A 144,179-nucleotide genomic window follows, 5' to 3' on the forward strand; every position below is an offset into this window, starting at 1 on the left:
CCTTCACTTCTCAGAAACTGTTCTTGGTACATTTTCATGGATGAAAACCTGTTTGGCAGATCTAGGCATTTTGGGGACTTTGGCCCTGTAAACTCTGTTATCAAACAAATTTAGTGTGAAAACATGAGTGTTGGTGAGCCTTTTACTTGAGTACAAGGCTGTTACTTAACATAGCTCATGGCTAATGACTAGCATTCAGTTGAGCATTCAAACCTGTTTTCTGAGGCAATTCCATTTTCCACACGAACTCTTCTTCCTCCATAAGCCCCACATTTAGTTTTGATCTCTGAGAGAGTGCTTCATTAAAATGAGGGCAGCATGCTTTGACAAAATAAGAACTTAAAGAATATTAAACTATTTTGATTTTTAAATTACAAACAGTAATGACCGTGATAAGCTTTTGAAAAACATTACTCATTTCTGGTGAAAAAAAAAGTCTTGGGAAGTGAGTCAGTGTTTTATTATTCTGTAGTAGTACTTTCTCATCCGGACCGCCAGCCCACAAAGAATGACATGGAGACTTATTATTAATTATGAAAGCTTGGCCTTAGCTTAGTCTTGATCCTAACTAGTTCTTATGACTAAAGTTTAACCCATATTTTTTAATCTACCTTATTCCACGGGGTTTGTTACCTCATTTCCTTACTGTCCATCCTGCTTCCTCTATGTCTGACTCACAACTCTGCCTTTCTTCTTCCCAGAGTTCTCTCTCTGCCCAAAGTCCCACCTCTACTAGCTATTGGCCGTTCAGCTTTTTATTACTCCAATCACATCAATACATCTTCACACATCTACAACAGATGTGAGAGGTGATTATCCAGGGACAAACCAAGGAAAGTTTATTTGCACTCAGGTGAAGACAAAGGATTAAGCCCACGTCATGATGTCCAGGTCATTGCTCTTGTTCCTTGAACCCACTTCTTCTCCAAACGGGATCTCCTTCTACAATATATCAGTTATTGACTTAGCATTCGCTTTCCTGGACTTCATTGTTGATGGAAACAAGAAGGGAGAAAGCTCACATTACTTCTTATAAATGGATTGTTAACTGAACACTGAAATCAGGCTGGAACTCCAAGTTTAGCTGTTCATTGATGAGTATAATTGTATCCATTGTTACCATTATGCACCACCCTGCACATGAAAGGACATAGGAGAATTTGGTTAAGTTGATATCATCTATGCTCATGGTTGAAGAAAGAATAGAGTAAATGGTTCCTGTGTACACACATTCACAGGCTCACAAATACTCATACAAATTCTCTTTTGTATTCTCGTTTTTGAGACTCATTAATGATTAAAATATGTCATTAAATTTGATATGTGTTATCTATTTAATGCTATCATCATCAGAAAAAAGTTTTGGTATCAAAGATACACATCCGGTGAGAGAGATACCCCAATATTTTAGGGACACTAAAATAGGCTTAATACATATTAGGATAAAAAGAATCAAGTAGTGGGAACAGGAGAGATGTCTAATGCTGTTAAGAATGTTGGCTGCTCTTCCAGGAGACCTGGGTTCAGGTTCCCACCCCCATGGCTGCTGATAACATCTGTTACTCCAGTCCCAGGGTATCAGACACCCTATCCTGGTCTCTGTGGGTACCAGGCATGGATATGATAAACAGGCATACAAGCAGGCAAAATACTGATATACATAAAATAAATATGTAAAAATAACAACACAAACAACTCAAGTCACTTGTTGAGAATTTCTTTACTATGTTCTCCTTTCTAATTGTATGTCTCGCACAAGGCCACCTTAAAAAGGCCTTTGAAGAGTCCTATTTCTGTGATCTCTAGTCAAGAGCAGGCCCACTGGTTAGCTATGCTGAAGTTCACCAGAAAAAGACATGAGACTTTCTGAATTTCACAGCTAGGTTGTAAATATACATTTTCTTACATTAGCAAATATCCTCAATCTAGAAGTCCTAACTGCTGCAACAAACAAACAAACAAATCAACAAACACAATGATTCCTAATATTTCCCTGTGGGAACACAGCACAAGAATGACGCTCAAGGAGATTTCTGCTTGTGAGCACATTGGAGCACTGGACTGAGCCCCCAAGGTCTAAATGAGGAGCAGAAGGAGGGAGAACATGAACAAGAAGGGCAGGACCGTGAGGAGTGCATTCACCCACTGATACAAGGGGACTGATCTAATGAGAGTTCACCAAGGCCAGTTGGACTGGGACTGAATGAGCACGTGATCCAACCAGATTCTCTGAATGTAGCCGGATTCTCTGAATGTGGCTGGCACGGGGTCTTTCTGAAAAGCCATTGACAATGACACTGGGATTTGTTTCCTCTGCATATACTGGATTTTTGGGATCCAGTCTGTTTGGATGCTCACCTTCCTGGACCTGGAGGGAGGGGGGAGGAACTTGAACTTCCCACAGGGCAGGAAACTCTGACTGCTCTTAGGGTTGGAGAGGGAGGAGGAGAGGGAGTGGGAGGATTGGGAGGGTGTTGGGAGGAGGGGCAGAAATGGAAACTTTTATAAATTGATAGGCTTTTATATAAAAAAAAGAATGACGCTCAAGGAGATTTCTGCTTGTGAGAAGAAAACAAGACACAGGCCATGTGACCTCCGCGGTTTCTTCAAAACACAGAATTGGTTTTGGATATGTTTTTCTATTCTTCCCAGGTGTAGCAGATAGGAGTAAGTTTAGTTCTGCTGTTGTTATTCATATACCTCTATGGAGAAACAGGTTTTTGTCTTGTGCAGCTTGTCCTTGTGGTCACACGCTCTGCTCAGGTGAGTCTTCTTAATCTTCAAAACGTAACTTGTCCAATGCTCCGTGGCTATTGCCTGAGACTTTCGTTCGCTTCACTTTTAGGCCCTGCTCTTCCAAGTTCATGCCACCAACGAGGAGAGGTAAATATTGTCCTAAGCTGTTCAGTTAATGAAACATCTGCTCATCAGATAAATTATAAAAAAATCATTTGTTTTGTGCATTTCTATTTGATGGCCTTCCCATCAAGAGATAAAATTTCCTTTCCCTCATCAAATTATTAAGAAATATTGCAATGACAAGAAATGATGCAAGAATCTATGCCGTTGAAGGTTAATGTTGAGTGCAAACCAATGGTATCTATGACTATCTTTAAACACTGTCAGTTTTCTGCTTCCATGTTCTTAACTTCAATTACTTATTTCTGATTAAAAATATATCATATGTAATATGATATATTATATACTTTCCTAGTGACTTCAAGTAGACCTGAAGCCATGTGTTTGGTGAGCACAGTAGGATGTTGAAAGAATTATTCTGTTCAACAAAATGTCAGGCTCATTGCTTAAGAAAGTATATTGACACTGTTCTGTTGTTGATTTAAAATGGTATTATGTGGTCCTCAAAGCCCTTCTGCTATGGTCCTTATCCAAACTAGGATCTATGGTGTGTGTGTGTCTTTATATTTCCTCATTGAACACACTATATTCCTCTCCACAAATTCTGGTACATAGTGTCAGAGGGACATTTTAGGCATGAACGGCAAGTATAGGTTATGAAAAAAGGCTCTATGAGTAATTCTGGTACCCTTCTGGCTGCAGATTCTTCTCGATTAAAAACTAATGGTCTGCTTTTTAGTGGAATTTCCCCAGTGGAGTTTCTTGGTAAGAAACAAAGGAGGTATTTTTTATGAAACCTCACATAATGTAGTGATAGCTCAAATATCTTTCAAATTATCCTTTCTTTTTAATCTTGTGCATCTTACAGTCATTTATAGACCCGAGTTACATTTTTACTTTCTGACTTGGTACTTTCTTAGAAACCAAGCCTGTTTCTTTTCTAGTCAATTTCATTACCCATCCCATGTCTCAAGTCTCTTCCTAGTTTCACTAATCTGATTTTGTTTATATAAGAGTTCTAAACTACTTAATACTATTATTTAAGGGCCAGTTTTTCTGACTTCTCTGGGATTTTCCCCCAATGTCTTTTAGCCACCGAAGCTTCTTTCTGCATACTCCATCACTCTCTGTTTTTATACCACATCTGACATCTAGTCACTTGCTGATTTATGTGGTTTTCCAACTGTTCCCCGCACCTGCACTGAATTTCAAATGATCCTTCAGGCCTCCAAGAGAGCAGAAAAAGTGTTGTGTATTTCACAGGCTCCAAAGCAGTTCACATGATAGTGGCACGTAGAAACACCACAGGTTTTTCTCAGGTTTTGATCACAAAAAGATGCTTTCATTAAACATTATTACAGCATGAAAAATGTCAGCCTAAGAAACGTGTGAATGTCAGGAAGGCAGCAACATTTTAGTGTTGTATCTCATGAGCAATGTTCAGTGCTTGGGTGTGCATGCACTAAAACTAGACAGAAATTATTCCTAAAATGGGGTTTTACATTCTAGTAAGCCATATTTGCAGTTATATTGTGCCTAATAAGCATAAACATTTAGAAAAGTCAAGATGTGTGGAAAATTGTGTTATTTTTATATAAAAACACTAATAGAAAGTCATAAACAGGTTCTTGCTGGGAAAGCATAGTAAACAGGCTCTTGCTGTCAGGGATAACACACTTGCTATACAGATATATATGTATGTTGTGGTAGTGGTATGATAATACCCCCATAGGCTCACAGGGAGTGACATTATTTTCAAGGATTCGGGCATGTGGCCTTGTTTGGGGCAGATGTGGCATTATTGGATGAAGTATCTTACTGGGGGAGGCCTTTGAGGTTTCAAAACCTCAAACCAGGCCGAGTGGCTCACTTACTCTCTCTTTTTTTCTGCTTGCTCATTCAGATGTAGAACTTTTGTCTCCTTGTCCCACACCATGTCTGCCTGCATGCCACCATTCTTCACGCCCTGATGATAATGAATAAACCATTGAACTTGTGAGCCAGCCCCAACTAAATGTTTTTTTTTTTAAAATAAGAATTGCTGTGGTCATGGTGTCTCTTCACAGCAATAGAAACACTAACACACACACACACACATTCACACACACACTTTCCTTTTTATTTAAAAATAGATTTCTTTCTTATTTAATATATCCTGATTACAGTTTCCCTTTCCTCTATTCCCCCAAGTTTCCCCCTACTTTCTCTCTCATCTGTATCTACTTCTTTTCTGTCTCTCATTAGAAAAGAATAGGCTTCTAAGAGATAATAATAAATCAAAATAAAATATTATAAGGAAAAACAAAAACGATCACATTGAAGTTGAACAAGATAAACCAACAGAAGGAAGGAAAGGAGCCTCAAGAGAAGGCACAAGGATCAGACATTCACTTGCTGCACACTCAGGAGTCCCATAAAAATGCTAAACTGGGTGCCATAATTTATATGCAGAGGACCTGGTGCAGACCCACACGAGCCCTGTGGATGCCACTTCAGTCTCTGTGAGTACATATGAGCTTTGTTCACACTGATTTAGGGGGCCTTGTCTTCTGGGTGTCCTCCATCCATTCTTTCTGCTTCCTCTTCCATGGGGTTCCCTGAGCTCTGAGGGGAGGTAATGATGGAGACATCCCATTTAGGGCCGAGTGTTCCAAGGTCTCTCATTGTCTGTATAATGTCTGCCTCTGGGTCTCTGTATTTGTCCCTGTGTGCTGTAGAAGGAAGCTTTTGGTGATGACTGAACAAGGCATTGAGCTATGAATATAGCAGAATATCATTAGAAATCATTTTATCACTATTTTAAAAGACTAGTAGTCTTTGGTATTCCAGCCTTGGAAATATGTTATATCTTTGCTTATATCTGGACATTAGCTATTAAGTCAACAATAACCAAGCAACAATCCATAGAACAACAGAGGATAGGTATAGAGTAAGGGATTAGAACAGTGATTCTAAACCCGTGGGTCATGACCCCTTTGGGGGTCACACAACCAATTCAGGAGTTGCATATCTGATATCCTACATATCTGATATTTACATTATTTCATAATGGAAGCAAAATTATACTTATGAAGTAGCAACAAAAATAATTTTATGATTGGGAGTCACCACAACATGAAGAACTATATTAAAACTATATTAAAAGTAGGAAGATTGAGAGCTACAGGGCTATAGAGTATAGAGAGATCTCATTAGGAAAGGGAACTAGAATATATAATTATCAATGAATTGGGTGGCTAGAATGGGAGAATCAAGTGGGGAGGGGGTAGGAAAAAGGGTTGTGGGAAGGAATATGGGTTGAGAAATTAACAGCCATTTAAGAAGTAGTATGATATCTTAACGCAGTAGAAACTTCCTAAATTATAAAATGTATGAAGGTGATTTAAATAAAATCACAAATAATTGGGGAGACAGAACCCCATCTGGTCATCTCTTATCACCAAATGAAGCTTCAAGTATTGGGATTGGGTTCTATCTAAGTGAGTTATTGACCATAGGGGTCTCATGGGGATTCCCAAACAACCGACTCTGTTGCCAAGGCAATAGGGTTGATGTCCATTAAGTGACAGCAAGTGTACATTGCTGAAAACAACACCTATGTAACACATGGAAACAGAGTAGTTGAGCTGGTGCCTACAGCAAGCCTTTGCACCTATAGTGTGTTTGGTACAGGAAGGGTACTCTGCATGCTACCAAAGAGACAGTTAACCACCAACCTTTGATCTACAGTCTTGTCCCACCTACAGGATATGCTAGGGTAATGGCAGCACAGAGCTTGTGGGAGTAACCAGCCAATATCTGATTTGGCTTAAGCACCACTCCCTGAGATGGAATCCACACCAAACACTGCTTAGGTGACCACGAACCTGAGACTAAATAGCATAGACATTTATTTTAGGAATTTCATGCTGAAAGTGAGCTTAAAGCAGTGTTGTATAGCGTAAGGATAACTCAAAGAAATAGAAGAAATGGACTGATTTTTAAAATACTAAAAAATTCCTTATTAGGTCACAGTTATTGATCAGAAATCAATGTTTTTTTATTTCTTTTGTTGTCTGAATGGCAGATTTATGTCACTTCACCTTGAAATCAATGGTTGGCATTCACTACTGTTGACAGTGTTGTGAGTCATACTCATTTTATACTTAGATGTTTGAGAGTCCGTATGGGAACCTGAGAATATGGTTGACTGATTCTTTTTAATGTCAACCTCTTGGAAGATTACAGTGTAAAAGACGACTCTAGCGTCTTCCATTTCTACCCTTGCCTTGGGGCACAACCACGCAGAGATTGGCTTTGGAAGGAAAGGTTATTGCCTGCGTTAGTAGCTCAGGAGATCGCAAACTTTCCAACTCAACTCGCCTTCCCACTACTGCCAGCAACGGAAGACTGTTCTATTTCAATACTGTGATGTAATTGTCAACACGGAGCGATCAGGAAGGCTTTAAGTAATGAGGAAAAAAAACATTTTTCATGGCTTCTTAAAGAAAACCTGCCAGGTGTTTACAGTTCCTCACGATGCTTTCTGACATGTACGCTGTCCCTAACTAAATTTCATGATGATTTTAATAGTCTCAGTCATTTAAGGTAGACCAATTCCTTATCTGTCAGTACATCTTCACTTCTTTTGCTTTAATCTTCTCCTTTATGTTTTGGACTGTAAGTTTCTGTCTTTGGATTGTTATTCCTCTCTATACTTTTTTTCTTAGCATATTTTTTTATTCAGTATATTAATCTCTGTGTCATCTTTGGAGAAATTAAAGATTAACCGATTTCCCTACTCAGTCAGACTAAGATACCACATTCTCCATCTGTTTCATAAAAACTGCACAATACTATGGGAGGAAAGACTCCAGACTGAATGTTTTAATCACTTTGGCTTCAAGGACACCCTCACCCCGAGGATATAACAAATGCTATTCCTAGCTTCTTTTCATTTTCAAGTTACTCATAAAAATTTAAAAGTACAATTCCATAGGCTGGATGCCTTCCCATGATGGCCAGCTCTCCTATAACCCTAGATTATAAATCCCTATCTAAGAGGCTTGGTCTTTACAGTTTCTGCTGTGCAAGCCTTTGGCCTTGACTTTGGATCCCCAGTGTTTGTGTGAGAGCTAGGTAGGAGTGGCAGCAAATGGCTGTAACTCCAGAGATGGCAGGTGAGGAGGTAGGAAATGAAGACAGACAGCTAGGTCCCTGAAGCTCATTGGTGAGTCAACCTAACTACATCAATCAAGTTCAAGTCAGGAAGTGACGCTCTCTCAAAAATATAAAGCTGAGATCTATAAACGGCGATGCATAAAGTTGATTTATAGCCTCCATATGTGCTTACACATTAGTTCACCCACCTCACATGTATACACACACTTTTCATCTCTCTCTCTCTCTCTCTCTCTCTCTCTCTCTCTCTCTCACACACACACACACACACACACAGATGCTTACACACACACACACACACACACACACACACACACACACACACACACACATATGAGCTTACACACATCATGTGATATAGTCCACTCAGTCTACAGAGGGCATAAACCCTTAGGAGATGAAGTTAGCACGTTGGAGAAAATCTTTACTCTTCTTGAGTATTGCAGCAGTATACACAATAGCTAAAGTAAAGCATTAACCTAAGCCAAGAAGTTAAATCCCTACTGCTGATGGTGCCAAGTGTTTCAGAACCAGGGACCTAAGCTGCATCTGACATGAATGGCCCCCCTCCCTGAGCACTAGCTTTCGTGCTACTACAAAATGCCATGCCAGCTTCCAAAAGAGAGAGGTAACTAACAGTCCTGTCCAGCTGTGATACCTATTTACCACATCAATGACCAGAGTGGCAAGATAGCCCAAAAGATGCAATAATAGTACACGTACCTTCACAGTATCAAATGCCTGCTAACTTGAATTCAGACCTGCTCAACAAGTGAGAAACCATGACTGGTACTTTAAACCTCGCAATTAATTGGTGATCCTGAATAAACTGTTATTGGAGGGGAATCTACAACCACTAATTTACACAACCAGCACATTCCCTAGTGACAATCTATATGCAAACATTTGTCCTTATACCCAGAGGTAAGTGTAATCTTCTCCTTTTGTCAAGGAAAATTCTCTTTGTAGCAGATGAGTACCACTTACAGAAAATCACCGCCTATCAACATGCAGAGTTGTGGAACCAATCCTAATGATAATAAAACACTCCCACACCCAAGGCTCAGGGAGCATAGCAGAAGAGAGGGTGGAAAGAAGGTAAGAGCTAGAAGAGTTGGGTGGTGGCGCCCGCCTTTAATTCCAGCACTCGGGAGGCAGAGGCACGTGGATCTCCATGAGTTTGAGGCCAGCTTGGTCTGCAAGAACTAGTTCCAGGACAGGCTCTAAAGCTACAGAGAAATCCTGTCTTGGAAAAAAACCAAAACCAAAACCAAACAAACAAAACAGAGAAAGAGATAGAGGATCAGAGAGTTTGCTGCAAGACAGTGTCTCCCAGCAACACCAGAGTCTACACTTTTTCCCATTTCCCCAACATACTGCCCGGCAGTGAGCCGGACAAGAAAAGAAACCAACGAACATGCCAAACTGAAGAGAGAAAATCCATGAGACCTCAATTCTACCCAAAAAACTACAGCCAACTGAATGAAGCTTGGATCTAGAAAGGCAGCTCTCCTCAGGCAAGAGGCACTAATTGGCTGTCCAGTGCCACTGATTAGCCCTGAAAACGTGCATCCGGGTACATTGTGTGAACTCAATAGGTTATATTTAGGAATACATACATGTATTATAGAAATACATGCATGCATGCAATAACAATTGATGAAAAAGAGGCCATGAATTTGAAGGAGAGTGAGAAGCAGTATAAGGGAGAAAGGTCATTAAAATGCGATCTCAGAAACCAATCACCTTATGAAATAACCCAACTGAACGTCAGTAGCTGCATTTGTAAAACACATATGATATCTTAGCATTAACTGCCAACTGTACAGGCTGAAATCACCTAAAAAAGGGGGGGGGGGAATTAATCGAATAATTATCTTTTTCAAGTTGGTCTGTGAAGGGTTTTCTTTATAGATAATCTTGTAAGACGGCCCAGTCCACTGTGGGTGGTACAATCCCCTGGGCTGAGTAAAAAAGAAACTAAGCATGAGCCGGTGTGATCCAGAGAGTGAGACAGCAAACAGTGTTCCTCTGAGGTTTCTGCTTCAGGCTGCTGCCTTGAGTTTCTGCCCTATTTTGCTCATTGATGGGCTATGATCTTTTACTTCCCAAGTTGCTTTTGGTAAGAAAGCTTTGTCACCGCGACAGAATAATACTTGAACGTGGAACCTACATGATCCTCTTTAAGCATGAAGGATTGGTTCCAAGATGCCTTTGACTGATAGAAACGGCAACAAATACTACCGTGTGGATAGACCTTGCTTATTTTTCAATAGGTCCTATACTATTGTCCTATAATAGTTAGCCTGATTTTGTAGGCTTTCTGCGCCTAGGATGCCACTTTTGTTTTATTACACTTGTGATGTGGGACCAGTGTGAAGTAAAATAAATAGATATCTGAACTTAGGCACAGTGACACAGCGGATCTGATAAACAAGATGGCTGCCGAGTGGCTAATGAGAGGGTGGTCTACCTAGTATTAACATACTGGAGATGTTTAAACCTTGATGGGATGGGAAAAGCTTTCACTGGGCTACTCAGAGTGACATGGCATTTAAACTTTATGGATTATTTATTTGTGTAATTTTTAATCTTCTATTTTTTGACCTGGTAATTTTTATTTCTTTTTGGGCATTTCATCATCTTCTACTTTTGAAGAGTGGTTGACTGTGGGTAACCGAAGCCATACAAACCAGAGAGAAGGGTAAACACAATGGACACTATTCACCCTCAGGAAAGGAGAAAAATGTATTATTTGTGAGAACATGATGAACCTGAGACATCACGACAAGTACAATAATTTCTTCCTATTGAATTGTAGCTACCTGCACCTTTCCTTCCAAGATACTTTTGGAAATCGACCATGACCTAGTAAGAGAACCACGGCTTATTGTATCCCTTCACCTCACTTTCATGTTCTTGGGCCGGTTTCTTTTCACGGAAGAAGCAATGTCAATTAGAGACAGAAGAAGCATCTTTATCTCAAGAAATGTTAAGTGGGTTGTAGTGTGGTCCATACCCAAAAAGACAGGAAGAAGATACAAATCCTGTCTATGTTTGGCTTTAAAATACTGATCAGAAAAAGAGGGGGTTTCTGTAAATAAAAGCTTTAAGATTTGAAGATATTAATCTATTAATCTTCTGCAGCTTACCAGACAGACACATAGTCACAGAGTCAATGTCTGTATTTATTATTTTGAGAAGATTTTTTTTTATATTTCAGTAATTATAAATAGAACCCAGGAAACTAAGTGATGCTTGGTGTGTTATTTTTGGGACAAGGCAAAGTATTTTACCTACTCTAAGTTACCTCAGGTTTGAAAAGTTATTTTTTATTTTTAAAAGTTTATTTTTATTTTATTTTCTAAAACAATCTGATTTTTTTTCTTTTTTTTTATTAAATTATAAAAGTTTCCATTTCAGCCCCTCCTCCCAACACCCTCCCACTCCCCCCACTCCCTTTCTGATTTTTTTTTACATAGCAATCCCAGTTCCCTCCTCTTCTCCTCCTAATGCTCACCACACCTTCCCCCACTCGCCACACCTTCCCCCACTCGCCATCCACTCCTGAGAGAGGGTGAGACTTCCCATGGGGAGTCAACAAAGTCTGTCACATCATCACTTGAGGCAGGACCAAGAACTTACTCCCTGTATCTAGGCTGAGCACAGTGTACCTCCGTAGGAATATTACCCAAGAAGCCAGTTCATGTACTCGTGATATATACTGGTTCCAGTGCCAGCAGCCCACAGACTACCCAAGCAACACGACTGTCCCCCACATTCAGAGGGCCTGGTTCGGGTCTATGCAAGTTCCCCAGCAGCGAGTCCGGAGTCAGTGAGCTCCCACTTACTCCAGTTAGCTGTTCCGGTGAGTATCCCCATCCTTCTTTGCTCATTTAATCTCTCCCCCCTTTCTACAACCGGATTCCAGGAGCTCAGCCCAGGGCTTAGCTGTGGATCTCTGCATCTGCTTCTATCAGTTACTGAATGAAAATTACATTTATTTATGTTTTTCTTGTAAGTGTGGATTGATGAGTGGTATGTACACGCTATAGGGCAGAAGACAACTTCTGAGGTGATTCTTCCCTTCCATTTGTGACAAGCAAGTGTGAATAAATAGACAGATGAGGCTGGGGATAATTCCCTGGATGAAGTATTTGCTGTATAAGAGTGAGGACCTGGCTTCAGACCCCAACACTCTCATAAAAAGCTGGCTGTGCTGTTACATGCCTGTAACCCTAGTGTTAGGGACACAGCCATAACCTAGGAGTTCACTGGTCAACCAGACTATGTAAATGGCAAACTCCAGACTCAGTGAAATACACTGTCTTACAAAAACTGATACAGAAAGCAATAGAGGAACACATCAGAGTCCTCACAGGAACGCACATAGCAAATGCACTCCCATGCACATGTGCACACACGTGCATACCACATACTCACACACACACACACACACACACACACACACACACACACACACACACACCAGAAAAACATTTTTGGATTCAAATGCATGTTATATTTTCTAAACACTCATAATAACATTTGGCATGATTCTTTAAATATTTAGTTCTAGGATTTTCAAATATGGAGAAATTGTGTGTATTACTGATGATGACAATATGCTCTTGAACATAGAACTAGTAATCCAGCTGGGCAGTGGTGGTGCATGCCTTTAATTCAGCAAACAGGCCGATCTCTGTGAATCTGAGGCCATCCTGGTCTACAAAGTGAGTTATAGGACAATCAGAGCTGTTACACAGAGAATCCCTGTCTGGAAAAACACAATAAAACAAAACAAAATCTACTCATCCATGTTAATTTCTTCATTAAATGTAAGTCTGAAGATTTAGGGTATTTCCCAAATAAAACACGTGTCTCACTCTCACATCGGAGTGAAGACACCATGGCTTATACTGAAGAACATTCTGAACATGAATGGGTAAGTTTGTTTTCAGTGTTCTCCACACAGAATGCAAGCAGGAACATATGCAGATATGGACTGTTTAACTGAACTTTTAAAACAATGCTCATATCAACCACATCCACTATAAACACACAGTGTGCCAACGGCACTGGACGTCACGAGCTGGCAAGGAACCTATTCACTGTTCATGGCACTAGTCCTATTGAAATGAAATCTAAATTTCAGTGTACATACTTTCAGCACATAGTTGAAAACCCCAAGGCTGTCCGGACTTTGTGTCCCTGCCAGATTAAACGTTTAACTTTTATGGCCTCAAATCTCATGACACAACAAGGCTTCCTTGAAGTCTTTCTCCACGGTCTTTACCGCTGCACATACGAAGCAGCTCAAAGGAGCTCAGTCGCTAATGATGAAATCAGCAACGCCATGGGTAAAGGAATTCATGTCACTTTAGTAAAGACAGAAGAACACAGTTTAATCATATGATGGCTGGGCTTTACAGACTATAGATACCATTTGATGTTCTATTAACTTGTGGCATTCCTTTGGGACCGCAAGGATTACAGAAGAGTTTTTCTCCCAGAACCAAAGCTGATTGGAGTCATCAGGTAACTAATACCCATGTCAAAGACATAGATGTCTTCCTGATTGGTCAGCAGTAATTATATTTATTATAATATATAGATTTAAAGATGAGCTTCTATCAGTAATAAAACTCACCTATGGCCAACCAATGGCAAGAGAGAGAGAGAGAGAGAGAGAGAGAGAGAGAGAGAGAGAGAGAGAGAGAGAGAATTGAGAATCAGTTTTCTTCAAGTATGAGTCCCTGATAGATTTAGCCATTTCTAAGTAGTGAGCCATGCATACATGTGCATAAGAGCAACTCAGTAAGTGTATATGTATGTTTGTGTGCGTGTAACCACAGTTATAGAAGAAGAGGTCATGAACCTGAGAGGAAGTTGAGGGGATTGGGAAGGAGGAGTAAGGGTAGAAGGAGAGGTAGAGATGATGAAGACAATACTGATGTATGAAATTTTCAAACTAATAAAAAATTTGAATTCAACAGTAACAAAACCCATATTTATATTGTATGTCAAGTTTATGGTGCTTTCTCCTGGTGTGTGTTCATGTGTGTGTAGTGCATGTATGTATATGGATGCAAGTACCCATGTGCAGGGATGGATGACAGAAGTCAACCTTGGGTGTCAGTACTCAGGAGCTGTGTACCTTGTTTCTCTTGGGGACAAGGTCTCTCTTTGGAACCTGAGACTCACTAGTTAGTTTACACTCTCCAGCCAGCAAGTACAGGGACCCTCATGCTTCAGCTTCCCCAGCATTGGCATTACAAATGCACACCACTGTGCCCAGCTTTTAAGTGGGTGCTGTGGCTCAAACTGAGGTATTCCTGCTTGCATGCTAAACCAAGAACTATGTCCACAGAGCCAGTGTATGGTGTTTGCATAGTCCTAACAGCTCTACACACAGACAGCATTGGGAATGGCAGGAGGAGGCACTGGTTCGCGTACACATTGCTACCTGTCTAGTGTGGATCTGTTTAACTCTGCTTCCCTGGCTATCTTTGTTATGTTACCTTTGTGTTCTCAGGATCTCCTTGGTGATAGTATGTATGGCTGGGTGTGAACTGAGGGGGCAGCAGGAAGATTTGTTCTAAACTTTGTCAAGATCTGAGTGCCAGAGGCAGAGAGAATTTGCTCTCAGAAGAAGGGGGAGTGGATGGGGATGCGTGGGAGGGCTGTTAACATCTCATTTCTTTCCTGCCAGTTGTTCCACCTTTCTCACAGGCTTCTCTCTTTTCTCACAAGGCCTCTCTGTGCATCTGGTCATAATGTTTTTCTCTGCTAAGTACACGGGGAGTCTAGGAACTGGATGAAGTTTGCAAATAGAGATCAGCTATAAGATCTAAATCATGCTACCCCTTACAGTGGAGCTTTGAGGAGAGCCTGGGTGTTCTCCACCCAACACATGTCCATCGTAGCACATGGCAGCTGATTTCATACCTTTTTCTTGGCATCTACACCCTGTTTTGTAAAGTGAAGACATCCCAAGTTGATAAAAAGTGTCCTAGGGCATTGTCCATATTTCTCAAGCACACACACACACACACACACACACACACACACACACACACACACACGTTACCTTCTGAAATGGTTTCTTTTGTGTTGCATTTTCTTGCTTCTTTCTTTACTTTGAAAGTCTTTGTTCTATCGTTTCTCTTCTTAAAGAGGTTGGCACCTCTTTGACTTTCATTTGAATTGTAGCATCATCCGTTATGTGCAAGAAATACTAAACAGGGGTCTGTAAGCGGGATAATCAATATTGGTGGTGTAGCTCTGGTTTTGCCACTGACTTTCAGTTTTACTTATGAGTTATTATAATTAGAATATGTTACTCATTGTCAGGAAAAATCAGTACCAGTAGACATTTGAAGCACATTCATGTTACATATTGGACAGTGTACTGTGTCCATTGTAGTTCTAGCTAATTTTTTTGCAGTGATTCTAACAGTCTCAGGAATATAGTTACTCTTAGACCCAGAATTTTCTGGATGAGCACCTTGGATCCCACCAATCCACCACTTACCAATTTTGCAAATTGAAATATACTATCTGTGTTATCTTTAAGGGCTGCATTTCAGTAGTAGATTCAAGGAGACACTGTGTCCCGCCAAAGTATTATTGAGAGTGAAACTGATGTTGTCAAAATTACAATAGCTTCTAGGGGTGGGAGGGAGTGAAAATCACAACAATTTTCTGTTCTTCCCATGATGTCACCAGATGATGGTGGAGTGAGCGGGTGCTTGCTTTGAAGCTAATATCTGTTGGAATGCGTTTAGACAAAGTAGGGAAAAAAAGAAGAAATGTTAGGAATTAAAGATAATTTCTAAGTAATAAGGAAATCCCTACTGATAGTTTCCCCAGACATACTTAGGGAGCCTATGTAAACAGACAAAGAAAATTATAAAGATTTAATCAGAATGAATTCTCAGAATAGAACAGAGAGCTGAAGATACTTACTGCGTGGAAGAATGTCATCTTCAGAAAGGGCTTGCAGAGCATTTAAGAGCAGTGACAGGTCTGTAACAGGCTCAGGAAGTTCTGTGCTCTTCAGTTTTGCACACTAGTTCATGCTGACCTGTACCAGGAAGACAGGATGCTAGTGATGGCGCAGACCTATGTTGTCCAGCAAAGTAGCTGACAGTCACACGGGGCTATGAGAGCACTTTGTGGCTCATGTGAACTGAAACATGCGCTACGTGTAAGATGCTCATCATGTTTTGAAGACTGAGTATGAGGGGGAAAAGCAGAAAAAGAGCTTATTAATACATTTGAAGTTGATTAGACAGCGAAGTGATGAGTATTTTTGAACATGTTAAATTAAAGTGTATTATTGAACTTAATCCTAACTTTTAAAAATTATACATGTGGTTCTCATGAATGGCCTACATTATATTTCCACCATGTAGTGTAGACTTGGGCAATGAAAAGCTAGGTTTAGGTGGCTGGACTTCAGCACTCACATCTCTGGAAGTCAGGAGCCAAAGGCAAGCAGTGGAATCAGACCCTTAAAGGCTTTAGGTGCATCCTTTCTTCAATAGGTGCTTAACCTTTAGGAAACTATTTGTTAGGAACGTCTACTTATGCCTTCACGCGGGTGACAAATAACCTTGAACACTTTAGGTCTCACAATGTTAGTCAGCCCGCAAATAGTCTCTAAGTATAGCTCACTATTATGGGTCGCAAATGGAGGGGTGTACCCCAATCTATTGAGAAACCCAGGGTGGAGAGTGTAGGGCAAGGGTCACAGAATGAGTCATAGCATGGGTTAGGATTGGCATCTCTGTGACTCATTCTTGATTCTAACCACCAGACAATTTTCCTCTTGAGAAACACTAAGTGTGATGGACCGTTCCCACCAGCATCCCAGTGGCTGTTGAATCAGTGTCTGCCAAGCCAGTTATTAAGCAGTAAAAGTGAGGTGGGTCCAGTGAAGTTAGTGGACCCTAGCCAGCAGTGCTGTGCTCTCTGCACAGGAGACACCGTAGACTTAATCAGAGGAGGAGGAGTGTAAAAGGAACACAGAGATGCTATGTTCTTAGGGAGACAGGCAGGGAATCCCACTGCAGAAGTGAAAGTGCCACTTCCTGCCTTGCAAAAGTATTTTAAAGTGGAAACACACATGCAGACCGGGCTCAGTGTACTTTCTACAAGGCTAAGGCCTTGTTGGGTGGGCACGAGAATTTGCGTAAATTCTTTTATGTCTCAAGAGGTATTTGAGGAGGTGGTCTTCCCGCTGACAAGATGGTTACACCTGTGGGGTAGGCATATTTAAGCTTTGAAGGGTTGTGGCTGAGAGCACTGAGCTTCAGTTACAGACACTTTGTGCATAACTTTGCTGTGACCATGACCACAGTCACCAACATCTGTGCTCTTTGACTTTCGCAGATGAAGGAATTTAATATTTCTTCAGTATTGCTTTCTTTTTTTAAAAAAAATACTGAGCCATTGTGGCAATGTAGGCAGTGGTTCGTGAGAATTGAGGAACTGAGCACAGTTATGTGCTAACAAAGGGAGACGAGATCTCAGGCTGTCCTTGAGAGACAAAATGCCTCTCCTTGAGAGGTTAGCAGTGAGGGAGGCAGACTCATGAAGTGTCTCTCCACAGCGCCTGCTTCTTGTAGCTGGAAAAGGGTGGGCTGAAGATGGCCTTTAAGTCACCAGGACGGAGGTGTCAGAGACTGGAGGTTGGGATCAGGGGAGATAAACTGTCAGAGGAGTCAGAGCTGTAGATCCCCTGGGGAGTTTATAGGGATGGAACAACCCAGCACAGTGATTCACACAGACAGAGGATGGTAGGGTATCCAACAGGAAGCCTAATATCTAGTTGGAAGATTTTGTTCTCCCTCTAATGTAATCTCCATAGATTAACCCTAAATTTGGAGAAGAAAAAAATTGATTACACAGTTTAAACAATGAATGGACCAGGAACCTATCTATCCTGGGGTGGCCTCATGACAATCTTACAAAAGCAGCCATTAGAAGAAGAATGTGCCAACATGCAATGGCGAAGCATGGCATTATGTAGCATATACACTGCATGTGTCCACAGTCTGTTGTTTAGCAAAGAATAAATTCTTGTAATTCTGGAAAAGAAATAGTGCATCAAGTTCAACAAATTTTAAAATTATGCCTTTAAATTGTCCTAGTGATTAATGTAACATCTAACCGTCATAGACTATATAAAGACCTTCCAAAGTGTTTCAGATGTTCCATTTAATTCACCAGCAAACTGAGTCTCTGAAGCACAGAGATTAGGGGCTGCCCAACTCTCGCCAGTCTCACAGCAGCACTGAAGTGAGCTCCCTATATCTCTACTTCACAGATCAGGAACCAGGCCGAGTTCTAGGGAGTGCCTGTGACCCACAGCCAAAAAGCGGTAGATCTGGAATTTAGATAAAGGCTGCTTCAAGAGGTTCCAGAAATAGCTTCAAAAGGTTCAGAAAAGCCCGAGATGAAGACTGTAAGAAACAGAGGTACAAAGACAACGAAAAGGAGTTCCAGTCCCCCGAATGATGAAATCCTCAACTGAAAAAAAATGTGTTTCTGCTCCTGTGAATGTGTGCATCACGTGAGCGTGTGTGTGCGTGTGTGTATGTGTGTGTGTGTGGCACATGTGTACTGTGGGAGCAATGACTAAGAGTAGGAGGAAGTGTAAGCACAAATAAGATATGTTTGTATTCTCAGATTGCTCTTATTTGTATTAGGGGAAAGGAAAGAAGGATAAAAGCCTTCTTTGTGGGCTGTGCCTGGCAATGGAGCAAAGTCTGAGGATTTCCTGCGAGATCACTCATTATTTTTATGCCTTTTCAGTTATTTTTTTAAAATTGGAGTACAAACTAGTGAGTTTCATTATGGCATTTCATTTTGTTGTTGTTCCCCCCCCTCTGTGTTTGGTTTCTTGAGACAGGGTTTCTCTATGTATCTCTGGCTGTCCTGGAACTAGCTCTGTAGACCAGGCTGGCCTTGAACTCACAGAGATCCGCCTGCCTATGTCTCCCGAGTGCTGGGAAAGGTGTGCGCCACCACCGCCCGGCTCCTTTGGCGTTTTCATACATGTGTCATCATGCTTTGTTCTAATTCATATCTTGGTTTCTCTAGCACATCTGCACTTTCCCCTTTTGCTGCCCCCTTCCTCACCCAAATGTTCTTTCCCTACTTCCAGGTGACATGTCTCTTCATACCCTGCCTTCTCATTATTCACTTTAGGAAAATATTTCAGTTTGTTATATTAAGCAGTGTCTTTATATCTTTGAATTTTTGTACAATTCACAGTTGGGTGGCTGCAGATCTACAGGGTGGGGGGGATCCTGTCTTTTGCAAGTTCAAACTCATGCTGTCGTTATCATATGACTGGTCCTGATTCTGGATGGCTGCCCTGATGACTAGCCTCACTGGGCAAAGGTTCTTTTCTCTCCAGAGAATGATCTAGAGACTGTGGCTGTTGTAATAATCCAAGTTGAAAAATACTAACTAACCCCCCACAAAACATTGTCATCAAAAGAGATAAGGGTGGTATTAGATGGTGCAAAGTCATTCAACACATTTCAAAAGACATGACTTGAAATGTTTGTTCTACATTGCAGTAGGATCTGTTCATGGTTATGGTGGGAAACCCTTATCTAGGATGTTCTTATCTAATGTCTAACTACACTAAATCATTTTGGACAAAGACAACTCTATTTCATTTTAAATACTATATAATGATAATAATTATGTGAGTCTGATTTAATCTTACTCTGTGAGGTTTCTGTGTAATTTAGAATCAGGTTTATATTAGTAGTTATGTAGGAATTTGTGTTAGCGCACACACACAGAGACACATGAGGCTAATTCATGAATGCTTTTAGGGCCCCGTGTGATTTTTTTTAACATATTATTATCCACTGTTGTGAGATTTTTATCTCTTGCTTGCTACCCTATGATCTCTGTTGGCTGCTGTGTCTCTAGATTTATGTACATGTTCCAGACATATGGAAATGGATATTGTATAAAGTCCAAAGCCAAATGTTAGCATCTGTGTCTTCAAAGACTTTCTTTCTACAAAACTCCCCTCAGAATTATGATTATGTCAAATTTCTCCATCTTCCATGGTGACCTGTATACACATACATGTTGCTTTCCTCAATAAAAATGAATGGGGTTTTCCAAGGAAGGAGGTTCACTTACTGTTGCCTGACCTGTGAGCCACATTTTCTTTCCTCTCTCTCTCTTTTCTTAAACAGAAACTATTTATCGAACTGTAGATGGCAGGGACAGAAATCTTGCAAATGATACAAGCTAACATTGTTATCTTATTATAGATATAAGAAAATGAACCAGAAACATTTTTTGTCTTTTGGTCTCGAAACTAAGCAAGAAAGAAACAGAAAACTTATTTCTTATGTTACTCATAAAATAGTGCCATATTCTTCCCAGGATATCCTCACCTTATTCACCTGATCCACACCATGGATGCTCCCTGCCTGTTCATCACCACGTTAACTATTGGGAATGATACAGTGCTTGTGTTCAAGTTACTTTTATTTACTTAATAACGGACCAAAGAATAAGCTAAATGAAACTGGGCAATTTAGTGTATAAAATTACTAAATGGTGTCATATTTGTCCTATTTTGATAGAAACTATTGTTACAGATTTCTTCTATTACATGTAACCACTTGTACTAACATTAATTAAGTATGCCTAATTTATAAAGTAAACTTTATTACAGGTATGCATGAATACATGTGTGTATAGGAAAAAAACCTGGTGAGTTTGGAACTTGGTGTACAGGAGTAGAATAGGCCAAAGTTCAATGGCTTCATGAAAACCCTGAGGAATGAATAGGAGACTAGAAGAAGCAATTCTTCCCTCATTTAGCTTCCTGAGGAGATTTTGCTGTCTGGGAAACTCCTTCCAGGCCTTATATTTTGTTTGTTTTCCAAATCTTTTAGTCCTACTAGTAGACTATTGCTGTAGGAAGCCCCAGAATCCCTTTTTCTAGTCTGTCCCTTACAGCAGTGGAGTACGGAAAAGGCCCTTCTGCAGCACTGCTCTTCCTTTGCTAAGGGAATTTAGTGTACAAAGGTCCTATCGGGCTGATGTAGTTTCTAGTCTCCACTTCCTATGTATAAGGGCTGCATTATAGGCCCATATTTCCACATTATATGGCTGCCAGAATTTCAGGGCACAGTTGACACCTGCCACACAGGAGACAGTCACCTAGCCTTTTGAGACAAACTGATGCCATCTAAACAAAGGACCAGGATATGCTAATGTTGCTCTGCTTCTTTTATTGTACTTTAGGAGGCTGCCTGAGGAAGAGGTGTTAATTCAGTCTACATGACAGAGCAGCCATGGTTGCAGATGTGACCTAACTCATTTTCTCCTGCTACCCAGGAAACAGGATGCGAATGAACTTCTCCCTCAGTTTACCTTTTGATATAAAAGCTGTTTGGATGATAAATGGGGTGATCTTTAGGATTCAAATGAACCCTCAGACTCCTTCCTGATATTGCCTTCTGAACTGTGTCTCAATTATTCCCACACCTCCACTCTGGTTCGAGAAATGATTTACACTGGGGCTGGACCCAAACTCCTATGTCTCTTTTTCTAGGGGAACTTTCTCGTGTTTCTCATGGAGGTTCAGATCCATAGAGTCCTTCCAGGGGGCCTGTTTGATTCCTCAGTTGTTTTGTAACCATTTGGGAGGGTTCAGGAGTCTAAATGTTTCTTAGAATGTCAGTGCCCATGAATGTTTATTGACTTTTTAGTACTGGTGTTATACTGCTTGCATGTAAAGTTTCTTTAGCTAGATGAAAGCTATGCTTTGTATTTTTATATCATTTATGTGAGCCATACCTGGTGCCATGTACCTATAATCTCAGACCTAGGGAGGTGGAAGCAGGAAGCTCAGAAGTTCAAGAAGTTCAACTCATCCTCATTCAGCTTGCAGACCTGAAAGATGGTTATGTAGAAGCTCAAAGACTTCTTGGGCTAGGAAGCAGAGCTTTCAAATATGGATGGGAAAGGACTTCTTGGCTACATAATTTGTTTTATTTACATGAAGGTCTGTTAAAATAAAATCCCAACAAAACAAAACAGACAAACAAATAATCACTTAGGCATGATGAAAGTAATTTTTCAAATAAAAAGTGACATCTCATTTTGGATAAAATATGCCTTTTTAAAACATAAAGTTAAATATTTACCATTCAACACTATAGAAATAAGAGCTTCTATTTTGTTAGAAATTATTATTGGCCTCTTAATATCACATATAACCTCTTATTAAATTTTTGTTACACCAATAACACAGGCACTAAAATCAACAATTAATAAATGTGACTTCATGAAACTGAAAAGCTTCTGTAAGGCAAAGGACAATAAAAAAAAGGCAGCCCACAGAATGACAAAAGGTTTTCACCAATTCCACATCTTACAGAGGGCTAATATTCAAAATATATAAAGAATTCAAGAAACTAGACAATAAAGAACCAAATAATCCAATTAAAGAATCCAGAGAATTCTCAACCAAAGAATCTCAAATGTCTGAAAAATACTTAATAAATATTCAACATCCTTAGTCAGCAGGGAAATGCAAATTAGAAAGGACTCTGAAATTCCACCTTACATCTGTCAGAATGGCTAAGATCAAAAATACAAGTGACAGTTCATGCTGACAAGGACGTGGGACAAGTAGAATAGTCTTCCACTGTTTGTGAGAGTATAAACTGGTACAGCTACTTTGGAACCCAATATGAGAGTTTAATAAATTATTTCCTTGACAATTGCCAAAAGTCAGATTGCACAAAGAAATCCACTGAAGTTGACAGAGCCCACCCTGGGATGCTTAAGGTGAAATGAATGGAATTCAAGTTGTAATAGTTGCTTCCACCTTTTAAGTGAGGCTTAGAACTGATGGTACATTGGGTAGGATAGCCTTGCCTGTCATGGTCATATGGATGCTATTAGAAGATGATATGGATCACCTTTCTAAAAGTTAGCTTGAAAAAGTTCTAGTAGCATGTCCAGTCAGAGTGATCTTTGTAGACGGAGATGCCTCCTTCATTTCCTGGCTGCTCTGATATGAATGGCAACACAGAAACTATATTAATTACAACACTGTTTGGCCAATAGCTTAGGAATATTTCTAGCTAACTCTTGCATCTTAAATTAGGGCATTTCTATTAATTGTTGTATCTGCATGAGGGTGGGGCTTTACTGATAAGGATCTGGTGTCTGTCTCCTTTGATAGCTACATGGCATCTCCTTGACTCCACCTACTCTTTCTATAAATATCTCTTCCAGCCTGGCTATATTCTGCCAAGCCATTGGCCCAAATAGCTTCTTTATTAACCAATGGTAATAAAACATAATCACAGCATGCAGAGGTGAATCCCATATCAGATCTTGAAGGTTGATGACAATGGTAATTATAAGATATTCACAGTTGAGTAGGCAGGAGAGAGAGACGAAGAGAGGGAGGGGGAGAGAGAGAAAGGTGTTGAGAGAGGAAAGAGATAGAAGACAGACAGGCAGACTATATAACTGACTTACTTTTCAGGTAGAAGTAAAAGTAACTTTACAGGGAAAACTAAATGTGTGCTATAAACAATTATTTTGAGGGTGTGACTAAGTAGAGTTTTAGATAACTACAGATTACATATAACCCTGTACCGGGTGCCTTTTTCCTTCTCTCCTTTTGTGAGACTCAGTGTACTCAGTTCCTGTGGAACCTTACTATCTCCAAAGAAGTCAGAATGTATTTTGGAAATGAGGTGGAGAATGTCAGTGGTTGGAAAGAAGGGTGTGGGCGAATGTGACTAGAAACACGCTGAAGACACAGAAGAAAAGCCAGTGCACCTCTAGTGATCAGGAAAACACTTGACTTCTAAAACTATGTTCCATTGTTAGACAGCTTTGAAGGACAGGAAGATTCCGTCAGGTTATTTCTGTCCATATTTGTCCCCAGGAGTGCTAAAATGCAGTCAACCCCTTGTCCGGCAGGGCCACAGATCAGCCTCAAAGCTAAAATCATACTTGTGAAAAATTGGAAGGAGTAAAAACTGTGTCGGAAATCCAGAAGACGTGTAGTGGAAGTTCCTGCTGTCAGTCATAAGCGGTCCCAGCAGAGTCCCAGCCTGTGGTCCTTCCCAACCGGCACATCAAAGTGACATATATCCTCCAATGTGGTACTCAGTGCTCTATACCTAAATCACCTTGCACTTGTTTAAAATTTAGGAGGACTTCTGGGAGTTGAGACTAGATTTCTGCCTGGAGGATGCTGTCTGATTCACAAGAGCATGCGCTGGAGTGTGATACTGTAGAGGTGAGGATGTCAGCATGTCAAAGATGCTTTCACTTTACTGCTTCCCCTGACTTGCTCTTTGTGCTAACACTGCTAGTCAGGCGGCATGCGTGAGAGAGATGGGTGCGGAGCAGCTTCCTTCATTACAACCTGGTAGGTAAGCTGTGAAAGAGGACTCAAACCTTCAATCTTCTCCACAGTATCCACTAAAAAGAACCCAGGTAGTGCACGATTAAAATGCTTTAGACTTTTTTACACCCCCAACAAACCTTGTGCTTAACTCCATATTCCCAATATCATTGAATGTAGACATTGGGAGCAGGTACAGGGCGTATGAACATCTCAGGGTCGGTTTGGAATATCCAGAACACTCAGATTGCCATGGAACACAACACAAAGACAAAAGGCGACATGGTGAGAAATAGTAAGCAGCTCACACAGTGATGAGCTTTCTTGGCTGGCAACTGGGAACTGGAGAGTGATGTTTTCATCATCACCACAGTCAAGGAGGGCCTGCTCCAAGGCATAAAACTCTCAGTTAAGAAACATCTCACACTTCTCAGGGTTAGCTGAATGGTTCAAGACCAAGATCAAAGTTTGCATTACTGGTCTCTCTTAGCAGAACTTTGACATCACCATATCACCGAGCACCAGATTTTTTTTTTTTCCCGCCTTTGAGTCTGCTTACTTCCAGGAACTGAAGATATTTTCTGACAAGTCATTTCCTACCTGCCTTTTGGCTTTTGTCTGTAACAGGAAGAATAATAGCTCAGGGTAATGGGAGGCGTACCTTTTTTTAAGAGAATCTTGACAAAAGGCTGTGGTTAAAGAAGTCTCTAAAGTGCTGTGCATCCACTAATATTTTTTTAAACAAATCTATGACGTTTGGGAAACTAGAATCTAAGACAAAGTAAGCTCCCTTCTTTACCGTTCCCCACAATTGCACAGGTGCCTTTTTGTGGGACTTCCTAGCTTCCTGGAGATGAACCAGGGTTTCATCTGTGCAGTTATGGGGGACTGTTAGGATGTTTAGGGGTTGGGGGTGCAGTTCCTTGCAGTTACCACCCTTCCTTCACCTGCCCAGCTAGACGTGAGTTATTGATTGCATCTTTGGCTCTTTCTCAATTGCACTAGATTTGGAGATAGATGTGGGTGGCTTGCTAATAGCTTTTCCTCTGTGGGACTGACATTTTCACGTATCTGCTGTACAATCACAGGCATTCTTTCCTTTTCGGTTGTAAAACAACGTATGAAACTGTGGTACATTTTTCTAGAGTTCTATTCTGATTCATCTTGGTGCCATTGGTAGGTATTTTTTAGCAGTGTGTGTGTGTGTGTGTGTGTGTGTGTGTGTGTGTGCAGTTGGTGAGCACAGCAGCTGTGATACAGCATTCAGATCAATAATGCACTGGCTGCAAAAAATGACAGCAACTTGAAATTATTAACTTCTGGCTGCTTTGTAGGAGAAAACCATTTCCTGTAAGTGCTGACACCAATAGAAAAAGAATAGAGTCAAATAAACAAGGACAGGAGGGAAGAGTTTGATTTTCCACTTTCTAGCCCTGAGGCATTGAATGAAAATGTGGCCCAGCCCTCAGGTATGACACGGACAAGGAGATAAGAGAGCAAACAGCTCTGTTTCTTAGTGGTCAGTTGGGGGAGTTTCCTATACATTTCTACATCTTGAGTAATTTGACTGTCACACTAGTCAAACAGATGTTTATTTTATTTCTTTTGTCAAACGTTATTTATTATGTGTTGGTTACTGAAGCAAACAAGATTCAGGGCTAAGACCTCACAGACTGTGGGGAGGAGAAAACAAGGAAATCGATGATCATAAAACATAAGTTTAAATAGGGCAAGAGGTATGAGAAATTGATAGAACAGAGACCTGAGTGGGGTTCAGGAGGCATCCTGAGTAGGACCTGAAGAGAGTGTGAGGGAGGTAAGAAGGTAGGAAAGACAGAGAAAAGGGCAGGAGGGGTGGGATGGGAAGGAGGTGCCGGAAGAGGAAAAGAAAGTTGGACAACCTAGTGGTGACTTTGACCTTTGCTTCCTGGGAAGCCTTGCAAGTATTCTAACATGGAATGAGTATCAGCTGATGTCTGGGTGTCAAAGATCACTCTGGGGCACCGTTTCCTTTAGATTTTACTGATCCTGTGTCATTGACAGCATGAAAAACATTGTTTTCTCTAAACAGTTGTCAAGAAATCTCCTGACACTTTGCAGAAAAACCTGATAGAGGAAGACTCCTGGATTCCCTGGAAAAGCAACAATTGGGACAGCCATGCGATAGAATACTGTATGTAATAGTTTCTATGTAATAACTGATACGGAAAGGAAACTCTCTTTTAAGCAGAATGCCAAGGGACTACTTCTTCCCTGGTCTGCTTGTCATGTACCTGATTCCACACACGAGTGGAATATGCTGGGTTTTCGGCTCCTTCTCATTTCTCGCAGGTGTGGTGCGTCAGGCAAAGGGCCCTAAAGGGTGGCTGAATCACTTGAAACTCATTTCTGCTATCGCTAGCGAACCATGTGACAGAACAAGTGCTAATTAGGGCACAGGATGAGTCTTTCCTTACAGGGTTGAATGAGGACGAAATGAGATAATGCAGAAGCAGCGTTTCTTATATCACGAGCATTCCATGAGAGCTACTAGCTCGTCAACACGTACTGAAGACAATATTTTGGGATGTGGCACTCCTTACTGAAGGGACAGTACATTAGTATTAGAGAACTGTCTCGCTACTTTAGGAGCCTGGCACTGAAGAAGAGTACCCAAGCTTTGGGAATGGTCTTTGGCTTTTTGTTGAATGAAAAGATTTATTTATTTATTTTTAAAAAACATAGTGTTTAAAACATGTGGTTTAAAAAACACACATCTCTGGGAAAATAAAATTAGCTGATAAACTTTTTTTTTTTTTGGTTAAATTCGTCATATTTGTTCTACCACTATATATGCATATTTTAGTTGTGTGTTTGCCTTCAGTGATGCCTGTGATTTAAATAACAGCTTTACAACAAAGTTCCTCCTGGATTAGTCTTGGTCAATAGCCTCATATGTTTCAAATAATCCAGTGAATGAAAACAAACCATAAAGTGAACATATCCCTCAATGTAACCCACCATATAAACAAACTGACAAAAAACCCCACATGATCATCTCATCAGATGCTGAAAAAGCCTTTGACAAAATACAACATCCCTTCATGATAAAGGTCTTCATGAACATAACCCTTGTGGAAACAATGAAAACTTTTTTTTTTTTACTCGATTCTTGATCGATTTTCTTATCCCCGTCCTGAGCCTTTGAAGTCGTCACATCACCTTGCCATTTATAAATCTCTTAATCCTTTTAGGGCATGTTAGGTGAACACTTTGTTTTGGCAGTGAATTAAAAACTACCCCATTTTCATTTCCTTTTCCTTGCGCGTTCTTCCTCTGCCCCTTCCCTGCTCTCCTGTCTTGTGATGGCAGAAGGATTTGAGCGACCACAGGCAGCCATGCTGTGGTGTGACAGGGTGTGCTGAAATCCCCCCCGTGGCACTTGTTCTAAAGCACATGGTCTTTTATCAGACAGTTGTGTGGCTTCATCCTTTGAGAACCGTGACCTCGGCTGATGTAGCTTTCCATTGTAAAGTCATATTTTATACAGTGATATAAACGAATAGAAAATGTGTGGCTCGGTGATATAAGTAGAGTCATTCACTAGAATTCTCCAGCACCTCACAGCTACTACCCCCCCTCCATTATCTGATACATTAGGAGACTAAGAAAGGAACCCTGAGTTTCAAGACAGGGCAGTTCAGCTGGACAGACTGAACTTTGCTATAATTATCTTTTCTCAAAGGTAAGCCTTGCTTCGGCCAGTGGCTTAATTTTCTATTTCTCTATTTCCCTGTTTCCACCTCCGGAAGAAGGCGGCCTTGCGTGACCAGCCTTCCAGTGATGTGTTTCTGGTTTTCAGACCTTCTGTGTCTGCGATGCCAACCCCTCTGCTCAGCTCACTGGAGCAACCATTCTATTTTGTAGTTTGAGTTTTGCTTGACTCTAGAATTACAAATAAAGCCAACAAAGAGATTTTAAAACTAAATATTGTCTTTTTAATTTTTTTATTTATTAAATTTGTTCTTTGACAGTTTCATACAAGCACGTAGTGTTGCCTGTTTCCCTAACCCCTCCTTTCTTAGGTCCCCACGCCCCTGCTAACGCTGTCTTGCCTACAGGCCCCTTTCCCACATTTATGCCTTTTGTTTTGTTGCCCATGGATTTTAGTCAGTTTGCATGGCCAGGGATTTGGAACTATCCATTGGAGCCCAGTGGCCTCACCAGTGGGTATGCAAATGAAACTTTCTTTCCCTAGAATTCACCAGTAGCCAATAGTTTAATGAGAAGGAGGTGCCATGAGCCCATCCCAATGCCTAATTGGCTGTTGTCAGACTGGTGCAGGCAACCTTGGCTGCTGTGAGAGAGACCAGGTTGTCATTAACCCTGTCAGGCTGAGAAAAGAGAGAACATTTTGCAGTCCTTTTTTCTGTGTTGCAGCTCTTACCCTCTTCCCACTCTTGCAGTGTTTCCTGTGTCTTAGAAGTGGTGTCATAGTGCCCAGGTGAATGCTGAATTTGCAACCATCATTTATGGTAAGCGTATTGAGCAGCCCTGGGTCTCTGCATTCACCACTATTTATTGTCTGGGTGGGTGGTGAAAGAGGGCAAAGTGTGCACTATAGGCCAAGAGGCTTAGCTCTCCTTACTTGTCTGGGCTGGGTACTTATGAGGAAAGGGAAGTATCTATTTTTAACTTTTGACAGCAGAAGGTAAACTTTTTTTTTTTTTAAAAGGTTGTGATTACAGGAAAGTAGAAAAACCCAAAGGTTTGTCACCCTGCCTTTGTGGCTAGAATTCCATTCTGAATCAAGTATAGGAAGGACTGAAGGACATCAGAAACATAAAGCCAGAAAACTTGCTGCTGAACAATTATTAGGCTTGAAGTCCACAACTGTAAGGTTTATACTAAGAAGTCAATGATTCTGTATCCCCAAAACCTAATTATAACAGTAAGTGAGCCTGTTGGCCAGTGTTAATTCATCACTTTGTAGGTCATCCAGGCTGTCAGTAACAAGTATTTTTCTGTCCCACCAACTAGCCCTCAAATAATGATACACAGACTTATTAATTACGGAAGCTCGACCTACAGCTGAGGCTTGTTTTTATTTTATTTTATTTTTAACTAGATCTTAAAACTTCAATCAACCCGTTTCTATTCATCTATATTTTACTATGTGGCTTTTTACCGTTCTTTCATTCTGTTTGTCTTACTTTCTCCATGCCTCATTGACTTTCTGTGTGCCTATATTTTTCCCTTTTCTCTCCCCAGAAGTCCTGCATGTACCTCCTGCCTACCTATTGGCCATTCAGCTTTTTATTACACTAATCACAGCAAATATAGCTCCGCACAGCGTACAAATGCCTCACAAATGTCACTGCGGTGCTGGTGGTCTCCTACATGACTAGAAGAGAGGGGTTTGAACACATGCACAAAGTTAGAAAATTCAGAATAATTCTGATAAGCTTCATAAGATTTTTGCCATAAAACTGAATAGAGCATCAGTTACCAGACATATTAAAATGCCAATTTTATTACTTGGAGAGTATTGGAGAGAGATTTTGAAATACTGGGCACTATAATTCCTTCATTTGCAAATGAATAAGTTAGTTCAAGAGAAAGCGTCTGGGGTTTCCTTATGCTTTGGATGGTAGAGTTTTAATGGTGTAGTAGGTATGTTTCAGAATTAAGTGATAGGGAAGATATAATGTAATATAATTCTGTGATGAATATTTTAAGCATCATTTTATTGCTTCTGAAACAATTCTTCAGGGGGTATCCGATCAAATGTCCACAGATACCACCTCCACATTTCCTTTGTTGCAGAGATCTGTGGGTGGAGAAGAGAAGGAGGGAGGAAGGGCCACCAGCAGCCTTGGGAGATGCCAGAGATGGCAACTGTCCAGGTTCACATGGTAAATTTTTCCTTCTGAAGTCTGTAACTTAAATATAGCAGATTTTTATTTTAAACCAAATCTCCGTGTGAATGAAAATATCACCAGTGGTAGTTAGGGATAAGAGTGGTAAAATGGGATTTTCATTCCTTGTAGCCCAAGGTCTGAACCTGTCCTTCTCACTGATGAACCAGGTGAGGTCTAGCATGTTCTCACTGTTGATTAGTTAGGTGCCTTATTACCTTAGAAGTCATTTAAAGACATTATCTTTAAAGGGATTTCTTTTCATGATTATAATGATAATATTCATCATAGAGAAGTGACAATAAAATAAATAAATAAACAAGTCATTCTTTCCAAAATGTAGGCTCTTAACATTTTGTGGCACATCTTTTTGTTTCTTCCTCTTTCTGGGATTATGCCTAATTGGAATGGATCTCATTCAAGATGAATGTCTTACTGGCCTTTCTTATTCCTAGTGCTTGCTGTTTCCATATAGTGAATCCATGTTAAATTAATAGATGATCCTAATAAACAGGAGAACGGTAGTCACAGCTACTCTCAGCTCTGAGTGCTGCATGAGATGCTTTGCGGAAGTGCTCATTCATGTTCATGTGCCCTCCATGAGATGCTTTGCGGAAGTGCTCATTCATGTTCAGGTGCCTTCCAGTTGGAAGCTATTTATTTCTTTTCAACAAAAAGAGAGAATGGTTGTAGGGTCAATGTATTTGAAATTAATAATGATGGTGTCCGCATTACATCTGCAGAGTGGCTGTATGTACAATACAAGCTGCTGTAACTGGAGACTGCTCATTTGTTTCCCGGCTGCCCCTACCTGAAAAATCACACAAAACTGTATTAATTACAACACTGTTCAGCCAATGACTCAGGCATATTTCTAACTAGCTCTTACATCTTGAGTTAACCCATTTCTAGTCATCTGTGTATTTCCATGAGACTATAGCTTAATGGAAAGGTTCTGGCTCCTTTCTCCTTTGTCAGCTACCTGGTGTTTCCTTGACTCCACCAACTCTCTCTATATATAAGTCTTTCAGTCTGGCTCTACTCTGCCCTGCCATAGGCCGAAGCGGCTTCTATATTATCCAGCGGTAACAAAACATAATCATAACATACAGAGGGGAATCCCACATCAAGCTGTAATGTCAGTGCATGGGAGCTTCTTGTGTCTGCTGCTGTAGCGCTGACACTCTGCAGACAAGGTAGTGAGGTGAAGTATAGGAAGGAATGTGGTTTTAGGTTGCTTGATGACTTTTATATTACTTTTTAAATAAGATATATCTTGGATTTCAATGTCAACAGGTCTCTCTGTCAAACTTCATGATGTTTAGGGTTTTAAGCTTCCTTCCTTTGTATGTGCATGCCTGAATAGTGTGTGTGTGTGTGTGTGTGTGTGTGTGTGTGTCCCCCTTTCCATAGACCCATTGTCCTCTTTATTATATGGGTAGTGACAAACATTGGGAAGGCCTTCAGTGGAAACGAAGGTGAGGATTTCTGGGGTCTTCGAGCTTTCTTTACCAGATGGTGTGCCTAGGACTGGGGACATCAGCTGGTAAGCTGATTTACAATGGAGCGAGGACACCATTCAGTTAGTTCCCGCATAGGGGATTAAGACGAAAGTAATTTGTAGGTGACACACCTGGCAGTTAACAAACTCCTCCACTTACAAAAGATCCCAGGAAGGGGCAAAATGTAGCCCAACGAAGAGCTGGCGTGAGACTGTTCCAGTGTGAATTCTGTTCAAGCCATTGTAGGTTCTAAAAGGACTGTCTCTGTGGACCTCAATTTCCTTTATACAGAGAGAATAAAGTACCCTGTTGTCCTGTTTTCATAGGGCTAGTCTAACAAATTAACACCAAATCGGTGGCTCTCCCTTTGAGAGTCATCTGGGAAGGCTGCGGAAGATGTGTCTGGGTCCTGACAGTTAAGGCTTGGGGGGTGGCCTGCAGAACTTTATTAGAGAGGCGAGCCACTGCTCATAGTTTGGGAAAAGGATATCCACATAGGGTAATGTGCACTAAGAAGATTTTCTTTTTAATTTGGGGGATGTGTGACTATTATCGCGTTAAAACAATAGCAATCAGAAAAGTCCCCCATGAAGAGAAGAGAACACGTATGAACAATAGTAAATGCTTGGCACTCCTTCTCCAATATGACTTTATTCTTCCTTTCTGATGGTAGGGAGAAATAGGTGATATCACCCCTCTATTCTTAGTGTAGTTGACACGTAAGCCACTTACTTATTTCACAACACTTGTGGCGAGGCCATGCTTTTACACGAGCCGGGCGTGTCAGTTATATGACATTTTAAAAGAACAGAAGTGACAAGAGTTGTCAACTCTCACCAGAGGATTTTAACACTCACTTGTAGCTGCTTTTTAGATGGTTCTGTGTTGGAATCTAGATTCTGGTAATAGCATCTACTGTAAAAAGCCAAGAACTCCAGGGATCTACCTGTTTCCAATGTCTCATCCCTCCATCCCAGCACCGAGGCTTACAGAAGCACTAAACTGCTCTTCTGTTGGAGTTTTACGTGGCTTCTCATGTCCTCATGCTTGTGGCAGGTACTTTACCAGGTGGGCCATCTCCCCTCTTCTGTTTTTAGGGTGCTAGCAATGGAATCCAAAGCCTCTTATAAGCTAAGCATGCGCTTGGCTGCAGTTACATTGAGTCTCAGTTATTCTGAGTCTTTGTGAGTGGTGTGTGTGTGTGTGTGTGTGTGTGTGTGTGTGTGTGTGTGTGGTGTGCCTGCGCATGCATGCGCGAGCACCGTAGCTTCCTAGAGAAGAAATGGCCTGGAGTCAAGGGGCATGTTTGAGGATGTAGGACTCAGTCATCCCAGCTTAGGTGTTGACAAGTTTGAACTTCCTTCCACCTGGCCCCGGGTGGTCTGGGCACTTGGATGCTGGCAGAGCTCTTAGCAGCCTGCCAGGTGGAAAGGGAAGCTATGCCACAACTGGAAAGTTTGAAAGATCCTCATTGCCTCACCCCTCATGCAATGACTTCATGAACTTGTTGCTAACTTTTACACAGATGGAAGGTACTGAGGGCTTTCCCCTTAGTAGGGGAAAGGTTAAGCTGCTTCTTGGGCAAAGCACAGAAGGAAGGGTGGGTAGGAACCCTTGTGAGTCTGCAACCCCAGTTTCTTCCCTCTTTTCACTTCTTCTTTTCCTTCCTCCCATCTTGTTTTCCTCCGTTCTTCCGTTCCTCTTTGCCTTCAAATTTGTGCTCCTGACATATGTTGGGAAACTTTGAATACCAAAGCGCTGTTTGCATCTAAACACATGATGTGACCATTATGGGGCTCATTCTAACAGAAAACAGTGCTAAGGAGCACAAGCAAAGCTTCATTCATCGTCACAGATTAAGACTTTCGTTAGGTTTTCCCCCCAAAAAGCTAAAGTAGTAAGGAATGAGCCTGGGATATAAAAAAAGGTCTGACAGACTCTATTTTTTAAAAAAGAATGCTATTACCAAGGAAACTAAGGCAGGAGCACTCTGGATGCTCAGGAAATCCTGCTCAGCCTGAGGAAGATAGTGCCATCCTGTGTCTCAACAATTTTGAGATGTTGGAAGCTTTATTAAATTAAGCAAAGTGGAAACGTCTGGTTGAAAACCAAGAGAAGAATCATGTGAGCTTCCAAATTAAAAACAAAAAGCAAACAAAAAACCCTACCACTCTTTAGTCATCAATTATAAAAACCATACAAAGTGTGTATTGTGAATAGCTTTCAATTTCTACCCCCGCCCTCCAGAGCAGAACTAGACCTCTCTGGGGCTTGTGTGCATCATTAGCTCAATCCTGTTGTTTGTGTGTCTCTGCGAACTGAAGAAGTCTGACGTCATCAGCTAGTGAAAGCTGATGTGAATTCATGCATCAATACCCGCCTGAAGTGAAGAGGAAGCCAGGATGTGCATGAGGATGTGAGGATGTAGGTCACAGTGACTGCCTTGGTGAACGAGAGCATATTCCTGTGCCACCAAACACACGACAAGGTTGCATGGAGGGAACAAACCTACCTAGGGATATAAAGGACAAAATGTATGTGTTTTCCCGCAGTAGAGATGGCTCCTTTGTGTAATCACACTCAGGGGCCTCTGTGTGGGTGCAAAGAGGCTTCCTGTGAAGATCTACTGCGTAGATGTGCAATTTTTAAAGTAGCTTTAGAAGATATTTATATGAAAACAAAGCAATTACAAGGAGCAGGCATGCAAACTGTTGAATCTTTAGCAATCTATTTGCCAAGGCCAGCTTGTTACAGTACAGGGTGGGAGGGCAGAGTTAGAGGAAGTGTGGGTGGCTTCCCGAAGGAAATAAGAACTCACATTTCAATAGCGAGAACATCTCAAGTTTTCTCCTTTATTTCTGATTTTCTAACTGGTCCAGCTCCAGGGGTCTCAAGGACCTTCCACAAGACACCTTGCTCAAAGGATCTGAAAGTTCACAAAAGTTAGAAATAGAAAATAATAGTGTTCACTTCTTCTTCCTCAAAGTGTCCCTGTCACTGCTTGAGTGCTTGTTGGTTGGGTCTCACACATCAGTCTTCCTATGAACGTGCAACCCTCTCGTTCTCTGGGGGTCTTCCTCTTCTCCAACATGTTCAGCAACCTGCTCCGCCCCAACCCTGTCTGGGGTCTTCAAGCTTCCCAGGGTTCCATGGCCTGACCTTGAGGATGGAAGGAGTCAGAATCGGAAGGCAGATGATAATTTGCATACATGGCGAGCCGATGCAAAGGAATCACCTTTTTTATTTTATTTATGAGCATTTTATTTATTGAGCTCTGCTTGTTTTAGGCCCATCTAAACGAACTGGAAAAAGACTAAGTCCATTTATTTTTATGTAACTTGTAAGCTGAGAACTGACTTATACATTTTAAGATGATTATAAACAGTAAAAACTAGTATGTCAAAGCGCATGGGAAATACATGGTATTTAATTCTTGGTGTTTACATGTAAGGTTTTTTTTTTGTAGTGTAGCTGTCTTTCTTTGTTCATTTGTTCTTTATGTATTGCTAGAAGTTGCTTTGACTATGCAATGGCTGCTGTATTTACTCTTGGTCCTTTGCATAAAATACCCTAATCCTTTATTTAAGGCAATTTTAAATTTGCATATTGGTGAGCCAATGTTTTATTGGATAGCCGGATTTTCTTGGGCAGAAATTGCATATAAATAAAATTCTTGTTTCCTTAGTGGTTAACAAATCCAATGATATGTATAGCAGCTACACAGAAGTATTTATTGGAAAGATAGTAAGCTAGCGTACATACAAATTTTCTTCTGACTTGATTTTAAAAGCTTTTTAAATTTTTTTATGTGTATGTATATATGTGTGTCATGTGTGTGTATGTGTGTCGTGTGTGTATGTGTGTCGTGTGTGTGTCAGGCAAGCACATGTGTACTGCCACCCAAAGGGGGCATTGGATCAGTTGGAGCTGGAATTTCAGGTGGTTGTAAGTCACCGGAAATGAGTCCTGAAATTGGAACCTTGGTCCTCTGGAAAAGCAGCAAGCACTCTTATCCCTCCAGCCATCCCTCCAGCCCCACATACAGCTTTTATAAGTCCATGCTGCATGACCTGGACTTCAGAAAGTGTCCCTCTGACAGGCCAGTGCTATGTCCTGTCGCCTCAGACTTTCTTTCCTCTGGGTGCACACCATGGAACATGCACAACTGAGGAACCCACTTTTTAATTGATCATAGAAGGTGGAGTCTCTCAAGTTTTTTGTGGTTAGGGATTTGGTGTTTTAAATTATATACTCTTCTCAGAGGCCGTGAGTTGGCCCTCAATGAATGCAGATTATTTCCCAGATTTGGGGAATAACAACAGCAAAAACTCAGCAACATTCTTTTGTTGCTTAGGAATTCAGAGACAACTTTTCTAGGTTATACTTCTGTCCACGTGGCATCCCTAGGAGTTCCCTGGTGGTATTTGCCTGGTGTCCTGGTTACTTTGATGAGTTGCATCTTGGTTGCTTGGTGGGGGTTTCTATTAGGCTGGGTTTGGAACTGGTCCTCTCGTTCCGCATCATCTCATAGCCTCTCCAAATGGTCTCGGCAGCACAAGGGGGATGTCTAATGTGGCATCCAGTGCTCTCAAAAACAAGGTGAAACTGCTCTTTCTCTTAGATGGAAGACATTGTAAGCAGAATGTTGCTTCTGCGGCACAGTTCATCATAGTGCTTGTAAGGACGGGGAAATAGACCCCACAACAGAGGAATATTTAAAAAGCTGATGGCTGTATAGACACGGCCTGCTTGAGTACACACAGTCCAAGATAATCTAAACTCATGGCTGCCATCTTCTACTCACGGATGGAGAGCTGTTCACTTTTTGCCAGAAGGAAATAAAAATTAGCTTGCTAAAGGTACATCTGTTTAAGGTAACCTATTGACAATGCCAGATACTAAAGTGATGTGAGCATCCCAAAGGGTTTCCTCCAAGAGAAATATATTTAGAAGAATTTCTTGGCTTATCACTGTTATCTTAGGTGTACATGGTGTTAAACTGCCCTACAAATGCTTAGGTGTATACCCATAGATTAGGGCTGCTCTAAGCCTTCAGTAGAAAAGTGTCTTTTTGCAGCAGGTCATGGCTGATTTGGAGACCCACAACTGCTCAAAATGCAGAGAGTGAGTAATCAGAACATTCTTGGTCCTAAGCTGGACATCTATATTACCCACAAGGGAAGACATAGTTAAGTGGTTGGGGAGGAGGACTAAGAAAATTCCTTATGGGATCATAGGAGACTTGGCGGGCAAGAGCCTTTGTTGCTCAGTGTGAGGACCTAAATCTGATTCCTAAAATCCACATGGGAGGTAGGAGAGAACCGCTTTCTACAAGGTGTTTTCTGACCTCTACATTCAGTGAATGTGAGCACTCATGTGTTCACATGGGTACATACACCTAACCAATAACACCTACACACACAATAAATAAAGGTAAAATAAATAAATAAATAAATAAATAAATAAATAAATAATATCGTCCGGACATGACACAAGCCATTGCAGCCAGGAACTCACTGCAGCCCTGATAGCCTCTGTAAGACGTGCCCTCCCTGACAGATTACAGCCAGGCAAAGGATTCTAGAGGAGAGAGTTTATTTTCCTTAATGGTGTAGCCACTGGAAAGTTGCCTATGCTGCAGTTAATAATCCTCTCCCAGAGGGAAAAAGAGAAATGCCATCAAGTAGGAAGGGCCTTGTTGGGAGGAAGAAAGGTTTTAGTGGGGCAAAGCAAGAGATCAGAGAGTAAGAGGGTGTGAAACTGCCCCTGGTTCAGTTCTCTTTAGGTGTCGGCCAAGGCTGCAGCTTCCTTCCCGTGACCCAAGTTGCCCATCTGTTTCTCTTCCCACAGCGGGTGGCTGGGGGTCTGTGCACATTTCCTCCGGTGGTCAGAGCTGTTAGTAGCAGAGGTGAGGCCGCTGTGGCTAGCACCAGCAGTTAAACGCCCAGCCACTGCCCTAGGGAGGCCCTTGTGCTTTCTTGTTCTTAAAACAGTTGCATTAGGGTTGTGGGACTAGCTTGTAAAATTTTTGTGGGCAATCAGAAACCCTTGAAGTTTTCACACAGAGAAAGCAAAAAGCGAAAAAAAAAAAAAAAAAAAAAAAAAAGGTCTGCTCTGTGATAAAACCAGGGCTGGATATTTTTGGCCTTTTCTTTCTAGTGCAAAGAAGCCCAGAGAAGATTCTTCATGTTGAAACAGTTACTCAAAACAGAGACCAGTGTGGGAGAACGGTCTGTGGCTCCTGCCTTTGCTGCTAGCGGTGATGTATGTCTGTGTTTTGGGAACTTTGAATATCTAGTTGAGTCTGTACTTTTTGTGGCTTGTCTGGGCTCAAATGCACCACCTCGCGAAGAGCTATTTGATTGGCTAAGGATGGACTCTGTTCCTTCTTTCTGAGACACTATAAACGGAGATAGCACAGGCCTTTGAAAATGCTTTATAATATCGTGGAGAGCGAAACCATTAATAACGTCTTCGGAGATCTGAAAAACATCCATGGTGAGACCTTGCTAGAGGGAGCTTTGGTGTTCGCTGTGAAATGGTTTTCATCGAAGCATTTTCCCCTGACAACAGAGCTGATTATTGTATGGTCCCTTTTGGACACGTGTTTTTTCCTGGTAGTCAAGTTCCCTTTTCCTTTAAAACAGAAAAAGCAAAACAGAATCTAGCTCCGTGATTGGTAGATTCCCTCCACTAATTCACCGTCCTTCAGTTAGGAGATTCTGGAAATCCCCGTTGGTGTCACTTTTTCTTTTGACCGAATATGTCTCTAGTTGTCTGGCTACAGAATTTCTTTCCTAAGAGCGGTCTGGCTCTTTCTGGCTTCAGCACACGCCGAAGTTCATAGTTTGACCTACTAGCACAGGCCAAAATTCATAAAGAACTTTGGAGTGGGACAGTGGTCACAGGTGGCCCCAAAGAAGATTACTTAACGCCTGCTTAATAGGGGAAGAAGCCTGTGGTGAGCTCCGATTTCTTCTCTGGCATGTGGGTGGCGTGGGATGAATCAGAAGCATGCTAGCTTTACCAAGGAGCTCTCTCTAATGCTTTCCTGGTTCCTTCGGGGTTATTAACAGGGTGACCTTGAGATATCAGTCCCCTTCAACAGGCAACTATTGCTCGGAATCCCTTTGAAGTGCTGTGTAAAGTGATAATACCGCCCTTCACTGCTTTTGGCTTCTTCCCATGGCATCTATTTCCTGCTGTTAACCTTGGTACTAAAGTCGGGCCCAGTCCTTCTGAAGAACAAGGCAGTCTGATGGTGACTAAGAAATCCTGATAAAGCCTGTATGCCATACTGTACAGGGCTATAGTCTAGCCAGGGACTTCTGGAAATGTAGGCGTAAGGGTTAAAGGTTAATTTTCTTTTCCTGTATACTTACCTGTTCTAAGTATATATGACATGTTCTGAACCATATTTTAGGTAAGCCAACTTGTTCTGGGTTTTAACTTGTAGTTCTTTGGGATGATAGCAAAATACCTTCCTTCCTTTCTTAATGCCCCTCCTTTTTTCCCCATCTAAATGCTTTACCTTAATCTGACAATCAGCCCCATATGACAGTTCATGATTCACATAGACACATAGACATAGAGACACATAGACTTTCTTATGTCTAGACTTCTGGGTCCTTTCTGTGGCCAACGATAAATCCCAGCATGTTGGCCTTAGGAACTTGAGGACCCAATTAGTCTTGATGACACAGATTTGTAATCTCACTTGGGGTGGTGAATCAGAAGAAATTTAGTGAGATTCTGTGTCAACATTTGAAAAATCAAGAGAGAGCTGGGAATATAGCTCTGTTATCAGCCACTCATTTTGAAGTGTATTCTACAAAGAATAATGACTGCTTTGTTCTCAGAAGGATTGTACCAAACCCTCCCAGTTCTATCCAAGAAGGAAACCAGATTTCTTTGATTTACAACATCTTATGAACAACCTTTGTGCATGTTTTTTTGAGTTGTCACCGTTGTACCTTCTGTATTTGCTTTTTCTCTAATACCTAAAGCTATGCAAATCAATGACCTCTGTGACATTTCTTCGATTTCCCTCTTTCTAGTTGGTGGCTTCTGACCAGAGAAAATAATACCAATATTAGTTTTTTTTTACATCAATATATTCCCTGTTTCATCTAGATTTTGTAGTTTTGTGTACTTAAGTTTTTGTTGGATATTTTAAATGGTAAACTCTAAACCTCTTTGCTTCCAGTTGAAAAATATCTCTAGGAACACTGAGTAAGTGGTCCCAAATGTCCATGTAAAAACAGTTCTCTTAGGTACCACCCGGTCCTGGTCTTCTGAAACACTGAGGTTTTGATACGAACCTTCTCTTGGGGGCAGTAGAATGCGTGGATTATAAGCCCAAGTTAAGATTTTTATTTTCCAGATTTTGTGCACATTGAGGAGTGTGAATTTCTGCCTGTGTACTGGTATATGGAGAGAAAATCTAAACCCAGTCCTTTGTCTTCCTTTCTAGAGTTGGGTATTAGTATTTTTTTTTGTCAAGTTAGGAATTCTTCTCTTCAAATAAATTCTCCTTTGCCTATATGATTTCCAGCAGGTCTAGGAAGTTCACAGATGTTTTAATTAGGAAGAAACAGAAAATCATTGCTTATTTTCAAATACCTTGAGGATTTTTTAAATAAAGGCTTTTAACTAGACTTTTCTTCCACCAAAAATGTTCTATTTTCCATTTTTAAACATTTCCTATATTGTACACCATAAAGGCCTCTACATGTCTCTTTAAGAAGAAACATAAGGTCAAAGCGGAACCTCGAGGATCATTGCCAAAGCAGGGACAAGGTAAAAACATGAGCTGCTTTCTCTGATCTATCACTCACCGACCTGTGAAAATGTTTTCCAGTGTCTGGCCCTTCCTTGAGCCTCAAGCTTGCGACAGAAGTTGCCTTCAGTCTTCAGCAGCTGCTGAAATGATACCGAATTTTATCTCAGGCTCCAGTCCTTTGGCATCTGTAAGTGAGCCCATTAAATAAAGAATTTTATGCCAGGAAAACCAGGCTAATATCAGTTCTTAAAATATAAATTCTTTTCATCGTATTTTTTTAGCTAAATTGATCTTACCAACAAAACTAAAACTAAGAATCAACCCTACCTTATTAAAGAAAGTCACACTTGTGAAATCTGGTCTTTTTTTTTTTTTGGCTATTATCATTTACCATTCTCTTAAGTTTAACTATTTCATTCTCGAGACTAAGACCCCTAAGGCTATAAATGTGTAATCACACACATTATAAATGCATAACACATATCTATAGTTTCCATACCATAGGTTGAAAAGGCACATGAACTTATCATCATCCTCATTAAAGACTGTTGATTATCTACTGTGCATATTATGATAAGCAATCAGATATGGTGGGGAAGACAAGAATTATATAAATGTAAGTGTTCAACAGACTTCAATTTGGCTTGTGTAGTTAAACAGTTCAAACAGAAAGAGGAAAATAGCTATTCAGGGAAGGCCCCCAGGGCATCAAGTACCAGGAGGAGACTTGTCATGCTTTTGGTATTCACAGCACACCTTTGGGGGGGATGCAGTGATGGCATCTCAGGAAAAAGCTAATCAGAGCTTCTCTGCCATAGAGTGATTTAAGGGTACAGTAATAGCGATAGAAAAAAGTGCTGAGGTATGGGGGGGGGTCAAACCAGGTGGTAGATGGGAGATGAATGCCAAGGTGTCCTCCTCTTTCCAGAGAAGCAAGAGAGAGAAAGAGGAAATGGAAAATGCAAATGCAGAAAAAATACCCAAAGAATCTCCATAGGAGTTTGCCCTTAGTTATGATTTTGGTAACTCATCTACTGCTTTGAGCATCAGGTTTTTACAATTCATAAAATGGTTGTTTTACTCTTTAAAATAGGGACAACGAGGATGAAATTTTAGAAGAAAAAGATGAATCAATTCATTTTTGAGGCATAAACTTTATGGCGTGCTTTCCCACTCCGAAATAAAACTATCAACATGCCATTATTTCCTGATGCTGTCGGTTCGAATCCTAATGAGAAGGAAGCCTGAGCGAAAGTTGTAATGTGATAAGACCCAGTGAAGTGGAACACACAGAACAAGGTAAGAGGAACCACGGCAGGTCTTGGGTGCTTAGGGAAATGCATGAAGGCTTTATCAATGAAGCAAGAGAGCCTGAAGTTTAAATTTATGGTTAGATAACTTCCAAATGTCCTTATGGTTTAGTGAGCCTCTCAGACTGCTGCTTATGAGCTACATAATGTCATGCATTTGAAGTCGTACAAGGATTTGAATGTGGTACGTATCAGTGATAATGCCCCTTGAAAGCTCTGTTAAATAGCCTTGATTTCCTTCTGGTAAAATTATAATACAACGATGTAGTCTTGAAGGAAACATACAGCAGTGGTTACTGCAGTAGTACAAGGATGTCGGGGACACTCACATCAGATGGCAGTCTTTAGAGATGGAGGAGTCATTTGAAAACACACCGGGGAGGAAGTGTGGGAGGAAAGGAATCTGACCAGAGACGCAGATGAGGTGTCCCTGCAAGTCAGTTCTGTGAGAACCTAAAAACTGTACCGTGTGTGCACTCAAGTTCTGTCCTCTCATTGTAGGGAAGTGCGCCTGGGATTCTGACCCTGGGAATATCATGACCACATCTTCGCTTCACCTTTAGGACATGTGAAAGGATTTACCCCGCTCCACATACTTACTCTCAGGCACACATATTTTGAAACTGGCCCCATTTTTATTCTACTGTAAATGTCAGTCACCCAGTCTAGTGTAATATGAGGGGCCAGCTTGTTGGGGTTTCTGTCCAGTCTGGTACCCCACAGCTGGCAACTCACAAGGAAAATCACACACAGGACTCCATAATATTATAAACTGATTGGCCCATTAGCTCAGGTTTCTTGTTAACTCTTATAGCTTATATTAACCCATTATTCTGATCTATTTTAGCCATATGACTTGTTGGTACCTTTTCCAGCTGTCAGCTCACATGTTGCTTCTTCGGTGATCTGGGCAGGAATGGCAGAGGGAGCTTCCTGCTTCCCAGAATAGTCCTGTTCTCGTCGCCCCGCCTCTACTTCCTGTCTGGTTGATCCACCTATACTTCCTGCCTGGCCAATCAGCGTTTTATTAAAATACATGATTGACAGAATACAGATAATTCTCCCGCACCAGTCTAGGAGTATGACTTTCCCTAAAACTGCCTTTAAAAACTCGAAGATTTGGAATCGCAAGAATGGATGCAAATAGGAAACAAGGCTATGTTCCCGAATGAATAGGAAATGCTAGTGAAAGCATCATTGACGTAGAATTGTGTGCTAATTCAACTGGGGGAAGCAGTCCTGTTCTAGGTTGGGTTGATGCTCTATCCCTTCCCTTTGGGTGACATTAGAGCCCGATTTTAGGAAGTTCCTTGTTATGCTAATAACTTCCTCGGTTTTTCTTCTAGAAGGTTAACCATAGATACCAGAGTACGACCTATTCTTGCCAAGATAAGATAGGAAATGAAATACAATGCCCCAGAGTGATCCTGTTCAGAAAAATGTTAGTGAATAAATATCCTATTTCCTTGTCTTTTGTTGGGAAAACTCAAATTGCATTGTGTATGGCCTCTCTGGTGGTCTTTAGAAAATATTGAGTTGCAGTTGTTTGCAGAGTAGGGTGGTCAACTTTCCTCATATCTTTGGAGCTCTCTCAGTTGTAGCATTAAAATTCTATATTTTGGGAACTTGAGGTTCACTCAAGCCTGGAAGGCAACCACTCTTTAAGCAGAGGTAGCTGGCAACTCAAGGCGCTCCTTCTTGATGTTCTTTCCTCCGAGCGAGCTCATGTCCCTGCCTTGTTTACAGTGATTCCTGGAGTTACCTTCTGAACAAACTGTTGCATTCTCGCTTTTTTTTAAGAACCTGTTTTAAAAAGGATGTAAGAGAAGCCGGTCACGGTGTCTGCTTGTGAGGAACAGGAAAACGTGCAGCCTCATGCTTTGCATAGCAGCAACCCAAGATTGCCCAGATCTTTGCATGCTAGGTGAAGAGGCTGCAAGGGAGGGTAGCAGAGCTGAGAATCCCTCTTCTAGGCCTCTCTCCCGCAGGCATGCTCACTGCAACACAGAGACGTAAAGCGAGGATTTCCTGTGGGATCCTTTATAAGAAATCCTGGAGCTATCTCTGCCTGTCGCTGCCAGAAATTTCTGTAAGTAGGGAAGAACTTTAGTCATTTACAGTATAAGCATTCTATGAAGCAGCATGAAGTTTCTCTAAAAGCATGAGACTAATCTACACTTGCTGACAGAGGAAAATGTTACAAGGTAGCAGAAAGGGAAACACAGATTAAAAGTCATGCTTATGATGTTCTGTATCTATTTGTTTCCTCTTCCTGGAACATATGTATAACTTAAACACAAAAACTCTTAGTATTTAGGAAGAGAGGGAGCATAAAAGGTTACCAAGGGAATTACCTCTTTATTTATTATTATTATTATTATTATTATTATTATTATTATTATTATTATATACTTAAAATTATCTTTAAAGTAACAATATAATTGGAAATGAATATCTGATACATTTTTCACCCTTTTCAATTTTTCTTAAGTTCTCCTCTCAGTATTGGCAGCATGGAAACTATTGTGGTTTTAGCTTCATATTCTGTCTCAACTCCCATGCACCCATATAAAAGTATGTTGTGACCAAATATAAGCCACTAAGTTATATAAAACATAATTAACCAGAGATTTTATATGGGTACCAGTCTTTAAAAATGCGTGATCACCTTTTCCTTTAAGATGAGAAAGACCACACGGACAGAAAATATATTTCAAATATTCATCAGTTTTTCTAAAACCACAATTACAAGGGCAAACAGGAAATTAAAACAAGCTCTCCATGTGTACCCGAACCCCGTGTATTTTAAAATAGTATTTGTTCAGGAAATTAAATGATGTTGAATGAAAATGATAATTTCTCAAGTGTTTGGGAAAGGGCATGGCATTGGATTAGAAGACAATGAAAGAGATGCTGCTAGCAAGAGGATTGAATAGATTTTCAAACAATGCAGAATAGAAACCCCTACTAAGCAGGAAGCGCCGAGCCATTATTGCTTATGCCATTTGTTTTCTGCTTTGTTTTGTCTTCTCCAAAGCAGTCTAAGGCTGTGAGTGGGCTGGGGAGACTTTCTACCCTTTCATTGTTGTGATTGCAGCAACACAGTGAGAAACATGTGCTTGGAAAGAAACCTGTGTCCTTCTTAGCTGCATGCTAATGAGCAAAGTGCACCAAGCTTTGCTCCCTGAAGACTAAACATGGCTCTGTCAGCTACAGTCTGCTCTGAGGAAATGTTCCTTTGTGTAATATGGACCTCAGATTGGTTTTCTTCCAGGTGTTTTTTTTTTAAATAGTAGTTTCCAGCATCTCTAGGACTAAAAAGGGAAAGTCAGAAAGAAGAAACAAGAAGGAGCTCCAGAGCATCAAATGCTCCTTTAGCCTTGTGCCCAGGAGGGACTGAAGAGAAGGGCTTTTTAAAAAGCATTGTTTTGTAATGCTATCCAGTGCTTGTCAAGAAGGACCCAGAATGGGATGTTTTAAATTATATATTCTAAACATCTGTAACTTACACTATAATAATTTTTCTAGTGTCTTTACCCGATCTTGGTACAGGGTCTCAAGATTATGTCTCAGTTATAGTCTGAATAGATTAAGTGTTTTACTAAAAAGTAAAAGACATCGAGAGGTCAAGAATGATATCTCTACTTTTTATTATTGCCTTGTTTTTATTTGGAAAAAACCTCTGGAGATTTTTGAAAAATAATTATATCTAGCATTATAGTTTAATGATCTAATTTTATACACTAATTATAATATCTCCTGTGTGGATTCATGAATGGCTTATTGCCAGGTGCTGCTGGCCTTTGTAGAGAAAACCCAATTAACCACGACCAGTGAGGTCCATTGTTCAGGAAGCCTTCACGTGATTCTCAGGGTTATTTTTCTCATTTGTTGCCCCCCTTTGCCCCATCCTGGCAGCACTGAGTCAGTCCTAGTGCTACACATTCTTCCGGTTCCCTGTTAGATGGTGTTGGAGATAAGATTTCCATTATGGGGGCTTTGATAGAGACAAATAATGCAGAGCTGGAAAGGTGAATGATTGAGAGCTGAAGATGGTGGAGGCCTAATTCTTGTCGGTGGGAATGTTGGTAGTGTAGGAGACAGAAGGTGCGGGGAGAATTCCGGAAGACCATTTGGCAAATGTGACTGAACAGTAAGCCAATTTCAATACCTGCATACATTTAAGAAGGAATTAAAAAGAATGACAGTGAACTTGGTAAAGGCTGTTACTGACGTCAAAATGGAGGCTAGCAATGCTAACTCTGCTATGACCATACTCAGCAAGGCTGGGAATGACTCTATTAAAGAGTTTGGGCTCTCAGCAGTTGCTATAGAGAGAGCATCTTATTTTTTTCGTAGCCAAATAAGGTCAGCTCCCCTGCTCTTCATCTTCTAAAGCAAAACAGGTAGTAATATTTATTTGTTTGTTTCTTGAGGCTGAAGTGATCTGGAACTTATTATTATTCCATATTATTTGGCATTTTGTTATATATTTTCTAATCTGTTTCATCTTTTTGTGCTACCCTTGTTGGGCATTTTCTTTTGTGTAAGAAATGGGCTAAAAATGCCTACATCTTATTTCTACCCCATCCGCTCATCTGTGTAGCAGAGACTTGCCTGTGATGATGTAAGTGATGTGCCAGTGTTCATTAGACTCCATGTCAGACTCTGTACATTAGACTCCCACCGATTCATTCCTCCTACCTACTTACCACGGGTGCTAGCCTGGCTCTCGCCTTCCCTTGGTCATCTATGTTTTGCTTAGTTAGAATGAAACTATTGCTTATATTTCTGTCTCAAGCCCTGAAACTTAGATTTAGTCTTTTAGATAAGGTTTACATATCCTGTATATTTGTTCTTTGGAATTACCCCCGTATCATTACACATTTAGCCTTAGCCCAACATTGACGGAGTGTTGATGTGCATGAGTGCTTTTGTTTTCATTTCTATATCTGCCTATTGTTTGCAAAACAAAGTTTGCGGAGGCCTTCTTTTCTAAGTTGCAAGCTGGGTAAAACATAAAAACGCCACTCTTCTTTGAATTCCTGAGGTTTCCAAGTCTACTTGGCAGACACTCAATAAATATTTGTTGAATAAATGAATGAACTTAAGATGGGTTAAGAGGTTAGATTCTTTAGGTAAAGAAATTCGGGATCACCTTCCAATCAGCACCTTCCTGTTGCTTTGAGTTTAGCTCTGCTATGGAGGTCTACCCCTGCGTTCCATTCCTTTTATTGTTTTATGACATTGATATGCATGGGCTTGTACTGTGTGTAACAGAGCCTGAGTGGTTTGGCAAATAGGAGGGATTTTAATTTGCTTTGAGTGATTCAAAACACGTTTCCATAACAACTGTTTTGTTTGCTTCCTTGCTTTATTTTTAGTAATTTTTTTTTGAGGCTTAATCACAGACCAGACTGTTACATCTTGCATTCTTGACTATTTATTCGGCCCATCTTTCAGAGCCTGTCATCTGGTCGTTGGCTGTTGCAGGTAGAAGGGCCAAGTTTATAATTACCTGCAGGTGAGCATTTGGGCCAATTTTCAGACTGTATCCATGGGCTGTTACTAATGATACTAAAATTCCTTGGATTTTACTACTTCTGATACCCTTGAGCAATATTTAAGGTAAAGCTCAACCAAAATAGTGGAATGAGTTTGTCGAGCAATATCAATCCAAATGTGCAACGGAGAGTGACCGTAGAAGAGATTCAAAATGAGGAAAGCTGAGAAAGTCGGCCTCATTGACCTAGCAGATTTGGTGTCCCATGTGTAGAATCTTATATATTGTATATGAAGGAATTTAATGTCCTGTCAGTGTAGAAGCAGGGCTTGTTTAAGGTTTACTCTCGGGCAAACCACTACTTGTGTGTTATAAATATGCTGCACGTGTTCTATTAGTAGCTACTAAGATAGAGGGGAATCCAGGACATCTTAGATCTGACCTCAGTTATCTTCTACGTTGTGCTAACTCTGCCAGGGTGAAAAGTTTGGGACTTTTTACAACAACCGCTTTCATGCCAGATGGCGTGGAAGGAATGCTGGGAATCTGGAAACCCAGATTTTGGGTTTTCCTCTCTGCTAACAAGCTATGTGACTTTCTGAAAATATCTTAACCTGAGACCTTTATTTCCTTACCTGTTAAGACAAAGACCCAACCTCCTGCCCTCATGATACTTCCAACACAAGCACGCGATGAGTTAAATGTGTTTTTTATATTCCCGAGCTTGGAAAGAGATTATCTGCTTGAGCAGTGAAAAATCTATCAACTCTGTGTAGCAAAGGTGAACCTGCAGCCGGTGATTGACTTTAACCTGTAGCTGGTGATCAGCTTTAACTTGCATAATGATCGACTTTAACCCACAGCTAGTGATCGGCTTTAACAGACAACTCGTGATTGGTGTTAACCCACAGTTAACGATGGGCTTTAACCTGCAGCCAGCGATTGGCTTTGACACAACCAGAAAATCATGGACAACGGCTGTTAGAAGCATAAGAAGCAGTGTTTCCGATGGTGATGTAAGTCTGTGGAAACGGAATGAATAGCAATAAAGGGGCAGCTGATGAGCGGTGTTCAGGTTTTATTTAATTTTCCTGCGGTGCTGTGAGACTGATCTCACCTGTGAGAAAACAGCAGCCAGCCTGTCAGACTCCACCGCTCCTACCTGAGGAGCTCACTCTCCCTTCAGCTAGCTAGTGCTTGTTGTGCACGCACCAGGTTGCAGGAATTGCTCTAGACCAGATTCTTAGTTTAGCGCAGAGAATGAAACCTAGGCCTCCTTCCTCACGGAGCTTGCATGCAAGCTCATGCATGCAAGAGATAGAATTGGTAGACAGATGGAACAAATAGGTTTTGTGGTATTTTAGCAGGGGGTAAATGTTATGGGAAGACTAAAAGAAAAGCTGGATGTTAGAATTGGAGAAATATGGGAACTGAAAGGTGAGTGTGTCACTTCCAGCTGAGGAACTGACGAGGGTACCATGGGAATTCTCCATTTTGATAAAGGATTTGAGGAGATGAGGGGATTGGTTACACAGACATTTGGGGGAAGAACATTCATGACAGAGAGATGAGCAGTCATGAAGAGTATGCCGGTGTTTTTGCAATTCAGTTATTTACACAGAGAAAAAGTCAATATAAAGGGGGTACATTCAGATGCTAGCATCCTTCTGCATGGTTCCTTGAGCTTTTGGAAGCAGGCTGATGTATTTTCTTCGTCCTCAGTACATTCCATCCTGCTTTCCTAGCGAGACTGATGGGAGTGACTTTCTTTGACATCTTCCTTCTGATTTGCTCTGATGTTAAGCTCCCAAACTTGCCGATATTTTGACAGCTTCTTGCTCTGAGTAAAAAATCCAGGTTTCCTGATTCCTAGGCTTCAGTCTACAGGTTAGCAACCAGACAAGGGGAGGAAAGTTTTTCCCTCTCTCTCCGCTATGCTCCGCATAGAGCTACAAACAAAGGGATGGGTCAACTTTGTACAGCCAAATCCCAGGGGAAGAGTTGGGGTTGAGATCTGAGTTTGTGAGCTTTGGGTTGGGGCCTAGGATTGTGCATTTCCTACAAGTTTCCAGGTGACATGCTGCTGTTGGTTCTTGTTGAGTGAGTCTTTAGGATGCATTTGTGTACTGGGAACATGATTTGAGCCTGTATCTCTATTTTGTGTGAGAGGTATTTGTGTGTGTGTGTGTGTGTATTCCTGCACACTTATGTGTGCAGGAATGAGCATACTGTGGGGGCCAGAGAACAGCCCACCTTTTATTTTGAGACTGGTTCTTTTGCTGGCCTAGAACCCATCACATAGGACAGGATGGCTGGCTCGTGAGCACTGGGGATCTTATTTATCCCTCTAGTAGCGAGATGACAAACATAGCACCACACATAGGTTATTTTATGTGGTGTCTAGTATCAAACTAGTCTGCAAGCTAACACGGCAAGCACTTACTGCCCGAGTTATGGCTCCCTTTCCCCCCCAGCAGTGACTCTATAGTTCTAGTTCATGCTTCTCTCTACCCAACAAATCCAAGCTTACTTTTCTACACATCTTCAGAAGGCCAGGGGAAAATTAGCTCATCAAATTAAAAAAAGAGACAACCTTATCCTTCAAGAAGACCCTGGGACTTTCTGCCACACCTTCAATTTAGCATCTTTGCCTAACATACTGCTTAAAGCCTCCAATTGCTTCCCAATGATCAGAACCATAATTCAAACTATTTTTTAAAAAAGATTATTGTTTTTTATATGTATGAGTATTCTGTGTGCATGTCTGTAAGTACACTGCATGCATGCCTGGCACCCACTGAGGCTAGGAGAGGTTTTCGACTTCCTGAAACTAGAGTGACAGACAGCTGTCAACTACTGTAGGTCCTGGGGACTGAATCTAAGTCCTCTGCTGAAGAGCAAGTAATCTTGACCATTGATCATTCTCTCCAGTCATGGAATTCAGAGTTCAGGGCTAGTCCATAAGACACTTAGTAGTTTACCTCCCACCCTTCATTTTAATTATTGTCCCTCACCAACCCTCTTGTAGCCATAGTGACAACATTTCTGTTTCTAAAAGATGGGGATTGCTTGTGAAATAAGCCTTCTGACCATTTTTTTCTCAGACCACAGCAGGGATATGAACTCCAAAAATTAATTTTGAAATGAAAGTAATAAAGCTTCGAAAATTAAATAACTTTAGGTTTAAGAAAGATTCAAATAGCAAATATTTATTCTGTATCTACTATTGATCAGGCATTATTTTCCGACATTTGAGAAATGTCAGTGAACAAAGCAAAAAATGGACAGCGTAAGTTCGATGACATTGTTAAACTAAGGAATCAGCTATGGATAGGACAAGCAATCAAACAGAGCCGTAGGACAAGGACTAGAGGACTAAGAAAAGTGGGGAACCATATAAGAAAGAAGGTGACTTTTGAGCAAAGACCAGGAGACAGGAGGATGTTATCCATTCAGATAATTCAGGAAGAGTCTCAGTGCAAATGTCCCAAGGCTGCTGTTCAGGTCAATGTGACTACAGCCAGCAATGTAAGTAGGAGTGTGTATGTGTGTGTGTGTGTGTGTGTGTGTGTGTGTGTGTGTGTGCAATGCAGACCTATGCCTTACTGTAAATGTTTCATAATCTGTACAAGCTTCTTTTGAAGTGATCTAAATTGGATTTTGAAAGGAATTAAAGAGTAAGATAAACCAGTGCCCAAAAGTTTTGCTTCCCACCTGCAATATTGGCAGGAAAGATTTACGAGGGGATTTGACCTCCTTAACTATTTCTTTTTGTCCCCTGCCCCAGTGAAAGAGCTACTTCTGCCTCAGCTAAATTGCGGAAGACACTTTGACTGCACTCTGACTTCTAGCTAAAGAGGTAGGGAGCTCTGCTCTTGTAGTCGGAGAGCAGCAGTCAGTTCTGTGGGATGCCCTCCTGCTGAAGGATGGATATGTAAAATTCTGTTGAATGATAGGAAATGCCCCCGAAGATTCCAGGCCAGTGATACCAGCATCACTTGGAGACGTGTTTGAAATGGACATTTGCAGGTCAGCATGAGGGTGAGGGGTATTGATAGACAGCAGAGCTTATGTGAATGAGTCACTTCTGTTTCTCCTATCAGGACAGCCTTTCTTGTCACATTAGAGTTCAGGAGGAACCGAACCAAAATGAACTTCCAGTACATGGCCTCCATACTAGAGACTTGAATCATCTGGAGACGGGCCAAGAAGTCAGTATTTTTCAACCCTTTCTAGGTGAGTCTAGGGAACAGAATCACGTTAATAGTGCAGATTTGCCAACCTCACAGTGTTGACTTTTTCTATGAGGGGCTTTCCTGAGCTTTACAGAGAGTTTAAAGGATCCCTAGTTTGTACGTACTAGATGCCTCCCGGATTCTTGCCCACACTGGAAAAAACAAAAATTACCAAAGATTACCAGATGTCTGGTCAGGAGCAAAATGCCCCAGTTGGGAACCACTACTCTATGGCAGTGTTTTTCAAAGTTTAGTGCCATACTGCCGAAGAGAAATATAAAACTCACCACATGTATAATTGAAATTTTTTCAGCAGCCACATTTAAGCAAACAAATTCAAACAGATGAAACCAATTTTATTAGCATAGTTAACCCAATACTCTCCTAGATCGATCTTTGGTCCTCACTTACTATAAACTGTGGATCTACATTGTGTTTCTCAAGTCCTTATCGTGGAGTGTGTGACGAACCCAGCACTTTCAGTTAGACTAACTATAGACAGTATCCTCAGTGGCCCGTGTGGCTAACAGCTGCTGCATTGGGCAGGTAAGGTTTGGTAGGCATCAGAGTCAGCCTGATGTGTTCCTTAACATACAAAAGGCAGACAGGCTTCCCTTCCCTGTGTGGCTTCTGGTTCCTTAGCAATGGAGTGGGAACTGAAAGTGGGAATTCTAAACAGAGGCCCCGGGAATGCCGGAGGTCTGTTGACTATCCTTTGGAAGCTACAGTAGAGAATCCCTAGTGGATTGATTACTCCAACATGAGTTGTTTTGTTTGCTAGGGCTTTTGTTAATTTATTTCGACCAGTGACAGTGACTTGGATCTTGGAAGACAGTGATAATCCTAGACCCTTCCCCAGGCCAACTGTATCTGCTCACAAGACTGGAATTTACATTTCTCAGGGGACCACTAAGAGCCCTGACTGGCAACAGGACACTTTCTTGAGCAAGACCTCCCCTGTCTGCACAGGGCTCTGTTTCTTGTTGACGTTTTTCTCCATTCTTTACTCTTTCCCCACGAGCTTCAAGGCTTTAGGATTCCTTTTTCTTTTCTGGTTATCGTTACCTATCAGCAGCCCGGAACAGTGTTTGCACACGTGAGTGCTTAGGTACTCACAGAATCAATGATACTATAAAAGGAGAGAAGGCAGGGAGCAATAGCAAGGTCTTTCGTCACATGTTTGGGGATGACCTGAATACCACGATTCAGGTTGGCTTGGCTCCTGTTGAGCTAGATGTGCGAGCAGCACTTCCTGTGATCTTCATCTGTTCCTAGGAATGTAAGTGACTCACTTCCAAACAATTGCCTGGGGGAAGCTTTCTATCACTCTCTGTGCTTGTCTTACGCTTCCTCCTGTCAAGGTGAATCCCTATTCTTTCCTTTATGGAACTGGAAATGATCCGCCTATCGGTGACATCACCAGCACCAGAGAAAGGCACCTGGGATGCCCTCCTCCAGGACTGTGAGTGCCAGCAAAGTGCTGGATGCCCAGGCTGAACCTCTCTGCAAAGCCAGTTGGCATGCCAAAGCTATCACTTCCAGATTGACTCAGTCCTACATAATGGCGCTCCATCACAGGGTGGAGCCTTGGTTCTGAAGCAGGCTGCTGAGGTCACAAATCCTGATGAAATTCCATTTTCCTTCACATGTAAAAATAGCCGGAGGCCTTGGATTGTTTTCGGTATTTTTTTCTTACACTTTTAACAGTGGAAAATAATTTCTCCAAGTTTCTTTTGGGAAAAGACACCTACTCCCACTACAGCACCCAGTACTAAGTTTTAATCTAAGCTTTAATGATAAGAACGTGTGGATTAACTGACAGATTTATGTGTTCTAGCTGCATATCTCTGTTCACAGACAACTCTAGACACATGGGAAGACAGCTTTGCAGCTTTGAGTGGTTACTTTCAAAGGAGGTGGCAGGAAACAGAAAGCCAGAATTGAGCTGCGCATCCCATGGCTGTGGTGGTCTTTGCTACTTGTTTCATGGTTGGTTTTTTTTTTTTTTTTTTTTGTTCATGGAGCTTTTTATTTCTTCATAGCACACTTTTGGGAAAAGCAAAAATCAAGAAAGTGTGCGATTGAAATCTACTTCGTTTTACAGGAGGGTGTAAATTTTAAGATTTTTTCCCCCTCTTTACCTAAAGGAATGTCTTAAGAAATTGATGTAAAACACCACTCACACCTAAAAGGAGATAGTTTATTCTGGAACCAAATATGAGAGACCACGTCCTTGGAACACAGGTTTAGCTTACCCCAAATTACATGTTTTATGTACAAATAAGTTCCTGAAGGTTTAGAGTAACAAAAGAAAGCCGTAAATCAAGACACTTTTCAAATACATCGGTAGGAACATCAGAGGGGCAGGTAACTGCCCAGAGAGGCCTCTCCCCCAGTTCTAGGCCTCAGATGCACCACGTAGCAGTCTTGGCTCTTTGATTAGTGTAGAATAGGGTTCCGTTACGTTAATATGTTCTGAAAAGTTTTTATCTCCCAGTCACAAGATATTACATCACAGAGATAGCTCTCTAGGGAGCTGAACAGAGCCCAGATAAACTGTCACTGGGCTCTGCACCTGCTACACTCTACCCTCTCCGTATCACTCGATCTACAATCAGCCAACTGGCCTCTGCAGACACAGCTTCTTTCTAGCAACTCTCGTTGAGAGTAAGTTACTGTCGTAAATTCCCAGACGCACTTGAGCAGCTGCTGCGTTGGTGAGGCTTGTGTATGCCTGTGATGAAAATGTCTACTTAATCGATAAAATATCCAACAGGAAGGGAGGTTTAGAGGGTGTGACAGCATTTGTTAATATGCCCTGACTCATTCACTAAATGTGGCAGGTGTGGGAATAGGTCAGTATTCTGGATATTCTTAAAACACAGTGGAAATATTCTTTTTTTTTTTTTTTGCTTATGAATCTTTAGGTAAAAGTTGTGGTGTGCTATTTGCAGGAGACATGTCACTCAACTTCAATTCCCTTTGCTTTGCTATCCATGGCTGAAGGCATTCAAACAGGAAAACACCTCTTTTTCTCATCCCTTGGGTAATTTTAGAGTATCTCTGAACAGCTTTCCTGTTACTTCTGTTATTTAACAGTGAGGCATGATGGGGCTTCTAAGGGTGGGTGATTGCAGGAGAGTAAGGGTGTTGTTTCTGTGGCGGAGATTAAAAAAATGAAATAAAGGGAATGGTTTGTACCACAAGTGGGGAGGCTGACAAATTAGTTACAGAGAGAGAGCACAGGGGAAATATGCCTATGCCAAGACAAAAGCTAAAATTTCAAATGTTGTTAGTGTTTACCAGGAAAATATATGGTCAAGGAAACCCTGAAACTGTGCTGCCTCTGTACATTACCTCATTCGTCTCTATGGTAATCCCAACACACAGTGAACAGACATTCTTCCCATTGAGCAACAAGGAAGTGGAACATGAGGCAGTTAGTTATATAACTGACTTGGGGCGGGAGATGCAGTGAGAAGCTGAACCTGGAGAGCTTTGGGGGACTCCTTCAGTCATGTGATTGTTACCTGTCTTTTCCAGAGCTTGTGAGCACCTCACACCCCCTCGAGACAACCCTCAGATGCTCTGTGAGGAGCCGTGCATCCATCACCTCAGGCTGCTGAAAAGCTGGCTACAGGCTGGGTGACTCGTAACTCAAGCAATAATTGGCTCTGACAGACGCTCTTAGACGGGCTCAGCTGCCTGGAGGAGTCACATATCAACAGACCTGGCCCGCTACTCTCCGAAATCTGTAGCGCTGCTTGCAAGTTGTATAGTGATCTCCAGGTTTCTAGTATTCAGGAGCCGTGGTGGGTTTCCCCAAGCTAGGATAGGCTTTTATTGATATGGCTGTCTCTCAGTCAGCTCCATGTAAACCCTCATTCATACTCCTGTAGGTAAACCCAATAACTCAGTGATTCAGCAAATTGGACTTTGGTGGCATCATTACTTTGGTCTGTCATTGCGTCCTATTTAGCTTTAGTCCATGTTTGTCCTTATTGCCCCAGGAAGCGTATCATACGGCGTCACAGCATAATGGTCCTTCATCTGAAATTGTTGCTTCTGAGTTTCCATCGTGGAATAAAATAGGCACAGGCATTCATGCAAACATCTTGAAAATTAGCTGAGTTTTCCCTCTGGATAGAAGCATGTCTTCTTAGCTCTCTGGAGTATAGTGAGCACCATCACTTACTAAAATATTTCCTTTATTGAAATATTTAGTCACATTTTTTTTATTGTGTGTGTGTGTGTGTGTGTGTATGTGTGTGTGCATCCCATAGAACAACTTGTGGGAGTCAGTACACTCCTTCCACCATGTTGACCACTCCTGGGATTAAGGTCAGGTGATTAAATTTTGGGTCAGGGTGTGCAGACCCTGCCTGGAACACTGTTTTTCTTTTTCTTTTATTCCAGTATTTGGAAGTGCTTATTCTGAAGATATCAAGATGTTTATAATTAATAATGAATTCTCGTGATTTCCTGTTGAAGCAGTAATTGGGGAAGATCAAGTTCTGATCTGAAGCTGACCTATATGTCTGGGAGTACGGTGGACAGGACTGAATGCAAATATTTGAAGAACAGTGCATCATTTGTTAAGACTGTTTCTGAAGCTTTTGTAAATCTTTACGTTCCATGTTTTACTCTATATAATTCCCTGTGAATTTGTGAATTCTCTATGAAAAAAATGGCAAGCACAGACATCTAGAAAGCACATGCTGATCAGCTTATCTGCCTTGTCTGTCCAGTCTCTGTGACGGTGTCCCACAGGTCAACCTGCAGGCATCTGATTATCCTCCTTCAGTGGACATTCGAGGAAGAGCTGTGTCCCCAGTGACCTACAATTTCCTATCCATCATCTCTCAGTGCAGACAAATCTTTAATCAACTGACATTTTCAACCTGCCCTAACCTGTAGTAAGAGATGGGAGTTTACTAAAGCAATATATTTATTTATTTATTTATTTTATAAGAAGGGTGTATAATTAACTAGAAATGGTGGCCACAAGGTTGTAATTAAATCCTTGGTAACTTTTAACTTTCAGCAAATGTTTTACCACTTAATTAACAACTCAAAAGATGATTTATAATATGATTTATTAAATGCCTATTGCACGGAGCTGGGACAGCTAATGAGGCTAGTGATGGAGCCTCCTATTTACAGTGTCCCTTCCTTTTTTTCCCCAAAGTTTATTAAATTATAAAAGTTTCCATTTCCGCCCCTCCTCCCAACACCCTCCCACTCCCCCCACTCTCTCTCCTCCTCCCTCTCCATCCCTAAGAGCAGTAAGGGTTTCCTGCCCTGTGGGAAGTTCAAGTTCCTTCCCCCTCCCTCCAGGTCCAGGAAGGTGAGTATCTAGACAGACTGGATCCCAAAAATCCAGTATATGTAGAGGAAACAAGTCCCAGTGTCATTGTCAATGGCTTTTCAGAAAGACTCCAGGTCAGCCACATTCAGAGAATCCGGCCACATTCAGAGAATCTGATTGGATGACATGCTCGCTCAATCCCAGTCCAACTGGCCTTGGTGAACTCTCATTAGATCAGTCCCCTTGTATCAGTGGGTGATCGCACCCCTCGCGGTCCTGATTTCCTTTTTCATGTTCTTCCTTCTTCTGCTCCTCATTTGGACCTTGGGGGGCTCAGTCCGGTGCTCCAATGTGGGTCTTTGTCTGTATCGCCATCCATCGTTGGATGAAGGTTCCCTCTGGTCTAAAGCAATATATTTATATATTTACTTTCTCTTCTCATTTCATTGTTATTTCTGATTTTCCTGATCATTTGAGAGAATTTTAAAAAGCTATGATCTTTTTTAAAGGTTACATCACAGCAACTCATTTTTAATGGTAAATCAATTTTATAATGGAATTCATTCCAGATCCAAAAGAGTAAACTTGGCTGATCTTAAAGATTATAATCATAATCAGGAAGATAAATTCCATACACATGGAAAATCCTGTAAAATGAATATAAATGCTAAAACAATATTTTATAAATGAATTGATGAGTTTGTTTGATTGGATTATATAGCAATTCAGTCTTATTCTTTCCTGCTTGTAGAGGTCTTGATCTGGTTCTCAGAATTGGTTTGAGACTCCACCAAGCTAGTCCTAAATTCCATTGTATGTGTAACTAGAATCTCCACTTTGGGGTTTTATGTGATATTTATAATCAGGGATACAGACAGCATAACAAGACTTTTGTGGAATAATCTTTGTTTACACTGTGAAGATGTGTCACTGTGGTTGGTTTAATAAAAAGCTTTATGGTCAATAGCTAGGCAGGATTTCTAGGCACAGAGGATGCTGGACAGAAGGGCAGAGTCACGAGAAGAAGCCAGGGATGCAGAGCAAGAAGTTTGGGCTTTACAAAGTAAAAGTAACTGAACAACATAAAAGAAAATAAATGAATAGAAATGGGTTAATTTAAGTTGTAAGAACTAGTTTCTAGCAAGCCTTAGAGATCAGCCAAGCTTTTTTTTTTTAAAGTTTATTAAAATATAAAAGTTTCCATTTTTGCCCCTCCTCCCAACACCCTCCCACTCCCCTCATTCCCTCTCCTCTTCCCTCTCCATCCCTAAGAGCAGTCCGGGTTTCCTGTCCTGTGGGTAGTTCAAGTTCCTCCCCACTCCCTCCAGGTCCAGGAAGGTGAGTATCCAAACAGACTGGATCCCCAGAAATCCAGTATATGCAGAGGAAACAAGTCCCAGTGTCATTGTCAATGGCTTTTCAGAAAGACTCTAGGCCAGCCACATTCAGAGAATCCGGCTACATTCCGAGAATCTGGTTGGATCGCGTCCTCGTTCAGTCCCAGTCCAACTGGCCTTGGTAAACTCTCATTAGATCCGTCCCCTTATATCAGTGGGTGATCGCATCCCTCGCGGTCCTGATTTCCTTTTTCATGTTCTTCCTCCTTCTGCTCCTCCTTTGGACCTTGGGGGGCTCAGTCCGGTGCTCCAATGTGGGTCTCCGTCTGCATCGCCATCCATCGTCGGATGAAGGTTCCCTCTGATCTTGCCCTCCCTGCTCACGTTCTTCTTCCTCCAAGCTTTTATAATTAATAAGAAATCTCCATGTCATTTATTTGGGAACTCGCTGGCAGAACGGAGGAATACTAGCTACACAAGACTATTTTAATCTTAAGTCTTCAGAAATATAAAAAAGTGTAGCCTTAGAAATGGAAAACATTGTTTTATTATTTGTTTCTTCAAGATGGAACTTGCTCTTGTAGACCAGGCTGACCTTGAACTCACGTAGATCCACCTGCCTCTGCCTCCCGAGAGCTGGGATTAAAGGCATGCGCCACCACCACTCGGCAGGACAGCTTATTTCTATTAGCACATGTTAATTCTACATACCAGAGGTCTCTGATCCAGTTTCCTTTTTAATGCTGTGGCAAACACCAAGAGCAAAACCACCTTGAAGAAGAAAAGATGTATTTAGCTTATATCTTGGGCACTTACTGCTCACATGTCAGCATCTTCTTAATACCTAACCAGCATTTCTAACAAGAGGACTGAAAAATACATATTAGTACATGTGTATGTGTGATGTGTGTTCATGTGATGGTTAGAGGTCATTTAAGGAACCTTCTTTCTGTCCTGGTTTACTTTTGAGACTGCTTCTCTTACTTGTGCCTGGAGTTCACCTATTGGTTAGGTTGGGCGGTCATTGAACACCAGGGACAAACCTCCCTCTACATCTTCAGCAGTACATCTATCTGCTCGTGAATGCTACCACATCTGGCTTTCGAGGTTACCCTTAGATTCTCACGCTAGTGAGGCTACTGACCTATTTCCACACCTGCTAGTAACCTGCTTTAGTAGAAGACTTTCTGATTTAAGAGGAATCTAATATATTCTTAATTAGAACCACCACTTCAATATAGTTTTAATTTTTTCAAAGTGCATCCCATCTTAGTTTGCTCTGTAACACATAGACAGTGCAAGTGTTTGGCCATCATCTTGCAGATACGGTGTTCAGTAACGAAACTCTGCCAATGCCTCTTAGTGTTTTGTTGAAAATAGACGCAATTAAAAAGAGTTAGGTGCCACTTTGCCATATAAAGACACTCAAGACAAGGTCTATAGAGAAGCAGCCATGAAATATTCGTGGAACGAGGCACTGGAACACTATGTGTCACGTGTGATTCTTTAAGCACAGTTTATGCAAAAAGTTAGCATTCATTGGCTGTGTTCAGAGGTAGGATTTTGGACCCTCCTAAATTACAAATAGGACAACAACTGACTTGTGACCAATGTCATAACTGTTCACTAAGAACTAGAGGTCTGGGTCTCTGTGGTTTCTTATGCTACTGAGGCAAAAGTGGAGTTATTTGAGTTATTCGAGTTATTTCCTGTGTCTTGTACATCACGCTATTCACTAGTGAGGAATCAGCATTCTAACCATGCTCATTAATGAGTGAATGATCAGAAAATTCATTTGTGATTTTCAAAATCTACTCCTTCCCTGCTTGGAGCACTTTAATCTTACTTCATTAGGCAAGACATTAATTCAAGCATGACCTCTTCTTGGAAGTATTTCCAGTTCTTGAAGGGCCTTTCCTAGTCAAAGTCCAAAGTAAGGACCTTTGCCATTACCTGGAGGCCTGTTAGAATTGTAGATCAGAGCTGGGAGATGACTAAGTCGGCAAACTGTGTGCCACGAAAACACAAGCATCTGATTCCAAGTACCCACATAACAAGAGTCACATGAATTATGACCTCTGTACATACCTGTTCCATAATGAAAATATGTATCGATGTACTCGTAGCTAAACGAATCTTCTAAAATTAGAAATCAAGATGAAGAAATTTAAGAAAGATCAGTAGCTATGCTATTCAATATAGAATATATTCTCTTGGTTCAAAAACTTTAAAAAGGAGAGAAAAATCAAATGTGGAAAGTTTTCGGGTCATTCATTTTTCTCTTCCACAATGTTGTCTTCCCCTAGGTGACTGATGCTAGAGTTTCAGATGTAAACTGATAAATTAAAAGCACGTCCAAAAGGGGTGTTTTCTCAACAACTGCATTTTAATGTGTATTTCTAAAAATTGAACCTCCTATCTCTATTGGTATGATGAATATGTTTTATTTCTTTTATTTTTGAGATTATAGTATAGTTACAATGTTTTTCTTCTTCTTTCTTCCTGCCGCATATACCTTGCCTTGTTCTCTTTCAAATTCAAATTCATGGCCTCTTTTTTTCACTAAATATTGTTATCTCTCTCTCTTTCTATATGTATGTATGTATGTATGTATGTATGTATGTATATATAATCTCCTTGGAGGAGAGTATACAATCACTACTTCAAGTATATCCCTAACTGCACTCTAAATATTTGTTCTTATGACCACAGATTTCATAATGCAACGCGGAGAGACCATTACAGAAGAGTACAAACAATTAAAATGCAGAGTTTGCATTTTATAAGAATATGTATGTATATATATATATTCTTCCAAATCTGTAACTGTAACAAAGTAAAAAAAAAAAACTGTAACAAAGCTGTATGATGTTACTTCTAGGTATGTGATTTTAGGCTGATCATTTGGTACCGGATAACCAACTGACATCCTCTTCCCTTGGGACAACCATTTCTCCCTCTTTCAGCATTCCTTAGTTGTTAGTAGTTCTCTGTGGTGGGTTGAAAACTCTTGAGTTCTCCCACCCCATCTACAGCAGCATGTTTTTGAGGTTATCCTTATCAAATCATGTTTGTGCATTAATGCCCATGAGCTTTTACGGGTGCAGCTTCTGCCATTCTTAGGAGACACAGTCTCAGAGCACTCCCTGATCTCTTGGCTCTGGCAATCTCTCCACCCCTTCTTCCACAGTGATCTCTGAGTCTCAGTTTCAGGAATGTGTTCTAGATGCATCAGTTGGAACTAATCTCCTGAACTCTGCATTTGGATTGGCTGTGTTTTCCTTTAATAATCTCCTCCGGTTGCATAAAGAAGTCTGTGGACATAAGAACAAATATGTAGAGTGCAGTTAGGGGTTACACTGATTTGGTGAAGCAGTGATTGCAGAGTCTCCTCCGAGAATGTTTCTCACAAGGACTCAGTCCTGTCTCATTGACATATATTAGCTTATTATTATTTTGAGATTGTACATAAAAATGTCTTTTAGATAAAAGTCTGTAGCAATGGGATATATTTTTTTTACTAGTATTTGTTTCAAACATTGTTTTTTGCATATTGAATTTATTTGCCATCTCCACATGGTTAAGGACCAGATGATGAAGAACTTTCTGTGCATAATTAAATTGTCTGTTTTGTGTATGTCCGGATGCACATTTATTTTTCCTATGAAGACCACTCTGCTCTCGGCAAGACATGAGAAGTCATTATCTCTGTTGTTTTATTCGCTGAGATTCAAAATGTGATTCTTTGACATAATAGAGCAAAGCGTGGTGGTGTAAGAACAATTTGAAAAGGAATTTTCAAGAACATCTGTATTTTTCTCTATATACTCCCTTCACATTAAATGCAATATTTTCAAACTATAAGAAGCTAGAGACTATTAACAGTAAACTCCCTGGTGAAAGCTCAAAAAATTCCTAAGAGAGTTGGAAACCATACCTTTTCTTCTGGTACACCATCAACAGGGCCATACTAACTGCCCAGAAACAGTTAGTAAATACATACTATAGTATACACATTCTAATCTAATCTATACTAATAGAAGTTTAGGAGATGCTTGAATGCATAGTGAGACCCAGAGGTCCCCATTTAGGCTCTCATTAGCAGCAAGTCCACCTCCCTACTGCCATCCTGGGTATTTTAAGGGCTCCAATGAAACTTGGAGTTACTCTAAGGTCAAGAGCAGTGCCTTCAAACAGAATTACATCATGCGAAGTTATAATACCCTCCCCTCTCAGGAACAGTTGGTGGCTTGTTTCTGATTGATTAACAGGGATTCTTAAAGCAAATTCATCCACCTCGAAGTGAAATAACCTTGTGAACAACTCAGACTTCAGCACTCCCTGTGGGATCTGTGTGAGTCTAAATTCCAACCAAAATCACATATTTTTTTTTTTTTTTTAACCATGGAAGGGAAACAACAGAAAAATGTGTGTAGGATGCTTGTTTTATGTCAGCATAACAAAATGTCTGAGATAAAAACTTGTAAATAAAAAAGTTTGTTTTGGCTCGTGGTTCTGGAGTTTCAGTCTCTAGAATGGGTGGCCTCATAGCTTTGATCCTCTGGTGGGGAAAGCAGAGTGGTACAAACTTCTCACCTCGTGGTCAGGAAACATGAAATACCATTTTAGATGTAGACAAATTGACAACCGAGATTGGTCATCACAAGGTACCAGTCTCTCAATGACCTAGGAGTTCACACCAGACCCTCCCACTACCGTCAGTAGTGGTGTCCTGAAGACCAAGCCTCTGTTGTGAGGGTTGTGGGGGAACATTTATCTGATCTACATCAGGGCACAGACACTATATTTAGAATGCGGCAGTGACAGTTCTGCACCACCTGCTCTTCCCAGTGACAGTGGAAAGGAACCCTGTTGACTCTGCTTCTCCTCAACCCTCTGAGTTCTAGTGTCTAGGTTGGTCTTACTGGAGATCACCTCATTAGCAAGGTCACCACACTGAACACAGAACAGCCAAAGTTGGCTATTGCAGCACTGGGGTCTACTTCCTACTCACACATCACTTAGGGTCAAAAGTAGAGTGTGAATCCCAAGTTTTCTCTTCATGACTTCTGTATAAAATTCAAAAAGAAAATTGGAGTAAGGGGCTACCAGTGATAGTGGTTTTCCTCTCTACTCTCATTTCCTGAAAACTCCTCATTCCTTTTTCAGGATCAGGCTCAACTCCCAGAGTTTAGTCCAGTGCTATTCACACACGATTTCAAGGGTGGTCACATCAGTAACAGTGGGAGGAAATGAAGGCGAACAGACTTTAAGCCACCTGGTCAAAATCACACAACTTGGCACAGCCTTGGGAACAGATTTTCCTGATTCCCTCAATGTAAGGTCAACTCCAGACCTGAAAGAGGGCAAGTGGCTATTGTTAGCATTTATAAAACCTCAGAACTAACCCAAAAAGACATTCCGGAAGACACTACAGAATAACATGTCAGTTAAGAACGAGTACTAACCTTAAGATCATGTGATAAGGAAATGAAAAGCTGTACTAGATTATTTCCTTCAGCCTCATGAAGCTGAAAATGAGAAAACTAAGAGAGGTTCAGTGTCTGGCGCACATCCTTATCATTGGATAGGAACGCCAGGCTACAGCAGACCTCTTGGTTAAAAAAAAATGCTGTCTGGGAACACAGGGCTAACTCAATACCCTAAAAACCTCCCCACTTCAGACATGGAAATTCTGGACTGAGCACAGCAACACTCCTTATCATGGACGACTGAGCTTTGTAGAATACAGACTATGGAGGAGTTCTGAGAAAAACCGTGAGCACACAGAGCTGAATAGTATTGAGTCACCAGTCTCTTCTGAAAAAGGGATTTAGAAACAAGGAAGAAATAACGGAAAGGAGGATGAAGGGGATCTGAAAAGAAAGGTTGGGCATAGGGAAGGTATAAAAACAAATGTTCTAAGTTCAGTATAATTGTATACTGTATATGAATAATTGTATTAAATTGTCAAATGATTGAAGGTTGTGTTTTAAGAAATGCAGCAAAAATTATATAAATGACATAAATATAAAGAAACATTAAAAATTAAAAGATATAAAACATTTATCAGAGAACCATTAAAAAAGCTATGCCACTTACAAAACCATAATATTTTTGGATAAAAAGCAACTTTAAGGCCAATATGTTCAGTGGTTAAAGTAGTAACTTTATAAGAATGTAACATTTAATTTGTCAGAAAGACAAGAATTCTAAGTTGTTAGCATCTAAGAGAAGTCTTAAAACTTATTAAGTAAAAATTGATAATTGATAAAACTGGATGAGAAAATTGACAAAATTTTCACAAATGTCTCTCATATCTCACAGATCTCATATTTTTAGGAAGAATAAGACTGGATTTTTGGAGTTCCTGTATGATAAAACTTTGAGACAAAACCAGACCACCACCACCACCACTCCAAAAAAAGAAAGGAAAATTAAACATAGAGGATAGTCCAAAATTTCTAAAATAAATATTGAAAATTTAAGGGAAGGTGATTTTATATTATGTTTTCTCATATGTTTATATCTCATGATATATATTATTTGGAAATAGTTGTAGAAATATAACATGCAGGGAAAAACAGATGCAACTTGCCAACGTTGGGTTTTTGCAACGTTTCCAAAATTGTCTGTGTAGATTTACAAGTTGAAATACTGACAAATTACACTAATATCACACTAATATCATTAGAAAGATAAAAGTCACGATCACTTCAATAGTTGTGGGAGGAACAAGTTATTAAATTCAGCTACCATTCATAAGAAAAAGCAAAGGTAGTAGAAGAATAAGAATAAAAATTAACTTTCATTTTTCTAGCAGAAGGATATGACTAAGGACCTGTTATAAAAGCTATCTTTCCCTGTAATTGGTTATAAGTATTCATTTAATAATTAAGAATGAGATAATAATGTTGACTGTAGGAGAAAATGCAGGCCTCACCTGGTGGCCAGTCTACCTGGCACACTGCATTTTTAAATAAGAAGCAAGGCACACTGTTCTTCTGAAGTCAGAACACTGAATTCTTGATGTAGAAAGTCCTTCTGTATATGTGTTGCTTTTATTGGTTAATGAATAAGGAAACTGCTTTCTAGGCCTGTAGCAGAGAAGAACAGTGGTAGATGAAGGTGTGTGTGTGGGGGGAGGGGAGGGACCTAAACTGAATGCTGGGAGAAATAAGGCAGAGTCAGGGAGACACCATGTAGCCATCAGAGGAAAAAGCCACAAGCTGGCAGCTGGAATCTTCCCCATAGGCCATGAGCCTCATGGTAAAATACGAATTAATAGAAATAGGTTAACTTAATATGTAAGACCTTTCTAGGAATATGCTAGAATCATTGGCCAAGCAGTGTTTCAAATAATATAGTTTCTGTGTGATTATTTCAGTCTGGGTGGTTGGTAAATGAGCAAGCGGCCTCCTCCTACAAATTCTGGAGCAGCATGTGTAGCTAGTAGCTGATTGCCACGCTCCACATCTCTTTTAATGAGCTTCTTCTGTTGGAGACCCTGATGGTCTGCGCTCTCACTGTCCAGTCTGAGATAATGTGCTAACCAATCAGTGTCGATAGTCTTCCACTGTGTCTGCGGTTGCTCAGAAACAAAAAAGCAGACGCTGTTCCTGCCACTGTCTCAGGGGTAGTTTAGTTCTGCTCCCCTTATCTCCTCACTGGCATTGTGGTCTTGCCAGAGGATGCCCCAGCAAAGAATGCCTTTGGCCATCAGTACTTGTCTATGATGTGGATCCGTGAGGCACACATAGTACTAGTTACAATACACATATCCTCACCACCAGAAGTAAAAAAATTAGATGCGTAAGGACCGAAAATAAACCTTCCTTTCTGATTATATAACATTATATAATGATTTTCTTTGCTTCCCTAAAATCTATATCATGTGATCTAATAATTTATTTCTAATTCAGTATTAATCAAATTTATGTATTAATTATGTGAATTATCAGTTTTAATTTAGTTGTACTCAAATTTGTCTTATTTGTTCACTGTTTTAACAAGCTTACTTCTGCATTAGAGTCTTAATTTCCATATATATAATACATATTATATAGTCCATTAAAATTTTCACATACATACAAACATACACACATGTATATAAATCAACCAATTTATCATCCGTCTATTTATCTATCTATCTATCTATCTATCTATACATCTATATATATATCTATCACACTGATTATTTTCAGTAAGAGTCTACAGAAACAAGTTGACGTCAACATGATTTGGTTTTCAGCTTTTGAATGATTATTTAATTTGCAGTAGAGTTGAATGGCGAGTTGGAAACTTGATTCCCAATTATGAGATTTCGGAAGCTGGGTCTTTATGAAGTGCTTAGGTGCCGAGGGCTCTGTCATCTAAGCAGAGTAATGCTGCTATAATGCCTTCCCGAAATGGACTCTGTTTTGCGCTCTTGCCTTCAGTAGGAAAAAGCCTTTAGTTCTAGCCATGATCCTTGACTTTCAGCCTCTACAGTAGTGAGAAATAGACTTCTGTTCATTATCAGCATCACATTCTATTATTTTAAAGAAAGTAAGAGTAAAACTTGTACAAAAGAACTAGAGCTTTGATTTCACAAATGCCCCACATTGTGGAAACTGAATTAGAAGTGGGCAAAAGGTAGAGGCGTAAAACATGTTGAAGTGAATGCTGGGAGGAGCTTGCATTGCCATGCACACAGCTGTGAGGGCAGTTCTGGTGGGTGGTGTAGAAGAGAAGAGTTTAAGGAAAAATCGCAGTCATTAGATGTTCTTAAGTTGTTATGAACTAAATGCCAATATAAGTGTATAATATATATATTATCATATACTATATGATAAGTAATAAAATTATTACTTATTATTATATGAATGTAAATAAAGGACACATTTTGATGAATGCTTCAATGGAAACAAGAACCAGGGTATTGTAGCCTGGAGTAAAAGCCATCTTTGTTATAAAATGGCAAAGAACCTAGCTAAATTATATTCCTGTCTGATGACTAGAAGAAAGGTTGGAATTTGAAGTAATGAATCAGAATATTGAACAAACACTTTAAAGAATTTAAGCACTCAGCACATTGCACGGATTCACTTCATTGCTTGAGGCTAAGTATTAGAAGAGCAAGACAGAGATCATAAACAAAAGAGAAGCATATTATTATCATCAGGAAAACTCTCAGCCTGCCCATGGGAAAAATTTTAAAAAAAGCATGTTTAAGAGATAAAATCAAGGGTACAGATAAGCAACTATTTAATAATTTTATTTTTATTTTATTTGCATTAGTTCTTTGCCTACATGTATGACTGTGTGAGGGTGTCCGATCACTATTTTAAAATGAGGATAATGTGTGGCCAGAAGGAAGTCTTCATGAAAATGACAGGGGAATGCTCTCAAAATGTTTTGCACCTTAGAGGCTGTCCCTCCCTTAGGATGCCAAGTATAAGAGCTGTGGATACATGGTTACATCTACCTAGATGTCCAAGGATGGTTTGGATAGCTTTGGTTCCTAAGCAAAGATTTTCTGCAGAGGTGGTGCTGTAGTGGTGAGCCTTGTTAGGGTAATGTCTAGTTGAACCGTGGGAGAATGGTCACCTCTGCTGCCTCAAACTATAGAGCAAGAGTATAGTGCCATACTATGGCCACAGTCCCTGACTTCCATGTTTGAAAGTGATCTGATTCAACTTCATGTTTCTTTACTTTTATTCATTAAATATCAATTCTCTTGGATTTCTGTCTCTATAAATCAAAACATCAACTATTAAACACATATCAAGAAGTCTTTTGGAATTCAGTATATCTCATTTTTGAGACCAGAGTCCAGAACTACTTTAACTGATCCAAGTTCCAAAGGTTGGCAGGACCACATATCTGTGGAAGATCAAAGGGGAATCTGTTTCTTGCCCTTTGTGCTTCTAGTGGCTGCCTGGCTTAGATGGCCCTTTAGGTGTTTCTGTGCATTTTCTTTCTCTGTGAAAGAGTGACATGCCCATTCTCCTAAGATTACATGTGGTCACATTTAGGATCAACATAGACAATCCAGAATAAATCAGCTCCAGATCCTTCCTCACATCTGGAAAGCGGCTTTTCCCATATACAATGACACTTAGAGGTTCCAGGGGTTAGCGTGTGAGCATCCTTTTGAGAAGAAACACATTTTTCATATCTCTATACTGGGGACTCCTCTTTAACAATAAAAAAGAAAAGTTCTTCTTCTTCTTCTTCTTCTTCTTCTTCTTCTTCTTCTTCTTCTTCTTCTTCTTCTTCTTCTTCTTCTTCTTCTTCTTCTTCTTCTTCTAGTTCTTCTTCTTCTTCTAGTTCTTCTTCTTCTTCTCTTTCTCTCTGCTAGAACACATATTTAAGTATCTTTAGTCAACACATGCAAGAGAATATTGAGATTCCATATTTTAAACATTGAGCTTCATATGTGATTTTGAACATAGAGAGTTAGGATGAAAAGCAATGCTGTCCAGAAAGGTTATTGTGTGGCAGCACATGCCTCTTTCCTTGGTATTCTTAAAACAGTCTGTTTTAAAAGACTATGGGCATTTCAGATACCAAGTTATGAGTCATCTTAAGTCTAACGAAAGTTTGAACTCCTTTAAAACTATGCTATTTAACTTGTTCTTTTTTTCAGTCTTCTACAATTTTTAAGTTAAAATATTCAATGAATGGAGCACAAAACCTTAGCTTTAGACTATTTCAGTCACCTGTAATTAATAAGACAAAGCTTACAAACAGAACACTGTCGTATTTGTCTCATAACGACAGGTAAAATATTTAGTTGTCTAAGTCAGGGTTACCTTTGCTTTGATAAAATGCCATGATCAGAGTAATTTGGGGAGAAAAGCCTGTCCATGAGGAAAATATTCATCATCAAAGGAGGTTAGGACAACAACTCAAGCAGGGCTGAAACTTGGAGGCAGGGGCTGATGCAGAGGCCATGGAAGGTTGCTGCTTATTGGCTTGTTCACCATGGCTTGCTTAACCTAGGAAAGGTACCACCCACAATGAATTGTGCTCACTCCCACCAATTGCTAATTAAGAAAATGTCTTATAGCTGGATTTTATGGACCCGTTTTCTCAACTGAGGCTCCCGTCTCTCCAATGACTCTTGCTTGTATAAAGTTGATGTAAAACTAGCCAGCTCATGACTAAAATAAATTAGACCTCAATGTCATTTTCATTTTTATGATATATAGTTTTCATTTGTTTATCTTGAGTCTTTTGATAGAGATGCTAGCTTTAATTGAACAAATTAATTTATATGCTAAAATTCAACACAATGGTTTTAAATTTTGGTATTAAATCTCAACTACCAAACTGAAAAATTAGTTGGTAGATTTTGTTATGTGAAACAATTTGTTAAATAAGGGTGCCTGAGTGAAAACATTTGAGCTGAAATAATCACGCAATTCAGTGAGGAGAAAATTAAATTTCACCAGAAATGATGAGCTTTGGTAGATAAAGTAGTTTCAGTAAAAAAAAAAAAAATGAATCCTGCATGGAAAAGGTAACCAAGAGTGTAAAATGTTTCTGATTAATTTATAAAATATTGGAAAATATTTCATGATCACAATTAGAATTGTGTTAACATAGTAAAAGGAAACATTGTTCACTAAATATGACACTTGTTATTATTAGCAATAACTAAAATAAATGCAGAAACAGCCAAGTGATTAATGTAAATTCATGTGTCAAAACTACTATGCTAGTTATTTTTAATATTGAGAAGTTTCCATGCTTTAACAGAAATATACCCTTTTATTTTTCATAGGAAGTATTTTATTTTTGAAACTAGATTTTGATTTTGACTGCTTTACAAGCCTATGGTGATTTGAATGAGAAAGGTCCCATAATTTGAACCCGTGGTCACCAGCTGATGGTGCTGTCTGGGGATGTTTAGGAGAGGTGGCCCTTTTGGAGGAAGTACATCACTGGAGGTGGGTGTTGAATATCGATAGGCTTGCATCACTTCCTGTTTCTGTCTGCTGCTTTGTGTTTATGGTCAAGTTTTGTCTGTTCTTCATGTTTACAGCAGAAAATGTAGCATCTCAGCTTCCTGCCAGCTTAGAATCAATTTTTATTTCTTGTATGCTGAATTGTTTGGTGCTGTGATGTATGTGGCTGGAGAGTTCTTGCGTTATGGTGGACTTCGTTTAACTCATTTTTCTATGGCAACTTTATTCTTCATAGCGGTGGGGTGTTTCTTACAATTTCCAAAACCCAATTTTATGGTTTTTCACCGGTGTTTTCATTTATTATTTTCTTCAGTCCTTCGAGACATACTGCTTCGTTCCCATACTGCTTCTTTATTTTTAGGTCATGTAATCACTTAGTTGCTGCAAAAGAATTTTATCAAGATTGAACATTTCAGGTTTACAGGCTTTTAGATTGCGGGCTTTCCCATTTACCCAACACCTCCGCTTTCCACCCTGTCTTATTCTGTTTGTGGAAAAACTTACTGTAGAGTAGTTTTGCATTTCTGCTTGCATCTCTTCTGCTCAAAGCTAGTACTTACATTATTTTTTTCAACTTGGTAATTCTTGTTCTCTTAAATAATGTGAATTCTGACTTTATACGTTCATGTTTGAAAGGCATCTTCTCATGGAATGTTTTACGTCGTTTTTCTCCGGAGCTTCATTGTGGTTTCCTTAGGCTGCCTGGCACATTTTGTGGCTTTTAGATTTAACGTAGCACAGAGTCTCTGACTTGCAAAATCTTGACGTTGTTTTAAGTTGGCATTAGACGTAGCCAATGAAGTTAGATTTATGTGGAGGTGATTTATTAGTAAATGCTTCTAAGAAAAGCAAGAAATAAGACTGAAATGGGATTTGGGCCAAGCGATGGTAGAATACCAAGGGAAATCCCACTTGGGAATGTTTGACTAGAGTCTGAAGGAAGTTCTTTTGATCCATCATCATTGTAAGGACATTTGAGTGGTTGCAGACCAATCAATTAAAAGGCTTCCCTAGGAGGAATGTGAATTCCCACAATGCTCTAATCTTACACTACCTCTCTAAGGAGTAACTAGTAGCTTGAGGCCACCTTCTAGGCAAAGATATGAAGGTATACAAAGAGATAATGCACAGGAGTTGTCAGGAGTTCAAAGGAATCAGAACAGAGCAACGACTTTGCCCATTGCAGCCCATCTTCTGTCTGTGCCTAGAGCTAAATCCAATTCCAGCCTGTGTGCAGGTCTACCCCTTAGTGTGGTTGTGCTGGCAAGGAAAGAATAGCTCCGTGTCCACATCCTCTCTTTGCTGGGATATCAGCATCACCTTTATTTTTATATTAAAAATTAATGGTGTTATCTTGTCTATTTTTTATGAGCTTGAAACAGGAAAATATCTAGTTCCGTGCATTCTTCCTAGGCATAACAAGTGAATGTAGTGTTTATAACTGAAAAGGGAGCATGGAGGGAGGAAGGGAGAGAGAGAGAAAGAAAGAGAGAGAGAGAGAGAGAGAGAGAGAGAGAGAGAGAGAGAGAGAGAATTTCTCTGAATACAAAGTGATGGCATAGGAAAAAAAAAAAGAAATAACTTGGATTCTTTAAAAAAAATAACTTAGCTTCTTTACAGAATACCAGCAAGAATTTAGAAGTATGATGGCTTGGCCCTTCAGGTAATGTGTTGAGCATAGACTGATTTGAAATTAGTTGTTGGCCGTATTAAATTATAAGTTAGCATTTTCTGCAAAAGCAACAAACAAACAAATAAAAAACCCAGACTCTCCTGACTATGCTATTAATAATACGTTGAAGCAAGCACAAAATGCCTTACCAAATCCACTTTGCTGCAATCATAAAGTTTCTCAACGGTAAGAAGACTAAAACTTGGGTGGTAGCAGATTTGCACTCCTTCCGATTACTTGTTTCCATACTTTCTAAATGTAGCAGTCTGAGACACACAGGCAAAATAGCACACAGATGAAATCCAGAATCTTATTACTGAGGCACAACTTTTCTTTTACAGGGGTTGATCTGATTCGTAGGGATGTTCAGGAAGAGATGGTCTGTGTGTGTGTGTGTGTGTGTGTGTGTGTGTGTGTGCGCACGCACGCATGTATGTGTGTGCGCACACGCGCATGTATGTGTGTGTGCACACGTATGTGCACCCACATTTTAAATAGATTTGGAAAAATTAGATGATCACTCATTTGTTTGTCTCTGGAGCTACAACTTAAGCAAAAGGATTTGTTTTTCTTGTTGAAATGCTTTTAAATGCCTACACTTTCTAAAAACAAAATAGCAAAATGAAGACAGAGAAAATGACATATAAACAACCAACTACCAATAGAAAGGCCATGGAGCTGCAGAACCAGACCCAGGTTAGCCATTGGCTGCTCAGTTTAACTTCTTTCTCAAGTTCCATCACTCTCTCTAGACAACTAGCTCTTCATCTGCAGAGTGTGCGTGGAAATCACACTACACCACTCTCACGGTGTGCAGGAGGCCGGGTGATTCAATGATGGACAGGGTCCACACTAGTAAATGAAGTGACCCTGACACTACCACATCACTGGTGTTTGACTATGGCTAGCAGCTCATGGAACTTACATTTCTGTTAGCTACCTTAATGGTATTTTAGCAGCACATAGGATGGATGTAGTCTGCCTTCTTTCTGTTTCACCCCTCCCCCCATCACTCCCTCATTCCCTCCTCCCTCCTTTTCTTCCATAGGTTTATGTGTTAGATTCATATCCACGGGCATATTAAAATAACTCTCATTGCTGTCGTATGTATTATTAAATCAGGAAATACGATCTTTCTACAGCACCCAATGAAAATACACAGACGTTCACAGAAGCCTTTCCAGGTTTCAGCCTGACCCTCAGGGATGCAGTGCACTGGTATTTTAAGCAAAACTACTTCCTCTCTTTCAAGAATGGCAAAGGAAAATTATGTCTTAATTCTAGACACTATGGCGCTCTGTGAACTTTGCCTATTAATTTGCTATAAAGCTAAGCGAAAGCATTACTTAGTTTGGCATCATAAAAGGATCATACGTTTAAAACAAACAAGCTAAAATATACAAGCAAATACAATGAGAGCATTTTGCCAAGTAAAATTGCCAGCTTTCTGCGATGAACTAGGCTAACAGCTCATTCCTCACTCGATCATGGTCAAGTCCTGCCTGGGTTCAGTTAATAGTCCCGGTTGATTTTATTATGTAAAGGTTAACAATAGACAGACCAGTTCTGGTCTATTGTGAAGCCTACGTCTGTGTTTTAAATCATGTTCCTAAAAAAGCCTTTTCAAACAGACACCGGCCACTTTTACTTGCAAATGGACATTTGCTGAAGACGTTACTGTGAACACAAAGGCCTTACAAGAACAGAAACATGTCAAAAGATGCCATTTATTTTTCTAGAAAACAAGAATCAAAGGATTAATATTTTTCTGTTTCTTTTCACACAGAATGAGAGTCTTTCTGGGAAACAACATAAAACTTATTAAGAAGGTCAAACTGCCCTTTGGACTCGCCAGCACTATTGGAGCTGGGGCTTCTGCTGAGGGCCCAAGAAAAGATGTCCAGGAATTTATGTAGCACTTGAACACTTCTGTAAATCAAAAGTCTCATCAGAAAGGACCCAGACCTGCATTTATTAGGAAATCTCAGGAGTCATCTGGGAATTAAATAAATTGATATGTTTTTGAAATATTAACACACTCCTTACAACTGAATAGGGACTCATGGAATAGGGGTTCCTATCTGTTTGGCCTTAGTTCAATTCAATGTTACATATTTCAGTGAAGTCGTAGGAAGGGCCAGTGGAAATGTGAAAGGTAAAAAATCAGTTAAACTAAGAATGTCAGAACAAACAGGGGAATCTGATTGGGCAGGAGTAACTGAGGGCATGATAATTTATTGTGAAATATGACAGCATTTTGGTGAAATTGATAATGACAGAGAATATATTTTACAAAAATAATTGTAAGTACATTTTACACCTTTCAAAGGTGCTAGCTTGCGAATAACGAGCATAAAAAGAAATCTCCTACTGCAATACTTGAAATTATAGTGCACTGTAAGTGCATTGAAATGCTAATGGGGCAAGATAGCGTTTATTATTTCCAAAAGTGCATCCTAAATTGCTTTCTCAGAAGTTTCCCAGTGAGACTGATTTATCTTTGGAGAACCTAGAATTTAGTAGATAAAATGTGGCATGTAATATTTCACTGAAGACAATCCACTGCTTTGAGCATTAACCCCAAAAACAGTTTTTAATTTTGAGACCTTTACAGGTCAATTATTGTAAATTTCTGTAAATAATTGTAAGCAGTTATTTTTGTGCAACTAACTCAAATCCTGATGATTTAGACTTTTATTATTAGTGAGACACAGCCAAAACACTAACAGCAACTAAGGTTGCATGGGACTGTCATAATGGAGCAGTTAACACATGGCTATGGATTGTCAAGAACTAAGCTGGACATGAGCCACAGACCATGATAGAGTATGTGCTTCATAATTCCTGAGTGAGAGGCAATCAGTAACATAAAGATAAACAAAGAACATATAATGTCTCTTAGAAGGGAGATGTTCCTAAAGACAAAATATACACGTCTGGGCAAATATGCAATAGAAACTTGGGTTGGCAAGTTTGGCCATGCTTCATTGAAGAAACAGACCTGTGCTTCAATTTAAAGGGTGAGTAGAGAATGGGAAATGATGACGTTGACAGAAGAAGCATGATGTGTTTTAGTACTGTACCAGCCAGTGTGGCCACAGCAGAACTCGTTAGAAAGAGCTACTGAGGAAAGATTACAGGCAATGTTAAAGATGTGGCTTTTTATGTTCAAGTAACTGAAAACTTCTTGAATAGTTTTTCAGGTGTGGGGCGACATAATCAGATTTCACACCTACTGATCAGAGGAACAGCTTGTGTGAGACAAGAAAACCATGAGACATTTGCATAGTCCAGGTGCGAAAGTGGATACTGTGGGAATGTGGACAGAAGTGAACCATTTTCGATCCTTGCGATGGATTGGGTAAGAGTGCTGTTAAGATGGAGGGCCCAGGCCTGACAGGGTTATATAAATGGTGAGATAGTGCTGTCTCGTGAGCAGAGAAACTGCTGCAAGGGAGAAAAAAGGATGTGAGCTTGCACTTCATGCATATGTTTGAAATACTTTGAAGCACATATATCCATACAGAGAGCAGAATTTGGGTTTTGGAGAGGAGAAAAGAATTCAGGTTTTGGAGAAGACAAGACTTTTCATTGATTTCCCCCCTTGAATTTATATCTTGAGTATATTTTATTTCAGTGCATTCTTTTCAAATTGTATCCTATTATTATTGTGTTTGCATGTCATGAGCACACTTGGAGGTTCAAGGTTGGCTTTGTGGAGTTGGTTCTCATCCATCCACCTTTGTTAGGGTTCAGAGAATCATCCTTAGCCTTCAGGCTTCCATGGTAAGTGCTTTTTCCACAGAGCCAACCTGTCAACCATCTTTCTAGTCTTCCTCATCAGATAGCACATTTTTGTTCACAAGCAACCCCTAAGTCAACCCATCAACATGACTTACCTCTGAGCCATTGTGTTGCCTCAAAGTCCAACTTATTCAACTGACTGTATTAACCATTGTATTAATCAGGATTCTCTAGGAGAATGGAGCTGCTAGAATGAATATATACATATATATTCAAACATAATACATATATAATAAATACATTATCCCATACATACATAAACACATACTGATTAATTTAGAGTGGCTTACATGACAGGCATGGTCCAGTTAGTCTAACAATGCTGTCTACCAATGGAAAGCCCCAAGAATCCAGTTATTTCTCATCTGTGAGGCTGAATGTCTCAGCTGTTCTTGAGTATAATCAGAAGTGGTTAAATGAATGCATGACACAATTAACAAGAATATTTTATGTACATAAGAACAATATGATTGCCCTGACAGAGATGTTTTTATTCCTGGGTAAATTTAGATAATTAGAGATGGTTTTTATTTTAAAAAGAACTAAATTTATCTTTGTATTTATTTCACTTTTAATGCATTATTTTAAAAGCACCTCATCCTAAATTTCTGTATATGCTTCATGCTGTGAAAATTAAAATCTATTTAGGATGCCTTAGATTTGTACGATTAGGTATGCTCTAAAATATCTTATTATTTTTCTTTGTCCTCTTTTAGCAGGACTTTAACCTGAATGCAGAAAGATGTTTGAATATGACTCACAAAGGGAAATGTGCAATAAAGTCTGGAATAATTGTAGGGGTTTGCCCACAAAACAAACCTGAAACTCCATATAGAACAAGTCACATACTCTGATAATGTGATTGCCTCCTCTCTTAGTGGTGACTGAGAAGAATTTAGTATTTAATGAAATGCTGGTTCAGGAAATAATATTGTAAATCAGAAACAAAATTTTAAGAGGAAGTAATGTCAGGGGAATATATCAATCAAATTTCAAAAACAGGACTTTTGGTTTAGCCTGTTTCCTTCAGCGTCTCTGTATTTTTTATTTTATTTTTTTATTGATTTTTATTGAGTTCTACATTTTTCTCTGCTCCCTTCCTTTCCTCTCCCCTCCCAACTTCAACCCTCCCCCAAGGTCCCCATGCTCCCAATTTACTCAGGAGATCTTGTCTTTTTCTACTTCCTATGTAGATAGGATCTATGTAAGTCTCTCTTAGTGTCCTCATTGTTGTCTAAATTCTCTGTATTTTTAACGCTGAAGAGGTGGGGAATTTGTTTATTGCTGAATGTACTGAATATTATTCTAGGACAGCTAATTTCAGGAGACAGATGTAAGAGGACCAAGATTTAGAGACAACCAGGTTGGGGAGTAGAAATGATCAGGATGGTCCAGCTCCTAGTGAGAGACAGGTAGTTCTGTAGGACACAACAATGATTCATATGTTCATGACTTCAGAGTCTTCAGAAAAACTCCCTCTGCCTCTTGACTCCCTCTGAGTCCACCAGTCATTAAGGGGTTTGCCGTTGATTGTGGGAAGACAGTAGAGGTGAAATTCACATCACACTGGTTAGTGATGAACAGTTTCAATGACAGGGAAGAAAGGAGAGTGGCAGAGGAAGGGCTGGTTGAGAAGGAAGTAAGGGATTCCTGAAGAAAGTAAGAAGGTCTGGAGTTAGTGGGTTTGTTTTTTGAATGTCTTTAGTTTTAAATACTTCATATATTAAAAATAAAATTGTATCTAAAAGAACAAAAAACAAAACCCAAACTGAAAAAAAAAGAAGAGGAAGTGATGTGAATAACAATTCCATGCTCTTGGGGACACTAGGATGTGACATGAAGGCGTTTAAAATTACATGAACCTATTGATAATATTGTTGGTAAAAAAGAGAGATGACTTAGAATCTGAAAAGTCTTAAGTGACATGCTTTTAGTTACTTATATACTCAGCACCCTGTAGTGGCATTTCATCTGTATTTTAATAAATAAAACTTGCCTGAGGATCACACTGGCCAGCCTTATAGATCAGGCAGTGGTAACATACACCTTTAATCCCAATAGCCACACTAGTTGCAATAGAAACTAGGAAATGCATGCCTTTAATCCCAGTGGTGCATGCCGTTAGTCCCAACCCTAGATAGAATTATAAAATGGGAGGAGACAGCTCTCAGACACAGTCTCATTCTGATGTTCCTGGAGGCAAGATGGCCATGTCGGACTGAGGTCAAGTTAAGAGCCAGTGACTGGCTGCTTGGCTTTTCCAGTCTCCAGGTTGAACCCCAATTTCTCTCTGAGTTTTATTATTCATGCTTCAGCACCCATCTACTAAACTATCTCAGCAAAGTGCAAACTTATTATTTTTCCCTTTTCAAATTAAAATAGAAAGAAAGCCATAGATACAGAGGGCAGATGTTTAGCTTCTGTTAAGGATTGAAGGGGAGGGGAGAGGCAGGGAGGGGAGTGGAGAAAAATGTATAGCTCAATAAAATCAATAAAAACCCCCAGAAAACCCAAGACTTTAGGATGATTGCATCTGTAAGAAATTCTTATAAAGCTTTAATGTTAATTTCCCAGAAATTCCCTCCGTGATTTTGGAACTATTTTGAAAACTTTTAGGATTATTTTCTTGTTTCTCTAAGCTTCTATCTATCATGAATTAGGTGTTATTGGGCCATCTGTAGCAATTCTCACCTTGCAGCTATTATTTAAATTTTCCTCTGTAGTGTGGGAAACAAATTACTTTGTTATGCTATGACAATAAATAAATGCCAGTGTGCCAGAATGTTGTTTTGTTAATATTATTTCTTGGTATTAATTCCTCAAAACTCAAATTCTCAAACAAAAACATGGTATTTTAACTGTGTTTTTAATTTTTAAATGTACACAAAATACACTCTTTGTTTAGAAATTCGGTTGTGTGAGATCTATACGTTGGTAGACTCATGTAATCACTCTTGAAACTGGATTTCCTAACACTTCCATTATCCCTCCAATTTCTGTTACCACTTTAAGGTCAAGCTATGCTTACCTTATCTTTACTCCCTGGTAACCACAGAGTACCTTGGCAGTTGTATATATTATTGCTTTTCTTACAAAAGCTGGTACATAGAATTAAACAACATGGAGCTGGTTGGAACTGGTTCCTTTCACTCATGCTCATGCTCCTGACTCATCCTTGCTGTCACTTGTCTTAACACACTGCTTCTCTTTTCCAGCGCAGAATGCTATTCTAATGTCTTAATGGTCCCCACTTTACTCATTCATGGACTATTTCAAATTTTTGTCACCTTTAAATGAATCAAGTAGAAATTATCTGCTACAAAAGCATTTTGAAAATAAATGTTAATTCATTCAAGAGAAATACCCTAGTGGATTATTCATACATATGGCAAGCATAAATTGGTTTATAGGAAACTGCCCAAGTGTTTCCTAGAATAGCTACACAATTTTGTATTCCAACCACTAATATAAGAGAATTCTGGTTTCTTTAGGCTTACTGAAGTATTTAGAATTATTAAGTTTGTTATTGTTCTTTGCTTATTTGATTGTTGTCCTTTCCATTTTAGCTGTCAATTTATTACATATTTATAAACCTGTAATAATATCTGCCTAACACCTATTTACCAATCATCAGCATCCATGCATTAGTAAAGCAATATGATATTCACTTTTTTTCTGGATGGTATTGATAGAAAGATGGCTATGAAATAGAATATAGAAATGTGTTACTATGAAATAGAATATAGAAAAGTGTTACTGCTAAAAATAAATCAAGAAAACTAAGGGTCTTATGTAAGGGTTTTTCTATCTTTATAGGAAGTATGCATATTTTGATTCTTTTAGTAAATATAAAGAAAAGTTAAGTAAGATTGTGAAAATATTAATGACTGACTGCATTGCCACATGTAGTCAATAGCAATAATGTCTGAGGTAGCTTTATTTTTCTTACATAATTTAATTTATTTTGCTATCTATGGAAAAGGTAACCTTTTCTACCCAGTTATTTTAAGTTGAAATCAAAGCTGTTGTCCTTGTGGAGTGACTTTCTGATTACTTAGACAAGGACCTTGGATGCATGTCCAAGTTGCACTGAGTTTTGTACCACCAAAGTCACATAGTATAATTCTAGAGTTTATGATCTCTTCAGTTCCCATTGGGGAGGAGTTTAGACAACTTAGGGTTTTAGGTGAGCATTGTAATATTATCAAAAATTGCATAATATGCACCCATGCTGTGAACAATGTTTAATCCTCATATTAAAGCTGGAGTGATTAAAAACCGCATGGTATTGGCATAAAAAAGACACATTGATCAATGGAATCTAATTGAAGATTCAGACATAAGCCCACACACTTATGGACACCTGATTTTTTGATAAAGAAGCCAAAATTACACACTGGATAAAACATAACGTCTTCAACAAATGATGCTTATCTACCTGGATGTCTGCATGTAGAAGAATGCAAATAGATCTATACTTATCAGCCTGTATAAAATTCAACTCCAAGTGGATAATTGGCATTAACATAAAACCAGATACATTGAACATGATAGAAGAGACAGTGGGGAAATAATTTTGAAATCATGGTCACAGAAGAAAACTCCCTGAACAGAATCCATTAGAGCAGGTGCTAAGATCAACAATTAAATGATACTTCATGAGGTGAAATGTTTCTATAAGACAAAGAATACTATCATTCAGACAAAGTAGTAGCCTACAGATGGGATTATTTTTATCAATTCCACATCCAATAGAGGACTAATATACAAAATATATAAAGAATTCAAAAACTAGATATCAAAGTATCAAGTAATTCACTTTAAAAATGGGGTACAGAGCTAAACAGGAACCTCAATAGAGAAAACTCAAATGGCTGAGAAGCAGAGAAATGCTCAACATTCTTAGCCATCAGTGAAATGTAAATCCAAACTACATTGAGATTTCATCTTGCACAAAACAAACAAACAAAAATAAACCAGCCAAACAAAAGAAATGGTTAATCTTCAAATCAGCTTACAATGTGAGTGAAGAATATAAGCTAATAACAAATCGAAGAATATTTGCTTCTTTGTGGGTTTTGATTCTCTTACCAACTTTAATTTTAAAATACATGTGATTATCTGCATTTGTATAAACGAATTACCTTGGAAATTGTTTAAATATTTCTAAAATAGAGATCTTTAGACAGTAAAAAGCCAAAAGATTGTGAAGTTGATATTATTATTTGCGTTATATAGGCAAGGACGCTGCAGACTGATCCGTGAGTTGCCCACACCCACAGAGCTGCCTACACATACTTGGCTACACGCACATAGTCACTGGCTAGAACTCAAACCTGGATGATTGACCCCTCTGCGGCACCACATGCCCCTCTGTGATGCAGCTTCTACAGCATCTATTGATCTGCTCCTCATCTATGGCCTCATTATTATAACTATAGTCTGTTCTAACAACTATGGCCTGTTTGTCGCTTTAGTATTACAAATAAATTAACATGTAAAAAATCTAATGGCGATAGATAAATTCATTAAGCCTCATCATGTTCATCCAGAGAGGTCACAGACTACAATCAGTGACGCAGAATGATTGTGCTTTATCCAAAATAAGAGGAAGCCAGGCCTGATACAAGTAGAACATTCATTGACTGCACTGCTTCTCTTCCCCCACTGTGGTACTTTTGCCAAAAGTTCCCCCCAAGAGCCTGTGCTTCACTTAGTCAGTCATGTAATTATCTGCCTAGGCTTAGCCAGAATCAATTCAGCCAACTCAGATGCCAGTCAGCATTCACACAGAAAAACGTGTCCAGACAGCAGTGGGAGCTCATTTTGTTTACTTCCTGTTCATTCTTGTTGTCTTGACCACTTTGTCTTTTTTTTTAATTTACTCTGAACTTAGTCTGGCCATTTCATGGTTTATGAGTGATCTGTTTGATTATTTGTAATTAGTGTTATTTTTTTTTTTACCTGAAAACAGTTCCAGACTACTAAATACTAAGAAGGCGAAGTCTGTGATTGTAACAGTGGTTTGACACATTGTTATTTATCTTCATATTCCTTAAACGTTTTATGATTACAGCTTTAGTCTAAGTTTGTTCCAAATAAACACGTCATTTTTTATGCCTAAAAATACAACTCAGCATTTACTTCAGAACAAAATGTATCTTGCTAAACATTATCAGATTTGAAAATGTGATTTAACCTCTAAAAGACAGTTGATTCGCAGTTGATAGGTTTGTTTTTTCTGTTTTAGTGGAGTCATCAAACTGCTTATGCTGACTAGATAATTTGATATAAAGACAGAGGAAGAGGTAGTTAAAAAAGCTATGAAATTTTACCTGAAACAAAGAAACCAAGCCATGAGTACAAAGTAGTGGTTCGTAAGCGTGTGCAGAAGAATTCAAATACGATTCTCTTTGACTTCATAGACCCTCAGCATGCTATCTTGAGTACAGGAAGTACTCTGAGATTTGTCGGCTTAATTTATGAGTCAGCTCTTCCTGCAATAGATTAATTTTATTTAGCATTGTTCTACAATGTTCTGATCAGGCCACATACAATAAGTTTTCATAATTTATCAACAGCTCAGAAGGAGCACAGTGCACTCTCCAGCTCCTAGACATGAAAGAAAAAACCAAAAGTAAATTGTAGTTTCTAGTGTTCCCAGTGCTATAAATTCTTAACAATGCATAGGGATCAGATTTTATACTGGTAGAAGCTTAATTCTTAACATTGCTTCCCAGCAGCTGGCTTGATGTTTATAATTGTGGTAGGAAATTGCAATCCTTGCTTCTGTGACATACTTTGCCAGCATCCTACATTTTGTTCAGTGTGACTTAATTCATAGAGTGGAAAAGAGTACCTTATGTTGTCATGTTTATGACCCATAAAACACAGTGTCAGAAAATGGAGATCTTGGTAGACATCAAATGGATTCTAGATACAGTAGCTAATTATGTATGTGTTCATATCTTGTAGGTTCAGTTATTCTTTCCTGTCTTATATAATTTTGTTCCATTGTGTAATATGCTATGTTCCTCTGTTAGTTGAAAATCCAATGTTTTGAATGAACTATTTGTGTTCTTGAAATTATTTTTCTATTTATTTATAAAACTATTCTATCTTTAGTTCTTACCAAAATTCTTTCTGTTTTCAATGCTTCTTTCATACTTCCTTGTTTCTTTTTTAGGCTAATAAAAATGTAAGCTCAATGTCAACAAATGCACAAAAGTGCTTTTTCTTCTTCAATAAATTTGGTTTTCTTGAGACTAATTCCTGTCACATTTACAGTTTTTTTTAAAGCTTTACACAAACCAAAACATGGCTTGGGAAGAGAGAATCTCAATTGAGGAATTGCCTTCATCAAATTGGCCGGTGGGAATTTTGTTGAAATCCTATAGTTCCATGTCTTATGTCAGAGGGCTTTAGTGGATTCATCCTTCCAGGTTTGTGGACTGCAGCACACCGCTCTCTCTCTGACTGGTTCCGCTATCTGTCCGCAGTTCTCCTTGGAAGATTCTGCAACCTCTTTAATCAGGTATCCTTCATGACTCTAAAGTCAGAACCATGTGGCTAATTTTGCCAAGTTCAGTTGTCCTTTGTGGGTAAGCCTGGTACCGTTCTTGCATTAAATTTGTATAAAATTTTCTTTTATACCCTTCTTGCTCCTTTTCATTGTAGGCCCATATAAGAGAAATTTCTAATAACCACAATGATATAGTCAATATTACTATCTTGAAATCTCTGCTAAGAAAATTAATTTAATAATATTCCATTTAGTATCAGGAAGATTCCTAGGACAAGGACAGAAAGCAGCCATATTGTTTGTCAAAAGAGTATAAAAATAGTCTCTCAGCTGGTTATTTTTGTTTACCCTGAAACCCTTTTGCTGGGCCTCCATAATCCAGTGCTCTCAGCCCTATTGTCTTTCAAGCTCTTACTAGGAAGGCCTATTAAATCTTGCTTATAATCTTCAATCACCTCTAAAGTCCAAAGTCCCAAAGTCTTCCACACTTTTCTGACAAAATTCCACATAATCAAGTCTGTCAACAGTGCCCACTCCATGACACCAACTTCTGTCTTTGTTATTGTTCTATTAGTGTGCTAAAATACCGTGGCCAAGGGAAATTATAGAAGAACCAGTTTATTTGGCTTTTGAAACTTTAAAGCCTGATCCTAGTGACAGACTTCTAACAAGATCACACCATTTCATCCTTCCCAAATAATTTCACCAACTGGTGAACAGATATTCAAACACATAATACTATAAGGATCATTCTAACTTAAACCTAACTTAAATTCTAACTCAAATGTTCTGAATATTTACCCACAATACTCACAGATAGATGTAATCCTCGTCCCCCATCAAGAAAACCCTTTCTCTTTGAAGCAGATGTCAAAACATTACAGAAAACCACAACTGATCGAAATGCAGTTGTGGAGCTCCGTACTGATTGATCTATAATACAACGCTTACATCTAAGATGCAGGGGAAGTTGGGGAAAAAGGGATGGAACAGGAAATTTGCCAGAGGACCAGGAAATTTGCTGTGAGATTGTGTCTCCTAGAAATGTCAGAGGAGCTATACCCATGAAATCCCACAAAATGGCTTTCTAAACATGGCCTGTATAAAGGCAATATGAATAGACTGCTAATGTAGTAGGAGAAAAACTCGGTAGCCCTCAACTCTAGACAAAGGATTACAGGAAACTGAAGAAGGCTGAGAGTTGGAGAAATAGTCTTCCTCATAAATTAGTTATCTAATACTAAATCGTCAATCCTGAAAAACATAAATGTATGAGTAACATTATACTGAACATTATACTGACTGGGAAGGTCATATTTATATATTTAGGAAGGTAAACACACACACACACACATATATATAAAACATGTAAATACACATACACACACACATATATATATATATTACATGTAAAATCAATTATAGAAAAGTGACCATAAATATTTAAATTATGCTTCAATCCTTGTTGATCAGCATTCATGGTGCTGGAAGGTACCTTGTATGATACAGAGGAGGAAGATAATTATAAATGTCATCTAGATACAAACCATGGGACCTGTAACAGGGACCTTTCTGCAAGATATATTGGTACAATAGTGGCACAAATATTATGGAAGTAACCAACCACTTTCTGCCTGGATTTAAGGTCTGTTCCATGAAGTAGAACCCATACTTGAACCTGCTAAAGTGTCAAGAACCTGATACTAGATATATCATGGGCTTAGAGGAAAATCTTCTATTATTGTTCTGCTAAAGGAGCAGCAATAAAATGATTCCTTATGATACATTGATATACCCAGAGATGGGTGACTCACTCAATCCCCATCAGAGAAACTTCTTGCAGTAGATGGAAATTAAGTTAGAGACTCACAACTAGGTATGTGCAAAGAGTGAGAAACTCTGGAGCTCAGTCAAAATGGGATGCCTTTGTGAAACCCAGGATCTATGTGGGAGAGGAGGCAGAAAGAGTGTGAGAGTCGGAGGTGACAGATGACTCTAACGTTATCTTCCTGACACAAGACACATACATCTATGAATGCACAGAGACTGTGGCATCGCTCCAAGACTCACACAAGTTCAAGCTAAATGGGGTTCAAAACTGAGAGGGCTAAAAGTGGACTTGGGGTTCTGCTCATAACCAAGAAGCGATTTGCGGTGGACACTTACTGAAAAAGAGAAAACCAGTTTCCTCCAACGGAGTGTTACTGGGTATATATCAACCACATCCCAGGGCAGGCCCTATACCCAGGAGTAGTTAGCTGGTACAAAAGACCTCTATCCCCCTTTTTCTTTTGTTTTCTTCTCTTTTCTTTTAGGTCTTTTATTTGATTTTGTTTTATTTTGGCATATTTTTGTCTTTTTAGTTTATTTGTCTTGATTTTCACCTTGGTAGTTTGTTCATCAGAAAAAGAGAGAAAGGACATAAACTTGTGTGGGTAGGGAGGTGGGAAGGATTTGGGAGGAGTTTCAGGAGAGAAAAATAGTGTCAAAATATATCATATGAGAAAAATCTGAAAATTATAATTACATTATTATTCCTTTCCTTTTCTCTCTCCAACCAATCTCATATATCCCTCACTACTTGTTCTAAAATTCATGGCCTCTTTTTCCTTAATTGTTGATATATATATATATATATATATATATATATACATATATATATATATATATATATTCCTAAATATATAAGTACATTTCATTAAATCTGTATAATGTTACTTGTATGTGGATGACTTCAGTGGGTATCCAGTTGGGCTCTATGTGCTTTCAATCATTTGTAGCTCCTAGTTCTAACTCCAAATCTTCAGATGTAGAAAGGGACAATGGTGAGCAAAAGAGCAGCAGAGGAGGGACGAGAAGGGTACAAGTGATATGAAAGGGAAAACGGGAAAAATAGGGGACACTTTAATTAGGGAGGAGAGAGAGGTCAGTACAGCAGGGAAGGGAGGGAGGCAGATAAAAATGTCTGAAAAGGAATCATAAGTATCTTTTGAAAATGTTGATACATATTTGTATTGAAAATGTTGATACATATTTGTATTAATTTGTATTAACTAATACAAATTATATAATAATTAATTATATACAAATTATATGATAATTAATATACAAATTATATAATAATTAATAATTTGTATTAATTCTTTGAGAATTTCATACCTTGTATTTTTATCATATTAAAGATTCTTCAAGCACTTCAATTTGCATCATTTCCTGAAACAGGCCTACCGGTGCCCCCAGAAGTTGGTCTGTTTCACCTTGTCTAAAGATCAGAGAATTCAGGCCTATTCTTGCTACTTCAAGGATATAATAGGAAGTTTGACCCAGGGAGTGGCTGCCTACAGGATGCTTGACCTAAGGTGTGGTCACTGCCTGTCCTGCCTAAACAACAGAATACTTAACCCAGGATGTTTCAAGTATTGAAGAGGTAATTGCTCTGTTTGTTCTTTGTATCTTGGCAAAGAAGTCTTTTGCCTCTCCCCTCCTCTTTTGGAGTGGGGTATATAAAGCAAATAGAAAATAAATGCAGGTTAATTCAGTGTTCACTGGTTTCCCTCCTGACTCTATTCTGTGTCTTCGTCCACTCCTTTTGTATTTCTGTTAAAGTCTAGCAGTTCAGTTGGGGGAAATTAGTATTGTTTTGTTGGCTCATTTCAGTCCAAACTACAAAAATTTCAAAGATATATTGGGAGAAATTTCAGTGCCCTTTCTCTTAGTGGTTTTTGTAAAGCTCACACTGATTCACTGGTTAGGCTACAATTTTCTTACATGTTCTAGAGTCTTCTTTGGTAGTGGCAACAAAACTTCATTTGCAGTTTAAGGAGAAGGCACTTATTTCACACAGCTCTAAGGCTAGATTATCCAAAATGAAGCTAGAAGATTTAGTTCTGGGTGAAGATCATTTTGCTGGGTCGCGAATGCCCATCATATCAGTCACATTATTTGTGCTCAGAGGACTTCTTTTTTTCCCCTGGGGTGGAGGAGAAAGAGAGAGGGATGAAAGGAGAAAGAGAAAGACTGAAGGAGACAGACAGAAGACGGGGTGGGGAAGAAACACGCACACACACACACACACACACACACACACACACACACACGGGGGTGGAGGGGAGACAGAGAGGGAGGGAGAGTTTCTATGCTGTTCTTCCTAAAGGTCCTGAGTTCAATTCCCAGCAACCACATGGTGGCTCACAACCATCTCATAATGGGGTCTGGTGCCCTCTTCTGACCTGCGGGTATACACACAGACAGACTATTGTCTATATAATAAATAAATATTTTTTTTTAAAAAAAGGGCTGGAGAGATGGCTCAGAGGTTAAGAGCACTGCCTGTTCTTCCTTTTATTATAAGGACACAAATCTTCCCATCATAGCCCCATGTTCATAGTCTTATGAAAGCCTTATTATTTCTCGAAGTTTTCTTGTCAAATATAATTTTGTTGAGGGTTGAGGTTTCCACCAGCATGTGAATGGATGGGATGACAAACATTCTGTCTAGAATACAAGCTACTGTGGTCCAATTTTGCAGCTTGCTTCCGAATCACTGCTCACGCAATCTCCACAGGAATCTTGGTCATAAAGACTGTCACAGTCAGATAAGTTTGGGAAACTCTAACCCAAGTGTAAGCAAGTAGATTTTCGACTGAAGTTTTTCTAAGAGCTTTGAATATGCACATAATTCTGAATTACTTATGGAAAGGTTTTCCATAAACATACCGTTCTTACTCATATTTCCATTGCATACGTCACAGGAAGCAATGTAGCAAGTAATAATGGCCAGGGAAAATTTTGTGTATATGTAGATAAGCTTCATCTATTATACTTTATATGCATATTATGATTACCTAGAAAAACATCTTTTATATTTATGTATGTTGTTATTTCATGTCTTTGACTTACAAAAATTGCATGATATTATGAGCAAGAAAGCCATTGAACAGTATTTTGGGGTCAATGTGAAGTAAAAATGGAGCAGTAGGATATTGGATTGGAGAGGTTTCATGAAAGATAGAATTATGTCCTTTCTAGACATTTTTAAACTTCTCTCAAAAAGGATTTCAAATAGCATTTGTTTCTCTCTTGCTGAAGTATGTCAATACAGAAGGGTTTGTGTTCATTTATGCACACACGTATCTACAGCAGAGTGTAGATGGTTCATGCACCTGGTTGAATTTCCCCCACTCACATCTTACCATAGTAGAGGAATCAGACTGTACACAATGAAGTGATTTCTCAGGGTCTGTTAGCGAACCGAGACCACAGGCAGAGCTAGAATAAAAATGTCCTACCTCTTACATCAGTGGTCCTTCCCCGCTGTCTTGGTTGTTCACAATTTTAGTCCTTCAAACCCTTCTTTCAAATGAGAATTTTACATTCATCAGAGACACATGGTTTTAAAAAAATTCCTTAGGAGCCAGGAAGATGACCCTGAGGGTGAAGATGCCAAGTTCTAGTCTCTGAGATATAACACTGGAATCTACATGGTGTAAGAAGAAAGCAGATTCCTCCGAGTTGTTCCCTGGCCTCCACATGAATGCCTTGGTATGAAAACATACATACATGCATGGATGGACATGGGCAGAAATAAATGACTAAGTAAATATATGACTAAATGTATATAAGATATCTTAAAAGTAAAATACATATGTAAAATACTTTAGATATGGCCTTCAAATGGAAGGTATTATTAACATATATAATAGGGAATAGCATGTTTCCCATTGACTCTTTATTCTGGGGAAAGACCATGGCTCACAGCTAAAATAAAAATTAATTTTTTTAAATTAATTTTTTTAATTAGCCAAAACATTGTTTGTTTTTGAGAAAGAACAAAATAGAAATATTCGGTTTTAAATTTTAAAAAAATTAAAAAAAATATTTTAACAAGTAGTTGGAGAGCAGTTGCCCACACCAGAAGGACAAAGTGTCCAGGCCTTGTCCCTTGGGGCATAAGCTTCTAGAACCTTGGCCCGCAAGGGAGTGACTCATTTTGATGAATCAGCCCTTTATACAATTTCTATTGAGGACGGCAGGTCCTGGGAGGAAGGCAGCATTGTTTAGCATCCATCTCTCATCGTCTAGGTGCTCGAGGGCACGCGGATGTGCATGCACTGTTCTCCATCAGGGGGAAAATTGTGCCTTTGTCCTTATCAACGGTGGATGAGTTATCCACACAAAATTACAGATGACTCACACATACAGGTTTGTGACATTTCTGTTTTCTGTTCTTCCTGCTTGGAGAGACTATATGAGCTGAGAAATCTAATTACCTTTTGATGATGAAGCAAGATGAGAGCAAGCTCAGAACAGAGAGTTTTTTTTTTCCCTATAAACTTGGCTCTGACAATGCCTGCCGGAGGGTGGTACCTTCTTAAGAGCAATGGAGTTTCGTCATTGTCATGTCCAAGAAACTCCCCCATGCTTTGACCCTGAGTGAAGATGATGGAGTGTGTTTTAGCTCCAACTGTATTCATCTCATCTGGCAAAATTTTCCAGCCAGAACGTGCTGACCTCAGCTGCTGTAGCTGGTGGGTTCCCCTCCATGGGCCAAAAGGTTGGAAACTAAGAAGGAACATGTCCAGTCTGTGTGGATGAAGTGCACACAAAGCAGAATCAATGACCAAGCACTTGGGTTTGGTGTATGGTGACATGAGGCCCAGATGACATAGTACTGGTACACAGAGCTGAAAAATGTTCTGGATGATACTCTTTTGTTTGCATAGAGAAGCTGTTTGCACAGCCCAGCTGGGACGGAGATTCGCTTCTGGGACACAGAGCGGTCAGGTGGTGTTTGTCCGTTTGGAGTTTCCTTTTTCTGTGGTTGGAATGAGGAATGGCTACATTCATTTCAATCAGATCCATCTGGGGCTTACTCTTTCTGGAAGGCCGCAGCCTGGGAAAGAACAATGCAAATGGGAAAACCTTCCTTGAAAAAGACAGAATGAAAAGCCCAGAAGTTGAAAATGCCTTTTCTGCAGCCATAGTCACTCTCGGAGAAAGCTTTGAAGGGCAAATAGTAGAAGATAGCATGGAAATCGGCATTTGCAAGGAAGCCGACTTTAGGACGTTTATTCCGACTGATTTTCAGGCTGTCAAGGCATACTAAAGAAGTGGCTGAACAATTCTATTTCAAGATAATCTATCTAGCGGGGCAGTGGTGGCTCATGCTTTTAATCAGGAGGTAGAGGCAGGTGGATTTCTGTGAATTTGAGGCCAGCCTGGTCTACAAGAGCTAGTTCCAGGACAGGCCCCAAAGCTACAGAGAAACCCTGTCTCCAAACAAACAAACAAACAAACAAACAAAAAAGATTATCTACTTATACATGTTTATGGTATGTTTTACTTTTGCATACTTTTTATACTTATTTCTACAGGACTTAATGGAACTATGTTTTTAAAATGATAATTATACAATAGACTGTTAAATCCAATTTCTAAGTGTTTAGGAGTTGTAGAGGTTGTTTGGTTACTTATTTATTCATCTATTCATCTATCTATCTATTATCTATCTATCCATCTATCTATCATCTACCTATCTATCTGTCCACCTACCTATCCACCTATCTAATTAATATGTGTATCTGTGTACCATGTTCATGCCTGGTGCCATGGAGATAAGAAGATACCATAGAACTGAAGTTACTGATGGTGTAAGCCACCATGTAGGTGGTGGGAACCAAATCCAGGTCCTTGGTGAGAGCAGTGAGTACTTTTTGACTTCTGAGCTATCTCATCAGTTTTGAATTGGAAAAGTTTAAACGAGTTATTTCTTACTTTTAATCACACGTAATTTCTGGGAATTACATTGCAAAGCAGAATGACAAAATCAATGAAGTTTTCATATATTTCACATTTATCCTTAGATAGTTCCTATGTTTCCACAGAGCACAATGCTGATGTTGTTGCCTTTAGAATGGAGAGACTCTGCAGGCATTGATGGATTCATGACTGGATTAGTTGTTATGGTGGCTTCAATCAGAATGACTCCTATAGACCCTTATATTTGAATGCTTAGTCATCTGGGAGTGGCACTACTTGAGAAGGATTAGAAGGTGACTTTGTGGGATGAAGTGTGTCACTCAGGGTGGGTTTTGAGGTTTCACAATTCCAAGTCAGGCCCAGAGTCTTATTCCTCTTACTGTTGCCTAATGACCCAGATGTAGAACTCTTAGCTACTTGTCCAGCACCTGATCTGCATGTGCACTGCCATGCTCCCTGCTATGATGCAGATGTACTAAACCTCTGAAACTGTAAGCAAGCCCCCATTAAATGCTTTGTTTTATAAGAATTGTCTTGGTCATGGTCTTTTCACAGCAAAAGAACACTGACTAAGAAACGTATGAAGCACCATTAGTCATTGACCAAGAAGAGACTAGAGTACTCTGTGTGACTAAACTATAGCAAGGAAGTGCTAAGCAAAGTCAGTCTCCTTTGGGAGATATACAACTAAATGAACCATGATTTGTTGGCAAAATAAAAAGAATCCTCTCATTAGGAAAGATTCAAAAATCCTCCTAGATCTGGTTATTGGTCACTAATCAGTAAATATCAAGCTTTGCCTAACAGGAACATATACATTAATGTTATTAATATCCAACATGACATATATTACATGTTAAACATATACTGTTTTAAATACATCTTTATGCTTATTGTACTAGTTATGATTAACTGTCAACTTGACAACATGTAGAATCACCTAAAAAAGAGTCTCAATTGAATACTCATCTTCTTCAGATTGCTCTGTGGACATGTTGGTGAAGAATTGTCTTAACTGATGTAGGAGGGTCCAGATCACTCTGGGAAGAACTATTTAGTTCTGGATTGTGTGAGAAAGCCAGCTAACCCTGAGTCTGTGAGCAGGCCAGCAAGCAGTATCCCCCACGTTTCCTATCCACGTTTCTACCCCAGCTTCTCTCAGTGATGGACTGTGACAGGAAGCATAACGAAAATAAATACGGTCCTCCATGACTTGTTTTTGATCAGAATATTTTTATCACGGCAACAGAAATCATAATAGAATACTTATATATTAGATTAATTAAATACTGCTGTTTTCCTGTTAGCGTCTCCATGGTATTGTCTTACTTCTGATTTCATCAATGATTTATTTTTAATCAACAGATTTATATTTCGAACTTTGTGTCGTTAGTTGGCTATTCAATTTAGTGATTCCATGAAAGCCAGATATCCTTTTTGTGCCTAAAGCTGTGCTTATCAGGCATGTATTAATATACCTCACTGTTTAAACATTGTGGGTAAATAGATATGATGTTCATTTATCTATTATTTTTAAGATAACATATAAGGCACAAACTATATTTATATATTTGGGGGAAGTTAATGAGTAAGAGAGTATGCATAACCATATTTTCAGTGGTTTTTAAATATAGACATATGTTTTAAACTTATATTTGTTAAGCACAAATAATTCTAACCACTTTTATAATTTTAGCAAAATATTTTGCTTTGTAAATACTTAATACTGAAAGATATAAGGTGTGCTTATGCAATCAGGTTCAGTAGATGTTATAGTTTAAGTAATACTGCCTTTGAGGTGATCAACTATGGCAAGATACTATGTTATTCAAAGGAATGCAGCAATAAAGAGCTAGAAATTAACTTATTTTTATTTTAAAGCACATATCTTTTTTTTTAAAAAAAACAAATGTTAGAGATACATATCTCAGTTTGCTGATTTATATTTTGTTTAGGCTACATATATTTACTCTGGAAGCACCCACTGAATTGAACCAAATCTGCCTAAAACTTTGAAAATGAAATTTAATAGTTTAAATGGAACATGCTAGAATAAGCAGACACCTTCTCATTGCACAAGTGAATACTATATAACGTCCTCATGAGTGTTGGCACCACATTCTCTGTTCTTCATAAGTGGAAATTGTTTGCTGTAGCTTTTAGGGCAGGTAAGTGAGGACTCTTATGTTTTCTCTATTCAAATCCAGAGGTTAGTTAACATCCTATGACTATATACCTTCATTCAAATCCAGAGGTTAGCTAACATCCTATATCTATATACCCTCATTCAAATCCAGAGGTTAGCTAACATCCAATGACAATATACCCTCATTTAAAAAAGACACAGGCCAACAAGAATATTCGGTGTTCCTCAACTAGAAAACATGGCGAGAAGAGGCACAGACATAAAAAGACTAAGATAAAGGAACTAGAAGATAGCTCAAATCACAAAAGCCACTGTCAAGCAAGCATGAGCATCTTACCTTGGACCCTCAGCACTGCAGAATGAGCTAGGTATGATGGCGCATCAGTGAGAGACTCTGCCTCAAAATATAAGGTGAGAAGAAAGTGAAGAAGACTCCTGATGTTGACCTCTAGCCTTCAAACCCTCACGCACAGACATGCAGAGAGAATTTATGGCGTTTGGGTAAAGTCATAAGTCAGGGTTAAGCTACAGTTAAAAGAATGCAAGAACCATAGAGGAGAAATGTACAAGAACATATGCAAAGTTGAAAAAAATGCAAGAATTTGTTTCTGGGAAAGATTGGGAGAAGTGGGTATGAGTGACATGCCACTGTAAGTGCACTTTATCATGTGTGATGGAGCCATATTGGTAAGCCATTCTGTGGCCAAGCATACTTACAGATATGACGTTCTGCCTCAAAGTGGAGAGCCTATGGCCTGACTTTACTGAGAATCCTTCTCTAGGTGTTAGATTTTTCCTTAGGTTCCAGTGCATTTGTATTCATAATGGTACACAACTGGGCATCCCCAGTATTCTGTGATACAACTAAAGTGAGCCTCCTCTTCTTGCAACCAGAGGATGCAGAAAGAGCCAGATTCCTTAAAAGTTGGGCACATTTCCTGGCATGCATAGGTTTCTGTTCTTTGGGGGAGAGCAAGTGTTGTTCTTACCTTGCTTGAGTTCCGTAGTCTTACATTTGGACAATTTTGCATTATAAAACTGCTGTGTTTCAACTAGTACTTTTGTTTATCTGAATGTTTCTACCACATTTTATAAACTGCAGCGTTTCATTTAAACCATTGATTTGTATTTGCAGCACAGAAAATAAACTATGCAGTTTACTTCTCTCAATTCTAATAATAGCTCCAATGCCATGCTTGCCAAAACCTCCATTAAAGACATATGCCTTGACTCACTGATCTCAATAATAGGGAAAAACAACCTTTCCCAGCTGCTGGAAGTTTAATGTTGCTTTTGAAGAGAAAGCGGAGAAATAGCCCACTCAAATATTTATATAGCTTGGGACTCCCAGGAGACCCTCAGTAACAGGCATTGGTTCTGTTAATCCAGTTGAAGGTCCACCCTGACGGTAGAGCTGCGGATAGAACCGTAAACACACATGTCCTCACTGCTGTGTCAGGGTTCCATCGACAGGCTCTTTTTTTGCTCCTAAACCAATCTTCAGTTTTGTTAAACTGAGAAAGATGATTTTAGTTTATCCTGGGTTCTACTTGTCTGGACTGTAAGCTTCTGAAGGCATGGGGCACCCTCCCAAGTCTTGTACCTCGACTATAGGAGACTCTTAGTTTGCATATTGTGTCAAATGTAAATTCGGAAGTATCTTTTTCTTTTATAGCCTCTCTGGATTTTCTCTCTGTTCTCAGAATCTGATGTGGGGAAAACAGTCTGCTTGTTCCTCAATAGACTGTTTTAACCACAGAAGCAAACTGCGGATCCACTTTCTCTCATCCAGAACATCTTTATTAATTAATTAAAGCCATAGGTTACAATTCATTGGACATGTTGAATGCTGAAGTGTAGCATATGATACTGATAAATTACTCCAGATTACTTATGTGACCATAATGTGAATGGAGTGGACTGGATTGAATATGAAATAATTGAAATGGATTTAGATCACAAAGGTACTTACAAATACAAATAAATTAGAAGGCAGAGAAATAGAGGCTGCATTTTTTAAACTCAGAGCAACTATTTTCAGCCATATTCTTTGAAAAAAATAGAACAATTGTTATTTTGTAATAATCCTATGAAATGCATGTCACCTCAAACCCAAGACTTTTTTCTAATGTTATTTAACAGATGGCATTGCATAAATACTCTTATCAATGGCAAATAATGTAAAAATAGCAAACAAATATTGACTGAGCATCGTCATGCCCTGTTACATGCAGACTGTTGATGCAGGTTCTCTAGTGAAACTGAAAAACCTCATGAATGACTGTGCATGCCCCATTGCTTACATTCTTTCTGAACTTAACTATACCGAGATACAAATTCTAGAAAGAACGGTAAAAAAAATAGTCTGTGCATGTCCTGTCTAACAACTATAAGTTTTGCATCAGAATGGTATAGTCTCATAGTTCTGTGTGTTTTTTTGTAATAAAGGAGTGGTCAAACCTTCAGTGAAACTTGGATGCAGTACTTTTAAGGTTGTAAGACGCAAACAACCATAATGGTTTTTATGTTGCCATATTCATTATTTATAAAATCATCAGAGATGTCATATCTTTGCAGTAGATGCTATCACACAATCTGACTCTCAGTTTTGTATCTAACTAAAGATTATGTGATTCTGATAAGGTACCTGGAGGTAAGCTATGTGTTCTGCATATTCTAGTGAGGTTATCCTGGTATATTGTGGTTGTTGGAGGGTGGGATCGCTCATAAAGGAGTATAGGCTTTCGAAATGAATTTTGTGAAACTATAATTTATCCTCCTGCATTAAAAGTCACCTCCACTATAAGCGAAATGTGCAATTTTGCATCTTCCACTGAACCTGGAAATGTCAGGGCTAGCTAATGGAATGAAAATGCCACACACTGAATGGGATATGAACCAGATGCAGCAGGCTGTTTTTTGTTGTGGCGGCTCTAACCATAAGACATGCACTCAAAGCCATTTGCTGCTCTGCAGTTAATTCCTTGATAAAAACGGGCACCTTGGCCTTGAGCTAGGACTCTCACTGTTTAGTGAAAAATCTGACTATTTTCCTCCATCATCCAAATCCCTTTTCATCATAATCCCCTTTTAGAACAACTAAAGACCCAGAAAGCTAGTCTCTGGCATAATAAAGAGGAAAAGAACATTAAATTCTTGGTAAGAATGTTCTGAAATCAAAGAAGATAATTTCTAGAGAACTTGGTAATTAGTTTCTCATTTTAATGTTGATGTTGTCTCTTAGACATCTTAAGACCAAGTAACTAAAACAGATATGTTTTGAATTAACACATTAAAAGGAATGAATGAACTCTCTTCTTTGATGCTAACCTTAGCCGGCAGTTTTCCAGTTCTTTTATCAACACTGTAAGAAATTTCTTTTTCCTACTTCTCTCTTGATATGACCCATTTTCCTTATTTTGGCCTTTGAGAAATTCTATTCTGTGTCCAGCCATTTTCACCCACTCTAATCGACATTCTGATGATACTGAAAACCTGTAGTAGATGCCAACATTTTCTTATCTGGAGACCAAGAACAATATGGGACCAATGACAAGAATTAACAACCTTCATAGTGTGCTTATGTGTTAGACACAGGATTGTGCGTATGCATGGTTGATACACTTCACTGGCTCAACAACCAGTGAGGTACATGGTCTATGTAGCTTCAGCCGACCTCTTAGTCATAATTCTCCTGTTTCAACCCTGTGAATGCTGGGATTGCAGAAACACTTTATGACCTGTAGCAAGGTGGATGGGTGTTCTCGTCATCTCTATCCCAGAAGAAGAAAAGTAAATTGAACAGTATCACAGAATTTCTCTAGGGTTACACAGAGGGTAAATCTTAGGCCCTGACAATTTGATGTTAAAAAAGTGTCTTTCCACAGCACATTTCCAAAGAGATCTCTCTCTTCGAAGCAACTAAATATTTTGTCAGTAAGACATAACCAGGAATCACGGAGCATGAGACTGAAGCCTACAGATTAAGGATAAAATGTTAGCTAAAGCAACATTGTTCCTTTTGTGTGTTTTAGATCTTGCTCATTCAGAGAAAAGAAACTGTCACTAATCAAATAATTATAAAAATATAAAATGAAATAAAAGGTGGAATAAGTAATTTGAGGGGCAGTTTTAATATTCTATGAGAGAATCTAATAGAAAATTGATTCTTTGTGGGGCGAGACGAGAGTGCTGTAAGAAGGTATTTGCTGAGAAAAAGCTGCTTAAGTTGAGATTAAAAACATGACTAACTGGGCAAAGTTCAGTTTCTGGGCAGAGATTCTAACATAGTCATTGATTCTAAGATGGGAGGAGCCTCGCATATTGTTTAGAGTACCGGTGTACTTGGTTTACAGACTGGTAAAAGGTACTGATGCAAACTAGCTTAACAAAAACAAAACTGTGCATTAGATAGTTTCCTCGTTTCTTTTGTATTTATTTATTTTAGCTTTTTGAGACAGGATTTCCCTGTGTCCTGGAACTCACTTCGTAGACCAGGCTGGCCTTCAATTCATAGAGATCTATCTACCTCTGCCTCCTGAGTGCTACGATTAAAGGCGTGTATCACTATGCCCAGATATTTTCTTCATTTCTTAGCAACTCTGAAAAGTTGTTAGGAGGCTACATCACGATAGTGGAAAACAAAGCAAAGTTATTCTTTGAAAATCTCATTCTGTTTGCTATTGGAAAAATAGACAGGAGGAAGAAAAAATAGATTAAGTTAAGTCAGAGAAAGATTTCAGAGCACTGCCATGGACCGACTCAGGGGAGCCACTCAGACGGTGGGAGAAGCAGGGTCTTGGTATACAGGAAGGCAGAAGTTTGGCGAATGACAGACGGACACAACACACAAGAGAGTGGTTGGAGTTTGCTGCGATTTTACTGAATTCATGTTTTCATTATATAGTATTCAAACAAAGAACAAATCAGAAGGCCATATATCATCAGTTAGCACAGTATGAAAGCTTCTTTTAGTATCATCAGCAATATTTAAGAAAAGCATATTATCAGGGACAGGTGTTAGACATAAAACATCCTTAGAAGAGGAACTCTTGTCCCTGGGAATGTAAATCTCAAGACAAGTGGTTTCATTTTATCTAAGACTAGAAGGTTTCTGTCTCGCTATTGCTGTCATGGCCCCTTCCTCTTTCTAAGCCTTTCTTTATTCCATCTAGTGACCAAACATGCCTAATCAGTTCTCTGCACCTGCTGAAATAAACTTTTTTGTACCTTCTTATGCAGCAGACACCATGGGGGTTGAGATCTAGCAAGCCTATCCATAAAGTTCAAAGTATATTAACAGTCTTTGTCCATCAACACTAACCCATCTATTTCCTTGCTCATCATACACCCCGCGTATGACAAATGTTCTGCTGTAGTCTTATACATTCCCATACTGTGCTTCCCTATCCCAGAGCTATTCCTGAAGACATAATCCTTGTCTTGTAGATATGTAGAATCTCATTATTAAAAGAGATTGTGCGGAGCCCATATCCTGCATAGCCAGCTAATCGAGAAACCCATCTATGCCTCAGTGGTGGCTAATACCGGGCCGTCTGCCATTGACCTCCAGGAAGCCTAGTCCCATAGGACATGTAGCTCCCATCCGGCATAATGACATATGTCATGTCACACAGACGACACTGGAGTTGGTTTGGCAGAGCACACCACCTTAAAGGATGGGCTGTGTAAGATTATGTAACTTGTGATGTAGAACTTGTGAAAAATCTGATCACAGTAAAGAATTCTGAATATGTGATGAGCAAGAATTAAAGTGTAGCTCAAGGTCAGTGATATGAGTCTGGTGTGTTTCTGGCAGTGCTAGCCCATGTCTCAATGAGCAATTTCACTGAAGCCTTGGTTCTCAACAGGGACACGTGCACTTGGTATTGCCACTGTCATACCACACAGTGCCAATGCATGCTGCCTGAAAGCCTGGAAACATGAGCTCAGACTGTGGAGTATCATGAACCACAGTGCTTTTCCAGTATAAGTACTTCTGGTCTTATAGAAGCATAATGGTTTATTTATGGTAAATTGTGCTTGAAGGGGAAAGATCTCAGAGCAACACAGGATGATGAGACTTAAATCAGCATCTCTACTGAACGTGTGCATTTCTATCACGTGAGAAAACATGTTGAGTCTGTCCACATTTTTTTTGGTAAATGTTAATTTTAGGTATCTAAGAATTTGGACCATAACCCTAATATCTATTTCTTTATCTTATTTCTTAGAATGCTTTAAATGTGATGACTAGATAGGCCTGGAATTCTAGGAACAGCTGCATAACTGCCCCTGGAGATCAGTCTTCACTAATCTAATGAGCATCATCTGGCCCACTGCTTAAAGATAGGAAAAAGACAAGGAAATTAATCAATGTTTTTTAAATTGGGGCACTTACCTACTCCTGTTCTCAGATATGGTCAGTCTTGGTTCTAGGCTTTTAGACTCAAGTTGTGACTTACATCATTGGATTTTCCTTGTTTTCCCATCTGTAGAAGATGAGTTATGGGGCTCATTAGATTTGATAATCACATAAGCCATTTCCTACAATAAAACTACTTTTGTCACTTCTTCCCATCTTTATAAGACATTTTATATATATATATATATATATTTATATAATATGTTTCATATATATAATATTTGTTCTTTTCTCTGGAGAATTTCATCTGTTAAACCAGTTATAACTGCATTAATGGGTCATAAAATCCAAATAATAAAGTCTACTATTTAAAAATTGATTTAATTTTCATAGACAAATTTGTCTTTGAAACTGGTGCTATTTTTTAAAAAAAATTCTAATGTTCTCATTCTCTTTCATTAATTCTATGCTTTTATAGATGAAGAAAAGGAAGCTGACTTTCCTAGGCTTTCAATTGGAGGCAAGCCAGTAACTTGTAACAACTCTCAGGTTGGTGATATAACCATTTTTCCACACTGAACTAGGAGAGTTCCTTCTCAAATAATTGCAGTCACACTTCCAGCCTTTGACGCAAAATGGGTGTAATGTTTTTATTAAATGTTTCCAACTATAAGGTCAAGTAGGTACATAAGTGATGTGATCAACATGTTTGTGACCATGTACTTTGTGCCTTCATTACTGGGTTTTGCACACAGTCACAGCAGCCCAGACAACTCTGTTGATTTAGACAATTTATAACAGCTGAACAGATTCAATATGGCTCTTGGAAGACCATGAAATCAAGCTACTGAAATAGTACAAGCTTTATTTGGTTCCTGAGAATTATTTTTGACTAACTGTACATTTTGATCAAGATTTGTATCATTACATGAGTTGGATTTAGGAGGCTTCCATTTTTATCATCACTGTGATGAACAGTTGGATCATGTCTTATCTATGGTACATTTAGAATTGGAGAAATGGCTGATACAAGCAGCTTAACCCCATGTATTAAAATAATCTTGCTTAAGGATACACTAAGTACACAAAACCCACATTAAAGTATGTGTTTTAGATGCCTGATAATTGTTTCTAGAAGAAGGTTCATGGAAAACTCAACGAGATTGGAACTGGTATCATGATCTGACCAATTTGCAAAGGTTACCATGCTCCATATTTAAGGGTCATTAAAGTATAGTAGATGCTGATATACAATCTAGATTCCTCTTTCATATGGGACTTATTGAGGTCTTATAAGAAGGTACTTTAGTTGTCAGTCTCTTTGGGGTCCTGCTTTTTTTGTAGATTGGTAGCTTTCTTAAGAGCTCAATATTTTCCCATGTCCAATGATAGACACATTATAGATACTAACTATCATGGTTCAAATTAAGAAAAAAATTGGTAGGCAATTTTAACTTTGCAATATTCTCCAAAGAATACATTGAGTTTTCCTTTTGCTCATTTCTGCTTCTCCTTGTGCCCTTTCTCAAATATCAATCAAAAGTCACTTTAATAATGCTAAGCATTATGCCATACTTTAATCTCTAGAACAGAGTCTGATCATTAACTGGCATACAAACACTTATATCTTTCTTAGTAACTGAAACATATTTTCAAAAATTCATCTATTCCCATGTTGGGCTATGTTTACATATAAGAAACTGTTTTAAAAATATCAGTCTGGGTGCTGGAGAGCTGGGTTAGCAGTTAAAAATACTTGTTGCTTTTACAGGGAGCCAGGGTTTGGTCCCTAGCACCCACGAGGTAGCCTATAGAAATCCTTCATTCCAGTTGCAAAGGACTCTGGTGCCTTTTTCTGTCCTCTGAAAGGCACATAAGACATAGATATACATGGAGGCAAAGTACTCATAAAGAAAAACATAAAAAGAATAAATTATAAAAGCATCAACCTGTTTTACAGAAGAATAAAAAGTGATACACCTTTTCAATATGACAACAGATTACTATTAAATAATGATGGCTCTGTATTTCTGAGTGAACAATGAGCCAACCTTCAGAGTTTTCCTAGTGCACTTCTAGCAGATCACCTCTAGGCAATCATGCTGAGATAATCTGGCTAGATGGGCATCTAGCTCTTCGTCTTGGAGAAGAGTCAGGATTCCAAGGAGCAGGTTCCATATGCAATGAAGTGTGGGCTGGGGCCTGTAGATTATCTGACTCATCTTTTCCCCTTCACCAGAAGCTTGAGAGTGCCCCAAGGCACAAACAATTTACTATCCAGGGTTTGTAATGTCTGTGCTTATCTATACCGGAAAAGAAACAGATAACTGCTTCGACTTGAGATCTTCTTGAAATAGTCTTGGAGCCAAGGACTTGAGAAAATAAGTTTGGCAGGTGCAGAAAAGAGAGGTGTAGAAATAAAAAAGTGAAAAGGGAAGGAGAGGGAGCATCAGGGAGTGTGTGTTATTAAGAAAATGTGGCTGTTGTGTGGGCTGGGGAGGTGGAGGTGGAGCCTGAGGCTACCAGAAATCTCTGAGAAACTGCACAATAACCTAGGTCTCTTCTACCTCTAGGCCCAGGAAAACAGGATGTGCTAATTCTTATTTAGTGACTTCCTTAGGAGCAGGGCACCCAAGAACTCTACATGCTCAGACAAGAGAAAGGGGAATTTTGAACTCCTAAGAAAGCCCTTTAAGGTGCAGATGTTCGCAGCTGGAAATTGTGCTGGTCCCCATTGATGAGGTAAGGGTTCAGGAATAGGGTGGGTCCTTAGTGACATCTGCCAAGATGCTTAACTAAATTCCTGTAGCTCATCTCCCAGCTCTGAATGGATGTCCATCCTCAAAACAGACTTTGAAGGAACAGATTATGAAGGAATATTCAGAAAGATGAGTCAACCTCATGTTCAAACTCAACCTTCAGGCATGAAAATGACGACTCTTCAAGCTACCCGAAGAAGAGAGCCAATTGTTGTAGGAGGGGGTCCCTTTGTTTCGTCCCAGCGCCCAGCTAGCTTACCACCCAAAATATTCACACAGAAATTATATTAATTAAATCATTACCTGGCCCGTTAGCTCTAGCCTCTTATTGGCTAACTCTCACATCTTGATTAACCCATTTCTACTAAATCTATGTATCACTATGTGACTGTGGCTTACCAGCAAGATTCTAACCTATGTCCATCTCAGGCAGGAGATTCATGGTGTCTGCCACATTGCTCTTCTTCCCAGCATTCAGTTGGGTCTACTCCACTTATCTAAGTTCTGTCCTATCAAAAGGCCAAGGCAGTTTCTTTATTAAACCAATGAAAGCAACACATAGACAAAAGAACCTCTTACATCAGTGAATTGATGCACTTTAGGTTTTCCACTTCCTGGAAGATGAAGCTCCTGGACAAGTTTCATATTTATTATAATATAGAAACAAAAGGCACTTCAGTGCTAGGGAACAAACGAAACAGAGGCAAAACTTATAAGAGTACCTTTGAACAGTGGGAAGGATTAGAAAGCAAGAAGACAGAAAATGGCTATTACTATGGCTTTGTAATTTATTAAAGGCAGGGATTCCCCTGTGGAAGGATTAATGCCTTTCACACTTTTGGGTGTTTGGACACTTGGTTCTTAGTTGGAGGTTCTCTTTGGGAAAGTTTAGTATATAACTGGAGATGGGCTTGAAAATTTAAAGACTCAGGCTATTTACTGTTAGTTCTCTCTGCTTTATGCTTTTGTTCAAAGAGATGAGCTCCCTGACCACGCTTGCTACTATGCCTACTGCCATGATTTCTCTACCATCATGACTCTAATCCTCTGGATCCATAAACCAAAATAAACTCTTCCTTCTAAAACTTGCCTTGATCATGGTAGTGACCAGCATAGCACAGAAAGGTAAAGAATAGACACACTTTCACCAAGCACAGGGAGGGTGACACTTAGAATGGGCTTCCTTGCAGATCAAGATATTCTAAACAGGTGTGACAGTGAGCCAGTCCTTCAGCTTGGTTCCTGTTTGCTATTATCAAAGTCAGATGGTGTGAGTAAATAGTCCCAGTTGTCATACTCTAGCTGGCATCGTCATTTGAATGTGTTGGTTAGTGAATCTGATACTGAGACGCTACCTTGTCATCTACATACATGTTGAGATGCATCAATGACTATCCTGTGGGTTGTAGCTGCAGGTTGAAAAAAAAACCTTGCTCTGAATATAGAGTTAAAAATTTACACTTTTAAAGTTTTCAGCTACTTTGCCCATTTATTATTTATAGTAAATGGGCATTGTTATTTCAGCTGTGGTGAGCTAACCTTCTATGAAGAAGTTGTACAATATTAAAGATACTGCTGACTGCTTCGTCTCACTAGCTAGAGCCCTGAAATTGCAAAGAGATGCGATGTTCTAAGACAAGGGTGTATAATAACTGGAATATTTTAGATATTTTAAAAGCCAATTACCTTTTCTGTATCTGGTCCAATGTCCTTCTGACTATGAAAACAGCTTCTCATAGTGTATTGCTAAGCAGGTGTCTAATCCCTAACCATCTTTAAGCCAAGAATGCTATAAGAGAACATTTGAACTCTACAGAATGCTTTCCTGCCTTTCTGTAGATGATGCTGAAGTAATTGGAAAATATATTGATTTGTAACTTCCTTGTGTTCTGTGGCTATAAATGTTGACGTCATCTCTTCCTGGTGGAACTTATCATTTAGGGTAACGTGTATCCTTTTCCTGAGCTGTGATCACTCATGTATGGCTCAGAGTCAGCGATTTTCTTGTTTCTTTTAAAACAGTGTTATTATTTCATACCAATAGTGATTTTGCTGACAGAATGCTACAGTTCAAGAAAGGCTAAAGGTGAGAAAGGGCTGGAAGTGCCTAAAGTTCAAAAAAAAACACTGTGGCAGGTCAATTAATATGGAATTATTCTCCCCTGTTAAGTATCTTGCTTTCTGCACGGAGGAGATAAAGTTTGGATAAGGATAAGTTCTTTCTGCGGCTGGGTCTAAGAGGTAACAGACTCTGACCCAATTGCTAGAGATGTTCTGGCATGCCACATTTAGGAAATCAGAACAAATTAGCTACAAAGAACAAATTCAGTGAAAAATAGCAAATTTTAGTAAATCTTGAAGGTATTGTTTACTGAGTGCAATATCTTATAAGAACTTCTATCTTCCTTCCTAGTCAGTGATGTAAAATATACTAAGTTTATCGTTTCTCTCTGACAGGGGCTGAGATGGTGATTCAGTGGGAGAGCATTTGTCTAGCACGATGAAGGCCTTCAGTCCAAACTCCAGCCAAACAACACACACACACACACACACACACACACACACACACGTCTACAATTGTTCTGACTCCTTGGAGGTATGAACTTAAATATACAAAGCCATCCCTGAGCTATGATCTTCAATGAATTCTGATTTAATTATATTTATGGTAGAGATAAGCTATACATGTAAAGGATGAAACAACAGTTCCTGATTTATTCTTTTATTAATTAAAAAATTCAATTAATAAGAAAAACCTATTCCCCGAGGGGCTTTAAAGCTTCATTAATGAGAGAGTGTCATCAATATTTCTATTCTAGATGAACAAACCAAGTGCAAACAGCAATATATCAAAGATAGAAGAGCAGACTAAGGAAATATTGAAATCCATTTTTATTTATTAAATGAATTGTTTGAAAGACACTGAGTCAACCATGAAGAAAAAATTCAAATTAGCAACAAAATGGTTTAAAATTCAATGTTGGGAATTTTTTACATATTCATAATCTGACAGACAAATCTGTTTGTTTTTTATCCTTACATGATAGTAACTATAAACCCAATAACTTACCTACAATTATTTCAAGTGATATTTATGATTTAAAGATATAAGTATTACTTAATTCTATAGTGTTCCCTGTCATATTTTTTTATTTTGCATACAAGCAATTAGAAGTATCACAAAGTCAACATCTATACAAAGTCATATATACATTTATATTGACATATTGCTGTCTTGTGCTTAAACGTGGTTCTTCTGACCAGTAAACCTTTCCCCATCACTATATTTGTGACTGAAGATTTTCTAGCACTACTTTACAAGCCTGCGGAGAGTGCAGTTAAGACATATTACTGTTGCTGCTGTTACCCCTTTGCAGATGTAGGATGGAGCACGATAAAGTCCTAGAACTGCAGACACTCCGAGAGCTGTTAGGAAAACATCTGAGAGGAACCGAGTGCCCTGTCTTCCTACACTCTCCTTTCTAGAGGGGGTAGACTTCTTGCTTACTTTTCAGAATTTGTTCCTGCTGGGAATGATAGAGAGCTGTCAATCACTCCAGCTTACCCAGGTGTGAAGTGTGTCAAATGTCAGTGCCTGAGAACTTCCTTCTTCTGTAATTTCAGCTGCCAAAAGTCAAGTGAGCTTATCTGATCTTGAGCATACCATTTTAGTCTTAAATAACAGAAAACCCGAATATTTAAAAAGCTAATTTTTGTGTATATGTATGTGTGTCTGTAGTGTATGAGTGCACTTGTTTGTGTGAGTGTGTCTGTGGTGTGTGTGTGTGTGTCTATGTTTTTGAGTGAGTGTTTTTTGTGTGAGTGTGGTGTGTGTGTGTGAAAGTGTGTGTTTGTGTATGCAAGTATGCTAATTTGTGTGTCATGAGGGAAGATCAGATATTGGTCTTTATTATTTTTCACTTTATTTAGAAATACTTAATTTAATTTTGAGATTATAGTAAAAACGATAACACATGTAAGTCAGTCTCTAGATAAATATATAAAATTTAAATGAAATTTTTTCTTCTCTGCTGACAATGTTCTCTTCAGTAACTGAAGAAAACCTGGTAAAAAGACTTCTTTTGAGTTGATGGTCATGGTTGTCCAAAAAATTCCCTCTAAAAACCATGAAATGAAAAAATGAAATTTATGCCCTGGCAATGCTGAAGCATGCATGAGCAAACCGTATATGGCAGTTCTGTTGAACCTGTCCATATTGGGTTTCATGGTCAAAGTTGATGAGGATGACTGACCAGGTCTCTTCCTCAAGAGAGCACTAGGTCTCATTACAGATGGTTGTGAGCCACTTGCTGGGAATTGAACTCAGGACCCATGGAAGAGCAGGCAGTGCTCTTAACCACTGAACCATCTAAAAACCATAGGCTATTGTTTACAGCTCAAAAAAACTTTTTTTTTGTTTTTTGAGACAGGGTTTCTCTGTAGCTTTGGAGCTGTACTGAAACTCGCTCTGTAGACCAGGCTGGCCTTGAACTCACAGAGGTCCGCCTGTCTGCCTCTTGAGTGTTCTTATTAAAGTCATGCACCACCACTGCCCTTGGTTATCTCCTTGGAAATGGAAGGTAAAGGCCGGGCAGTGGTGGCGCACGCCTTTAATCCCAGCACTTGGGAGGCAGAGGCAGGTGGATCTCTGTGAGTTCGAGGCCAGCCTGGTCTACAAGAGCTAGTTCCAGGACAGGCACCAAAAACTACAGAGAAACCCTGTCTCAAAAGTCAAAAAAGAAAAAAAAAAAGAAATGGAAGGTAAATCCCTATTGTTGACGCCACCCTGCCCTTCAGACACAGGGTCTAGAACCCTAGAGGCCCCTGAGCTAGAACTCACCTGAGATCCTTCTCCCCAGGCCTAGCTTTGCTGGTACCAAAGGTGTCAGACAAGCTTCTAAAGGAGAAAATCAACCAATAGTCCTACTCAGCTATGGTGCCTATGAACCACAACCATGACCAGTATGGCACAATAACCCTAAGGGTACATAGTGGCATGCACACTTTGGTGGTAACCAACAGCTCTGGTTATGGATCTTGGAGAAGAACATACAACCACTACTTTACCTAATCCACCATTTTTTTTTGAGAAAGGTTCTCTCCCTAAGCCAGGAATTCACTGTTTAATCTTGACTGACTAGCTAAAGATCCCCGTCCCAGGTATCTGCCTGTCTCTACTCTAATGCTGTGGCTATAGGCATAGGAAACCTACATGTTAGGCTTTTACATGGATGCTGAGAACCTGAACAAGGTTTCTATGCTTGCACAACAAGCAATTAATCTACTGATTCATCTTCTGGTCCTACTGTACTGCTTTAAAAATGGCCCACAAATATTTGATTAGAGTTATTGGACATAGTTTGGCTACTGCATATTCATATAAATTTTGGAAGCAGCTTGTAAAATTTTGCATGAAAAAAGAACTGTTAGAATTTGATTGGCATTTTTAATGGATTTCTCTATATGATCAAAGAAATATGACTTTGAATATAGGGTAATTTTATCTTCAAATAGTCTATATCTCTTGAACCTTGTGCTTATTTTTTTTCCTGTTACTTTGTAGTTTTCTGCTTAACCATCCGAGGAAGCAGAATTCGTGGCCTCTGACCTGTGATCTGTTGATTTCCCTTTGGCCCCCAGCCTGTTTGCCTTCTACCTCCAGCTTTTGGACCTCTAGACAAACAGGCTAATGATAGTTGCTAGGCGAAGACTCATTATCTCTGAGAAGATTCGAGCAGGATGTTCCAGCTTTACCATGGTACACTGTACACAAACCTAAAATTTATTGATTTATGAGGAACGGCTCCTTAGAGAATGTCACATAAGCAATAAAACACTCTGAGTTATAAAATTAGACGTTTTATGACTTGAAATTTCCCCACTGTATGAGCAAATCTCATTAGATTCCATCTATTACCAGGAGCAGAGGACTCTTGTCTCATGCAGGAAGGAAGAAGTGGGGCAGTCACATGACATGTCTCAACCCTTTGCTTACTTTACTGGTGACATTTGATTGCTTCTTAACATTTCCATGTTAGTAAGGTTTATCAGAAGGTAAAAATTTTTGTTTTTTTAAAAATGAAGTTAATTTGAAATTTGGGTGCTTCATCTTTGGCCAAGCTCCGATACATTGTGTTAGTTCTATTCCTTGCACAAAGGTTTCAAGATATTTCACTTAATTTTATTTTCAGGCTGGGTTTCCTGTAACCCAGTATGGACCCCAGCTGTCTATACCTGAAGGTGAATGTGAGTTAATTTTTCTGCCCCCATCTCCTATGTGCCTACATCAAAAATAGGACATTTGACATGATAGGTAAATGCTTTTCTAAGTGAGCTAAAGCCCCAGACCTATTTAAGATCTTTAAAATGCAATATTTAAGTTCTTGTCCTAATTGCTGTGAGAATGTAGAAACATCACTGATTTACTCTGAATCCCCTCACTCTTGAAATTTGTATAATTAATTTTTTAATGATTGATCTGTATATCACTACATTTTGGATTCATCTATAATAATTTATTTATAATTGTATTATCTGTAGATTTTTGTTTTATTTCCTATTTTCACCATTCTTCCCTTTTATCTTTTTTATTTATTTTTTATTTATCACACCAATTATGAAATCTAGTAAATCACTGTGAATGTACCAATTTGGGAAGATAAAAGATTATTTTTATCATTAAGTGTGCTGACATTTGCAGGTCTTTTTCAGCTCCCCAAATCAGATTAGTGATTTCTAGTTTTAGTCTTCACTCAACTATGAATAGAAATGAAATTCTATCAGATGCTTTTTAAGAACTTACAGTTGAGCTGGTGCCTAACCAGCGGCTTCATCCCCAGTCACTAGCATTCATGGTATCTGAAGGTATTTGTATGCTACCAGAGGAGAAATGCAATCATCATTAACAATTGGATACAAACCTCGTGCCAAACAATAGGTACGTGCCTGCAGGATATACTGGTGCAATAATGGCACAAATATGAGAATAATCACCTACTTTCTGATTGGATGTAAGGCCAGCTTCATGAGATGGAAGCCATATCTGACACTGATAAAATGACCAAGAACCTGAGATAAGATAGATAGGTCATGTCTCTAGGGAGAAGCCTAATAATATCATTCCATTAAAGAAACTGCAAAAAGGAGTTCCTGATGACACGTTGCAATAATGCATAGATCAGAGCATTGCCTAGTTTTCTCTAGAGATTCTTCTTCTCGTATTAAATGGGAACTAACATAGAGACCCACGACTGGACAATGTGCAGAGAGTGAGAGACTTCAGCGCCCTCGCTCATCACAGGGCTGTCTTTGACAAGTCACTCCCGTGAAGGTTTAGAGATCTCTGAGGAAGAAAGACGGAAAGACTGCAAGAGCTACACAGGAGAGATGGCTCTAAGAAGATGTATCTTCTGGAAACAACAGGGCTGATGTGCATGTGACCTCACAGGGACTGCGGTACACATGCACAAAACCTAGACAAGTTCAAGCCAGATGGGGTCCCCACACTGAGGGAGGGAATTAGATGCATAACTCCATTGTTAAGAAGCTATCTATAGCTGGGCAGTGGTGGTGCACACTTTTAATCCCAGCACTCAGGAGGCAGAGGCAGATGAATCTCTGTGAGATCAAAGCCAGCCTAGTCTACAAGTGCTAGTTCCAGAAATGGCTCCACAGCTACAGAGAAACCCTGTCTCAAAAAAAAAAAGCAAAAAAAGAGAAGCTATTTATAATTGATACCTTCTAGAAATGAGAAAATCAGTTTTATCCAATGGCATAGCATTCAGTATATCAACCACATCCAGGGCAGGCCCCATGCCCAGGAGCAAATGGCCAACACAAATGAAATCAATACTATTATTTTAGATTTTTTGTTTCACTTTTTTTTTTATTTGAGCAATTTTTTGTCTGATTGGCTTTTGCTTTTATGTGGATTCTTTATGCTTCCTGTTTTTTTTTTTTTTGGTTTGGTGTGTGTGTGTGTATGTGTGTGTGTGTGGTGTGTGTGTGTGAGAGAGAAAGATAAATAGAATATAGAGAATATAATGATATAATGATATAATGCTGGGTAGTTAAGGAGGTGGGAAGGATCTGGGGGAGGGGAAATCATGATCAGAATAAATCGAACACACTTTTTCAAAGAATAAAGGATAAAGAAGACCTGTAAAGCTCCTAAGTTTATCATGATTACTATTACTAGCACTATAACTATTGTACATGGACCACGTACATCATGAAAGGAGGTAGCCCGGGAAGAAGTAGAAGGTGTGGGGAGAGCTTTCGGACATTCTGCTGATTCTGTCTCCAGCACATGGTGCCTGGGTACCTGGGTTAGTAATAAGACAGAGGATTTCTGGTTCTCGGTCAGAAACACTTAGGGTGTGACTAATTTCCCACAAAACTAAGAGGACAAGTTTTAAGACAAATGCCTGGAGGGCTGTAAAAATTCCCCTGTGGCAAAGATTTCCATGGAGAAATTATTTATGTGATTGACTGCAATGACACCCTCAGTGGTGGTGGGAGCTACCCAGTTCTATGTTGTGACTTCCTATGGGGCAGGCTGTGGAGGGTGGGGGCTGGGGAGGGGTAGGATTTCGCTGCTGTGTTCCCAGAATTGAGAGCTGTTTATCACCTGATTTGGCTGATAGCTTCTGCCTGACAGCTGAAAGTTGTCGCTGTCTGGTGAACACCATCCCACAACCCGTTGATGAGGAAGCAAAAGAAGTGACTTCCACTGCGGCAGGTCTCGTCAGTGTGGTAGGTCATCTGCCAACCTTATGACCTTGACCTACTTGTGTGCAGGCCTAACGTGACTGAGAAGAGAAAGTTCTAGGAATAGTCAACAAAACTGGGGTTTCCCACAAATGCAATTGAGGTAAGCATAATAAAAACAAATGTTTTATATGAATCGAGAGAAGGCCAGAGTTTTTTTTTTTTTTTTAAAGGTCTGGTTCCTCCACATTTCCTGTGAAATGACCTCATTCTATCTTCAAGACACAATGTGGTAGATTTGCTTATTTCCTCTTGTGCTAAGAGTCACACCACCAGAGTCTTGGCAGATTGGTTCATATTTTCCTGTTTTCTTCTCTGGTTGGGGAATGAAGATTGTCCCAAAGACTCTAGTAAACACCTGATGCCTGTGCAGAGCGCTTCTTGCTTTAGAGATGTAAACTCATAGGTAACTTTTGATGCTAAGCCTACGTTTTATTTGCATGGGTGTCCATGGTCACACCTGACACTTGATGTTTTTTCTCCTCAGTAGCGTGTTCTGGAGGGATAGCTGGAGGTGTGTGTGTGTGTGTGTGTGAGTGTGTGTGTGTGTGTGTGTGTGTGTGTGTGTGTGATTATTGTACCCAATGGCTTGAAGACTTAGAATTTGTTCTCCAGAGGGAAAAAATCATTGTGGGTCAGGGAGGGGGTGACATGAATAAGAGGTAGTTCTTGGATGCAGTAAAACTTGCATTTCCCTGTGTGGGCCAAGATTTATTTCCTTTCCTAACTCGTCATTAAGGTTCTAATCCCAATATTGAGCAGTGTAAGTGTATTTGGAGAGAGGATCACTAAAAGAGGCAAGTAGTGTGGTAAATTAACATGAGATCAGTATGGTGGACCCTAATTTAATCTTAGTATTACTGTCTTTATTTACTCATCCATCTATCCATCTATCTATCTATCTATCTATCTATCTATCTATCTATCTATCTATCTTCAAGACAGGGTTTCTCTGTAGCTTTGAAGGCTATCCTGGAACTAGCTCTTGTAGACCAGGCTGGCCTTGAACTCACGGAGTCCGGCCTGCCTCTGCCTCCTGAATGCTGGGATTAAAGGCATACACCACCATACACCACCACCTCCCGGTTGTATTTCTGTCTTCATAAGAAGAGGCTAGAATACAGAGAGAGACATTAAGGGTGATTGTGTTTAGCAGAAGGAACAAGCTAGCAATCTGGACATCAAGGAGAGAGGCAAATTAAACCTGACAATACCCTGAACTTGGATTCTAAATTCCAGAAATGTGAGAAAATTAATCTCTGCTGCCCATGTCACTCCATCTGTGGTATTTTGTTAAGACAGCCTTGGTCGCTTAGCATCTCCTGTATGTTTTCATCTGTTTCATCCTTCACCTTTTCCTTCAGGAGATAAAGTGTGCCTTCCCTGTCCTAGGCACAGCCATCCACGATGCTCTCACTCTGCCGCCTCCTGTCCCATGGCTGCGATGAACATACCCACTTGAAGAAACCCTGTTGGTGGCTTCATCATGTGAAGTCTCATTTCTTCCTCTCATCTGCTGAAGAGTTGAATTCTGTCATCTCTTCTCACCTACTCGTTACAAAGTTCAAACTTTACCCCATGAGTTGTTATGAAAGACAGAGTGAAGACTGAGTTCTCAAGGATTTTCTCTATCCTGCTGTCGTGGTTTGACTCTTTCCCTTTTTTTCAGAGTGACTAGGAAAAGCCAACCCAGTGTCCAAGCAGGCTTCCTAAAGTGATACATGTCATCTGTGTTTCAGCTGCTGGGATGCCTAGATGAGCTTAGACCGTGAAGAGTGGGTGATCGCTGTTTAGTGGACAGTTCTCAACATGAGCCTGCAACTCTCAAGTGGCAGTTGCTTAGACATTTGGAGAAAACCCCATTTCTTTGACCTTCATCAGCAGCTGCAGTCTAACGGGAACCATTGGGTCATGACTTTTATAGAGATCTCTAGCTCCCAGCACATATGAGAAGCCACTCAGCACTTGAAGACTGACAGAGTTCACCTTTTGCCAAGTATTTATGAAATTCCTGAGTACTTACATAGCTATTGTTATCCAGCAGGACTTTTATTGAGCATCAAGGGTTCTTAGCTCAGGTTTTTACAAATTAGTTTCAGAAGTCTATATAAGTCTTTAGAATCTATTCATTATCACTCCCCCATACATTCCTATAGGTATATTTTCTTTTCTTTTCAGGGGAAATTTTTTGATTTTTAAAGGGTTCCAGAAATATCACCATATTAAAACTGTTAATTTTTTATAGACAGATTTTACTCAAACATTTGGTGCTTGCTTCCTTCTATTGTCCTGTGGGACCCCCAATCTGTTTTCACAAAGTTAATCTTTGTAAGAGCACATGTGGAATTGCCTCATTTGAATTTGGTGTTGTGATGTCATATGCTTTTTGTCATCAATATTACAAGATAAAGATCATTAATTATATTTTGGTATTTGTTATTTTAAAATAGTAAATAGTATTCATTGATATTTAACTGATCCTTTGCTAATTTTTAGTTTTATATTAAAAAGAAATAATATTTTCTTTTCAGTGTCCTTTGATATGATTCTAGGATCATTACTAAGATGAAAAGTTTGAAAAAATCATTCTGTAAGTATTAGACTCATTTATAATAAGGACTTGAAGGATATTTTCCAATTTTCATGTCTTTGGCTAGCCTCTCTTTTCACTCTGTGTTTACACAGGAACTTCCTAATTAGATTTCACAGGGATTTATAAAGTAGATATACGATTGTCAATTTCTGTTTTTTCCCTTGACTCTAATATGTTCTAAACCAATGCACATACTGGCTTCACAGTCCTTTAAATCATTTTATCTCAGATAATTGTTCTCAGTGCATGTATTGTACTTAATAAGACTATAAGCAGAAATTTAGATGTTTCAGGAGACATAGAAAATCTCAAGAAGTCTCTAGAATTCTGAAAGGGTTTCATCAAAAGTTTTCTTTTCCAAATTGTTTGAGAGTAGCTACATAAGAAACTCCATATTATTTATCCACACTTTGTAATAAAACCACTAACATTTCTATCAGTAACATTTTAGTATCTTGCATGAATCTATGATACCTGTTTTATTCCAAAAGTGCACACTTTCATAAATATTACTATAATAAATTATATGAAAAATGTATTGTCAGCCTCAGTGATTTCTCAAATGTGGTCTTTCCCAAAGATTTTTAAATCCCATGTTTCTTTCATACCTTATATAATGAGAAAATAAGAATAAGGAACACAAGTTACAATGAGAGTTTAGTGAGGTTGAATATGTTGCAAACTTTTCTGGGAACACATTCCCAGTTGACAAATATTCATTTGTCACAATTATTTCAGGTACCAGAGGGTGGAACACAGGAGAAATTATAGCAGTAGACCATTCCCTTTGCCTTAACCCAATGCTAGACACTAATCTCTCCAGACAGTATATCGAGATTAAGTATGCTTCAATAGCCAACTTTTTTCTGTTGAGTCTGATAGAAAGGAATAATAAATGTCACCCAATGAGACCTCTTTATCTACCATTGGAGTATGGACAGGAAATGAAGAAGGGGGAGTCGGGGAAAAGAATTTTGGAGATTATTAATTGACCTGCAAGTTTCTTCTAGTCTGACAACTGATGTGCAGCATGTGCCAAACTTGCCTCCCACATCCCTTCAGCTGGCCAACTACAGTTTCTTCTTTTAGGAGGTCATCGGGTCTCCTTATTAGTCACATAAACAGCAAAATCTCAGATGCTCCTATCATCTCCTTAGGATTCTTTTCCTCCTAGGTGCTGATCCTTCATTCCTATCTATTTCGAAATCTCTCTTTTCCAGCCCTTGATCCAAACTCTAACACTCTTACTAATTTTTTCCTTTTCATCCTCCTAAGTTGCCTTTTCTTCTTCATTGTAGTCTCCACTTTGGTGGAAGTGTTGGAGTTTGAAGGTACATTTGGGATTTGGGTAACAAGAAGCCTGAGAGAGAGAGAGAGAGAGAGAGAGAGAGAGAGAGAGAGAGAGAGAGAGAGAGGAGAGAGAGATTTCCTCACTCAGTATTTTCCTCGCTTGATGGTGAAAGATGAGAATCCCTGGCTAATAGTGTCACATTAGTGCAGAACAAGCAAGTGGCTTTATGGTCTGGGTCCCCCCGCACTTTACTGTGGTTTGAGTAACCTTAAACTGAATTGGTCTATGTTTATGAAACCTTCTGATTTTAACAGAAAAAAAAATCAAGACGGAGTTGTTACTGTGCATTTATATAGGTTTTGATTAGTTTTGGGGTCTCTGTGTCTGTCTGTCCCTCTCTGCATGTGTGCCTGCGTATGTGCCATCTGCACCGTTTGTGTTCAGGAGCCAGCAGAGTTCAGAAGAGGGTATCAGACCTCCTGGAACTGGAGTCACAGGTGGTGGTGAGACACCAGAAATATGCTGGGAACCAACCTGTGTACTTTGTAAGAGCAATCGGCATTCTGAAATACTGAGCCACCTCTCCAGCTCCAGAATTTAATTTTTAATGTGGAAATAGATCCATTGTTGTACTGTACTGAAGAGTATTGTTTTATTGGCCTGTTCATTGCTTAATACTATCTGATAATAATTATGATGATAATGACAATAAGTTCCACTTTATGCTATTTGAATAATTATTAGATGCATCAGAGCTAAGGTGGGAATAAAGACATATTGATTTGGAATAATGTGGGGAAATGTAACAAAATTGTATGTGTCAATTAAAAAGTCCCTGACTGGGAGACCTAGGCTGCATTCTGGCTTGTTTGGAGTAAATTTCTCCAGCCTATGTGTTTTAATTTTCTAACTATTAAAATGATGGCTTCAGGAAGAAGGAGAAGCTTGATTTCTCAGTTCCAAATTCCAAAATCCCAAGAATGATTTTTATCAGACTTTTCTTATTTTTGAGGCTTCTCTTAGCACTGTAGTCTTGCATTTGGAGTTGTTTTTGTGAGACTCATGTCAAAGGCATTTTCCTCTGGGGGGGAAAAGGTCATGCCTATATAAGCTCTTAACCACTTAACAGAGGAATAATATGCAAGGTAATGGGTAAGGAATGCAGTCAGGTGCACACAAAACTTGGAAATGATTTGAGCGGGTACAGGATATGGGCAAGGACAGTTCATTTAGATAACTTGAGCCTTGGGATCCTGCATGCTAAGATGGTGTAGGATGTTGAGGGATGATATGTTGCAGTAGCCAAACTGAGCCATGATTTTTCAAAGTGTTCACTGATACTGGAAGAATAAGAAGGTTTCTCTGGAGAATTCCAGAAGATGCTATGGTTCACACAGCTCACTCCAGGAGGACAATGCTCCTTTCCTCAGGCTTTACCTGACTTCCAGGAATAGTGATTGTTATTGTTCTATGGTTGGAGAGGAAAGAGGGCAGAGGTTTAAAGATTTGTGATACAAACTCAGAGTTGGAAAAAAGTAAAATTCTCAAGCTTTATGTCAGTCAGTCTCTGGGATCCAGAGATATTTGAAATTAGAATCCACATAAAAAAAACTGAAAAGATTATGTTAATCAAGAAAGATAAACAGATCACACTAGACCTGGGGCAGGAACACCAGAAAGAGAAGAGCAACTCAAAGTGATTCTTCCGTAGAAGAGAAAACAATTACTTCAGTGGGAGAAAGTGGGGATTTGGTGCCCAGTAGATCATGTGTGAGACCTCTTTCTGGCCCGTCTTAACTGTAGGCATTGTTTGCAGGTAGCGCCACCTCTGTAAGTCTGTTTTTCTTCCTTTTTTTTCTGTAAAGCAGGGGTCATCTTTTACTCCTAGAGTTGGAGGTGGGGTAATGAAATAAATAGAAAAAGATAAGGTGATGCTTGTGTTTAGTAACGTTTGTAGTAAGACTTTCCTTTCATGTGGGCGTTGAAATCAGGCTGGGCCCTGCAGTAATGACTCTATTGCATGTAAAATGATAGTTTTCAGGCTGAGCTGGTTTTTTGAGTTGACTCCATTTTACAAGCATCAGCTGGCTCCATTTTGAGTGGAAATGTGGAAGGATTATGACTAGGCACTCTGTTCACACAAGGACACCACCATTTGCCCACAACTATCAATGAGACACAGAATGATAAATATCTTATTCTTAAAAATACTAGGCAAAATCTAGGGGTATCCTAAAGAGGGAGAGAAAGGATTGTGAGAACCAGAAGGTCAAGGACATCACAAGAAAACCTATAGAATCAACTAACTCTGGCTCATAGGTGCTCACAGAACTGAACTGACAAACAGGGAGCCTGCATGGTACTGACCTAGCCACTCTGTATATAATATGATACAGTTGTGTAGCTTGGTGGATTCCTAACATTGGGAACTGGTGCTGTCTGACTGTTTTGCTGGGTTTTGGGACCATTTTCCTCATACTGGTTTGCCTTACCCAACCTTAATACACAAGCAAGGGCTTAGTCTTATAGCAATCTGGTGTGCCATGCTTTGTGGATACCCATGGGAGGCCTGTCCTTTTCTGAACAGAAATAAGAGGTGGAGTGGATTGGGGGATGGAGCTAAGGAGTAGAGAGAAAGGACTGGAAGGAGAGGAGGGAGGGGAAACTGTGACTGTAACATAAAAAAAAATTAAAAAAGGAAGGAGAAAAGAAAAAGAGTGATATAAAAAATATTTTTTAAAAAGTAAAAAGATACCACTTATAAACATTTAAAAACAGGCCGGGCAGTGGTGGCGCACACCTTTAATCCCAGCACTTGGGAGGCAGAGGCAGGCAGATCTCTGTGAGTTCAAGACCAGCCTGGTCTACAAGAGCTAGTTCCAGGATAGGCTCCAAAGCTACAGAGAAACCCTGTCTCGAAACCCCCCTCCTTCTCAAAAAAAGAAAAAACAAAAACATTTAAAATTAGATTGGGAACATAAGACTGCATGGGTATGTTAAAAACATGTGAGAAAAACCAACCTAAGTTCTTATCCAACACATCACAACTAAAAAGTGTGAAACAGACTCATCTAAATATCATATAGAGGAGGACACTTAACACTGTGACAGCAATGGCTCTATCAACCCACCATCTGACTGTTGTATTTCAAAGGTATGACTGCCAAAGAACTCCTGAATTTCCCAAGGGCTTCAGTTCCATTTGGCACTTACTACAGACATGGTCTACCCAAACTGCGGTTTGTCCATCTAAGTCCATCAAAATACAGTCTTGTACCTTGATGCTAGAACCTTCATTGTTCCAGGAGCACTTGCTTCTGTAGCTTGACTCAACTTTAAGGAGAAGGTTTACTTTGAATGCCCTGCAGTTCTGTATGTCCCCCAGCAGCCCCCAAGCTTTCATCAGTATCTTATCCCATCATTGCTATGACTCTATGCTTCTAGCTCTAGTGAGGCTTCTCTGTACTCCTTAAACTTGCCATAGCTTCTTTAACTTTCTTATATTCATTCTGTGACATACATATGCACACACACACACACACACACACACACACGCACACACCACACTTAAATGGAAATTGGGCATGGCAAGCTGCTGAGCACAAAGCCCACATATCTTGTTTAATCTGCTATTATTCAATAAATCTTGGTTGTGTAAGGACACATGTATTTCTATGTTTCTGACATAGTGCATTCATGCTAGTGGTCATGTGGAATTTAAGAAATGACAGAACATCCTTCCTAATAATGCTATTTTATTATAGGGATAACATTGTTTTCTAGTTGCAATTTACTGCGGAAAGCCATTAGCTATTAGCAGTATTTGTCAGTGTCTAAAGTTCAGGCATAGAAAATCCCTGGTAAACACCAAGTTCAGAAAATTCTGGAAGATGCCTCGTGGCCTTACCAAAGTCCCTTCAGTAACAGAATTCTCTTTTCCTTTACAAGAGTAATGGTATTCGGCATAGAGGATATTCTTTCATGTTATTTCTTTAATTTGAAGCAGCAGAATTTAGAAAATATATGTGCTAAATTGTTGTGCTGGCTACTTTTGTGTCAACTTGATATAGACTAGTCCTTTGGGAGAGGGAAACTCAACTGAAAAAATCCCCCCTCAGATTGGCCTGTGGCTAAAACTATGGGGCATTTTCTTGATTATTGATTGATAATTGATAATAGATGATCGATGTGAGCAGTCCCAGTCCACTGTGGGGGGGTAGTGTCAGCCCTGGGAAGGTGTTTCTGAGTTGTATAAGGGCACAGACTGAGCAAACCAGTAAATGGCTTTCCTCCATGACTCTGCTTCTTTTCCAGTCCCCAGGTTTTTGCCTTGAGTTTCTGTGCCAACTTCCATCAGTGGTGGAGTGTGGTCTGGAAGTTTTAAGCTGAAAAAAAAAAGCCCTTTCCTCCTCAAGTTGCTTTTGATTAGGGTGTTTATCACAGGGAAAGAAACCTCAACTAGGATAGGAATTGGTGCAGATCATGAGGTATTGCTATATCTCAACTGATCCTTTGTTTTGGGAACGATTGTGGTGGCATTTAAACTTTCGGTTGGAAAAGCCATTGAGTATTCTGTACCATTCTGTGGGAACTTGGAGGATAAGAATACTAAGCAATTCAGACAGTGGCCTAGCCTATGACGCTTCTAGAGGAAGCTGAGATTCTATTAGGGGCATTTATGTCGTTTATGTGATGCTTTGAATTGGGAATGTGTAGTCCTTGTCGTCTTGGGATGACAAATTAGCTGTGATTAAGAAGAGACCAAAACCATTAATGTGAAATCTTTGCTTTTCTGGAACAATTGATACTGATCATCTGGGCCTGAAGACAAAGTGATTAAGAAGAGGCCTGCATAGTTACAATAAAATCTTCTACGAATATTTCAGGGTCAACATACAGAAACTCCAAGGGAAACTCTTGTCCAAGGCTATACACGATGCTCACAGTCAACTAGCTAATGTGTAAGAGTCTCCCAGATGGTGCTGGGTCTGAAGGCATCCTGGAGAGCAACAGGAACTAGGTGTTCTGAAAAACTAAAACTAAATGGCAATCATTTGGGATGTCTCTACTGAGGGAAATAGTGAACCAATATCACTACCGTATTCTTGCAGGAACTACAGAAGTTAGTGCCATCATCAAGAGCTTGAATCATGAAAGGGTTGGTCACCAACATATCTATCTCCTTTTAACTCTCCTATTTGACCTGTGCAGAAGACAGATGGATCATGGCAACTGACAAGTGACTATCACAAACTTATTCAATTCTGATTGCAGATGCTGACCAAATGTGGTATCCTTACATGAGCAGACTAACACATCTAGAATATGATATGCAGCTACTGGTATTAAAAAAACGCCATTTTCTCAATACCCATCCATAAGAACCTCTAGGAGCAATTTTCTTGAAACTAGCAAAGCCAATAGTTTCCCTTTACAGTTTTACCTCAAGTGTATATTAACTCTCCAAGACTATGCATAACATAGTTCAAAAAGATCTTGACCATCTCCCACAAAATATTATACTGGTCCACTGATTAGTGATATGATGCTTGCTGGGCCATGTGAGCAGGAAGTAACACCCACTCTGGACTTGCTGGTAACATTTATTCATGTCAGAAGGTGTTACATGTTCTCATGTTTGGTCTTGTAATTTGTTTATTTCATCTACATGTCCATTTTCATACTAGTCTCCCAATATTTTTAAGGCTAGAGCTCTGTAATAGATCTTGAATCTTAAATGGTAATAACACCAGCTTCTTGCTCAGAATTGCTTGGTCACCTGAGATCTTTTGGGGCTTCACATGAATTTTAGAATAGGATAGCATTTTTTTTCTATTTCTATAAATAATGGGATGGAGATTTTTTTTGTAACATTGACTCTGTACTGAATTACTTAATTCATAGAATGATTGTTTTTACAATATTAATTATAAATGGATTCTACCAATCCATGAGTAGTCTGCATTTTCTAGTGTCTTTTCCCAGTATCTTTATTTATTTTTTTTCTATAGAGGCTTAAAGTTTTCACACTGGTGATCCTTCACCTCTTTGGTTAGGTTTATTCTTAGTTACTTTATTTTTTGAAGTTATTGTGATTGACTTATCAAATGTGTCTATGATCTTCTTCTCTGTATGTTCATTGGTGGTATGTAGAAAAGCTACTAATTTCTGAGAGTTGTTTCTGTACCCTGCCACATTGCTGTATTTGCTTATCCATTTGAGAAGTTTTTTGCTAGAATTTTGGGATCTCTAATGTATAGTATCAGCTTCTATGGGTTGTATTTTCTTTGGTGTTTGGGTTGAATATTTTGTTCATATCTTTAAAGTTCATTTGATGCATGATGTCTATTAATTCGAATGATTCTATGTTTATTTTTTTTTTGTCCAGATGACCAGTCTGTTGGAGAAAGTGGAGAGTTGAAATCATCTACTGTAACTTGGTTGTTGTTTGTTAAGCTGTATCTGTAGTGGACTAATTCCTAAAAATTGTGACCAAGAATTTACTTGGATTTTTTTTCAGATACAATGAATAATCTCAAAAGGAGGAGCTAATCCGGGATTTTCGAGTGGACTCAAAATTTAATCACAATCACATATGTCCTTATATGAGAAAGGAGAACTATAAAGAAGAGGTAGTGTGAAGAGCAGGGTGGATTCACAGAAGGGAAACGGGAGGGAGAGCTTTCCAAACATAGGATTGCCAGGAGCCTCTGGATTGTGAAGAGTCAAAGGAAGAATTCTGTTACAGAGTTTTTGAATAGTGACATCTGTGGGCATTGTTCCCTTAGACCTTTACCTGGGAAAGTGTGAGAGAACATGGTTCTGTGGGAATATTATTGAGATAGGATCTCATTATATAGCTCGGGTTGGCCTGGAAGTCATTTTGTAGACCAGGTCATCCTTGCAAACATATATTCACCCATCTCTGCTCCCAGAGTGCTGGGGTTAAAGGTATGTGCTTCCATGCCCACTATGGAAACTTTCCTTAACTTGAGAAACTAGTGGAGTTTGCCTTTTATTTTGTTTTACCTCGTTTCAGTGTTTCTCCTCTCTAGCACATCCCCACTGATGACATCCATCTTAATAATGCCAGTCTCTGTCTCAGTTCTTGTCATTTCAGATGGCAATTGCATTTTCCAATAATTAGTGTATGTTATTTTGACTGTAAATCGTCAGAGCTTATCTGACTGTTAATCTTGCAGGTTTCAATTTGAGTATTTGTGTAAATTATCTTAGAATTTTGTTGAAAATATAGATTCCTCAGTTTCATCTTAGAATTTTTTTTGTCTGACCATATTGATCTGGGAAATGATCCAAGGAACCTGACTTATTTTTTTGAGAAATGTTTTATTTTTAATTAGTATGTATGCAAGCCTGTGTATGGTTATGTATGCATGTGAGCCCAGCTATGTGCAGGTTCCAGAAGAGGGCGTCAGATTAGCTGGAGCTAGAATTACAAGTGGTTGTACTGCACCTGACTTAGACGCTGGAAACTGGATGCTCATCCTCTACAAGGGCAGATTGTGACCTTACAAAGGATGTGTATCTCTAGCCCTGCATCTAAATCTCCAAAGGAAACGCAGAGTTTCTTATACAGATGGTCACTGATGCATGCTTTAGAGTATAAGTCATGTATGCCAAAAGAGAAATTGGTTCAAAAGAGCTAATTAAAAACTGTGAGTTTTGTCTGTGAGACGCCAAACTAGATCTTTGCTTATGATAATGTATGTAACATCAAAATGATCTGATGATATTTATACATAATGACTTGTAGCAAGCAATTCAGGAGGTAGGCGGCTCTTGTACTCACTACCATGAGAAGCCAACATCTTCTGCAGGATAGTTTTTACTAGTACTGCTTGGAGTTTTATTTCAATGTATTCTTTCTAATTACAATACATACCAAACGCAGTAAACCCTGTACCTTTCCTGTCCCCTACATCCACTGCTCCTCCCATTCCTTTCAGAAAAGAGAACCATTGGGAGGATATCCTTGATACGGTTGGTATTTAAATAATTCAGAGTATCTAAATACCCGAAATCTGTATCCTAGGGCAGTTTGGGATACTTAGGAGCATTAGATGGTTGTTTGTGCTTTGTTTGTTATCATTTCCAGTATGCCCACCTATATTTTTAATTTAGCTTTTTTATTTTCTGAGAATATGATGCATGAGAACTGCACATGCATCCTTTCTGTCCCTTCCCCTCCCCTCTGCAGTTCCTTCAGGGCCTCTCCCCACTTCTCTCACACATTTGGTGAAAATGTTAAAAGCCTTCATCCATCCCAGTATCTAACAGAAAGCACACTCCTATAACAAATGTTTTCCCGGCATCATGGGATTTTATTTCAATTTCATCCCCTTAGAGACACATTAGGATGGTGCTGCTCCTCCAGATGAGAGTCGGATTTTGCTTTGTGTCATATCTGAAGCACACAGGCATCAAGGATACGTTCCCCCCTTTCTGTTTCTTTCAGCAGAATACACCACATTCATCATTTCTGTCATGAGGAAGTTCTGGTTCCTTTTTCTTCTCATGGAAGGGACTTCTCTTGGCATAGTAGAATTTACAAATTAAATTTGTAGTTCAGTTATTCTCCCCCATCCACCACTACACAACATGATGAAAACCATCAAGTCATGAGACAAAGGCAAATCAAACAGGCCAAACTGAAAAGAAGGGCTTGATGGTCATTAGCAGACAGAGAATAATCCAGATGTTGAAAAGGAAAACTTGGTTAGATGACGCTCTGAAAATGCTCTCAGCGGAAGAAGACAACTCTTCATTCCTACAGGCAATATATCTATCCTGGCCTTGTTTCTGCTGAAGAGATGAAAACGGATGCAGAGGAGAAAATATCAGAACAGCGAGCAAGCACCTCCTCTAGGAGAATAATGCTCCTTCCTTACACTTTAAATTTACCTGGGGAAACACAGCATAGACACGTTTTAATCAAACAGGATCGGAGCGCCTCTTTCTACTTTGAAATCTACCCCTCAGCATAGGGTCATATAAATAAATTCAGCGTTCTGGTGCAAGTTTTCCCAATTCTTTTTTCTTTTTCTTTTTTTAATAATTTGTAACTATGAAGCTTTACTCTTTAGTAATACACTCTCTCCATCCAGTAACTTAGATGTGCTGAAAGTAGCGTGGCTGCCTTGGGCCTTGTAATAGCAAGGTAACAATTAGAACTCAATGAACCGGGTTTAACACTGTGGTCAGGTGTCAAGCCCACATTCTTGCTCTTGAAATTTGGAGAAAAGTTAAATTTTTACAAAAATAAATTCCCTTGAAACATTTCCTACTTGGATTTGACATGTTGACACATGGATTCTTTTGATGTTGAGCAACAAATGCTGAGGAAGAAATAACAATGAGAACCTTTCTGAGACTATCAAATAAGCAAAATGGTTTATGAAGTACATGCTGCCAAACATCCAAAAGTCTACCAGTTAAATTATTAGAAGGTGGTCTTCATGCTTTGGAGATGTGATATCATTCAAGTCCATTATCTGATCTATCACACGGGGTCTGAATTAGTGAAGGTATATTCCATCAAATTTGAAGTACTTGGATAATTCACTAGTCGAGAACTTTTAAACTTTGTATCCATGTGTCTCCCTTTGGGTGTGAAATGGCAATTACAAATATAACGTGGTTAGGGACTTAGAAGAAAACACCTGAGAAAAGAAAGACTGGGGGAAGGGAAGGGTAGGAGAAAAGCAGAATGGCAGCTGGAAGGAGTGATTGTACATCTTGTATTTCTCTCAACCACTCAAAAAGGGGAAATAGTTTGTTCAAGGCCAGCATCTTGCCACTCCCTGTCTAGAATGGTAAACAGATTTCTGTGTTTTATTCGCCCACTGATGTACCATTGCCAACATTTTTTTTAAAAAATTGTATTTATTTTGTGTGCCTGAGAGAGAGAGAGAGAGAGAGAGAGAGAGAGAGAGAGAGAGAGAAAGAGGAGAGAGAAGGAGAGGGGGAGAGAGACAGAGAGAGACAGAGAGAGAGGGAGAGAGAGGGAAAGAGGAGAGAGAGGGAGAGAAAGAGAGAGAGAGAGAGAGAGAGAGAGAGAGAGAGAGAGAGAGAGAGAGAGAGAACACACATGTATGTGGAGGAATTTCCTTCTCTCCTTTTGTCATGTGGGCCTCAGCGATGGAACTCAGGTGACCAGGTTCAGCAGTGGGCAGTGGGCACCTCTGCTGGCTGAGCCATCTTGCCAACTCACATTGCCAATGTTTTTCCACAGTTTGGGAGAAATGGGGTTGGTGAGTCATGCTGTACAAAAACAGAGTTGTGGGTTTTGTAGAAAGGTCTCCATTTATCAAGAGTAGCCCACACGCTAGTGCTCTATGCTTGATTCCTACTCCACCCGACTCTGAGCAGCCAAGACCACAACTTTGAAGCCATTGGTCCCAACATTGTCTACACTGCGTCTCTTTGTCTCATCCTCCTCATTGTTCCTATTTGCCAAGATGTCTATATTTAAGAGCAGATTGCAAAAATTATTTCCCAAGGGTAAAATGCACAAGAAAGAATTCTGACTTCCTTTCCAAAGGTCCATGAACTGTGCACGAAGTGGAAGGAGAAGTTGTGAAAATCAAGCCTAGATTTGAGAAAATAACAGAAGACTATCAGATTGGCAATCTGGAAACTGAGGGCTTCACATTGCATTTTTTTATAATCTATCGGGCTTTTTGATTAATTTTTCTCACCAAAAGTAAGAAAGTAAGAATAGTCTTCCAGAACACAGAATAAAATCTCCCTTTGCCAAACTTAAGATCAGCCAAGCTTAATAGACATCCAAGTGGCTCTATGCTAATGGACTTCTGAATTGGTAGTTGGTCTACTTTCCTGGTGGTACTTCTTGTTACTGAGTGAAGAACTACTTTTTGACTCCAGAAAAAAAATATCCAAAGCTTAAGTCAAGGTCAAGGTAACCTAAAATCATTCTGGAACAAGTTAGTTTATTCTTCAATCAATCTTTGTCAGAAAGGCTTTGAATAAGTTAATCAATAAGAGAGATCAGGCAATTAGTAAATCACAGTACCAGGAATCCCAAAGGATTTTGGAGACAGAACTTTTTCTGAAAGAGAAAATTTCGTAAACTCATGAACACAAGTCTTTGATCTTGCAAAGGAAGTTAATAGTGTTGAGTAGAAGGAAGAAATATCTTAAGTGTAGACTATTTCAGTATCCTATCAAAAGGAGAAGGAAACATCCTCGGGAAGGGAATAAGAAAAGCTGCACAAGAGTGGATGAGTAAAAACTGACGTGGGTTGGACTGCACAGACTGCTATAAGCATGTGTGCCAGCAGGACATTGTGACAAGCCTGCAGGTTAGACAGTGGATGTTACAGGAGCACCCTGGGTGCCAGATATGGAGCAGACTTCATGGTGGAGGGTTTACAAATCATGTTATTTAATTCTTCTACCAATGCAGCCAGTTTAGTGCCAACATACTTCTACTTTTACATAGAGGAGATAGCAACGTAGGGAAGTTATTTTATATTGGAAAAGTTTCAAGTTTTATATATAAATGTTGTGATTAGAAATCTAGTTTACAGCTGTCCGTCTCCAACTGTTTTCCTTTAACAACGAGAATACTTTTCCTGTAGCCAGTGTCTCCTCTAATTATCATATCTGCCAACCTAGAAAAGTTATAAATTCTTTCACATTTATTTTGAAGCACTTTGTTACTGACAAAAGCTACTTTGATTCTGCAACCAGATTGAGATCTAAGGCACATTTAAGTTTGGTAAAATTTGTGCTTCTATGCAAGAAAAAAATTAAAACTCACCTTCTGAAAATGCAATTCATGAAAATTTTAGCACTTTCCAATATAAAAATATTTACATAAAATTACTGGTTTTATGTCATGCTTTTTATTCAGATTTGGTGTTTGCTAGCATAAGCAAATTTATATTAGATTAACATTCCACTGGGTTCAAATGTTTTTCTTTTGCTCCAGTGAATGCCTGTTAGTCACTACAAAATCTGGTTTTGACATTTGGTATTTAACAATCCTATTACTTGGCAAGTAGTTTTTCTTTTCAAGTGACTTGTTCAAGAATTGTCTCTGGCTTGGGTAGCTCGTTTGAACAAAAGATGCTCTCATATACACTGAAATTTGCTCAAAGCTATTCTTATATTTTATTTAGAAGGTGGTGGTTGATATTAGTCATTTGACAATTACCAGTGTGATGAGACACTGTGGCCATCGCAGAACAGACAGTCCCCTATCAAAGAGCCTGCTCACTTCTTTGTCCTGTATGTGTGCTCCATTACAATGCTATTTGAAACAAAAGGGCTCTTATTAGGCTCCGGTGAGAGTGTCTAAGATTCACATTTAAATGTGATAAGAACCCTGTTGCCTTCCCATTCTTTACAAAGCCTTTTATAACTGTAAAGCCAATACCTACTCAAACACACCAATAGATAACAATGTACAGTTATAGAGAATTGATTATCAGAAAGATCATGAATACACTGGAACCCCCAAAAGAGAACTAAATCTCTTGGATGGTATTGGGAAAAGATCACAGAAGAGACTCTTGTGTGCCCTGGTTATGAAGGTTTTGAAGAAACACATTAAAAGATCAAGGTCACTCAATGAAAGGACGCTTTTGAGCCCTTTGAATAGATCTATACAACGTTAGGTCATTTTTTTTCTAGCAGATATTAACCTTTATTTGTTCTTCCAAAGCTTCATCATTGACTTCCATATTTGTTTCTCATATGGAATGGATATTCCAGCCTGAACTCTCAAGATTTTACAATTGTGCGGACAGGTCAGCTTCTGGAGCTCTTGAAGAAGTGAGAGAGGATGGAGCAGCATGAAGAATGGGTACCAGTAGTTAATGTCTTTTCATGTGGTCTGGTGTGAGTTCAAAAGGATTTTCAGGAAAAACAGGGAATCTAGAGACCCGATTTTAGAAGTTAGCATGCAGTACATGAGAGACAGGAGACTTAATATTTATAGCTGATAATGTTTCAGTTCTTTTCTAGATATTTATTTCTTAAGCCTCTTCTTATGGCAAATTGGATCACCTGTGAAGATGCAGTCAAGTTTTGCAAATTGTAGTTTACTTTCTTAACTTCAAATGCCTCTGAGAATAAAGAGAAGAATTCCAAGTGTGGATGCTATATTATAAAATATGCTTGGTTTACACCAGAGAGCAATAGCTGTGTGCCTCTAACCACAACAACTGACCATCATGTTCTCATAAGAACACTAAATTCTGGACTGTGATTTGAGGGTTAGGTCACTGCTTTACCCTGGTCTTGAACATTATTTCTACAGTAATTGAAAGAGAAGAGTTACACAATTGAAGAATACATTAGAGAGTTATTGATAGCATATATAAAAAAGTAATATTTGTCATTATCTAAAATCAGAAAAAAAACTTTCTCATTGGGGCTAAGTTTTCCTTGTGGAAGCTGAAATCTATCCAATAAATGTATTTCTTTTCTTTTATTCTACCTTAATACATACACCCATTGTCTTTGTTTTATATTGCTGTGTAGTGATACCATGACCAAGGCAATTTATAAAAGAAAACATTTATTGAGCCTCACAGTTCCAGAGGGTTAGAGTCAATGACCATCATGGTGGGAACCATGGCAGTAGGCAAAAATGAATAATGCTGGAACAATAGCTGAGAGCTTATGTTCTTTGTTCTGTTCTAAATTAATACAGGTGAAGACAGTGCTCCAGGTCAGATGTCTCACAGTGTACGAAGGAGAGATGGAGCAAGGAAATGGGAAGTAGGGCACACTAATCAGTGGGTTTTCTCTTTGGCATAAAAGTGTTTGAGCAGTCAAACTGTGTTTTGGAGGGTGTGCATTGAAAGCCATGTACTGGTTTTTATCTACGTAAGACATATTTTCATATGAGGTTGAAGAGAACAAAAATCTGTTGGAAAATTACTAGTAAGGGTGTTTAGAATGCTTATGATCTAAGTTTAGAATCTAGTCATTAAGTTGAATTCTGTCTTGCTGGATTCATAATGAGCTGGGATATCTTTGGCAAGCTGTTAATGGGTCAGACTTGGTTTCCATGGCTAGCATCTGGAGAACAACATAATTTGAAGACTTTATGAAGGAAAGGGATGTTGGAACTAAACATAAAAGCAGCCTGGGATTTCAACATTCCATTGCCTCTTAGAAAATGGAAACACTACCTTTGAAGACCAGTATCTCAAAATACATGGCCTTTAGAGAAGGGGCACCTGTGTGTTGTCCATAATTTTTGACAGCGATTGTGCCAAGGCACAGCTGCATAAACAGTAAGCCTGAATCATGTTCCACAGAGCTGTTCAGGGTTGTATCGTCCTGGAGTCAATCTTGCTAGCAAGCACAGATGCCCAAGACACATAAGCACACTGATTTTGGGCAGTAAATGCCAACTTAGATCCTTTACAACAGCCCCAATCCAGAAGCAAGAATGGTTAAAAGATATAAATAGGAACCTGAACTTATCTTCCCCTCTCTCAGGAATCTTGCAGTTTTCTCACAGTGAATTAATGTGTGTGTGTGTGTGTGTGTGTGTGTGTGTGTGTGATGATTTTGTATGCAGTTGTTCCTTCACCTTATTTTTTGAGACAAAGTCTTTCATTGAACCTAGAATCATTGTTTTGGCCAGGCTAAAAGATGAGCAGGGGACCCTCCCACACATCTCCTGGACTGCAGGTGCATGTTGCAACAGGTGCATGTTGCCATGTCTATTCTTTATGCAGTTAGTGGAGACCAGAACTCACGTCCTCATGACTGCATGGCAAACATGTTATAGATACTGAACCATTTCACTCATAGTTCATTCTTGATGGAGTTGACTCTTGGTTGGCTTAGATGATGGAGTATTTTCCTCTTGAAGAGGAGCCCATGTTGCTATTAAAACTCAAGGCTACTGTCTTACCTGAGTTTCTGTTTTATAAATTTTCTAAAAATGATGCATTTATTATTTCTTAGAGAGTCTTATATAATGTATTTTTTATCATATTCAGCACCCTGCTCAACTTCTTCTAGCTCCTCCCCTACCTCCCTACCCACCCAATTTCATGCTCCCATTCTCTCTCTCTCTCTATACGCCGCCCATCTCTAGTAAAACAAAAACAAAAACAAAAAACAATCTAGTCCAGTTTGCTGTGGCCAACTACTCATAGAGCCTGTCTTGAATGTATCTGATAAACGAGTAGTGACTTTTCCTCTCTCAGGAACGATCAAAGGTCAATATCTTCTCAGCCAGGGGTGGGACTTCACACCCATCTCTCCTCCCCTAGGCTGGGCTTTTGTCTGGTTTGATCTTGTGCAGGTGTTGTATGTGCTATGACAATCATGGTGAGTACTCATGTGTGTCTTCTCTGTTGTGACTGGAAAACTCTGTCTCCCTCAAGTCATCTATCACTCTCTTCTTGTGGAACTGGCCTGAGGCCATCGTTCCTCCCAATGGTGTTGAACAGGAACAGATGCTAAAAGCCGTGTTATTGGATGCCACCCAGTATCCTTATAAAGGTCACAGATTGGACAAATTACAATGGCCATAGTAAATGGACAGTCTTTCAGACTGATTTGTTGGAGTCACAACTGGAAATTATTTTCATTCTGGGAGCATCTTTGATGATGGCTAGGAGAGAATCTCCCGTACTTGGGTGTATAAGAGAGAGTAGTGTCAATGTTCACACACTCCAGTCAGGACCAGCAGAGAGTGGTTCCTGGCCACCACGATATTGGCTTCCACCCTTAGATAAGCAGTACTGAATAGGACTTGAGAAAGTTTCAACTTTGAAAAGCCATTCTCTTGGAAAGGAGTTCATTTTTTTGGTGGTCAATAACATCACCTTTAGAGGGAAAGAATGTCCCTTTTAAAGAGGAATTAGATGTGCTTTGGGGAAAACTTCACTAAGGGTCTGGGATGGTTCTGCACTCTCTAGTGGCAAAAGGCATAGTGCCTGTAAGGTACTCCCCAGGGGAGTACCCCCCAAGATGAGTGTGCAGTTTCAATTGGGAGAACAAAAACAACATTTTCATATTAGACAGCTTAACTTCCACAGACTTGACTCTTTCCAAATGCTACCTTCTACTTGAGAACATGGTGGTTCTGGCTTGTAATTCAGAACAGCTGGGATCCTGTGGTTCTTTTGGCAAACTTTCGGCCTTTCGTGTCATCACATCTGTTTTATTTGAACCTGCTTGAAATGTGTAAAATAAGATCAAGAGGTGGTGGTGATTTCATTTAATAAAGGATATCAACACTAAATAACTCGAGCTGAGATTACATTATTGTCAAGTGGACGAAGACAAATGTCTGCTGTCTTTATACTCATCAAAGACATTCTAGATCAGTACTGTATCGGAGGTTAAACTGTTGTCACGTATAAATATAGGTCATGCATTTCCCAGAAAATGTACACTTGTTTTTATAAAATATAAGGATTATTAAAGCTACACCTGTATGGGCTGTAAATGCAGTAAATAATTCAGAATGTGCACTCCTTGCTTCCCAAGGAAGAACTCAGGAGCCCTGAGACACATTTGGGATTATGTGTTCATATAAACATTGGAATTGCTTTTGGAATTGAAGGGACTCTCAGATTTGCATAATTTTTGAACCACATAAATCCAATAAAGGCACAGATTGGATGTGTGAGAGAACACTGTTTCTGTAGACATTCGGTGTTAAAGCAATGGTCTGATTGTTAGAAAGTGTGACTTTTCTCTAGGGGATGCCATGTTGCTACATCTGAATTTAATGCCTGTCAATGATTAAATCTTGAAAAAATGGAGGAGGATATGACTTTGGAATTTAAAAACACATGTTGTAATGATTTAAGTTAAAAGGAAAGGATGAAGATAAAATTAGCTATGTTTTCAGAGTTATTTGCTTTTAGCCAATCTGCAAACAAATTAGGTTTTCTCTTTCAATAGAGAATATTTGTTTATGATAACATATATCTATTAACAGAGTTAATGTTGAAAGTCATGAAACCGGACTTCCACTAACGAATTAAGTTGTCAAATGTTTACTGTGCTCCAACTATTAATAGTCATTTTATACTATGAGAGCAGTATAGAGTTCTTCTGCTTCTGAAAGTACTATGTTTTGTGGCTTATGATTTCTAATAATTTTATATAAGATTGTTAGCATGTATAAGCATATATTCTTAAGTTTGTTTACAAACTTTTGTAAATGGTATTCTGCAATTGCTTTTCTAAACTTTTTTGTACTTACTTTCACTTGCTAGTTATTGTGAAGTATTTCCTTATATAACTGCAAAAAATACATTTCTTTTTTCAGCATTTGGCCAGAATTTTGGCTGTTTGCATCTGCTGTGTTAATATCCTCATGTGTATACCTCACACATGTTTCTGTGATGTAAAACTTTATAGAAAGAAACTTATTTGCCCCTGGAAAAAAATCTTTAAGCTTATCAGCAAAAGGTAAATTCTTTTCCAAAGTGAATATATAATTTTACACTTTAATAATTATATCTAAAAGGTAATTATGACTGCCTATTGTCCCTCTTTTAAATGCTTTGTTATTCAAACGAATAGAAAGTGGTACTCCAAGCTTGATGTTGGAGTCCCCTCCGTATGCTATGAATATGTTTTATTACCATTGGTTATTAAAGAAGTTGTTTCGGCCAATGGCTTAGTAGAGTAAAGCCAGTTTGGAAAACTGAGCAGAGATATAGAGAGAAAGTATGTGGAGTCAGAGAGACACCATGTAGCTACCAAAGGAGACAAATGCTGGACTAACTTTTACTGGTAGGCCACAGTCCTGTGGCAATACATAGGTTAATAGAAATGGGTTAATTCAAGATGTAAGAGTTAGCGTAGAATGTGACTAAATTATAGGACAAACAGTGTTGTAATTAATATAGTTTTTGTGTGAATTTTTGAGTCTGGGCAGCTGGGAAATGAATGAGTAGTCACTATCTACAAAATGGCATGCCAATGTGAGGCGACTACATCCTCATGAAACCTGAGAGATCTTGAGAAGGAATTCCAGACACATACACAAAAAACATAGTTAAACATGGCTTCATGGTAACAGCAGAAGCAAAGTAGCAGCTAGAAGCAAGCAGAAGCATGACACCTTTAGGAGAAGGCTTCCTGACTCAGTGGTAGCAGCAAAACATGCATGGCTCCTTTAAGAAGACTTCCTGATTTGTGCTAGTTGTACAAACAGCTTTGACTCCTTTGGGAAGCTGCACACTTGAATGGGTTTTGTGGGCAGAATGTTGTAAGTTGTTGGAGGCAGCATGAGCTAACTGCTTACCAGAATTGAGGTGGTAAGCATGGCTCCTACCCAGCAGTCCCAGAGCTTGTGGTAAATGTATCTCTGCCATATTGAAAGACTGAGAGAGGCAGAACCAGCATCCAAGGCCACATTGCTTATCATTTTTAAATGCTCTGTGTCAGAAAAGGATTTCAGATACAAAATAGGACAGATTCACACATAAAAGACCTCTAAACTAGACACAGTATACAGTGAGATATAGACTAAAGGAGTAATAAAAAAATCCATATAAAGATGGAAAATAACCAGAGAGTGTTTTCTTTAATTTTTTTTACTGCAGAGAGACATTTGATTGTGGGAACTGCTAAGTTAACCAACACACATATTTTAAAGGTATCTTGACTTCAAAATTTGCATCTAAGGATGTGTTGCTTTGGAAAAGAGGTTCTGTTTTTGTTTCCACAGAAGATGTGATTCCTCCTAGGCTAATATGGTTTGATCAAACAAGACCCTCTGGAGTGCTGGTGTAGGTGGTCCAACATCCACAACAGCTTCAGGACTGATGGCTGAGATGGACTAACTACACAGCATACCCCTGAAAGACCTGATTAACAGCACCTCCAGTTAACAGGAAGTAGTCTAAAAAACTATGCCCAAATTACCAAATATTTTTTATAAATGATTGTTTTCATTTAAAGGGCTTTATTATAAATGATTAATGATCACACTCACCTTCTATAAAAAATAAGGAGGATATGATATGGAGATGAATACTTCACACTGGTATGGACTTTAGTCTATTGATTAAAAATTTAAAGTCAATTTTATTATATGTATGTTTCTACTCTTGTTTAAGGTACTGTATTTATACAGCTCATTTAAAAATGTAATGTATAATTAAAAATTATGGATTAATGGTCATCTATAAAAGTCAGACTTGTAGTCTTATTAGTGAGGTTTTCTAGATATACAGAGATATATTTCATATGGATAGATATTCTTCAATCCTTTCAAAGACATACAGAATATGGCATTTAAAATTCTTTAAGAACTTAGACTTTTCTCAACAGTGAGACATGTCTGCTTCTGACAGCACCAATTACTTCAGAGAGGTTGATGGACATTGAAGAAACTAGTTATGGAATTTCCCTTCAATGTGACAAGCCTAGCCATTTGGGTAAAAATAAAAACAAAACAAAACTGTTCTTGCCTGGACCGCTTTATGGTATGCTGTATGAACTGGACATGAAGGACCCACAGAAAAGTGACTGCTGAACTTTCCAAAATATGGGATAGTCTTTCAGGGTCCCTGCTTCATGAAAGAGTCTACCAGACATTCTGCAGGACACTGAAGAAAACAACTAATGAACTTTACCAGTACAAGACAGAAGAGATCTTCGAATTTCCTGCTTTATTGAAAAGTCTACCAGATACTATGGGCTCATAGGCTGAAGATGGATGCCCCAATGTTGCAGAGAAACTTTGGGTGACTGTCCAGGCAGTGAGATGCCTCTGTCAATTCTAGAGTTTTGGAAGTGGTTAACCATGCATTTCCTGTTTACTTAGGTAATATTATATCCTTCTTAGGTCTTTGATGGAGTTGAAGACAAATAGTTATAGTTTTCTTTAGTTATGTTAAAGGATAAATTAGATATAAAACTTTAGACTCACAAAAATAGAATAGATGATAGAGTGTTTTCTTTAATTTGCCAAATGTAAATGGACTAAATATTGTAACTATAATTCTTGCTTGATAACTGTTTTGTTATATATAATTTTATTATGTTAAAGTTAAAAACTTCATTTTTAATCAGACAGGAAAGGGCAGATGATATGGGATTCTCCTCTGTGTGCTGTGAATACACACATATTTATGGTCAATAAAGAAGTTGCTTTGGGCCTATGGCAAGGCAGAATATAGCCTGATGGAAAATCTGAACAGAGAGAAAGAAAGAGAGAGAGAGAAAGAGACAGACAGAGAGAGAGAGAGAGAGAGAGAGAGAGAGAGAGAGAGAGAGTAGACAGAATCAAATAGACACCATGTAGCTGCCCAAGGAGAACAGCATGTCAGAACTTTAACTGGTCTGGGTGTCTGGGAAATGAACAAGCAGTCTCCGGTTACACAAGCTGGCCATTATATGCTCCCCTTAATTATTCTGCATTTAGGTTGAGTTTTGTACATTATTAACAGTTTAATTCCTTCTCCATGAATAATGCTGATTTCTTCAGTCTTTTATTCAGCTGGACTCATTTGTGTTAATTATTGATCACTGGTTTTATAGATTCTCAATACTGTCTATAATTTGTGTATGCATACCTTTCCCAGTTTATACTTATACTCATTTTTGTTCATGGTACCCTGCCATAACTTTACTTTTAATTTTGTATGCATGAAATTTTCAGTATTTCCATTTTTTTTGTTGAATCCCTCATTTAATAAATATGTTTGAACCTATGCTAGCTGATTTATAATTTGAAAACACTGGTATGTGGGTGCCACAGTCACAGTCTCAGGAGGTCATAGTCTGAGAATCGCTGTTAGAATTGTGAACAGATGGTTAGTATCCATTCTTCTTCATTGTTGGGGGAAAAAACCCTCAGTTTCTGATATTTTACCTTGAATGTACCTTCTCAAAATCTCTTTGATAGATACCTTATATCCTTGGTGAAAAACTTTCTGCGTTCATGTGGAAGACAAAGTCACATTGATCAAGATGTTATGTTTTTCAATGTATTCATTAATTCTTTAAGGATTTCAAATTGTGGTTCAACATATTCAGCCCTATCACCCTGTGCCACTTTTTTCACATTTTCCCATACTACACACACACACACACACACACACACACACACACACACACACTCAGTGTTTGTCTCGCTGTGAAAAGACATCATGACCACAGCAACTCTTATAAAGGAAAGCATATAATTGGGGTGGCTTGCATTTTCAGAGGCTTAGACCATTATCATGATTCAGCACAGTGCTGTGCAGGCAGACACGATACTAGGGAAGGAGCTGTGACCCACAGCTGGTCTAAGACATTGGGCATGGCTTTAGTATATATGAGACCTCAAAGCCCACCCCCACAGTGACACACTTCCTGCAACAAGGCCTTACCTAATCTAACAAAGGCACACCTAATAGTGCCACATTCTATGAGCTTATGGAGGACAATTCATTCAAACTATCACACACAGACAGATACACACTAACGTTCACACACACACACACACACACACACACACACACTATTGAGTTGTTTGTGTTACCCAGCTAGCTTTGCTAAATATTCATATGGCCATCTACCCTGTTGTGCTGGAAAGAAATTTTCTTTGGTCTTTTTTTTTTGAAAGTAATTTTATTAAATTATAAAAGTTTCCATTTACGCCCCTCTTCCCAACACCCTCCCACTTCCCCCACTCCCTCTCCTCCTCCCACTTCGTCCCTAAGGGCAGTCAGGGTTTCCTGTCCTGTGGGAAGTTCAAGTTCCTCCCCCCGCCCTCCAGGTCCAGGAAGGTGAGTATCCAAACAGACTGGATCCCAAAAATCCAGTATATGCAGAGGAAACTAGTCCCAGTGTCATTGTCAATGGCTTCTCAGAAAGACTCTGGGCCAGCCACATTCAGAGAATCCGGCCACATTCAGAGAATCTGGTTGGGTCACGTGCTCGTTCAGTCGCAGTCCAACTGCCCTTGGTAAACTCTCATTAGATCCGACCCCTTGTATCAGTGGGTGATAGCATCCCTCGCAGTCCTTCGTCATTTTCTTCGTCCTTCTGCTCCTCATTTGGACCTTGGGGGGCTCAGTCCGGTGCTCCAATGTGGGTCTCCATCTGTATCGCCATCCATCGCCAGATGAAGGATCTATGGTGTTAAGCAAAATATTCAGCAGTATAGTTATGGGCCAAGGCCGGTTCAGGCACCCTCTCCTCTGTCCAGAGAACAATCTGGGGATCTCTCCTTGGACCTGGGATCCCATATATAATCAAGTTTCCTGTAAACCCTAAAATGACTCCCTTAGTTGAAATATATTCTTCCCTGATCCCATATTCATCCTTCCTCCCTTCCCCCCATCCCGGTCAACCGAGCTTTCTCCATTCCTCCCCTACTCCCTTCTCTCTAACCCTCTCCCCTTCCAACAACCCTCCCCCGCCATGCACCCAAGGTTACCTGGGACTCTTGACTATTTCCTACCTCCTGGCGGATAGCTAAATAATCTTCATCAGGTTCGTCTTCTTATTTAGCTTCTCTAGGATCACGAATAATAGGCTCAAAGACCTTTAATTACGGTTAGAATCAAGAGTGAATACATACTGTGTTCCTCTTTTTGGGTCTGGCTTACCTCACTCAGTAAAGCGTTTTCTATGTCCATCCATTTGCATGCAAAATTCCAGATGTCATTGTTTTTTACCGCTGAGTAAAACTCTAATGTGTATATGTTCCACACCTTTTTTAACCATTCCTCTATTGAGGGGCACCTAGGCTGTTTCCAGGTTCTGGCTATTACAAATAGTGCAGCTATGAACATAGTTGAACAAATGCTTTTGTAGTATGTTAGGGAATCTCTAGGGTATATTCCCAAGAGTGGAATTGCTGGGTCCTGAGGGAGGTTGACTCCCAGTTTCCTGAGAAACCGCCACACTGATTTCCACAGTGGCTGCACAAGTTTGCATTCCCACCAACAATGGATGAGTCTTCCCCTCACCCCACATACTCTCCAGCATAGGCTATCGTTGGTGTTTTTGACTTTAGCTATTCTGACAGGTGTAAGATGGTATCTCAAAGTGGTTTTGATTTGCATTTCCCTGATCGCTAAGGAGGTTGAGCATGACCTTAAGTGTCTTCTGGCCATTCGAAGTTCATCTGTTGTGAATTCTCTGTTAAGTTCAGTACCCCATTTTTTAATTGGGTTAATTAGAGTTTTAGTGCCTAGTTTCTTGAGTTCTTTGTATATTTTGGAGATCAGACCTTTGTCTGATGAGGGGTTGGTGAAGATCTTCTCCCAGTCAGAAGGCAGCCTTTTTGTCTTACTGACAGTGTCCTTTGCTTTACAGAAGCTTCTCAGTTTCAGTAGATCCCATTTATTCATTGTTTCTCTTATTGTCTGTGCTGCTGGGGTCCTGCTTAGGAAGAGGCCTCCTGTGCCTATATCTTGTAGACTACTTCCCACTTTCTCTTCTATCAGGTTCAAAATGGACGGATTAATGTTGATGTCTTTAATCCATTTGGACTTGAGTTTTGTGCATGGTGATAGGTATGGATCTACTTTCATCCTTCTACAGGTTGACATCCAGTTATGCCAGCACCATTTGTTAAAGATGCTTTCCTTCTTCCATTGTATACCTTTAGCTACCTTGTCAAAAATTAGGTGCTCATAGGTTTGTGGGTTAATATCCGGGTCTTCTATTCGATTCCAAAGGTCGATTTCTCTGTTCTTATGCCAATACCAAGCTGTTTTCAATACTGTAGCTCTGTAATACAGTTTGAAGTCAGGGATGGTAATGCCTCCTGAAGTTCCTTTATTGTATAGGATTGTTTTGGCTATCCTGGGTTTTTTGTTTTGCCATATAAACTTGATTATTGTTTTCTCAAGGTCTGTGAAGAAGTTTGATGGGATTTTGATGGGGATTGCATTGAATCTATAGATTGCTTTTGGTAGAATTGCAATTTTTACTATGTTGATCCTCCCAATCCAAGAACAAGGGAGATCTTTCCATTTTCTGGTATCCTCCTCAATTTCTTTCTTCAAAGACTTATATTCTTGTCAAATAGGTCTTTCACTTCCTTGGTTAGAGTAACCCCAAGATATTTTATGCTATTTGTGGCTATCGTGAAAGGTGATGTTTCTCTGATTTCCCTCTCTGCTTCTTTATCCTTTGTGTATAGGAGGGCCACTGATTTTTTTGGAGTTGATCTTGTATCCTGCCACATTACTAAAGGTGTTTATCAGCTGTAGGAGTTCTTTGGTAGAGTTTTTGGGGTCACTTATGTAAACTATCATATCGTCAGCAAATAACGAAAGTTTAACTTCATCCTTTCCAATACGAATCCCCTTGATCTCCTTATGTTGTCTTATTGCTATTGCTAGAACTTCAAGCACTATATTGAAGAGGTATGGAGAGAGTGGACAGCCTTGTCGCGTTCCTGATTTTAGTGGAAAGGCTTTGAGTTTCTCTCCATTCAATTTGATGTTAGCTGTCGGCTTGCTGTATATTGCTTTTATTATATTTAGGTATGATCCTTGTATCCCCAGTCTCTCCAACACCTTTATCATAAATGGGTGTTGAATTTTGTCAAATGCTTTTTCAGCATCTAGTGAGATGATCATATGGTTTTTTTCTTTCAGTTTATTTATATGATGGATTACATTGATAGATTTACGTATGTTGAACCAGCCCTGCATCTCTGAGATGAAGCCCACTTGATCATAATGGATAATTTTTCTAATGTGTTCCTGGATTCGGTTTGCCAGGATTTTATTGAGAATTTTCGTGTCGATGTTCATGAGTGAGAATGGCCTGTAATTCTCTTTCTTGGTTGTGTCTTTGTGTGGTTTTGGTATTAGGGTAACTGTAGCTTCATAAAAGGAGTTAGGCAGTGACTCTTCTGTTTCTATATTGTGGAATACGTTAAGGAGTATAGATATTAGCTCTTCCTGGAAGTTCTGGTAGAATTCTGCATTGAAACCATCTGGTCCTGGGCTTTTTTTGGCAGGGAGATTTCTGATAACAGCTTCTAATTCTTCACGACTAACAGGTCTATTTAGATTGTTTACCTGTTCTTGGTTAAACTTTGGTATATGGTACTTATCTAAAAAAATGTCCATTTCTTTTACATTTTCCAACTTTGTGGCATATAAACTTTCGTAGTAAGATCTAATGATTCTCTGAATTTCCTCTGTGTCTGTGGTTATATCCCCCTTTTCATTTCTGATCCTATTAATTTGCATGTGCTCTCTCTGCCGTTTGATTAGTTTGGATAGGGGTTTGTCAATCTTGTTGATTTTCTCCAGAACCAGCTTTTTGATTCATTGATTCTTTGGATTGTTTTCTGTGTTTCTATTTTGTTGATTTCAGCCCTCAGTTTGATTATTTCCAGTCTTCTACTCCTCCTGGGTGAATCAGCTTCTTTTTTTTCTAGAGCTTTCAAGTGTGCTGTTAGGTCTCCAATGTGTGCTTTCTCCATTTTCTTTATTTGGGCATCTATTGCTATGAACTTTCCTCTTAGCACTGCTTTCATAGTGTCCCATAGGTTTGAGTATGTTGTGTCTTTGTTTTCATTAAATTCAAGGAAGACTTTAATTTCTTTCTTAATTTCGTTCTTGACCCAGGGGTGATTTAGTAGTTGACTATTCAACTTCCATGAGTTTGTTGGCTTCCTGGGGGTAGCATTGTTGTTGAATTCTAATTTTAATCCATGGTGATCTGACAAGACAAAGGTAGTTACTAATATTTTTTTGTGTCTGTGGAAGTTTGCTTTGTTACTGAGTATGTGGTCAATCTTCGAGAAGGTTCCATAAACTGCAGAGAAGAAGGTATATTCTTTCCTATTTGGGTGGAGTGTTCTATAGATGTCTGTTAAGTCCATTTGATTCAATACCTCCAATAGATTTCTCAATTCTCTGTTTGGTTTCTGTCTGATTGACCTGTCCATTGGTGAGAGAGGAGTGTTGAAGTCTCCTACTATTAGCGTGTGTGGTTTGATGACTGCCTTGCGTTGTAGAAGAGTTTCTTTTACATATGTGGGTTCCTTTATATTAGGGGCATAGATATTCAGGATTGAGACTTCTTCCTGACTAGTTGTTCCTGTTATGAGTATGAAATGTCCATCTCCATCTCTTCTGATTGATTTTAGTTTGAAGTCGATTTTGTTAGATATTAGAATGGCCACACCCGCTTGTTTCTTAGGTCCATTTGCTTGGAAAACCTTTTCCCAACCCTTTACTCTGAGTAGGTGTCTGTCTTTGTGGTTGAGGTGTGTTTCTTGTAAACAGCAGAATGTTGGATCCTGTTTTCGTATCCAATCTCTAAGTCTGTGCCTCTTTATAGGTGAATTGAGTCCATTGATATTAAGAGATATTAATGACCATTGGTTGTTGACTCCAGTCATTTTTTTGGGGGGGGGGTAATAGAGTGTATGTGTTTTCCTTCTTTGAATTGTGCTAGTGAAGGGTCGCTAGATGTCTGAATTATTGTAGTCAGTATTGGCAATGTTGGATTCCTTGGGATGTAATTTTCCTTCTAATATTCTCTGTAAGGCTGGATTAGTAGTTACGTATTGTTTAAATTTGTTTTTATCCTGGAATATTTTGTTTTCTCCGTTGATAGTGAACGAAAGCTTGGCTGGGTAAAGTAGTCTGGGCTTGCATCCATGGTCCCTTAGTTTCTGCAGTAGTTCTATCCAGGACCTTCTGGCTTTCATGGTTTCCATAGAGAAGTCCGGTGTTAGTCTGATAGGTTTACCTTTATAGGTTACTTGACCTTTTTCCTTTGCAGTTCTTAATATCCTTTCTTTAATCTGACTGCTTTGTGTTTTGATTATTATATGGCGACGGGATGTTTTTTTCTGATCCAGTCTATTCGGTGTTCTGTATGCTTCTTGCACCTTTATAGGAATATCACTCTTTAGGATGGGAAAGTTTTCTTCTATAATTTTGTTGAATATATTTTCTGGACCTTTGATCTGCAATTCTTCTCCTTCTTCTACTCCTATTATTCTTAGATTTGGTTTTTTTATTATTTCTCATATTTCCTGAATGTTTTGTGATGAGAATTTGTTGGATTTGCTGTTTTCTTTGGTCAGGGCGTTTATTTTCTCTATGGTGTCTTCATAATCTGAGATTCGTTCTTCTCTCTCTTGTATTCTATTGGTTATGCTTGATTCTGTAGTCTCTGTTCGTTTACCTAGATTTTCCATATCCAGCCGCCCCTCGTTTTGTGTTTTCTTCATTGCCTCCATTTCAGTTTTCAATTCTTGAACTGATTCCATTACCTGTTTGATTGTTTTTTCTTGGTTTCCCAGGGTATCATTTACGAATTTACTCATTTCTTCAAGCTTTTTGTTATATTTGTCTTCCATTTCTTTACTCATTTCTTCCATCTTTTTGTTATATTTCTCTTCTATTTCTTTAAGTGAGTTATTCATACCCTGCTTAAGAGACTCTATTGCTTTCATAATGACACTGTTTTCCACTTCTTCCGGAATAGGGCGTTCAATCCTTCTGTCGTAAGATCCCTGGTATCTGGTGTTTTCATGTTGTTTTCCAGATTGTTGGAGGAATTTTTGCCTTGGCGCCTGCCCATCTCTTCCTTCAGATGCTCTCCAATGGCTCTTCCCTCTGCTGGGTCTTCTTCTACTAGATTAGTGCCCCTTGCTATCCAGAAATCACTTTGCCTGCAGCCTTAGCTAGCTGCAGGCAGGCTATTAGAACAAAGGGACTTCCTTCCCTTTGCACTCACCACCTGTCCCGACCCGCGGTGCCCACCCTGGCTGAGATGGAGGAATTTAAGCCCCGAAAAAGGGAGAGGGGAGGGGAGGGGTTCCAGGCAGAAAGCTGGGATGGCGTAGCAGGAAAGAGGGATTATCTGGGGGAAGCTGCCCCTTTGGAGTAGCCAGGGAGATAAGGATGGCGGGAATATTGTGTGTTCCCTAACCGGACTTGTATGGCGGTCAACACACTTACCCCTCCACAGGATCAGAGCCCCTCGCTGGTCAGAAGTCTCCCTGCCTGCAGTCTTAGCTTGCTGCAGGCCGGCTATCAGAACAAAGGGACTCACGCCCCTTTGCGCTCACCGCCTGACCCGGCCCGCGGTGCCCACCCTGGCTGAGATGGAGGAATTTCTTCTTTGGTCTTGATGTTAACTACCTATAGCTCTTACCATCTCTCTACTCTCTTTGCCTCACAGATACCCGAGCTTTGAGGGGGAAAGAAAGATATGAATATCCAATTCAGGACTCTGTACTCCAGTATCTTTTGTTCATTGAATGTTTTGACCATTTGGTATTCTTTGTGCTATTTCTCATGTATTTCAGGTAGAATCTTTTTCTGATGAAGATTGAAAAATTCTCTGATGTATGAGTACTTCAAAAAATGATTAAGAATTGTTTTGATACTATGTCAATTCAGCAGAATAATTGTATTCAGGCTTCTCCTGAGAGTCTATAGTCTATCTAACCAAAGGTTGTTAGACTCTTTAATAGGGCCAGGCAAGGGTCCATTGGATGGAGCAGGTCAAGCAGAAAGTGCTTGGTTACGACCATAATATTAGTACCATTATTGTACCTGTAGGCCTGCCTTATCATGCCAGTAGTTGTAGCTTGCAGGGTTCACAGCTCTGTTAGACTGTCTTCTTTTTTTCTTCTTCCAGCCTGCACCTTACCTCCCAGCACCATACATGCTAGCCAGTAGGGATGAGGCTTCCAGGTGAGTCCCAGCTTGATGTTTCCTCATTCTGTGACTCAAGCATGTGGTGTCTTTAGCAATAGGGACTTCTTGACACATTTCAGGGGTAGGGAGGTTATTGAGGAATTGCTCAAAGTGCTTGGGGGTCTATGTGATTCTATTTGCTAACCACTTAACAGAAGCAAACTACTCCTGGTACTAAGGTTTTTGTGTATCAGCATAGGATGTCTGTTTTTACTGTATGTTGATTAGTTTCTATTGCTAGCATACAGCCAAAAAACTTAGGGGGAGAAGGGTTTTAGTTTATCCATTCATGAGGGAAGTAAGAGCAGGATATCAAGTATGAACCTATTGATATAAAAACCTTGCCAGGGACCATAGATGAATGATGTTTACTGGTCTTATTACTTAAATTTCTTTTTTATGCAACCCAAGTCTGTCTACCCCAAGGATGGCACCACCTACAGTGAGGTGGGCCTTCACATATCGATCATTTGTAAATGTACAGCAGTCTATACAAGTCAATATGATCGAGGCAATTCCTCAACTGACATTTCCTCCTTCTAGACGACTCTAATA

General features: G+C 39.4%; 1 long non-coding RNA gene across 5 annotated transcripts; it reads left to right on the forward strand.

Annotated features, from left to right (window-relative positions):
• Window positions 1-38,536: 38,536 nt before the first annotated feature.
• Window positions 38,537-113,948, forward strand: LOC125396640 (uncharacterized). 5 transcript variants are annotated; one of them, XR_014997019.2, is made up of 8 exons: window positions 38,537-38,808; window positions 40,708-40,816; window positions 41,723-41,928; window positions 75,144-75,309; window positions 100,021-100,091; window positions 104,759-104,897; window positions 111,101-111,173; window positions 112,435-113,948. It is a non-coding gene; the product is annotated as an uncharacterized LOC125396640 (long non-coding RNA). The 5 variants fall into 5 exon arrangements; XR_014997021.2 differs by having other exon boundaries at window positions 112,463-113,948; XR_014997020.2 differs by lacking the exon at window positions 75,144-75,309 and having other exon boundaries at window positions 38,540-38,808.
• The last annotated feature ends 30,231 nt before the right edge of the window (window positions 113,949-144,179 follow it).

This window comes from Myodes glareolus, chromosome 15 (genome assembly GCF_982192425.1).
Source record: "Myodes glareolus chromosome 15, mMyoGla1.1, whole genome shotgun sequence".
In the NCBI taxonomy this organism is placed as follows: Eukaryota; Metazoa; Chordata; class Mammalia; order Rodentia; family Cricetidae; genus Myodes; species Myodes glareolus.